This window comes from Mus caroli, unplaced genomic scaffold (assembly GCF_978045245.1).
Source record: "Mus caroli unplaced genomic scaffold, Mus_caroli_1 scaffold_4, whole genome shotgun sequence".
Classification (NCBI taxonomy): domain Eukaryota; kingdom Metazoa; phylum Chordata; class Mammalia; order Rodentia; family Muridae; genus Mus; species Mus caroli.
In genome coordinates, this window is record NW_028227259.1 from 147,786,321 (window position 1) to 147,899,610 (window position 113,290).

Sequence of the window (113,290 nt, forward strand, 5' to 3'; positions counted from 1 at the left end):
GGGACAGAGAGGGGAGGCAGGGGCAGAGAGAAGAGGCAGAGGCAGAGAGAGAGAGAGGCAGAGGCAGAGAGAGGCAGAGGCAGAGGCAGAGGCAGAGGCAGGAGATGGCTCAGCAGTTAAAAGCACTGACTGCTCTTCTGAAGCTCCTGAGTTCAAATCCCAGCAACCACATAGTGGCTCACAACCATCTGTAACGGGATCTGATGCCCTCTTCTGGTGTGTCTGAAAACATATAATAAATAAATAAAAGGAAAAAAAAAAAAGAGGCAGAAGCAGGAGGGTCTGGTCTACATAGTGAGTTCCAAGCCAGACAAAGATACATACTGAGGCCCTGTGAAAAGACACAAAACCAAAATACAAAATATTTACGAGTTTCTTGGCAGAACATAATACAAATGGCCTCTTGTGCAATTTCCAATAAGCGTCTCATTCCCACTTGAAACTTCTGAGTGCAGTCTACACTGAGTATCTCCTGGAAGCCTGATGTGTTGAACTCACTCAGGATCTCTCTCCTAGCTGGGCTTACAACATCCTTAAACTTCTTTACTGGAAAGCTCAGGACTCTCGAATTTCTCTTTCAAGCCAGCTCCACAGGTTCGGAAACCACAAGGTCAGTTCTATCACAGCAATGGCCCCACCTTCCTGGCATCAGTTTGCTCTGTGAGTTGCTTTTCTATACCTGTGACACTGTACCTGAAACAGGAACATTGTGTTTGATCTCAGCATTTCAAGGGTTCTGTGCATGCTTTGTGAGGCAGATCATCACAGTGGCATCTGTGTGGTCGTGGGCAGCTGCTCACTGCACAGCAGACAGAGGGACCACAGCCCCAGGAAATCCTCCCTGCTCCCACTGAACCTACTTCTTCCACCCAGGGCCCATGCTGTATGCTCCCAGGACCTCCTCAAAGTGCGCCATCAGAGGACACTGTTGGGACAAAATATTTGACCAATGCAACTTCAGAAAACAAGGGTTTATTTGAGCTCACAGATGGCAAGCTATAGTCTGCCATGGCAAAGGGGCAGTGGAAATAGTGTGAGGGGTCACATCGCCAAGACCCTAAGTCCATGAGAAGGCACTACCCATTTCAAGGTGGATATTCCTGCCTCAGGAAAACCTTTCAGGAAACTCCCTTGAAGACATACCTACTGGTGTGTGGCTGTGGTGGTCAGTGCTAACTGCCAATTTGACAGACTCTAGAATCACCTAGAAGACATGCCTACAAGGCAGACCTGTGAGGGATTATCCAGGTTGGGATGATCTTCTGGCAAGCCTGTGCAGAGTTACCTTAAAAAAATAAAATTATCTATTTTATGTATGTGACTACACTGTCGCCATCTTCAGATACCAGAAGAGGGCGTCAGATCTCATTACAAATGGTTGTGAGCCACCATGTGGGTGCTGGGAATTGAACTCAGGACCCGTGGAAGAGCAGACAGTGCTCTTAATCACTGAGCCATCTCTCCAGCCACAGAGCTATCTTGATTAGGTTTGTTGAGTTAGGAAGATCCAGTCAACTGCAGGTCACTGTTTCCCTGGGTTGGGATCCTGGACTATACAGACAGAGAGAGCAAAGTTAAGCATCGTCACCCCTCATCACTGTCTGCCTCCTGGTTTGTAAATGCAATGTGACCAGCTGCTTCAAGCTCCTTCCGGTTTGGCTTCCCCAGTGTCATGAACCACTTTGAATAATGAGCTGAAGAAGCCTTCTTTCCCGTAAGTGGCTTTGTTATCTAAGCCACATGAAAAGAAACTAAGGCAGTCTTTTAGGTGGCTTTAAATCCAGTCAAGTTGATAATTTAGATTCAACATTTTACCACCCAAGTAGGTAGTAGCTACCGACAGATGCTGAACTACAGAGGTTGACAGCAAATGTTACCTACCTATGGCCTAGAGCCGTGAGCCTTAAGAGGGATAGGAAGGGTAATTACAGAAAGATTTCTTTTTTTATTTTTTTGTTTTTTTTTTGTTTTTTGAGACAGGGTTTCTCTGTGTAGCCCTGGCTGTCCTGGAACTCACTCTGTAGACCAGGCTGGCTTTGAACTCAGAAATCTGCCTGCCTCTGCCTCCCAAGTGCTGGGATAAAAGGCATGAGCCACCACTGCCCAGCGAAAGATTTCTTTAAAAAAAAAAAAAGACTTATTTATTTATTTTATTGTACAGTGTAGCTATACAGATGGTTGTGAGCCATCATGTGGTTGCTGGGAATTGAACTCGGGACCTCTGCTTGATTGGGCCCTGTTCACTCCAGCCCAAAGATTTATTTATTATTATATGTAAGTACACTGTAGCTGTCTTCAGACATCAGAAGAGGTCCTCAGATCTCATTAAGGATGGTTATGAGCCACCATGTGGGTGCTGGAATTTGAACTCAGGACCTTCGGAAGAGCAGTCAGTGCTCTTAACCGCTGAGCCATCTCTCCAGCCTCCCAGAAAGATTTCTTAAGTGCTTGTTTCTCACACACAAACACTCATTGAGGAAAATCTGCTGGAGTATGGGAGATTTTTGTTTTCCCTGACTTTAAGACCATATGGCTTTGAAATGTGTTTATATTGGTTTCCATGGTAGTTTTATATTTTGAATTGATTTGTTATTGTTGTTTGTTTTATGAGTGTGTACACAGAACACATGGGAGGTCATAGGACAGCTCTGGGGAGTTAGTTCTTTCCTTCCACTGTGGCTTCTGGGAACTGAAGTCCAGTTGTCAGGCTTACATGGCATCTAGCTGACCCTCTGTGGCAATTTATAAAGATTGAAAAATACATATGGCCAGTGTGTGTGTATGTGTGTGTGTGCACGCGCGCGCACGTGCACATGCATGTGAGTGTGTATGTGAACACATGTGTGTACATGTGTGAGTATATGTGTATGTGCATGTGTGTGCACAAGTGCCTGTGTGTGTATATGTTTGGAGACCCCAGGCACCAAATACTCTGAACTGGAGTTACAGGTGTTATAATCTGACAGACATTGGTGCTGGGAGCTGAACTCAGGTTCTCTGAGCACCAGGAAGAGCAGTCCGTGCTCTTTAACTGCTTAGCCATCTCTCCAGCCCTAATCCTTATTGTTTGTTAAAATGCCTTAGAAAGTTGGGAATGATAGCGCAGGACTGTCATCACAGCTGCTCAGGATTGCAGAGTCAAGGCCAGCATGGGCTCCAGGGTAGCTTCAAGCCAGCTTGGTGAGCCAACTTAAAAGAGAAATGAAACAGAAAAGGGCTAGATGTAGCTTACTGGTCAAGTGCTTGTATAGCATGTTCAAGGCCAGCCGGGCAGTGGTGGTGCACGCCTTTAATCCCAGCATTTGGGAGGCAGAGGCAGGCAAATCTCTGAGTTCGAGGCCAGCCTGGTCTACAGAGTGAGTTCCAAGACAGCCAGGGCTAAATAGAGAAACCCTGTCTTGAAAAACCAAAACAAACAAACAAACAAAAAACCAAACATGTGTAAGACTGTAGGTAAACACATACACACAGTGACATACACATACATACAGACATGTACATACATGCAGACATACCATACACACAGACACACACATACATGCAGACACACAGACACACACACACATATTCTTCTGGAGCAGATGAAATGACCAGCTCTCTTTCAAGGGTATTTAGTTGAGTATAGAACACTATTATATAGTATTGAATGACTATTAATGTTAATAATAAGCCTTTATTTTGAGCACCCATCTTATTTCCTTTAAGGAAGCTAATTATTCGCTTCCATAATCTGTAGCTGCTAATCTCTTCCTGGGTGTGTTAGGCAGAAGGCCATTAGCCAATCAGTTTGTTGAGCTGCCCTCAGGGCAACCAGAGTGTCTTCTTAGAAGCTCAGCCTCTTCCAACACTCCAGTCCCCCTGAGGAAGCTGCCCAACATTCACAGATGCTTGCTGTTGAAGTGTGTTCCAAGGGAAGCAGCCATTTCCCCCCATGCTGCAACCTTAGGCTCCATGAAAGGTTTCTCTCAGGCAGTCGTTGCCTACCTTCCATCCTTATCATCATTCAGCAGGCGAGCTGTGCTATGAGGAGAAGATGAGCCGGGAAAACAAAGACTGACTGCAGGACCTACACGGACTCCAGATGGCCCAACTGGTTGAGTGCCTCCTTGGCTACTCAATTTGCATCTGAGCAGAGCAGAAGCATCTCAGCCTGCTGACTGCTTGTTCCATGTTTGTACAAACCGAAATATTTTCTTTTCCTTTTTTTTTTAATTTATTTTTTTATTTATATGAGTACATTGTCACTGTCTTCAGACACACCAAAAGAGGGCATCAGATCCCTTTACAGATGGTTGTGAGCCACCATGTGGTTGTTGAGAATTGAACTCAGGACCTTTGGAAGAGCAGTCAGTGCTCTTAACCCCTGAGCCATCTCTCCAGCCCCTTTTCTTAATACAAAAATTATATGAGCTTGAATGTCCTCACTGCAAGCAAGGAATTCCTTTTCTGAAAGGCCTGAGTCCCATCTGTGCAATGTAAACCTTGAGAAAAGAGTTCCTATCTGCCTGTCAGCTGGGGAGTTTAGCCCAGGCCCCTCATTCAGAGACGTAACTCCCTGCTTGCCACGGGGAAGGGGAGCTTTTGGTTCATGAGATAGGAGCCAGCTCAGGTGGGCACCTCAGTTACCAGGTGAGGTGAGAACCTGGGAGAAGGTGCCCCATGGCAGTGCAGACCTTCTGAGGAGGAGGGCTCACCCTTTCTCCTGAGACCATGTGTACCCTGCAGCATCTGAGAGGGATTCCTGATGCTTCTGTCTCCTGCTGGTTGCTCAGCAGTTTATCTAGGGTTGGCTCCAAGGTGCTTGGTGCTTCTGGGATGAAAATGTTACTCTCTGCATCGGCGCGGAGAACTTTCTGTGTTGGTAGACTTTGTTATTAGTTTTGACGCCAACGTCTTTATGAAGAATTAGACCAAGACCACTGCTGCATTAGTTCTGTAAGAAGTCGATGGAATGTTCATTGTATTGTACCATCGTTGAAAACTGTCATTGTCGCCTGGCCCCAAATGTCACCTTTCAGAGGTCACTTTACAGAGAGCTATTTTCTTCTTTCTGCGAGTTCTTTCTGGTTCTCTTTTTAGTTTCTGTGCATTAGATGTGTGATCTAGAAACCCATCATTTGTGTTTTCTCTTCCTTCCTTTTTTGCATCTGCAGCTTTTGTTGTGTCTCCATCAACTTTGGAAGCAGATAGGACAAGAGCACTTTTGCATTATTCAGGAGGGCAGGTGAAATCTGAGAGGAATTGACTAACCATAGGGTTCCACGTTTGAGCATTGTCGCCCGACTGCAAACATCGAGTTGGAGAAGTCGTTTGACAAACACGTTTTTTCTCCCTTTCTAATGTGTACCTTCTGGTGCTTTTAGTACTTTTATGCATTTGTTGTATGATCCGGCAAAACCACTGTTTTTGTCTTCTTTCTTTTAAAAGAGGTGGTAGACACTTCTTATACTTAAATGTTTGATGGAAACTTCTAGCACTTCAGTTAAACAGAGAGTGACACATTTTTTTTCTCTCTCTCTCTTTCATCTGTTAGAATCTGCCTTTTATCCAAAAGCACCAAGCTGGGAGAGGTTTGGGTAAATGGATATAACCCCTCAGGCCATTCCTGGAGGTTCAAAGTGAGGAAAATCGGAAAATCACGAAGGTTACTGTTGCTCTCAGCTCCGTACCCACAAGCTGCTGAAACGAGGAGGAGACTTGTGCGACGATCCCTGGAAGCCTAAGAGTTCTGGCCGGCCCCTCCCGAAGGATGAGAGGAAGACCACAGGGACCAGCCCAGTGGCAAGGCGCTGCTGCGCGTGCGCACTTCTGTTTGTGTGCATGCTCGCGCAAGCGCACGTCCGCTGCGCTGGCCTGGCTTCCTGCGGTCTGTGTCTCTACGCTCGCAGCTTTGACTTGCGCGAGCTGGTGTCGCGAGCCTGCGGGCCGAGGCCGGTGCGTCCGGATCGGCAGCAGGCGAACGCAGCTTTGCAGGCCGGGGAGGCCGAGGACCGGGCTGACGGGGGCAGCGAGACCCGGGCCCGGTGCGGCCTCCTAGGTGAGGCCTGAGGGTGCAGATCGCGGCCGTGAGAGGGAGGCTGGGTCCGTCTGATGGCTTGCAGGGGGGCCTGAGACCGCTTGCCAGGCCTGAGCGATCAACGCCTGCGCGATGCCTCGGCCCCCCCCCCCCCCCCCCCGTCCTCAGCGTGCAGGATCCGGGACGGTGGCAGTGGTCGTGTTGATGGCTTTGGGCTGCCTAGATGGCCCCCTCGGGCATGCAGGCATAGGAGCGGTCAGCTCAGTGACCTGAGCTGCAGAGGCGCTGTCCAAACTCCTACCTCACTTGACATCTCTGTCTCCCATTGCTTCCAAGTCTCATGATGTTACTGGGCACCATCGGCACCCTTGCTGTGCCTGTTAGTTTTCCTGAGCCTCTCCCTGCAGCATCCTGTGGTCTAGTTCAGGAAAAGTTTGTGTTTGCGTCTGTTCATAGGGGAAGACTGTGGGTCTGCGATGGTGGTGACATAACCGAGGTCACGCAGAGGGTTTGTTAGTGGGAGTGCTAAGTCCCGGGCTGGCAGCGTTCCTTTTGTCGTATTAAAGTTGTGATCAAAGTATCACGTAATTTTATATAAATACAGTTCCCACCAGGTTAACTTGTTTTCAGAGCAGCTTGCGAGTATTCCTTTGTATCCCTTAGTAAATGGCAATTATTTAACTAGCATTTCTTGTTCATTTCTTGTTAATTCACCTCGACAGCTGCACTCTTTCATTCCCCCAAGTCCCAACCCACGGTTGCAATTATCCAGTCCTTTCTGACAGCCAGTGAGACCACCATCCCTCCGGTTTTCTTCTGGGAATGTTCTAGGAGGTTTTTGTGCAGGATTCCCCTTTTTCCATGCCCACTCATAATGACGTTGTTTTTCCTTCCCCAGACCCGACTGCATTAGTCCTTCTACAGACTTCCTACTGCATCGGAAGATGAATACATCCTTAGTAAGTCTGGCTTTGTTTCCGTTGTCCAGCTTGGTTTACTACACTTGAAGAGGCAAAGGACAGATCAGACTTTAAAGGGGAAAATAGATACAACAGAAAGAGATAAAAGAACCACACAAAACAGTAGTGGACAGTAGTAAGCACTGGTTGAGTGCATATCTGTAGGTGGTATAGCCCATACCAAGTCCTCAGGATGCTGTAGTTGACACCTTGACCATATTAAGAGATGAGCCTATGGACCTGCCTGTCGGGATTGTCTTGATCATATTCGTTGATGTAAGAAAACCCCTCTGGGCATCCTGGACAGCATAAACTGGAGAAAGAGACTTGAGTACCAGCAAACATGTCTTCCTCCCTCTCTTGTTTCCTGATTGTGGATTTGATGTGGCTCCTGCTGCCTTGGCTTATGATGGGCTGTACTCTTGGATCTCCAGTGGTATTCTAACACACACACACACACACACACACACACACACACACACACACGTTCTATTGACCTGTCTGTCTCTAGCAGTCTCTGTGGATTCCTCTGTCTGTTTCTGTGCTGTCTGTCTTGCTGCCCTGTTCCTGGATTTAGAATGTCTCCTGCTCCCACGTGGATCTTTTGCCCTACTTACCTCTGGCCCTCCTGGCTTTCCCCAGCAGCTCTGTGTTGGTTTACCTGTGGGTCAGCCAGCGCCTGCTGAGCATCTCTGGAGTATGTCCAGACAACACCTAACCGACCCATGCATCCGAGTGTTTTGTTCGCCTGTCGTAGTACCGTCCCCACCTAACGGACCTATGTATTTGAGTGGTCTGTACTCCTGTTGTTGTACCGTCCCCACCTAACGGACCCATGCATCCGAGTGGTCTCTCCGCCTGTCGTTGTACCATCTCCTGTTCTTCCCTTTTGTTGTTCCACTGCCCTGCCTGGAACTTTCCGAGGATGCAATGCGTTCAGATCCATTTTTCACTACCGTATTCACTTTTCTCTTATGGTCTGTGTAGTTTCTCTTTGTTTGGTTTGTTTCAATTTCTTTGTTTTTGCGTCATTGCTCGGTTCGAAAAGGGTATGTAGCTCAGGCGGCCCTGGAAATCTTCAGCCAGGGTTAAAGGCATATGCCACCATCCCTGGCCCTGGTGATGACTTTCAATGACCACGATGTTCAGTGGCAGACCCACTTGATTTTTTTCTACCCTCAAATACCCTTTCTTCCCCTTGGCTAGAGTTACTTGTTAATTAGGAGTCATTTATTTGCTGGCAGATGCCATTGTACTCTCCTAGGCTTTGGCATTCACCAAAGAGTCGAGTCTTCCTTCCCAGCGGCTCAGTCAGGTCACCTTAGTGGGAGAGTCCCAAATAGAGACACACAGATTGGGGAAGAAGACAGTGCTAAGTTTATCCTCAGTGTGCTCTCAGTAAAGAGCTGGCCTCTGGGTGCTTTTAAAATGAGAGAAGTTCATCTACCTGAAGACAGATTCTGTCAGCTCATATTCACGTAGCCATAGATCTGTGGTCTTGTTTGATCTTACTGTTTGGGTTTGGTTTTTTGTTTGTTTGTTTGTTTGTTTTTGCTTTTGTTTGTTTGTTTGTTTGAATTATTTGTGGGTGTCACATGCCATGTTGGGTGTGTGGAGGTCAAAAGACAAGGTTTAGGGAGTCAGGTTGTAAGGATTGAACTAGTTACCAGGTTTGGTGGCAAGCACCTTCACCTGCTAAGCCATCTCGCTGGCCCTCGTGTTTTCCTTTATAAGGCGCTGGCATCTACATTTCTTTTCCAGAGCAATGATTTCATGTTTTTCTCTCCCGAAAACAGCTCACAGGTCACAGGCTTGAAGCATCTTTGTCGTGTGGTTAATGTATATTTATCATAGTATACACTCGATAACTGATAATGTAGGTACCACTGGAATCTACTTCACTGTGCTAAGTGCCTCCCACAGAGTCCGTGGTGCCTGCCAGTGTTGGCAGGAAGCAGTTGTCAGGCTGATGTGTTTGTGAGTGAAACAGTTTATGCAAAAGTTAAGCACTGAAAGGTAGTTTGGGGAGCTGGGGCGTGGCTCAGTGGTTAAAGTGTCTGCCCCACGAGTGTGTAGACTGACGTTTAGATTTTCAGAAACCCATAAGAAATGCCAGGTGGGTGTGTCAGCCTGCCTGTAGTGACAGCCATGGAAGGAGGCAGCAAGGGGATTGTGAGAGCAAGTTGGCTAGGAAGGTGACCCTAGCCGTGTCACCACGTTCTGAGATAGATTGAGAGGCTGTGCAGTGCAGAATATTGAAGCACGGGGCGTGTATGTCTAGAGTGCAGGGACTCGGACGAGCCGTAATAACTCGGGAAGCGTTGGTACATAGAGGGAAATTAAACTGTCCATGAATCCAGGGAGGCTCTCCATCATAGCAGTCAGTGCTCTGGGCACTTGGGTACACGAGGAAGAGCCAGGGAAGTAAGTAAGTAAGGGGTGGGGGCACCCACTTTGTTCCTATACAGGAGACAAGATGGAGGGCGTTTGGAAGAGCAGGGTGCACCCAGGACTGCATGGGTGTCCCTTGGGCCTGGGCACCTAAGTGGTGGGAACTTCTGTGGATTTTGCATTTGAAGCCTGCTGCTGCCTCTGCTCCTCCTCCTCCTTTTCTTTTCTTCTTCTTCTTCTTCTTCTTCTTCTTCTTCTTCTTCTTCTTCTTCTGCTTCTGCTTCTGCTTCTGCTTCTGCTTCTGCTTCTGCTTCTGCTTCTGCTTCTGCTTCTTCTTTCTTCTTCTTTCTTCTTCTTTCTTCTTCTTTCTTCTTCTTTCTTCTTCTTCTTTCTTCTTCTTTCTTCTTCTTCTTTCTTCTTCTTCTTTCTTCTTTCTTCTTCTTTCTTCTTCTTCTTCTTTCTTCTTCTTTCTTCTTTTTCTTCTTCTTTCTTCTTCTTCTTCTTCTTCTTCTTTCTTCTTTCTTCTTTCTTCTTTCTTCTTTCTTCTTCTTCTTCTTCTTCTTCTTCTGCTTCTGCTTCTGCTTCTTCTTTCTTCTTCTTTCTTCTTCTTCTTTCTTCTTCTTTCTTCTTCTTCTTTCTTCTTCTTCTTTCTTCTTCTTTCTTCTTCTTCTTTCTTCTTCTTCTTTCTTCTTTCTTCTTCTTTCTTCTTCTTTCTTCTTTTTCTTCTTCTTTCTTCTTCTTCTTCTTCTTCTTCTTCTTCTTCTTCTTCTTCTTTCTTCTTTCTTCTTTCTTCTTTCTTCTTCTTCTTCTTCTTCTTCTTCTTCTTCTTCTTCTTCTTCTTCTTCTTCTTCCTCTTCTTCTTCTTCTTCTTCTTCCTCTTCTTCCTCTTCTTCCTCTTCTTCCTCCTCCTCCTCTTCCTCCTCCTCCTCCTCCTCCTTCTTCTTCTTCTTCTTCTGCCCAGTGCTTTCTTAATGTGTAAAAATGAGCCCCAAGGCAGTGGGGTTTCTTTCCTTTGTTTTTCACGTGTGCATTTGTGCATATGCACGGGTTGCATGTCTCTGTGGATGTGGGGGCCCAGGTTGGTGTTGGGAATCATCAGTCACCCTTGTACTCCATTCGCTGAAGAAAGGTCTCTTATCCCAACCCAAAGCTCTCCAGGATGGCTAGTCTTGCTAGCCATCTTCCTTGACTTCCAAGATTGAAACTACAGATGAGCAGCCACGCCCGCCTGGCATTTACATGGCTTTCTGGAAGTCCAAACCCTGGTACAAACACTCATATTGCAAACACTTTTCCCTAGCCCCGAGGCAGTTTGCCTTTGATAAGCGTGCTTTCCTCTCACGGTCAGTAACATAAAGTAAGGCATGCAGTGTTCACGGTTAACTGGACCAGCGAGCTCGGGTGCCCGCTCTGTGTGATCTATCTGATTCTGATCGTGTCGTTGCAGGGCCCACTGTCATTCAAGGATGTGGCCGTGGCCTTCTCCCAGGAGGAGTGGCAGCAGCTGGACCCTGAGGAGAGGACGACATACAGGGATGTGATGCTGGAGACCTACAGCAACCTCGTCTCCTTGGGTGAGGACCACTTGCTTCCCAGGTGCTCGGATGTGGGACGCCCATCAGAGCTGATGCCTTTAGCTTTGAGGTGACTGTGAGCGGCTTGTTCTGGCTCCCAGAAGGTCTTGACCTTTCTGTGAAACTAAAACCCCGGGGCTCTTGGGCCATGCTGCAGACCCAGGATCGCTTTCCAACACGGTAGAAACCCCAAAGCCGCGCAGGCTGGCTCAAGTTCTTTTTCATTTCTCATCAACAGGGTATGACATTATCAAACCGGATGTTATCATCAAGTTGGAACAAGGAGAAGAGCCATGGATAGTAGAAGGAGCGTTCTCGCCTCAGAGCTATCCAGGTGTGTTAGCGGAGGCAGAGAGCAGATGGTAGCTGGGGAGTTCCTCTGAGGAACAGTCTCCTCATCTTTATAAGTTACTGAAGGTAGTCAGTCACCCCTGCAGGCTTCTTCCTTCCCCCTGGCTCCCACTACCCACAATCAAAGGTTCCTAGCTGGCTCTGGGAGGTGCGTGTCTCAAAACTGAGCACTTGAGGCAGAGCAGGGGGATCTCTGTGAGTTCTAGGTCAGTATGGTTCCATACACAGCAAGTTCCAGAACAGTCAGGACAGAGAGACCTTGGAGTTTTGGGGGGGAGGGGGAGAAAGAACAGCAGTCAGTTCCTTTTTTCTCTACACCTTGAACCTTAGCAGTTTGAGTTACCCAAAGAGAGAACGAACCTGAGTTGCTAGGGTTGAGCCGCAAGCTCCTTTCCCCAGTGAGCTATTTCACCTCCCATCTCTTTCTTTCCTTTGAGGTCAGGTTAAAGCATTTCTATCCTATCCTAAACCATGCGGCTCTGGCCTCTCCCTCTGGTTGGCACTTTCCTTGTTCCTTGGCAGTGCCAGTCATTGTTGAAACCCAGTCCCTCAGCTTGTACAGTTTTGCATGGCTTGTTTCGTGTTTTGGTTTGGTTTCTAGAGACAGTTTCTCTGTGTAGCCCGGGCTGTCTCAGAACTTGCTCTGTAGACCAGGCTGGCCTTGAACTCAGAGATCCGCCTGCCTCTGTGCTGGAAGTAAAGGCGTGCGCCACTTACAGTTTTATTCCCAAGCCTTTGAATGATGCTCCCTTGTACTGTGTCCGTAGATGGCATTTGATTCATCAGTCTTCCCACCTTAAGCCTCTGGGAAGGATGGTGTTCCAGCTGTGTCCCCTGTCCCCAGGCTGCGTCATTTTCCGGAGGCTGCCCTGTCAGCTCGCTCAGGTTTTGTTGGCCCGTCCGTTGCTCTGCTGGCTCACCATGCTGGGGTCACAGCCACTCTGCACAGTTCCTGCCGGCTGTGTGTGTTCTTGCTGTGTGTGAGAGTTGATCGCGAACTCTCGCAGCTGATGGTGGCTGAGCGCTTTTCCCGTTTCCCTGTGCGGCTCGGTCATACTCTTCTCATTTCCCACGTGGCCCTCAAAGTTTTCTAAGAACATCTGCTTATTGGTGGAACTGGTCTCTAGAATCCTGGGCTGTTTTCCCTTAGGGATGAGCTTACTTTACCCCCTCTATACAGTTGTAAGAATGAAGGGTGTCTGGGTGTCTGTAAGTCCTAACTGGCTTGGACCGACTCTTCATCTGAGATAGCCAGGGAGGGGGAGAGATCCTTTACAAAATCAACCCATGTAAGTTCCTTCTCTCCCAGGGCTTAACCCAGCACTGCTTCTGTATTGCCTATAAGAAGTAGTTTCCTGGAACACTCACTCACCGCCTTTGGTCCGTGGTCTTCTCTTCATGGATTTTTCATGTTTGCAGCTGTATGTTTCATTAGAATCGGCTGTGCCTCTCCATGTAGTAAGGTTTGTTGAGTCTGAGCTCGAGTTCCCAGCCCTGGGAGTGTGGTCCTGCTGACTCTACCATTGCTCAGTCTTCCCCTTGCAGCAGTAGGGATGGAGACTTGTGGGCACGGGGGATGCCAAGAATTTCTTGGCTATCCCAGAAATCCTAGCTAGGGCAGTGGCACTGTGATCTGTGTCGCCGACGGCTTGGTAGGATATAATGATGTATATATACAGTATTGATCTCCAAAGCAAATCCCAGTTCCCGTGGAATGCATGACCCTCTTTGTTCAATTAGCAGCTTGTTTTTCCTGGAACAGAATGTCGTCTTACTTTATTTATTTTAGATTTTTTCTTATGTATATAAGTATACTGTCACTGTCTTCAGACACACCAGAAGAGGGCATCAGACCCCATTACAGATGGTTGTGAGCCACCATGTGGTTGCTGGGAATTGAACTCGGAACCTGTGAAAGAGCAGTCAGTGCTCTTAACTGCTGAGCCATCTCTCCAGCCCCACGGGATGTTCGAAGCGGACGCATCCTAGCTTCAAGTCATCATTGAGTCCAGGTGGTGCCGTGTTGATTTTTTGACACTGGTGGATTCTGGGAGGCTGTAAATTCCAGAGATTAAGTTGATGTGTGACTTATTCCACATGACATGGAATAAGATTGGCCTATCCCATAATATCTAAGATAAATGAGAACAGCATCACCATTGGAGAAGTACACTGAGGGACCCTGTTCTTAAGTCCATGCTCTGTGAAACTCATGTTCAGAATTAGGAAACCATGGCGGGCTGTGTCGGAATGGGCCTAATAGTTCTTTTCTGTTGCCATGACCGACTAAGACAACGTATGAAAGAAAGTCCATCACTGTCACAGCCCGGAGCACAGTACCAGGTAGGCAGGGACAGCAGCTGAGAGCTCACTCAGAATGGCACCGAAAGCTGCCTCCTTCAGGAAGGCCACACCTCCTAATCCTCCCCAAAAGACACCAGCTGGGCACCAAGCATTTAAATGCTCAAGACTTACAGGGGACAGTTCACTCAGACTCGCACAGGGGACAGTTCACTCAGACCGGCACAGGGGACAGTTCACTCAGATTCACACAGGGGACAGTTCACTCAGACTCACACAGGGGACAGTTCATTCAGACCCGCACAGGGGACAGTTCACTCAGACTCACACAGGGGACAGTTCATTCAGACCCGCACAGGGGACAGTTCACTCAGACTCACACAGGGGACAGTTCACTCAGACTCACACAGGGGACAGTTCACTCAGACCCGCAAAGGGAACAGTTCACTCAGACCCGCACAGGGGACAGTTCACTCAGACCCGCACAGGGGACAGTTCACTCAGACCCGCACAGGGGACAGTTCACTCAGACCCACACAGGGGACAGTTCACTCAGACCCACACAGGGGACAGTTCACTCAGACTCACACAGGGGACAGTTCATTCAGACCCGCACTGGGGACAGTTCACTCAGACCCGCACAGGGGACAGTTCACTCAGACCCACACAGGGGACAGTTCACTCAGACCCACACAGGGGACAGTTCACTCAGACTCACACAGGGGACAGTTCATTCAGACCCGCACTGGGGACAGTTCACTCAGACCCGCACAGGGGACAGTTCACTCAGACTCACACAGGGGACAGTTCACTCAGACCCACACAGGGGACAGTTCACTCAGACTCACACAGGGGACAGTTCATTCAGACCCGCACTGGGGACAGTTCACTCAGACCCGCACAGGGGACAGTTCACTCAGACCCGCACTGGGGACAGTTCACTCAGACCCACACAGGGGACAGTTCACTCAGACTCACACAGGGGACAGTTCACTCAGACTCACACAGGGGACAGTTCACTCAGACTCACACAGGGGACAGTTCATTCAGACCCGCACAGGGGACAGTTCACTCAGACCCGCACAGGGGACAGTTCACTCAGACCCACACAGGGGACAGTTCACTCAGACCCACACAGGGGACAGTCCATTCAGACCTGCACAGTGGGCTGCAGCAGCTACTGGTAGATTAAAAGTGGGAAAAATTGCTCGAGTGATCTTGAGTATGTGTTTTGTGTGTGTGCTGTTCTGAGCGCTTCGACTCCTGCAATCCCACAGCAACCCTGTAACGCGAAACCCATCATCTGCTGACGTGGGGACACTGACTGTAGACGATGTTAAATGCCTTCCCTTGGGAGACCACATCAGTTCACACGATACAGGGCCAGTCGGGAACAGTAGTGAATTTCGTGGTCAAATTCGCTCAGTCTTCAGCCACGGCACTGGCAGAATTGTTTTCTTAAATCAGTGCTTTTAGTGGATGACATCTTCTGTGCCATCCGCTGCTTCCTGTTCCACAGAGGTGGTCCAGAGTTCCCTTCCCGGTGAATGCCTAGGTCCCAGGTTCTAAACATGAAAAAAGTTTATACCAGCCGGGCGTGGTGGCGCACGTCTTTAATCCCAGCACTCGGGAGGCAGAGGCAGGCGGATTTCTGAGTTCGAGGCCAGCCTGGTCTACAGAGTGAGCTCCAGGACAGCCAGAGCTATAAAGAGAAACCCTGTCTCGAAAAACCAAAAAAAAAAAAAAAAAAAAAAAAAAAGAAAAAAGTTTATGTGTAAAACTTACGTGACATTATTGTGGGATGGAAACTCAAAATAGCATGGAAGGATGCAGAATAGAGACAATGCTCAGCTTGTCAGTGTGTCAGCCATGTCCAGAGATGTGGCTCAGCATGCGTGTGGTTAGCCATGTCCAGAGATATGGCTCAGCGTGCGTGTGGTCAGCCACACCAAGATGCTAATGTCTCTCCCAGTGTGAAGTGATACAGGGAGCAGTGCTTGTCGGCGTCAACCGAGGCCCTGTTTCCATGTATCTTGTTCTCTTTCTTGTGCAATGGTGCTCCTGGCTGGCTGTCCCTGGAAGGCTCTCCCTGTTTGCTGAGATTTCTTCCGTAGGCCTTTTTTCCAGCATTGCATTTACCAGTTATCGCTCTGGGTCTGTGAACAAAATACTCCAAAGCAGCCTGTATCCAAGGTGCTGGGCTTCATCCGGTTACTCTCCTTCCCCGCCAACGGGATCTGTCCATGTTATTCCAAAAGAATAAGCAGAGTGAGCTAGCCTTAGCAGTGCTGTGAGGCTAGACACCAGATGCGAGGCCCTGTGTCAGTCTCAGGCCGTGCCTTACATAGGCAAATATGCAGACATTCATTCACTTCTGCCTCTTTTCAGATGAGATCCGGCACATGAGCAGGCTGATGGAGGAAGACCAGGGAGGTGAAGAGAACCAGACAAGTTCAGCTGTGTTCAGCTACAGAAGCCGGGCTGATGCCTCTAGTAAGGCCACTGATGGAGAAACAAAGCCCTTTCCCTCACAGAAGGCCCTCCCTCAGTGCAACTCCTGTGAGAAGAGCCTGATGTGTGTCTCAGCGTTCATCCGAAGCGACGGAAGCTATGCAAAACTGAGGCCCAATGTGTGTGCCGGGTGTGGGAAGCCCCTCCCCTGCAGCAAGCCGGAGGAAACACAACCTGGAGGTGAGTCTTACGAATTTAGTGAGGATGGAGATGAGGACCCTCTCGGTGAAGAAGGCGTTTATCGGAAGGGTCACTTTTTGGAGAAGCCCTTTGAATACGTTGAGTGCCAGAAATCCTTCCCCAAGGGCACCGTGTTTCTTAATCACCTGGAAGAGGAGCCCTGCGACTGGAATGACTCTGAGGTCGCTTTCCTGCAGCCGTCAGACCTCAGTGCCCACCAGGATTCTCTCATGGAAATGAAGCCCTACGAGTGCCAGCAGTGTGGGAAGTCCTTCTGCAAAAAGTCCAAGTTCATCATCCATCAGAGGACTCACACAGGAGAGAAGCCCTTCAAGTGCAGTCAGTGTGGGAAGTCCTTCTGCCAGAAGGGCACCCTCACCGTCCACCAGAGGACGCACACCGGGGAGAAGCCCTACGAGTGCACTGAGTGCGGAAAGACCTTCTACCAGAAGCTGCACCTCATTCAGCACCAGAGGACCCATTCGGGCGAGAAGCCCTACAAGTGTGGCTACTGCGGGAAGTCCTTCTGCCAGAAGACGCACCTCACTCAGCACCAGAGGACGCACTCGGGAGAGAGGCCCTATGTTTGTCACGACTGTGGCAAGACGTTCTCTCAGAAGTCAGCCCTCAATGACCACCAGAAGATCCACACGGGCGTCAAACTCTACAAGTGCAGCGAGTGTGGCAAGTGCTTCTGCCGCAAGTCCACGCTCACAACCCACATGCGGACGCACACGGGCGAGAAGCCATACGAATGCAACGAGTGCGGCAAGTTCTTCTCCAGGCTGTCGTACCTCACCGTGCATTACAGAACCCACTCGGGGGAGAAGCCCTACGAGTGTACGGAGTGCGGGAAGACCTTCTACCTGAACTCGGCCCTTATGAGACACCAGAGGGTGCACACGGGGGAGAAGCCTTACGAGTGTAACGAGTGTGGGAAATTATTCTCGCAGCTGTCCTACCTCACCGTGCATCACAGAACTCACTCAGGAGTGAAGCCCTATGAGTGTAGCGAGTGTGGAAAGACCTTCTACCAGAATTCAGCCCTCTGTAGACACCGGAGAATTCACAGAGGGGAGAAGCCCTACGAATGCTACATCTGTGGCAAGTTCTTTTCTCAGATGTCTTACCTCACGATCCATCACAGAATTCACTCAGGGGAGAAGCCCTACGAGTGCCACGAGTGCGGGAAGTCCTTCTGCCAGAACTCAGCCCTCAACAGACACCAGCGCACACACACGGGAGAAAAAGCCTACGAGTGTTACGAGTGTGGGAAATGCTTCTCCCAGATGTCGTATCTCACTATCCACCACAGGATCCACTCGGGAGAGAAGCCCTTCGAGTGTAACGAGTGTGGGAAAGCCTTCTCTCGGATGTCGTACCTCACTGTGCATCACAGGACCCACTCAGGAGAGAAGCCCTATGAATGTATGGAGTGCGGGAAGAAATTCTACCACAAGTCCGCGTTCAATAGCCATCAGAGAACTCACAGGAGAGGGAGCGGGAATGGGGTTGGTTGATGTGGGACGGCTCCTTTAAAGCCACACTCAACCCTCTCAGTGAGCTAGAAACTCCGGTCTGCAGCTGAGCCCTGCTGTATGTGGCCCCAGGTACCCATAGGCTCCGTCTCTGAGGAAAAAGGGTTTCTCTGTGCTGAATGTGTACAGAATATTTTTTGCCTTTCTTCCCTAAGTAGTACAATATAACAGCTCTTCATACAATATAACAGCTCTTTATACTGCGTTTATATGGTATTAAGTGTCATAGATATTCTAGAGGCGAGTTAAAGTACATAGGGTGTGCACAGTCACAATGTCATCTTACATAGGGGCTTAATCTGCAGAGGTTGGTGTCCCGCTGGTCTCAGAACCACACTCGGGCATACCAAAGGATACCTCTGTCAGAGAGCTCACACAAATAAGCACGAGCAAGTCTGTGAGAGATAGATTCATCAGAAACCCACAGGGCAGGAAGCACAGTTGTGAGAAGAGCACACAGCAGGCTACACAGGAGTCAGAATGTATAAATCCGTCTCAGCATAACTTAAACTGCTCATCAGGGAACTGACTCGACTGAAGGAGCTGGGGAAGCACACTCCTTTGGCAACTGCTAACACTAAAGGACATTTCTGTAAAAATTAAAAGAAGAGGGGCTGGAGAGATGGCTCAGCGGTTAAGAGCACTGACTGCTTTTCTTTCCAGAGGTCCTGAGTTCAAATCCCAGCACCCACATGGTGGCTCACAACCATCTGTAATGGGATCTGATGCCCTCTTCTGGTGTGTCTGAAGAAAGCTACAGTGTACTCATATACATAACATAAATACATTTTTTAAAAAATTAAAAGTAATACTTTGCTAGAAATAAGTACCCTCTATAACTGCAGGATGTAAAGTTGCCAGTCTGGTTAGCTGAGTTTGCCACACTAAACTGGTAAGTGATTCCCTAGGGGCACAGGGCTTGGGGTCTCTTGGTTTTGTTTCAGTAGCCATCACAGAAGTCTCGCGTTCTGTTTTAATCACATTTGGAAAAGTGCTGTGTTGTTACTTTGTAACGTCTGGGGAGCTTACCCACTCTAAGGAAGGTCCTCACCCTGTTACTATGTTCATATGCACTGTCACTGAAGTTACGAACTATGCTTTTTCTCATATTCTTCCTTGGGTTTTCAAATGCATTGGGTCATTGGCACAGGATTCTGTCCTCTGTAAAGAAGCCAGGTTTTCCCCCTCCCCCAACTATAGCAAAGATGGAATGTATCTATAAAATAGAAGACTCTGAATAGATCATTTTAAACTAAGCCAGAAGTCTGTAAAGGTAAGAAATAGCCTTAGCACTCCCTGTACTCTGTGACAACAAAGAACTAGACTTAGGATGTTGTCATTTCTACACACCATTGGCTCGCTTGTCTCCCGAGGATGCTTACGCGTGTGTAGAACTCAATGGCTGGGTAGCGCGGTACGTGCTGTGGTTACGACCGTGCTCTGTTCTCCTGTCCCTCGGAAGTGAGCACACACACAGCGGACTGGGGCACACTTCACCCAGTGCCTTCTGCCGCTCCCTCTTTGTCTTCCGTACGTCGTCTGAGTGCGTTCTTCCTTAGATGATGGGACGCAACTCCAGGGAAGTTTTCATTGTGGGGTGAGCCTTTCTCAGAATCTTGGACCCAAATCCAGAGAGTTCAAAAAGGTCATTTCTTGAAAGGGTCTCTCTCCTCAAAGCAGCAGAACCTTAGTGAACATAACCTTGTCTGGATGCGGTGCCTGGTGATGACTGCCAACCGTGTATATCGTGTAGTCATGACAACAGAAAGTCGGAATGACGTCACAGAGCCACTCCGTGTCTGGACTGTGGGTTTTGTTTTTTGTTTTTCTAAGAGACTGTTTCTAAACCAGGTGACTTCGGGACATTCTGTTAATAACAACAGGACAGCCTGGTGCCGCATTACACTCTGTAGGAGTTATGCAATTCAGAAGTGGAATTTAGGTAAATCATTTATTTTGATGTGTCAATAGAGAGATTTATTGTCTGTAAATTTGGATGTAAATAATCTGAGCATTGAAAATGAACTTGAAACAATTGTGTACGCTTCCTTAAGCTGTCATCAGCCTGTAAGATGGTTTTCGAATGTGCTCATATGTGCACATGTATGCATGTGTGTGGATGCCCCAGGACAACTTCAAGTGTACTTTGGGTGCTGTCTCCGTTGTTTGCTGTAAAATGGTCGCACTGGCATTGTGTCAGGAGCCACCTGTATGCAGCTTCCCATCATCGTGGGCCCCTCAAGTGTCCAGCCTTCATACATGGGACCTGGGGGTGGAACCCAAGTACTGGTCCTCGCTCAGCAGACAGCGGCCCATCCGCCACCCACGATGGTATCGGCACTTTCCACATGGGTTCTGGGAATCAAGCGCAGGTCCTCAGGATGGCGAGGCAAGCACTCTGCCCACTGAGCCCTTGTTTTGCCTTGTTTGAGATACAGGTGTCGCTTTGCAGCCCTGATAGGCCTTGAACTCATGGTTGTAATCCTGCCTTAACCACAAGTGTGAGAGTGCAAATGTGAGCCACCAGTCTGACCCATGTCACTTTGGAAACTGACAACTCGAGGTTTCCTCCATTTCCTAACATGGGACGTTTATTTGGGGTAGTTTAGCTCGCACATGCCTTTATTGCTTACATTATTTGCTGATGTGTGATGTGAGGTAAGGATCTGATTTTGTTCACTTTCAGATAATCCTCCTGATGGCCCATATCTTTTGAACCATTTGTCCACTATACAAAATGTCACATCTTTCATGTATGAGACTCAGCACCCTGCACCTCCCATGGCCTTGTAAAATTGTGAGTTTCTGCAAGTCTGATAGGTGGTTTAGTTTGGGGTTGAAACAAAAAAATTGATAGCGTATTTGTTGAAATGATATCTACAGCAAGGCGTGGTGGTGTATGCCTGTAATCCCAACACTTGGAAGACAGAGGCAAGATGAGTGGGCCAGTCAGCCTGAAGTAGATAGCCACATACATAGAGGTCTTGCTTCGTAAGGCCTTTCCTCTCTATACAGCCTTTTAGAGAAACATATTCAAGGTGTTGGACAGATGGCTCAGTAGATGTTCTTGCTATGCAAACGTGAAATCCAAGTTTAACCCCCAGTAACTCCTGGGGCAGGGAGGCAGGAGGATCACTAGCCTGCCAGCAATTTGGTGAGAAACCCTGTCTCAAAAAAAAAAAAAAAAAAAAAGGTGAAGCTGGACATGGTGGCTGTGTGCCTTTAATCCCAGCACTTGGGAGGCAGAGGAAGGTAGATCTCTGTGAGTTCAAAGCCAGCCTGGACTACAAAGCGAGTTCCAGGCTACACAGAGAAACTGCCTCAAAAAACCAAAAAAGGAAAGGGAGGGAGGGAGGGAAGTGTGGAGAGTGACTGCAGAAGACATCTACACTTGATCTTAGCCAAAAGGCCGAGAAGCGATTGCAGAAGACATCCAACGCCAGCCTCAATCCTGTAAACACGTGCACACATGCAAACATGTTCATATACATCCACGGTTTTTAAATTTCTTCTGTGTGAGTGTATGTCTGTGTAGCATGTATGTCAGAAGAGGGGTCAGATCCCTATAACTGGAGGTACTGTGCCACAGAGCTGCTGGGAACTGCAGCTGGTTCTTCTAAGAGTGATCAGTGCTTGCTTCCCAAGCCATCGAACCAGCCCCACATATTTAAAACAAACAGACAAATTAACAAACAAAAAAGCAAACAAACCAAGAGACACATGTTATAATTGTAACAGGTGAAATGAGAAATACGTCTGAAATGGGGAAAGTAGATAGGAACACGGATGATTTAATTTAGCATAACTTGTTCTGTTGCTTCCATTTCCTGTATGGGTGCTCTGTCTGTATGTCTGTGTGCCACATACGTTCCCCATGTCTTCATAGGCCAAAAAAGGATGTCAGGTCCCCTGGGACCAAAGTCTTGTGAGCTGCCATCAGTTCATCTGGAAGAGCAGCCAGTGTTGTTGACTGCTGAGCCCTCTCTGCTGTCCCCTGTTGTTGAGACTTCGTTTAGAACTTGAGATCCTCCAACTGTTGCTTTCCAAAGTATTAGGATGTAGACATGGTGGGGAAAAGCCAGTTGTAGCACAGTATCTAAAGCACGTTGTTAACCTGAACCGATTCCATATAGATGTGCGTGTGCCCAGGATCCTGGGTACTGGGTACTGGGTACTGGGTACTGGGTACTGGGTAGAATGAGTTTTGTCAGGGAGATGAAGGTGAACTTGGTGTCTCACACTGCTAGAGCTCCTTGGGTTTTGTTTCTTTGTTTTAAGATTTATTTATTTATGTGAGTACACTGTAGCTGTTTTCTGACACCCGAGAAGAGGGCATCCGATCCCATTACACCCATTACAGAGGTTGTGAGCCACCATGTGGTTGCTGGGAACTGTACTCAGGACCTTTGAACGAGCAGCCAGTGCTCTTAACCACTGAGCCATCTCTCCAGCCCCCACTGCTGGAGTTCTTACAATTCATATCTAACTTATAACCTGAGGGGAAATGATGAACAAGAAAGAGAAACTTATTTGAATCTAAAACTATTAAATAATTAGAGGAGAGGAGAGAGAGAGAGAAGGAAGGCAGTGTCTAAAGAGACAAGTGAAAAAAAAAGTACAAAGGCTGAGAAAACAGGGTCATTGGGATGAAAATGGAGGCTGAGGGAGGGAATGGCCAGGCTCAGTCCTCCAAATGTCACCCTTAGTTGGTCACATTTCACAGGTCACTGGGGCTCCTTCCTCCTTGAGAATAAAGAGAATTTTTCCCCTAATCATAGGATTGACACAACACAAAAAAACTCCAGCTGCAGTCAATGGTGACCTTTATCACCGGATTGCTTGGCCTTTCAGTAGACTAAGATCTGTGGTCACCAATTTTTTTTTCTCTTTTCTTTCTTTCTTTCTTTTTTTTTTTCTCTTTGAGACAGGGTTTCTCTGTATAGCTCTGGCTGTCCTGGGACTCACTCTGTAGACCAGGCTGGCCTTGAACTCAGAAATTCACCTGCCTCTGCCTCCTGAGTGCTAGGATTAAAGGCATGTGCCACCACTGCCCGGCTGTGGTCACCCATCTTTATGTCTTAATAAGCACCTGCCTCCTGGAAGTCTGGGTTATTTTTGAGGTAGGGGCTCTATGTAGCCAAGGCTGGCCTCAAACCCATGGAGTTGAAAAGAATGGTAAATTCCCCAATCCTGACTCCATCTCCCAGATGCTGGGGTAACATGTGTATGTCACCATGGAGTTCTGGGGATGGAAAGTGGGAATACCACGCAAACTGTACCAACTGAGCTGCATCCCCTGCCCGGCCTGTTCGTTGTTTTAATGGAGATGCCAGTTTCCTTTATCCCCATGTCTCAAATCATATTTGCATATTTCTTTCAAACCCATTGGGAAAAGATCAGCTGGAAGACTAAGAAAAGCCAGTTTAAAGGGAGTTGTTTGGGAACTCTGGTGGTGGTCACGCCTCCGTGGAGCTGGAGTAGGCAAGCCACTGAGCATTGGAGTCCCTGAGAAAAGGGCAGGGCAGGCCAGGGGTCGGCATTCCCAGAAAGGAGACGAGGCCCTCTCTCTGAACCTGGAAGGTTAGCCAGTCACAGTCACGCCCCATGTGTGTTGTTCCAAATTCATGGCAGTGTGAGGTATCCCAGTAAGATGTGGTGGACACAGGCCCAATCCATGATGCCAGAATCGATTCTGGTTTCTCAAAGGGGGAAATGTCAGAAAGGAGATGGGCCTTCCAGAGTGAGTGTCGCTAATAGGCACCAAGGTGGGGCAAAAGTAGAGTCCAGTCCCCAAGCTTGTTTCTCCGTCTTTATTAAAGCTAGGTCCTCCTGACCACAGCAGAGTGGGCAGGGTGGAAACGACTGGAGACTATGAGGGATGGGTGGCACCCTCCCGGACCACCCTGCCCTGGCTTGATCTGAAGCTCATGTCCCAGAAGATGTGGAAAGAGATTACGAGGGACAGATATCCACTGCTGAACAACGAGGACCCATGTCTTCCTCCCCACTCGACAGCACAGGTCAGGCTAAGTTCTGTCCGTCACCACCCAGGCTCTCTTCCCACCCATGGACTACCCACCCAGCACCTAGCAGCCTGCCTGTTAGCTCTTGGGCCCCAAGGTCATGTCTATGCTACAAGAAAGGATCTAGGTCTAAAAGGGAATGCAGTTGGGTGGAAATCTCACTTCTCTAGTCCCCAGTCACACTGGCCCAGAATTCATGGAGGGTGGGAGGGGCTCCTGTGAGCCACACCACAGGTGCCAACAGTCAGGGCTGGAAAGTTAGCTGTCCACTGTAAGGGGCCTTGCATAGTAAGGCGCTGTGAGCTCAGCTCCACGGGGGTCCTTTATGTGGAGCCCCACCCAGGGCAGAAACCTGCTCCTAATGTAGGGTGATTACAGAGGCTGTGTGAAGAGGTTTGCAGAGGATGTTGGGCCCTTTTTACAGGACGAGCGGGAAGATTCCCCGGACCCACCCCAATGCTGTGGAAAGGCTGACTGCGCACAGGGCTCCACAGCCACCTGCTCCAGGGGAGGGATCTGCTAGGAAATGAAAGTGAGAACAGTGTCTATAGGAGCCCACACCAGGCACCCCAAAGATGTCCATGTGTGCTACTTACAGCCACTAGAGAACAAACTGAGAGAGGATAGTAATACCAAAGTCCATGTGGTGGCCAGCGCTTGCCAGACCTGTTTAGAGGTTGGAGTGAGGATTTCCAAAGAATAAGGCTTCCAACTCCCCAGGGTCCTGGACAATATCTGCGACCTGGCTACGCATTTGGTATCTTGCTTTTTCAACTCCTCCCACACTCTTCGGGTCATATAAGAGATGGGAATAAATACCTACAGGCGACAGAACAAAAACTTACCCCGTTCGTACCTCTATCTCCCCCAAAACCTACTGAGGTTCCTGCCTGCCTTGAACTAGGTTCTGAACACTTACTGGACTCACTCAAATGACAGGAAGACGGTCCCCAAATCTCCCAAGGAGAATGAGTAGAGGCCAAACCCACCAAGAAACCCAAATGCACCAGAGAGCCCGGTGACAGACTCCTAAGCAGCGGGGCTCTACGGCACCTGAACCGGATCCGTGATGAACTAATAGGCCTTGCCCGCCATCCCACCACCCCTGCACCACAGATCGAGGGATGGGTCGGTCTTGGTCAGGGTGGCGGCCCGTGCGCACCCAAGCGAAATCTGAAGCTTGAGGCGGGAGAGACCCGAGCACCCAAGAGTGGGAATCCTCAGCCCGCCAAAGAGCTGGAGGACACGCCGCGCTTCTTCGACGGGCTCACAGGATGCTCTCCTCGTAGCTGCCGGAGGGCCCGGCGAACGCCGCAGGATCGGAGCCGAAGCTGGTTCCTCCCGCGAACTCGAGCAGCGTTCCGGAGCCCGAGCCCGAGCCCGGTGGGGGCAGAGGCGGCGTGGCCTTGGCAGGCGCCTGGGCCTTGGTGGAGGAGGTGTGCGCCGGCGCGCCGCCCGGCCCGCGGTGCGTCTTCATGTGCGTGAGGAGGTGCGAGCTCTGCGAGAAGCGCCGGCCGCAGTTGGAGCACAGGTACGGCCGCTCCCCCGTGTGCGTGCGCTGGTGCGTCACGAGCACCGATCGCTGAGAGAAACGCTTGCCGCACTCTGGGCAGGGGAAGGGCCGCTCGCCCGTGTGGCCCCGCCGGTGCTTGGCGAGGTTGGAGCGCTGCGCGAAGCCGCGGCCGCAGTCAGCGCAGCGGAACGGCTTCTCGCCCGTGTGCGTGCGTCGGTGCCGCTTGAAGTCCGAGCTGTGGCCGAAGCCCTTGCCGCAGTCCGGGCAGCGGTGCGGCTTCTCCTCGGCGTGCGCCCACTGGTGCCGCGTGAGCGCGGCGCTCTGGCCGAAGCGCCGGCCGCACTCGGCGCACGCGTAGGGCCGCTCGCCCGTGTGCGCGCGCCCGTGCGCCGTGAGGTGTGCGCGCCGGCTGAAGCCCGCCCCGCACACGCCGCACACGAACGGTTTCTCGCCGGTGTGGCCGCGCACGTGCGCCGCTAGGTGCGAGCCGCGGGCGAAGCGAGCGCCGCACTCCGGGCACGGGAAGGGCCGTTCGCCCGTGTGCGTGCGCCGGTGGCGCGCCAGGTGCGAGCCGTACACGAAGCTCTTGCCGCAGTCGGCGCAGCGGTGCGGCCGCTCGCCCGCGTGGTAGCGCTGGTGCTTGGCCAGCGCCGCGCGCCGCCCGAACGTCTTGCCGCAGTCGGAGCAGATCCACGGGCTCTCCTCCTCCGCCAGCGCCGCAGGCGCGGGCTCCGACAGCAACGAGCGGACGGCGGGCGCGAATGCTCGCAGGCCACCATCCACCCCGGCGCCGGGGCCCACGCTGCGGAACGGGTCGCAGGCCAACCCCATGCCTTGCAGGGAAAGCGGGGAGCCCAGGGGGCCGGGCAGATGGCGTCCATCGGCTTGCAGCCGTTCGGAGAACTCGGGAAACCCCAGCATGGGGAAACCGTCCGGATGCAGCCAGGACTTGGGATGCATGGGGAAGTGGAAGCCGAACGGATGCGAGGAAGGCCCTTCGCCCTCAGCCAGGCCGTTGCCCATCTCACGGAACCGCCTGTCTGGTTCAGGGTCCTTCTTGCTGTCCGGGACAGTCGCCTCTGCCGCCGGAGCGACCACCACCTGCTCGTCCTGTCTGGCTTCAGCCTCGGTGTCTCCATCTGCCACACCAGCCTCGGGCTCTTCAGTCTCTGCGGGCGCGGCCTCCAGTTCCTCGGGTTCCGCCGTGGCTACAGTCGCGACTGCCATCTCCACCTCATTGGGAGCCATCCCCACCTCGTGGGGAGCCATCCGCGCGCCATCGCCGCTGCTGGGTTCCGTGCAGCCGCCACTGCGCCGGTGACGCTGGAAGTCGGCGCGCAGGCGGAAGGCCTGGCCGCAGTCCGGACAGCAGTGAGGACGATCAGCGGTGTGCACAGCCTGGTGGCGGGCGAGCGCTGAGCTCTGGCTGAAGCTACGGCCGCAGTGTAGGCACGGGTAGGGCCTCTCGCCGGTGTGCGTGCGCTGATGGGTCACCAAGTAGGAGCGCCGCCCGAAGCCCGCGCCGCAGAAGACGCAGCGGTAGGGCCGCTCGCCGGTGTGGATGCGCCGGTGCGTGACCAGGTGCGACTTGTAGACGAAGCGCTTGCCGCAGTCTGGGCACGGGAAGGGCTTCTCGCCGGTATGAGTGCGCTGGTGGATGGCCAGGTGCGAGCGGTACACAAAGCCCTTGCCGCACTCGTCGCAGCCGAAGGGCTTGACCGCTGCGTGATAGCGCTGGTGCTTGGCCAGGCGGGAACGGTGCGGAAACACTTTGCCGCACACATCGCAAGTGGTCTCCGGACATCCGATGGGGACAGCCACTGCGGGAAATGCCCAGGGCACCAGAAAGTTCTCCCCGGGCTCCCGGCCAGACAGGAAATGTTTTGCTTCAGCCTCCTCCGCCAGGATACCGAGACTGCCTGGGTTGGGTCCCCAACCTTCTGGAGTCTGCACTGAATCCGAGTCGTCGGGACCCCAAGTCCCAGGCACATCCCCCACTCCATAGGCAGCAGACCATAGCCCCGGGGGCTCATTCTCCTCCTCAGCCATCTCAGCAAGGAAGTCCTCGTCATCTTCCTCCTCGTGGTCCTCTATGTCATCGTTCCAGAACCAGGCTCCTGAGGGTGAAAAGAGAAAAGGGTGATGGCAGGGAAACAGGCCTACATGGCAGCCAGATCCTGAAATCGTTAGAACAGACTCAGGTGTGGTGCATGCCACAGCCAACACTGGGCAGCTCCACAGCAGGAAAGCTGCTGGCCTCCCACCAGTTAGGAACTTCATGGAGGCCAGGAAAGATGGGGTTCCCCTAGGGCTTTCCAGTCTGTGGAGGATAGGAGACTGCACAGTAGGTAGTTTATCAGCAGGTTCCTGTGTGCAGGAAAAGCACTGGAGGGGAAACCTGCAGCCCTGCAGTCCCCAAACATGGCACACAGCCTGGAGGACGCCCTCTGTAAAGCCCACCTTCAGCATTTCTCCTCTACTTGTCTTTACCAGTGGCTAGCGAGTTAGTGTCCTACTTTACCAGTGGCTAGCGAGTTAGCTCCTTTCTATAGCAGAAACACAAATGGCTAGCCAGGGAGAACCATGTGGGCGCTCACCTTAGAGAGTCCCCAGGAGGTGTGCATGTGGGTTCATGAGTTCCTCCCTGTTACAGGTCACCCCTAGGCTTCATTTTCCTGAACTCTCCATTTGTGAAACTCAGGGGCAGCTTCGAGGGTGCGTGTATTGTGATTCCCACCGAGATGCACAGCCTAACGCACCCTACTGCCCTTCCTGAGAACTGTGGGCTCTAGAATCAAGTCTGTAGGATCACCTTGATCATGAAATGAACCTGTTGACAACGCACCCAGGAGACACAGCACTTTGAGGTGTTCAGAGCATCTCTCTGTGTGTGTGTGTGTGAGAGAGAGAGAGAGAGAGAGAGAGAGAGCGCGCACACACACCGTTCATCATATCCACCTCAGATGTCAGCAACTGGAAGGGTGGAGCTCTTGCAGGTAGGGCACTAAAAGCCAACTACCCACTTAATTCTGAGGGCAAAGGTCTGGCCCATTTAGACTGCCACTGGCCTGGGTGAGCTGGGACCACAGAAGCCAGAGACTGGGCCAAGAAGTCTCAAAACCAGGGCTGGCTTCTAATGTCAAGTACCCCATCATCAGCCCTGGTTGTGCATTCTAGCTGTCATTCACAGTACCACACACATGAAGCCACTGAGAGCTGCGAGGACTTAAGCATGCTGTCTGTATGGCAAGGAAATGGGTTCATTTTTCCTTCGTCTGCAACACCGTTATGGTAATACACAATTTAGACGCTTTAAATGGAAATATCTGTAAAACCGAGTTTACCTCCAGCTGCCAATATGGCCACCAGAGTAATGAAAAGCGGCCGGCCCTGTGTCCATGACTGGCAGGGAGAGCCCCTGTTGCTGGCTGGATGTCCTTCTCTGTTCAGCCACAACTTCCCAAACCTGGGAAGGCAGGAACAGTCGTGGGGCAGGGAGAAGCTGGCCACAGTCGGATCAGAAGGCCTTCCCTAGGCTGTGGTGAGAGGCTTTAGTGTTTAACAGAGCCCAGTAGGGCAGGGAAGCCAATGCAGAGTAACAGATACAATCCCTGGATTTCTGAGCCAGTCTGCAACGCTCCAGGAACCTCGTCCTGGCAAGAGCTGGGAGGGTGGGCAGGGACTTCTCTAGAGTCTGGGAATGGTGAGCCCCTGCACCCTGCTCCGCTACACACAGCTCTGTAGGGTGGACAGCCTGAGAGAGGCCTGGGGGGGGTCTCACTGCTCCCTCAGGTTGGCAGTGACCACCGCAGAGCAAGCATGAGGCCTGCACTGCGCTCAGTGATGTGCAGAGGCCACCCCTTAGCCCTGGGGAAGTCAGAGTTGGCTCTACCGCAAGCTGATACCTCAGGAAGCTACTGGGACAGGAGAACCCCAAGAGAGACCAGCTTTGATCCCCCATTTCCTGCTTCAGAGTGTGCTCAGAGCCATCTCCAGTAACAGCCACTCCAGGAGCAGACATCACACAAAGCCGGTCTCTGTAAGTCTCAGGTGAGGATACACATGCCTGCTGTGAGACTTTAAGCCTGGGGTTATGGTGTGTCCCTTAACAGTTGGAAGGCAGTGGGGAGGGCAGCAGGGTGACCTTGAGGGCCAAACCCAGACCCACAGAGTAGTAAAGTGGGGGTGGGGCTGCCTCCACCTAACATTTGCTCCTCTAAGGATCTGACCGTAGGTGAAGGGTGATGAGGCAGGCCTTCAGGAAGACACAGGGGCGCACAGCCCACTGTCTAGCCAAATTATATAGTATGGCCACAAGGTAAGGGAAGAGAGGAGCCAGTGGAGGGGAACACAAGCCCAGGGCCAAGGTAGTAAGTTGAGACCCTCAGGACTGAGGGCTCTTACCAGTATCCCCCATCTCTGCAAATGTCACTGGGTCACGGCCTCTTTGTCATAGCGGCTGGTGGTATGAGCCTTACAGGTTTGGGGATTTACAAGCCCCAAACTACTTATTCCACTGAACTGCACCCCAGGGGCTGTCCCATGGCACATGCCTCCAGTCTTCTGCATTTTCAGAGGACTGCATGGGCCAGGCTGGGCCCTTCACCTAGATCTTTTACCCTAGGGACCCTGAGCGACCAGTCCCTTCCAAAGCTACAGGGTGTGGCACTGGTGGTCTTGGAGGCAGCCTGACATCAGTTGTAGAGAACCATTGATGCTGACAAGGTATTGCAGGCACAGAGGTCCCCAGTCAAGTTGCCATTTTCCTCCCATTAACAATCTGTTATCCTGATGTCCCCAAATAAGATCTGTACCTGCCTCATGCCACCTGCCCCCATCTCCAATTGGAGATGAGCTCAGAGAAAGTTCCTTCCCTTATTGGGGACAGTCCCCAAGGGAGGAGGCATACCCAAATGGTGTGGAAGTCTATAGATACTGGCAGCCTCACTGCGGGCTGCCTGGGAGGCATCTGAACTACAGCCTGGGAAGGCAGCCAGCTCCGCTAACTGACATCTGCCCTGCAAGCCAAGCTGTGGACAAGCTAATGGGTCTGGAGCAGGCAGCCCTTCTCTGGGGATGGGCACTGGGTTGCCCTCCCACTGCTGGTGAGCAGCCATTCTTTGGACCTAGGCCCTAGTGTTAACTGGAGCTGGGTCTGCTCCTGTATACCTTTGTCCCAGGGATTTGGGCAGAATAAGCATTCCCTCATCCCATCAGAGCATCCGTCCAGCACCTGGACACCTGTCCACCCCTTTGCTCTAGGTGCTAAGCCAGCCTCTCTGCCGAAGTCCCCTCAGCTCTTCCCTCCCTCTGCACCCAGACCAGGTACCTGGGTAACGACAGGATCCCAGAGCCTTGGGCGCCCGGCCAGGACTAGAGGACTCTCCTCTCCAGGTTCCCTCCAGGGCACGGCTAAGTGAAACCCCACCAAGAGACCCTCTGCAGCAGCAGTTCTCAGCGTCCCTAATGTCAGGACCCTTTACTACAGCTGCTCGTGTTGTGGAGACCCCCATTGATAGAATTATTTCATTGTGACTTCATGAGGAGTTTTGCTGTGGTCATGAATCATAGTGTGAATACCTGATGCACAAGGATATCTGATATTCGACCCTGAAGAGGTCTCCACCACAGGATGAGAACCTTTGCTTTCAAGTCACCCTATCTGTGGCCAGACTCCGCCTGCCATGGTGTTCATGCACTGCCCCTGGCCAAGAGACCTCTCCCCTGTGGCTCTCCCAAACCTGTGCTCATTTCCACTTAGCTGAACTGAGCACTAGGTAACAGAGTTGCTGGGTCTGCCCAGATGGATACCAGCTGTCCCCAGGGTGTCAGTGTGGGTCACATGAGGGGCTCCAGACACGCCCCACTCCCCACCACAGCTGTGCTTGCTTGCTAGTTCTGGATTCTCAATGCTTGTTTGTTTGTTTGTTTGTTTGTTTTTCAAAACAGGGTTTCTCTGTGTAGTCCTGGATGTCCTGGAACTCACTCTGTAGACCAGTCTGATCTCAAACTGAGAGGCACCTGCCTCTGCCTCTGCCTCTGCCTCTGCCTCTGCCTCTGCCTCTGCCTCTGCCTCTGCCTCTGCCTCTGCCTCTGCCTCTGCCTCTGCCTCTGCCTCTGCCTCTGCCTCTGCCTCCTGAGTGCTGGAATTAAAGGCGTGGCCACCACCGCCCAGCTTCTCGATGCTTCTGTAGTTCCTGCATCTTACTGTTTAAACTGGTCCCGTCTTGGGTGTTGTATTTCCTGTCTATACTTCACTTCCTGAAATGGGCTGGGAAGATGGGAAGTCCCGGCACTCCACACAAGTACAAACCCCCGAGTTCAGATCCCAGCACGTGTTCTTGAATAGGGAAGGCCATGGAACATGGATAGAATCCTCCTGCTCAATGGCCAGCCAGCCTAGTCATGAAGCCCCAGATCCCATCAAGAACCGGTCTCAACAAGGCAGACAGCTCCGGTTGTTGACTTCTGGCCTCCACGCACACCTGCACACATGCACATTCAAGAAAGGAAAGTGGGCAGAAGCCTCAACAGAGGGAGTGGAACTTGCCCTTACAGGGCCAGTTCTGCTCCAGCCAACACAGCCTCTGGAGTGCCAGGGAAGGAAGCAGCGAGGATCTGTCTCAGGGCATAAGGCCAGGCAGACACAGAGAACCGGGGCAGCAGCCACTCAGGGCCTGCCTTCTCCAGTCAGACTGGAAGCAGGAAATGGTTGAGCCTGGAGCAGGGGTCTCTCCAGGACCATGTGGGGTGCGCATACGGACCAAGGGCCCTGGGATGGACCATGTCGGGTGTGCATATGGACCAAGGGCCCTGGGATGGACCATGTCGGGTGTGCATACGGACCAAGGGCCCTGGGATGGACCATGTAGGGTGTGCATACCGACCAAGGGCCCTGGGAGGGAAGCTGGGTGAGGATGAGCTTGTGTGGATGATGTAGGAGTGAAGGGTTGAAGGTGGTGACCAGGGTTGCTGGGATGCCTAGAGACCAGGCTGAAGGGCAGGGGGACTCTTGAGTATCACATACAAAGTGGCAACACCTGAGAGAAGGAACGTGGCCAGGTGCCCACACGTCATGTACAGCTGAACTCACAAGGGATAGAGGAGAGAACATTAGAGTCTTGTCTTGCAAGACTAATTTAGAAGTCCCAGATGGCCAGCCTAGGGACAGACTCAGCCAGTCTCAGTTCCCAGCTGGCACTGCTGGGCAGAGGCAATAAAAAGAGAAAAAGGGAGGCAGACAATGAGCCACTCACTGTCCTCAGAGGGAAGAAGACCTGAGGGCTTCACTAAGCCAGAGCTCCTCCCTGATCCTGCCATCACGCCTGGATCCCTTCTGGGCAGTCATGTGACACATCAGACACGCCCTGGGGGCTGAGGGATAGCTCTATGAGTAAAGTGTTCACCATGCAAGCATGAGGACCAGAGTTCAAATCCCTAGTGCCAATGACAAGCCAGGCACAGTGCATGAGCCTAGCCACTAACCCTGTGGAGAGACAGGAGAGTCCCAGAGAGCCCACCAGCCAGCCAGCAGGTCCTGTGAGTGTGAGTCGGACACACACCCGGTTGCCAATGAGGTGGAAGCTGAGGACTGGTGCCCGAGGTTGTCCTCTGACCCCACATAGGATTTCTTTTTTTCTAGAGACATGGTGTCACTTGGTAGCCCTGGCTGGCATCAAACCCAAGCATATTCATCTGCCTTTGCCTTTGAGTGCTGGGCTTAAAGGCACCCACACACCAAGTGCTGGGCTTAAAGGCACCCACACACCAAGCTTGAGATAAAAAGGCTTTAAAACGGTGGTTTTCTACCTGTGAGTTGTGACCCTTGAGGGTCAAACAACTGTCTCACAGGGGTTGCTTATGACCACTGGAAAACACAGATTCATAACAGTAGCAGAATTATAGTTACGAAGTAGCAACGGAAATAATTTTATGGTTGTGGTCACCACAACATGAGGGTTGCAGCATTGGGAAAGTTGGGAACCACTATTTAAAAAATGGTCATTGCTGGGTGATGGTGGCACACGCCTTTAATCCCAGCACTTGGGAGGCAGAGGCAGGTGGATTTCTGAGTTGGAGGCCAGCCTGGTCTACAAAGTGAGTTCCAGGACAGCCAGGGCTACACAAAAGAGAAACCAAAAAAAAAAAAAAAAAAAAAAATTCATGGATCCTTTGCCAACTGATAACTCTGCAGAAAGGGCTGTGCTGAAAGACATCTCAGGCCACCAGCCCCAACACCATGGCTTGCCACGGATAGCACAGAGGCGCTGACCCAGTTAACCGGATCCTCCAATTAAAGAGTTAAAGAGCCTCCAATTCCCATCCAGGTGCATAGCTATGTGGCACCTGTGACCTGGTGTCACCTGCATTGAAAAGGGCCAGACTCTTCCCCTGGACCCCTCAAGGGAATGGCACACAAGGGCACCCCTCCAACCGACACTCAAGAGGCTGATCAGTGTTGTCCCGCTCTCTCTAAGTGGTTTTTCTAGACGTACCCATGAATAGAACGCACCTCCCACTTGGGCCCTCAAGAACACTACCTATTTCGGGGCTTCATCTGGAAGAAGGCTGGATTCCTTGCTGCCTCTCAGCTGGTGTGAGGACTCACAGGCATGTTACCAGAGTGAGGTTTCCTGTTTTCTCGTTTTAAAATACATCTATGATAACTCCACCCTCAGCTGATGACACCCTAGCCCCCAGAGAGAGACACCTTTCAGACAAGGGTCTCCATCACTCCAATGTCCTCATGAGGCTCACAGAACCCATGGCATATTCCATGTGACTAGGAGCCAGCATGCTCAGGTTGGAATCTACAGGTTTAGTTCAGACTATTCTCCGTATGAATAATGTGCGGCTTAGGGAGTTGAACAGGCAGAGCCTGAGCCAGTGCAGGGCAGGGGGGCGGGGGGAGGAAGGGCACTAGCATGGCGGCACACACTGGAGGGACAGAGATAGGCAGATCCCTGGAGTTCACGGGCCAGCCAGCCTCGTCAGTTGGTGAGCCTCCAATAGGAGTGGGGCTCTCTCTCAGAAAACCCAAGCTGGATGGTTTCAGAGGAAGGGGAGAGACTGAGGGGTACCCTTATGCAGAAATGGCCAGATGGGTGGGCAAGCCAGAAAACCGGGTAGTCCAAGTGTGGAAACCACTCTGACAATTTGGTAGGTTTCTGTGCCAGTTTGTCAACACCACTCATTTATAAAGGAAGAAGCAAAACACAAACCAACCAACCAACCCTCTCAGACCCCTAAGGTTCTCTAAGGACATACACTAGCCCTTAGACCTCTGTGAAGCTGGGCCATGAGGACTTGGGAGCTGACAGCAGGGGCCAACACACAGCAGCCTCCCTGCCTCCTCACGGCCACTCCACACGCCAACACATCAGCATTAATTGCATCAGGGAGGCAGAGAGACCACGAACAGGTCTGCTGAGCACTCTCCTTGGTAAAGGCTAACTTGGGCGGGCACAGCTCTGAGCAATGATGCTAGCAGAACCCCCCAAGGCGTGTGTCTCACTCACCCGTGTAGACACCAGTGACGACATCTCCCTCCTCCGGATGGGGGCCATCTTCAACCCAAGGTTCTTCTCCTTGTTCGAGGTGGAAGATCAGATCTGGCTTAGGGATTGGGTATCCTGCCCAGGAGGACAGATGGCAGCTGCAGGGGTGGCTGTCCCCAATGGGGTCAAAGCCATCCCTGTCCACACTCAAATCCTCTGCTCTCTGCCCTTCCCGCCCCCTATGCTCGGAGATCCAACCGTCCACCCCTGCAAGCCTTGCTTCCATACCCAGCTCTCCTTCCACACCCACCCCATACACCTTCGCCATCAGGATACCCACACTTTCCGCTCCTACCCAGAGGAGCTGCTTCCGAGGCTGTACGGTTGAGAGGCCGGTGGACCAACAGCTTCACAGCATGTCTCTGCCTACTTCAGACCCCCTGCACCCAGAGGCCAAAATGGGCTGACTTCTCCAAAACCCTGAGCCCTCTGTGCCCTCACAGCAGACTGCCTTGGGGGCCTTCCTTACCCAAGGAGACCAGGATCCCATAGTTCTCCTGCATTACTTCCCGGTACAGATCCCGCTGGTCCACACCCAGCCTCTCCCACTCCTCCAAAGAGAAGTACACGGCCACATCTTCAAAAGTCACCAGGCCCTAAGGAACACAGAGCCACAGGAGAGAGGCTGAAGGGATGCCCTGCCTCCAACACCCATTTGAAATTAGGTCAGAAAACACGGCGGGGATGTAGCCCAGTAAGTACCCCATCACTGATGGAACTACACATGCCCAGATGGTACTGCAGTCTCTCAGACCTCGCCTATCCAGAGAGGAGAACCTCAGATGCAGAGAGGGCAGAGGCCCTCGGTAGCCTCATGCCCCTTCTCTGTCACATCAACCCCTCCCAGCAAACACCTTGGCTAGGGTTAGGATGAATAGGTGGTACCAACCAAACTGAGTGTGGGTGCTGACGTCTGACCTAACAGCAGGAAAACAGACCCCAGGAAGGGGACAGTCATTCTAGAAGACCCCAACCTGACTGGGAGTGAGGGTGGGGCAGCCATGACTTCCACAGTTGAGTGGGCGATAGCTAGAGTGCTCGAGACAACATGATGGCCTGGGAAGGGACAGGGACCAGGGGGGACCACATAAACCCTGGGCCTGGAACCTGAAGCCTTGTCCTCACTGGAGAAGCACCACCCATAGAGGGCTCGAGACCTCAGGTATAAGGTCACTGAAGACAGAAAGGCTGACCAGTGCCCTCAGCTGCATATGCAGAAAGCAGCTCACCTGGGTCAGGAAATGATCCTCATCTTCCTCTTCCTCTTCTTCCTCCACATCTTCATCCTGAGTAGTGGGAGACACCCGGGAGGTCTGTAGGGCTAAAAGGAAGACTGCTTAGAGCCAGTGGTACCTGGCTGGCAAGCAGGATGGGGCTCCTGGTTCCTCCCACACTTCAGATCCGGGCCCAGTCCCACCTTCATGGCCCCAGCCATTCAGCCTCCACAGCAGCAGCAGGGTCCCATTCTTACCTTTTCCTTGAAGAACTGGTGCCTTGGCATGACCACCATTGCTATGCCGCTCCTGGGTCCCTAAGCTCAGAGTCTGCTCCTCTGCCAGGACCTCCTCCACATCACCACCATCACCATCATCACCTCCACCATTGTCTGCTGAGTTGGCCTCCACCTCTACCTCCGCCACCTCCTGCACCGGTGTGGCCACTTCTTCTACTACTACCTCTTCTTCCTCTTCTTCCTCCTCCTCCTCCTCGGGGTCAGCATCACATTCTGACCCATCTCCCGCTGGCTCCAGCTGGGTAGCTGGGGAGTCTGGAGCAGTCTGAAGGGCAGCCATCGTCCCTGGGAGAGAGCCTCCGTATGGCCTGAAACACAGAGGCACTTTGCACGGGAGGCCACAAGAGCTGAGGGGGGACTGAGCTCTGTCTGCCTTCTCAGGCTGTGCAACTGGCATGCCCAGAAACACCACCTAAGGCGCTCCCTCCTCCCCACCAGCCTCTGGGACATGACTTCTGTTCTCTCACCAGCAGCCATGTGTCTAACGGGAGCTCCAACCAGTTCCTGGGTGAGTCACCCAGGACCAGGAGCATGGAATGCAGCCAACAGAGCCCCAGGGATCCATGTTTCCTGAAGGGTGAGTGTAATCTACAAAGGGCAGCCTGTCCCACACAGAAAGCAGAGAGGCTTACCCAGCCCTTGGTGCACATGGACCAGGCCGGGCCCCGAGGACTGTCGACTACAAGGACTTATGCGGCTTGGGGGGTGCAGGAAGGCTCTTGTTTTCGTCTCTTTGAGGGAACAAGCTCTCAGAACCCCTTCTGTAAGTCAAGGGCGAGACAGGGAGGGCCATGAGCATGCATTACTCCTTCCCAGCCACATAGATGGAGTCTGGCTCATCACCGGACCAGCAATGGTGACACGTGATATGACACTCCTTCCCGCTGGAGGATCAGAGAATAAACATGGATGAATGTCAACACCTTAGGGGCCTACAGGGTCCTGCTTCCCCACTGATGCCACAGACTTAGTTTAGCTGCGCCTGGCCTGGAGCCTAAAGCCACCGGTTTAATGAGATAGGAGCGGAGGTCCTACAGCCACTAAAATGTTCCTTGCCTACCAAAAAAAAAAAAAAAAAACAAAACAAAACCAACCAACAGCCCAGTGGCACTCCAGGGTGGGGCAGCTGTGTTTGCTTTTTTTATGTTTTTGTGGTTGGTGTTTAATTTGTGGAGTAGTGATGCATTGTCATGCCAAACGTGGAGATTGAACTACAACTCCCATGAATCAGTTCTCCCCTACCACAGGGGTCTCAGGGGTCAGACTCAGGTCATGAAGCTTGACAGCAGGTGCCATTAGCTGTTGAGCCATTTCACCAGCCCCTGGGGTTTTCATGAATTCATTCCTATGTCTCTTTTCACCACCCTGCCACCCAGTACCTGTCCTGTAAGTATCTCAGATTTCAATGGGACTATTTTGCAAAGCAAGGCAGGCCACCCATGCATGCTGAGTTCCAAAAAGATCCTGAAATGCCAGGCCACAGCAGACACTGGAGCCACCGCCAGCAGACAGCATTGCCTCGGGGTGCTTAAAAGCAGACTGTGGCAGGTAAAGATGCCCAGGGCCATGAGAACAGTCTGACCACTGGGCTTCGTATTCCCATGGGCACACGTGAGCAACCTGCTTAGGCTGGGCTCACCTCTATCCCATCCCTTCTGTTCAGACATCTTTAAAACCTATGCTCTAGGGGCTGGAAAGATGGCTCAGCAGTTTGGAGCACTGGCTGCTCTTCTAGAGGACCTGAGTTCAATTCCCAGCACCCGCATGGTGGCGCACAGCCATCTCTAACTCTAGTGTTGGGGATCCCATCCCCTTTTCTCTTCTCTGTGGGCACCAGACATACAGACATATGTGGAGGCAAGACACTTGCACATACATTGTTTTTAATTAAAATCTAGACTTTGGTACTGGGGAGGTGGCTCAGTCACATGCTTGCTTCACATGTGTGACAACCTGACTTCATTCTTTAGAATGTAAAAGCTAGGCCTGAGGTACATGCCAGTAATCCCAGTACTGTGAAGACAGAGACAGGAGGTTCCATGGGATTTGCCAGCCAGCCGAGGTGGCCAACTCAGTGATAGACGCTGTCTCAAAAACCCTACGGTGGACAGCAATTGAAGACATCTACCATTGACTTCAGGCCTCCACACACATTGTTCAAACACACACACTCTCTCTCTCTCACACACACAGAGAGAGAGAGAGAGAGAGAGAGAGAGAGAGAGAGAGAGAGAGGGAGAGGGAGAGGGAGAGGGAGAGGGAGAGGGAGAGGGAGAGAGAGGGAGGGAGAGAGAGAGAGAGAGAGAGAGACAGAGACAGAGACAGAGACAGAGACAGAGAGAGAGAGAGCAATCAAAACAAAAGGAAATGAACCCCACCCCATATCTCAGTAGCTAGGACTCTCTGATCATCCCTACTGGCACCAACCACCACACCCCTGCCCCCAAACCCACAGGCTAGGACTCTTGACATCTGAAAGTCCCCTTTGTCTTGTTCCCTGAGCACTATAGATTTAAAAGCACCTGTCTCAAAGATTGAGGCTACAAAACTAGGCCTAAGAGAAGCGCCCACGCCTTCCAGGGCTCTTTGGTACTGGAAGACTCCTGAAGGGTAAGAACACAAGCCTGCCTTATGCTGTCCTGGCCAGTACCCAGGGGCACTGAGAACACTATGGGAGCGATTTCCCAACCACCACCTACCTCATACCTAGAGAAGGACTTACTCAGGCCTAAGGCTATAGAGTCATGCTGAGCCCAGACACCCACAGAACTAATGCCTGTCTGGCCACCACCTTGGCCAGCGACTTCAGACATCCTGAAGCTTAGACTGCTGTATGCAAGGGCCCAAGGAAAGATGGAGGCTGGATCTGGGGAGGTAACTCAAGTGTTTGCCACACTAGCATGGAGACCTGAATTCAATCCTCTAGCTGGAGGGAGGGGGACGGAGGCGGGGCGATGCAGAACATGGTGCTATCTACCTATAAACCAAGCCCTGGGCTGTGCTGGCCAGGCAATCTGAATTGGTAAGCTCAGGGTTCAAAGAGACACTGCCTCAAATAATAGGATGAAGAGTGACCAAGGAAGACAGCTATGCTGACCTGTTATCTACATGCACACTGTATGTACCTGCATGCACATATGCACACACAAAACTGTGTACATATGTTGCACACAAAGAGGAGGAAGAGGGGGCAGCCCACCTTGGCTACATCTCTTCCCAGGCCGCATGCACATTTTCTTTACTGAAGAATATTCAACTGAGGGATGATAAAGAGTCCCAATTTCTTCCCCCTCATTCCTAGCCCAGACACACAGTAGCCACTCCAGTACTTATTAAAGACAGGTCCAGAGATCTACAGTTAATGACATGGATAGTGGAATTTTAAAAAAATATTTGTGAGGACACAACTGTCACACTCCACAATAGGCTGGCCACAGATTGAGGGAAGGGTACACCAAACTAAAACCCACCCCAGAAGTCATGAAGAGTCTCTGTCACCAGAGAGGACAGTGGATAAAATGGAGTCTGTGCACCAGTCCTGTGATGGTTACTGTTGCACACTTGACAGGATCTGAAGTTACAGAAGAGAAGATGCCTCTGGGATGTCTGTGAGGGAGTGGCTAGATTAGGTTAACTGAGGTGGGAAGATCTACCCTAAACGTGGGCAGCACCATCCCCTAGGCTGGGGCGCTGCTGTGAATGAGAAGGAGAGAGCAGGCTGAGCCCCAGCATCAGTCTCTCTGCTTCCTGACTGTGGATGCTGCGGGTGTGAGGAGCTGCCCCCTGCTGTGGCCTCCGTGTCTCTCCCACCGTGATGGGCTGTACCTTTCAACTGTGAGCCCAAGCAAATACATCCTCCCTTGAGTTGCTTGTTAGGACAGAGCAAGAAGGGAAAAAGAGAGAGGGGGGAAAAAAAGCCTATTAAAAGCCTCTAGCTGGGCAGTGGTGGCGCACTTGGGAGGCAGAGGCAGGCGGGTTTCTGAGTTCAAGGCCAGCCTGGTCTACAGAGTGAGTTCCAGGACAGCCTGGGCTACACAGAGAAACCCTGTCTTGGGGGTGGGGATGGGGGAATAAAAAGCCATGAGAAGACAGGGAGACAGGGCAGAAGCCAAGAAAAGCCTGATGCTCCAGGTGCTCTGACCCAGGACTCAGAACAGAAGCTCTGAAAACCAGTCTGACCAGGAGAAGGTCAGTTCATACTCTTGCAACTCAGGCCCTGGGGGTTCCCCTCCTCCTGGGATATTCTTAGCCCCACTCCTGCCAATCAGTCCCTAGAACGCCTTTCTGCTCCATTCTCCTTAACCTCTCATCCTGGATTAGAATGCAGTGTCAAGTTCACGGCTTCATCAGGCAAAAATCACTGTGTCACTTCAACACATCTTTCCACTCAAGTCCTGAGCCTAGGGCACAGCGCTGCAGACACTCAGAACGGGGTGCAGCACTGTCCATAGAAGGGAGTGTGCAGAGGCACAATCGTAAAGTTTAAAAGTTAGGAACTCCAGAAAAGTCCCAAATCCAGGGGATCCACGTAAAGGAGCATGTTTGCATGGGGTCACGCTTGCACGTGCGCACTTGTGGCTAGTTGCCTTCATTCCCGTTCAGTAGCCCCACTGACTTAAGACCCTTTTTTGTCCAGAATGTCTTTCCCTGTTCACTACACTCCTCACCATCTGCCCAGTTTCCGGAGCCCCTATTCTCCAGGGTTGCTCCCTGGAGGTCATCCACGACCCCCCAGAGCAGGCTCCTCAACCAGGCCAGCTAGCCCCCTGGCCCAGCCAGTGACAGAACCAAAACAAAATGCCAATGCCACCCACCCAGGCTGAGCAGGTGGGCTGATCCTCGCTGGTACCTGCACCTCCTCCCTCCCTTCTTGTGTCCACATAATGCACCCTAGATTCTGCCAACGCGTTCCACCACCCATCTTGGGGGCAACAGATTTAGCAGAGAGCAGTCCAGCCAGCCTCCATTTACAGATGAAGCAGGCTAGGCCACGGCCCCTCAATGTCACAAAGCTGGCTGTAGGGCTCCAGGACTCTCTCTTCTTCCTCCCTCTGGGGGATGGGGGGAGGGTACCTAGCTTCCACTTCGCCCTAGGGCGGGAGTAGTGACAGCCCTCCTTGGAAGGTGTCTCTCTAGGGGGCGGGGGCGGCTCCGGCTCAGCTCCCGCCCCTAAGCTGGAGAAGGCGGCGCTAGCACCCTGCAAAGGTGCAGTGCACGACGTCCCCGGCCCGCCCCCTCCCACGCTGGAGTCTGTACCCCTCTAGGGTGTTAAGCCATCCCTGACGTGCCGCGCAGGCCCAGGTCGGTATTGGGGGGATCTAGGGGCCTGGAAGATCTAGCTCGTGCAGCTGCAGCTCCGACCCCACCAAGGACGGGCCCTGCAGTCCCGCGATCTCCCCACGGACGCCCGAGGCCTCCAGCTCTCGAGCATCCATGACGGCCAGCCTTGCCGCCGCCACCGCCCCCAGCGCGCGCGTCCCGCCCGCGCGCACCTGCCGCATCCGCGCGCCCCACTCACCGCGCGCGCGCCCGGGCCCGGCCAAGCCGGAGCGAGACACGGACTCGTGGGGGGTGGGGGGCTGTGACCACCGGGGACTCCCCCCCGCACTACACAAAGTGACGGCCGCGAGCTGCGCGACAGCGGAGGAGGCGGCGGCGCGTGGGCACCGGAAGTGCCGCCCGCCGGCCCCGCCTTGTCCGCGCCCACGAGGGGGGCACTTCCGGTCATGGGGCGTCCCGGAGCTCTGGATGTAGACAGGGAGCTGCTGCGTCGCACCCCCATATGCATGGAGGATGGTTATAGCTACCCACAATGAGCACCCCCGCATTATCTGCTCCTCTACGTTTCAAGGGACCCCTGCCCACGACGTCCAGCCCCAGCGAGCATCTCTTCTCGCCAGACGACAGCCTAGGTCTACCTTTGCGCGTGCCAGGACGTGTCGGGAGCCCGTCCTCCTGTCCACCGGACCCTCCCTGGATCTCATGATGGTGGAGAAGGGTAGTGACCCTCTGTGGGTATTCAGGCAGCGCTTGTCTGACCCTGACATGGGCAAGGGTGTGGCTGGGAGATTGATCTGTTCTGGCTTTACTTGTGTGTGCAGGGTGTGGCAGACAGAGGGGCAGCCTATTCAAGGCGTGAGGGGGATACTGTGGACTATAGCAGTCAAATGCACGAAAGACTGGAGATTGAGGCCAGACTGGACTTATGTTCTTCAACTCCCTAATCTGTCATCCCCAGGCCTGGCAAGAATATTGGGAAATAGCCTTGCATGGCTTTAGACAGGTCGAACCTTCACAGTCCATTGATATATTCACGACTACTCTGGGCAGTGCTCTGTAGCTCCAAAGGGCCATCTATATTATGAAGCCCCTGGACCCCAAGCCTGCTGGCCACCTATGCCTGGAGTGAATGCCTAGGTACCTATAGAGACCAACCCTGGACATGACCCTCAGGAGACCAGAGTTCTAGCCTCTGCCCTCTCTCCCCTCTTCCTTGCCCTCCCCTCCCTTATATTGAAAAGTCTTTGTGACACTCTTGTGCTTTTCTTGGTAGACCATGTAGACTGGATGCTTTAGGAGTCATAGCCTTTCTCATCTTAGGCGAGCCCTAACCCCTAACTGTGGGTTCTCTAGGGTCTAGAAACACCCTTCTTTCCTGCCTACACACACTTGGGCACACATAGAAGGAAGCTGCTTGTCTCTCATTTTTACTAGGATGTGTGTTCACATGTGTGCACATGAGCTATCTCCGTGATGACATTCTTCCACACCCTGGGTTTTCATGCAGATGGGTTACCTACCAAATCACCTGCCTCTCTGCAGGATCCCTGGCAGGCTAGAAACCCAGGGAAGGGAAGGGGAGCCAGCCTTTCCCTCTGGGAAACCTGAAGGAGGTGATGAATGTGTGTTCCTGCCATGTTCCGTGCATACATGCGTTCCTGCCATGTTCCATGCATACATGCGTTCCTGCCATGTTCCATGCATACATGCGTTCCTGCCATGTTCCATGCATGCATGTGTTTCTGCCATGTTCCATGCATGCGTGTGTTCCTGCCATGTTCCATTCATGTGTGTGTTCCTGCCATGTTCCATGCATACATGCATTCCTGCCATGTTCCATGCATGTGTGTGTTCCTGCCATGTTCCATGCATACATGCGTTCCTGCCATGTTCCATGCATGCGTGTGTTCCTGCCATGTTCCATGCATGCGTGTGTTCCTGCCATGTTCCATGCATGCGTATGTTCATGCCATGTTCCATGCATGTGTGTGCTCCTGCCATGTTCCATGCATGCGTGTGTTCCTGCCATGTTCCATGCATACATGTGTTCCTGCCATGTTCCATGTATGCATGTGTTCCTGCCATGTTCCATGCATGCACATGTGTTCCTGCCATGTTCCATGCATGCGTGTGTTCCTGCCATGTTCCATGCATACATGTGTTCCTGCCATGTTCCATGCATGCGTGTGTTCCTGCCATGTTCCATGCATGCGTGTGTTCCTGCCATGTTCCATGCATGCGTGTGTTCCTGCCATGTTCCATGCATGTGTGTGCTCCTGCCATGTTCCATGCATGCGTGTGTTCCTGCCATGTTCCATGCATACATGTGTTCCTGCCATGTATGCATGTGTTCCTGCCATGTTCCATGCATGCACATGTTCCTGCCATGTTCCATGCATGCGTGTGTTCCTGCCATGTTCCATGCATGCATGTGTTCCTGCCATGTTCCATGTATGCATGTGTTCCTGCCATGTTCCATGCATGCACATGTTCCTGCCATGTTCCATGCATGCACATGTTCCTGCCATGTTCCATGCATGCACATGTTCCTGCCATGTTCCATGCTGTGCTCCCTTCCCATGTTCTTGGGCCCTGTTGTCAAGTGAGCAGCTGGGAAAATGGAAAAACAGATTTTCAAATGGAGTCCATGTGTCTCAAGAATCATGCAGCCAGACACAGTGGTGCAAGCTTGAAGTCCCAGCTACTCTGGAGGATCATGAGTTCAAAGCCAACCCAAGCAATTTAGTAAGACCCCCCATCTCCAAAAACATTGAAAGATGGGGGGTGGGGGTAAGCTTACCAGTGCTGGACCTGACTTAGAAGCCCCTCAGTGAGGGGCTGAAGTTGTGGTTAGATAGCAGACTGATTACCCAGAATTCACACCAGTGAGAAGCTGGGGTGTGACTCAGTGGTAGAGCATTTGCCTAGAAACTGCTACTGAGGATCTGGGAGCATACAGTACCGAGCTTACAAAAGGCTTTGGATTCCATCCCCAGCTCCTTTGAAAACAAAACAAAACAGAACAGATAGGGCGTTAGTATTGCCTGCAGTGGGCGATTGGAACTCCAGTGGAATTCGAGGCTACTTTTTTGGAGGGGAAGGGAGTAAAGAAAACATGTATTTAATTCACAGTTTTGGAGACTGGAAGTTCAAACAGCATGGCAGATGCTAGTGAGGGATCCTGGCTGCATCACACTGTCAGGGGAGAGAGAGAGAGAGAGAGAGAGAGAGGGAGGGAGGGAGGGAGGGAGGGAGGGAGGGAGGGAGGGAGGGAGGGAGAGAGAGAGAGAGAGAGAGAGAGAGAGAGAGAGAGAGAGAGAGAGAGAGAATGAATGACTGGCTCAAGATAGTGTGATGGCTAATCTTGGGTGTCAAGTTGAGGCACTTAGGAAAAGAGCTCTCAGTTGAGGAATTAGCTCCATCTGATTGGCCTGTGGGTATGTCTGTGCATTTTCTTGATTGCCAATTGATGTGGGAGGGCCCAGCCCACTAAGGGCGGTGCCACCCTTAGGCAGATGGACCTGAACCGTGTAGAACAGGGTAGCTGGACAAGACTGTGAGCAGCCTTCCTCCATGGTTTCTACTTCCTGCCTCTAGCTTCCTCCCCCTTGGCTGCCCTTGATGACAGGCCGTAAGCTGTCGGCCAAAATAAATCCTCTCCTAAGATGCTCTTGGTTGGAGTGTTTTGTTACAGCAGTAGAAAAAGTAGCTAAAGCAGGCAGTCTCACTACAGAGCCCAGGGTGGTCTTCACTTCTGGATGTCAAATAACCTTCCGCCTATCCAGTGCGGCTTTCCGCCTGAGCCTGGATGGAGGTATGCCCAAGGCTTGCCAATCACCAGTCTCCCTGTAACATACCGGACAGGCTCGAACCCCAGGACGAGAAGAGGAACCAACCCACTTGATGGGAAACCAAAAGCGGATGATGGGTTTCTGAGAAAGAAGAAAGGAGGTTGAGCCCGCCCAGATCACGGACTGGTCCAACCGCCACCAGATGCTTACAGAGATAGGAGAGAGTGAGGATTGGCAGTCTGCCTGAGGACGAGGCCTGCCTAGGCCTGTGCACCCCAAGAGAGGAGAAGCAAGAAACACAGATGGTGGGGCATTGGGGGGGGTATGGTTCTTTTGTTAAAGGGCTTGCCGTGCAAGCACGAGGACCTGAGTCGTATCCCGAGCAGCCACGTAAAATGCCGGGCATGGTGGTACACGCTTGTACTCCCTGTGCCAAAGAAGCAGGGCTAGAAAGATCCCTGGGGCTCACTGGGCAGCCAGCCTAGTCTAATCAGTGATGCTCAGGTCTCAGTGAAAACCTTACTTGGGGTTTCAGGGTTCAGGGGGGAAGCTGATAAGATGGCTCAGTGGTTAAGAGCACTGGCTGCTCTTCAAGAGGACCTGGGTTCAATTCCCAGCATCCACATAGCAGCTCACAACTGTCTGTAACTCAGTTCCAGGGGATCCAATACCCTCACACACACACACACACACACACACACACACACACACACACAAGCAAAACAACAATGCATACAATAAATAAATAAATAAATCCTTTAAAAAAAAAGTAAGGTGGGGGCTGGAGAGAGAGGTGTGTGGTTAAGGACATGAACTGTTCTTCCAGAAGACCTGGGTTCACTCCCAGTACTCATAGCAGGTGCTGGCTCACAACTCCCTATAACTCCAGTTCCTGGGGAAGCTACACTGCTTGTCTCTATAGGCACTGCACTCCTGTGCACATAAATGCACACACATACACCCACTTGCAATTAAAGATCCTAAAATATTTTAAATTTTAAAATACAGCTAAGGCTCCTGAGGTAAGATACCCCAGCTTGCCCTCCGACCTCCACGGGAACACACACACGAACACATATGCACACATTCACAAAACAAATCGACTTTACAGTGCAAAAATACATATCTCCCTCCGCTGAGAAAGAGCTGTCTCTCCTTCCTGGGCTTAAGCTTTTGCACAATGTCACCAGCAGACACAAGGTGCTAGGGGTAGTCACAAAACAGGGAAGGCAGAGCCTGCCCCCTCAGGGAATCAAGAAAATCCAAAAGCTGTAACTGTGAGATCTGTCTCCCACAAAAACTCCATATAAAGAGCTGAGAGAGAGCAGAGTCAAGCTGGTCCCCGGGCCTCCCTGGCACAGGCAGTAAAGACATCACACCAGCCTGACAGGTGGCCAGAGACTGGGACACAGTAGGCGCTGGGTGAGAGCCGGAGGTAAGAGCTTGGGGTGGTTCAGGTAGCCCCAACATAGTGGGCGACAGGTCATGGTTTGCCAAGATAGTGTGGGTGTTATATGGGCGTCCTGGAGCAGCGAGAAGACATGTAAAAGCTGTTGAGGTGGCACAGGGGCCAAGTGGACAAAAGGGCCGCCATACAGGCATGAGGATCTGAATTCAGATCCCCAGCACCCGCAGAAAAGTCAGGCATTGTGGCATGTGTGTGTAATTCCAGCCCTGGGAAAGGGAAGACAGGAGGGACACAGGGCTTGCTTGCAGTCAGTCTAGACAGGCCATCAAACTCAAGATTCAATAAGAGACCCTGTCTGATAATAGACAAACAGATAATGAGAGGGGAGGAGGAAGACCACAGGAGCGCGGGTCCAGCTGAGTGAGTGAGCTCCGGGTTCAGGGAGCGACCCTGCCTCAAAAACTAAGGTAGAGTGTGACCAAGGAAGACACTTAACAGTAGCCTCTGGCCTCCATGTGGGCATTTGCACCTGTGCATGGGTGAACCTGTATGTACACGCATGCACACACATGCACACAGCTGTTGAGGCGACCTTGATGGACAAAGTGACATGCTATGAAAGTGTGAACCAGATTCCCCTGGAGAATACCGAGTGTTCCAGGTCTGTGGTGTGGCCCGTTGACATCTGCATCAGGAACATCTTCCCTTTGGACCAAGTCCCACTTCCTGCCCCACCACTCCCTAGCACATCCACATCTGCCCCCCCCTATTGCCCTGCCCAGGCAACCAAGTCCACTGTAACACCCCAGCTGAGAACAAGTGCATGGCACGGGGAGAGAACTGTCACTGGGCCCAAACCAAAGTGGCCAGGGGGTCTGCCAGACAGCACTGGACCAACTCCAGGAGCCCAAAAGGAACAGGGGTGGGATGTCTTGCCTAAAGACACAGGAATTTCCAAGGGGCCACCCTGAGAGTCCTCAACTCTGTCTCCACCTCTGTGCTTCTATGCCTTCATTGCCATCCCAGCAGTGACAAAAATCAGTCAGTTTATCCATAAGCCCCACCCTCAATATCTGATGACACCCTCCCAGCCCTCCTTAGTGATTGATAGCTTGTCACCTTTACCTACCTGCCTGCACATGCACCATCCGTAGTTTGTTTAAGCAGAACGCCCCATTCTTGGTGTCTTTCCATCTGTTGGCACCTGCTCCACCCCCAGCTCCTGGGCAGCACAGTCCATGCACTGTTCCTGATTAAGCAAGCCGGTTCTGTCCTCAGATCTCAGGCCCTGAAGTAAATGCAATTTTAGCATTTTTACTTTCTGTGTGTGTGTTTTAGTGTATGAGTGTGTATGCGTCTGTGTGTGAGTGTGTGCCCGTGTGTTTGTACCTGTGTGTGTGTGTGTGTGTGTGCACGCATCTGTGTGGTATGTGCATACTGTGTGCCCACACATTGAGACCACAAAAGGATGTCGGATGTCGCTCTAGCACTCTCTGCCTTATATGCTGGCAGCCATCAATCCCCAGCAATCCTCCTGTCTCCACTCCTGATAGCAATGGGCTTACAGGTACATGCAGAGCCATACTCAGCTTTTCATGTGGGTTCTGATGGTTCAAACCTGGGTCCTAATGCCTGTGTAGCAAGAGTTCTTGCCCACTGAGCCACTTCCCTAGTCCTAATACCCATTTCTCCCTCCCCCTCCCCCTCTATGTGTGTGTGTGAGAGAGAGTCAGAGACAGAGACAGACAGACAGAGAGACTGTACTCCTGTAGCTAAGCCTGGCATAAAACTTGTTCCTGCTCCTCTGGCTGCCACCTCCTGAATGCTGGGATCAAAAACACTGGGCCACTGAGCCACTGTACCGCGTTTATGGAGGGCCAGGGACCAAAGCCAGGGCTTCTGACATGCTAGAGCAGTCCCCTACCAACTGAGCTACAACCTGGCCATGATCACTGCTCTTTCTTTTTCCCAACTGGCACTACAGAGGCTGGTGAAGTGGCTCAGTGGTTCAGAGAGCTTGCTGGTGGGTCCTAGCACCTACATGACAGCTCAGAGTCATCTGCAGCTCCAGTTCCAGGGGATCTGATGCCTTCTGACTTCTGCTGGCACCAGGCAGGCTCACGGAGCACACATACATGCAGATGACACACTCATACATACAAAATTAAATAAATAAATCTAAGTACAGGTTAGAGAGACTGGCACTACAGTTGTCTGTCTGATTTGGGGACATGGGTCAGTTCTCCCCATGCCAGACTTTTTGCTTCCCTGTGCAAGTCCTAAAACCTGAGCTGGCGTGGACACGCCTTAGCAGTCTCCTCAGTCACTGAAACAGCCTATTATGTTATATGAAGATGTTTTGTTTTAATCCCAGGTGTGGGATATGGGGCTGCTTCAGATTGTCCACAGCCACTAACTGTGCTTCTCTCCTGCTCTAGTGGGGTGTAATTCTTGCCAGCTGCAAAATCTGGAGGCCCTGCCTATGTGGAGTCTGAGAACTCTGGAGCCTGTGTAAGTGGGAGAGTCCGAGAGGGTCTGTGCTGCTGTTCTTCCCTGCTGCTGCCTCCGTTGTTCGTGGTCCCCGCTGGTCCCTGCTGGTTCCTGCCGCTGCTGAATTGCTGGCTTGGTGGACTGCTGAATATTCTGACAACAAGAATTAAACTTGCCCTCAAAGAATCCAGTGCCTCCATCAGCAGGAAGTAGCCTATAGGAGTCTACGCCCCCTTTCTCCTCTATCCTTTTTCTGCTACCTGGTGTTGGGGGATTGAAAGGGACTAGGGTAGAATAAGAATCAGAGGAGACAGTAGAGACCTAAGAGCCCATAAAGTAAACAGATCATAGCTTCTCTTAAGCAGGTACGTAAACACCTCAAAATAGATTCCCCAGTTCCCTGAAACTGACCGGATTCACTAGGCCCCTCCCTGCCAGAGTAAACAAAGCTGAGAGGTGCCCTCAGAAGGAAGACTCTCAGACATGATAAGCTGCAAAGAAGAAGTGGAAACCATCGGCAGAGCTTTAGACCAGGAAAGGCTGTGCAGTGGACTCTCGGTTCCCAGCTTCTGTAAACTATCACCCTTACAGCTGTCTTTGAGTCATTTCTGCTCCTGTAAGTAACCCCTCACCGATAAAATTCACTGGTTCACCAGACTGGACTCTAGTGGTATCCTTCTTTTGGGCTGTCATGGGATCCTAAGGTGGAGTGAGAATATGTATGTATTGTGTCTGCCCAGGAAAAGTTTTGTTATACATCACAATTGATGCCCAGACAGGGACACAATAGAACCAAAGATGAGTTGGGGAGGATTGAGTGCATGGTCCTGCCTGTGGGTAGCAAGGGATGTAACTGAGGCTGTTGCTGAGCAACCTGAGAGGGGAGGGCAGCATCTGCAGAGGAAATTCCAACTGAGTTGTTCCTTCTTGTGTGGTGTATGTTAGTGTGCCTTTGGGTGTGACATTGGCTGCATGGTTCTTACTATGGATAGTGAGACATGCAACTAAGGTTGAGCCATCAGGACTGCTATTGTCTGTGGGAAGGAAGCCAGGATGGCACCCTTCATCTCTGTGGTATGGGGTGGCACGCCTGCTTTATGAGTGGAGCCCACCATGTGAATATGGAGATGCCCTGAAGACAGCTGAAGGTTTAGAGGAAATGTTGCAAATTTCCTCTAAAGAATAGTGTGCAAGAGTCGAGATTGTGGCCAGCAGCATCAGAGATTCAAAGCCACTGTTGTGCGTGGTTAGGAACGCATCTGAGGCAGAGACAGCGGCCAAGCAGGAACTTGATGGTGTAAAGGAAGAACTGCATCAAGAGAGATGGCGGCAGCATCCTCCACGTTAGCCTCTGCCCTGGCAAGTAAGCTGGATATGTGAGAAGGTGAGGTTGGTTTGATCCTTCTTAAGGCCTGGGGGCAGAAGGAAAAGTGAGTTCAAGCTAGAGCTGAGCTCAAGAGCCCTTGCCGGGATCCAAGAACTTGGAACCCAGGGAAGAGTCAGTGGAGAGGAAGAAACCAGGGCAAAACCAACAGAATATACCCCTCAGGTCTGAGTTTTAATAGGAAAATCTATACTGCGACACACATGGGGCAAGAAATTGCAGCTCGTTGGTGCCTGAGCTGCTGGAACTGGCAGAGACTTTTAAATAAGCAATGAAAGAGCCCATCAGAGCTGGAGAGATGGCTCAGTGGTTAAGAGCACTGGCTGCTCTTCCAAAGGTCCTGAGTTCAATTCCCAGCAACCACATGGTGGCCCACAACCATCTGTAATGGGATCTGATGCCCTCTTCTGGTGTGTCTGAAGACAGCAACAGTGTATTCACGTATATAAAATAAATAAATCTTTGAGAGAGAGAGAGAGAGGAAGAGGAAGAGGAAGAAGAAGGAGGAGGAGGAGGAGGAAGAGGAGGAAGAAGAGGAGGAAGAAGAGGAAGAAGAGGGAGAAGAAGAGGAGGTAGCGGAAGAGGAGGAAGAGGAAGAGGAGGAAGAAGAGGAGGAGGAGGAGGAAGAAGAGGAGGAAGAGGAAGAGGAGGAAGAGGAGGAAGAGGAAGAGGAGGAAGAGGAAGAGGAGGAGGAGGAGGAAGAAGAAGAAGAAGAAGAAGAAGAAGAAGAAGAAGAAGAAGAAGAAGAAGAAGAAGAAGAAGAAGAAGAAGAAGAAGAAGAAGAAAAGAAAGAGCCTGCTGCAGCCTGGTTCCTCACACTGTGGGACTTGGGAGTGAGTGGGCTCAGTGTGGCTGCTATGCAGTCAGGCAAACTGAGCAATGTGACTTCCCATCCCTTCTAAAGGCTTCATAACTCAAGATAGCATTAAGAAAATTGGTCCCCAATGGACTGGCTTATCAGAACCATTAGGAACACTTGGCTGTCTCTGTCTGAGGTCCCATAAATATCAGAGGTTAGAGGGAGCAGAAAGAAGGGGAAGATGCTGTGGAGGGAACCAGGAAAAGGAGGAGCTGTGCTTGAACCCCAGTTCACTGGGCCAGATAGACCTGTTTTCACAGAGGTGTCAAGGAAAATAACTGATCTGGGCAGGGCCCTTGAGGCTGGGATGGAGCTTAGTGGCTTTGCTGAGTCTTGCGGTGGGGGGGGGGGGGGGGCGGAGCAAGGTGTTTATGGAGCAGGAATGGCTTTAGCAGATCTAAGTGACTTGGACCAGCATGTGGAGAGAGTCCATGAAGCAAGCATACAGCCTAGAGGAGACAGTAAGTCGTTACGCGGAGGAACAGGTCTGTCCCGCTACACATAGACAAACTGGGAGATGTTTGTGTCTGAGCTGGAGTTCCTATGTGGGGGGAATGATAGAAAGCCGAGCTGTGTGCTGAGGAGCCCCAGGGTATAGCGTTTAAAGCCTGTGGAGCAGTTCTTAGAAGCCACGAATGACAGAGCAATGCAAATGAACAGGATTAGCCTGGGGGCGGGGGATCATCTCCCCAGACTAAGGAGGGATGCTTTCCTCTGCAGCAAAAACTTAAGCTAGGGAAGGGGAGAGTTTGCCCAGCCAGGTTCCCCAAACAGTCACATGTGGTGAAGAGCTATAGTGCAAACCAAGGCCACTCTGACCCAGGAAGCCAGCAGGAACAGCAAGGGAGGGCAGGGTCATGCTCCTTTGGCCCTGCGTAGGTCCGAGTAGATGAACTGAAGGCCACCGAGTTTAACAGGGGTGGAGAAATGTAGGGAGACCCCGTGGAAGAGCTCCAGGATATGAAAACATAGCTGCTCAGGATGACTAAAGAGTAGGTGATTAGGTTAGACCACTTACCCATTCGTGGTACCCAACCTTGGCCTGTGGAGGAAGCAAGTGATACAAACGGAAGGAACGTCCATGCTGTTGCGTTAGACCTACCTTGTTAGTTGTGAGCCTCTGGGTTCACCTGGAATTGCTGAGAACAGATGACAATAGACTTTAGACCCTTTCAGAGTGTTTTGTCGGGTTATCTTTGTAAGGGGATGGTGACTCAGGATGTTGCCTTGCCTGGCAGTCCCCTGGGAAGGGTTTTGTTACATAGATGCCATGATGCTAACCTCTGAGTGTTCTGTAGATTTGGAAAGTCATTGGAGAGGCAGCTAGGTGCAATGGTGTTTCCCCCTGCCTTACTCTACACAGGTGAAAAGGGACACTCCCAAAGCCATATCGTTACTGAATAGAAAACCCCAGGGTCAGGGGTAGGCTCCCTCCTTGTGAGTTGTTGTTGGCTAGGAACATCCTTGAGACCCCATAAACCAAAAACGCCTTTGCTACTGCTATTGATTGTATGCCAGATTTATACAATGGAACCCCATTCCTGAAGACACTCCATGTGGATGCTTTGACTGACAGACATAGAGAAATTAATCTGGGACTGCACTGGAAGCTCTCACCCTGCTGCCTGGCTTTCATAGTGACAGAGGGGACCATGCAGGCTGCTAATGGAGAACAGTCACCATCATCCCTATTTGTCTATGGACCCGGCATGCTAAGACACCAGCGTGCCAGGCAGGATGCGCTGGCTTGTGCCATTGTGGCTGGGCTATGGCGGGTAAGGCCAACGGCCCTCCAGTTGGATTGAAGTCCCACTCCGCAGGACAGAGTTCATGTGTAGTACTGAAAGCCAGGACTAAAAACCTGTAGCTGGGGGGAGCACAGGTCCCAGTGGGGAAGCTACTTCGATGGGTTTAGATGAATGTGATGTGCCTGTGAATTTAACCCATGGAACACTGTTGCTGCCACCCTCAATTCAGCTACGGGCAAAGCTCCTGAGAACAAGGGACTGTCACCTCGCCATGGTGGCCATTTCTCAGTCACAGGTGGACATGTATAGCTACCCCCTCCAAGGCTCAGGGATCGTTTCAGAATTGAGAAGGTGTTGGGTAACAGTTTCCTCCAGGATTAAAACAATCCATCCTCCAGGAAGGTAAAGTATGGTAAGAGGGGCCATTGGACAGGTTAAGGAGGGACAGAGAAGGTAAGCTCTTGCTGTCAGGAAGTGGCTTTGGGGCCCTAGCTTGAGGCTCCTCAGCAAAAAAGTCTGAGGCATTTCAGACAAGAGCAGATGAGAATAACCAGGTTATAAAAATAACAAAACAAAATAATGACGACAATAAAAAAAAAAACCCACTGATCTGAAGAGCTTTTGGGTCACTGATTATGTCTCTGCATAGCCACACAGGGATAAAAGGAAAGGGGCAGGTATAGGGATGATAGGATGATAGGATTGTATCTCCTTTTACACTAAGGAAGCAACAAGAAGTATCACATATTTTACATTGTTATGGATTTTTAATAGAAATTTAAGGTTATAGTTCCTATAACCACACACACACACACACACACACACACACACGTTTCATCTCTTCCTTAATGTATTGTACATATGTAACTCATTTGAAAACGTAAAGCTTTAGTTATGAAAGCCACCGTTGCAAACCGTTCAGGATAATTAAGACGTGCAGGTTAGTAGTTAGTCACCTGTAGATAATCTCACTTTTAGTCGTGCTAGGAACTAGTTTAGTTCATTACAGAAATGAGCTGTATTTAGCCTCGTGTATATATGTTTCCCAAGTTAAGCAGAAAGGAAACAGCAGGAGCCGAGCAACGTTTGTGCATTCAGATGATTTCAGAGAGATCTTCAAGCACTGCAGAGAGCCACAGAAGGAGGCATTTAGGATGTTTTAATAATCCAAGGTTTTCCTGACAGAGAGACAAGTCAGCTTCTCGCAGCACCCAATCCACTTCAAAGGAGATGATGGAGACCGTAGAACCTCCAAATGGAGTTTGCTTCAAACGTGGCACAGCCCGGCACTGGGCAAAAACCATCCCTGACCGCGACTGCTGACAGAACACTGTCCGCCCAAACTGTGAACAAGCAGGACACTGGAACGTCGGTTGAACAACTGTGCTGAGACGAGGTAGGCCAGTCCTTCAAAAGTTTTGCTTCACAGGAAAGTCTGTCAGATATTCTGGGCCTGTTGACCGAAGACTGGACACCCCAACCATACAGAGAACCTCTGGTGCTGTCCGGGCAGCCGGCAGCCGGCGGCCTCCGTCATGTCTTTCGTTTTGGAAGCTGCTGGCTGTGAAGTTCCTGTCTCCTCAGGAAAGATTGACCCTTCTGCGTCTCTGCTGAGGCTAAAGCTTGGGGAGTTATAGTCTCATTGTTTTCCTTATTAAAGATTTAAAGACATAAAAGCTGAAGTTGTTTAGGATCTAAGGAAATGGTTTAAGGTCTAAAACGATTTTTCTAAGTTGTAAGTCCAAGTTATGATAGGGAAGTGCTCTGGGTACAGAACTTTGGACCTGCCAAGAAGGACACATAATGGAATACTTTCTCCAAGACGCTAAATGCAAATGGACTGGATATTGTAAATAAAACTCTTACCTAATAGTTCTCAGAATTATTCTTATTGTATATAGTTTATTGATGTTAGAGAAAAGCCTTTTTTTGGATGAAAACGGGGAAATATACTAAGAATTTTGGTTTCTTTAAAAAAAATCCTCAGTTTATGTTATATAAATATATATGTTTTAATCCCAGGTGTGGCATATGGGACTGCTTCAGATTGTCCACAGCCACCAACTGTGATTGTCTTGTGCTCGGGGTTGGAGGGGTGGGGGAATTGCCAGCTGCAGATAGTTTATGTTCAGAAATCTAGGGCCTCTTGAGAGAGTATAAATAAGAGAGCCCCAACAAGGGCTGGTGGTGGCTGCTGCTGCCCTGCTGCTGCTGATTGCGGCTGTCAATGGCAGTGTTTATTGCTGGAGGGCCATTTGCTGTTTTGCTGGATTGATAGCTGGAGATACCCTGAAGGAGAACGCACTTCTTCGAGGGACGCGACCGCCCTGAATCAGCAGGAAGTAGTCTAAAGAGATCTACTTTCCCTTTCTCCTCTAAACATCTTTCTCTCCTACCTAGTGTGTGTGTGTGTGTGTGTGTGTGTGGTGGGGTTGGAAGGGTGGTAGATAGTAAAACCAATAAAGTAGCCCAAAAAAGTACACCAACAACAAACACCTCAAAATAGCTTCAGGAAGTCCCTGAAACAGGCTAAATTCACTAGACACCCCCACCCCGCCACCTTTCCCATCAGAGTAAACAATAAAAGCTGAAAATTCCCTCTGTGACTATTAGAACAGACCATCAGAGAAGGCTCAGGAAAGATGAGCTGCGAGGACAAGAGACCAGACCAGCTGCCCGAAAGAAGCAGAAACTGGCTGAGCTGCCTGGAAGAGGTTTAGACCAGAGTCACTCAGAAAGGTCACTCTCCAGCCTGATGAGCTGCCTGAGGGCTGTGCCGCGTACTCTAGGTTCTGAGCTTTGTGAGCTGTCACCCATGCTGAGGTGGGTTTTAGTGATGTATCTGTCATTGAGTCATTTCTGCTCCTGTGAGTAACCTCTCACCTGTAAGTTACCTCGATAACCCTCACTGGCACACGAGGTTAGACTTTGGTGGTGTCTGTGCGTTTGTCTGTTGTGGGATCCCATACCTGTATGTGTGGTGTCTCCCCAGGAAGAGTTTTGTCACACAACAACACTACTCAGCCATGGTGTATAGGTGGCTTCTGAAGGACAGACAGATAGCTCATGTCTGCATCTGGGGGACTCTAGCAGACTCGGAGTCAGCCCAATGCTACTGTATGTGAACTGAGTTATCTCCCTCGACTCTCAGAACCTCAGAGGTACTGAAATGACTGGCTCCTTCCTGTGCTGGCTGTGTCCCCCTCTCCCTTGGTGAGGGTCGGGAAAGTGGATACAAAGAACAAGCTTCCAGAAAACTGCTGGGTCGGCAGATGGTCCTGTTGCTGACAGGCCAGGGTGGAGGGCAGAGTGGGAATTAAAATGGTGACAGCAGCAATGGTGAGCTGTCTCTCCACAGCCCAGGCTTGCCTTGAACTTGCCGTCCTCCAGCCTCAGGTTTCAAAGAGCTTAGATGAGAGTCTGTGTAGCCAGGCCAGCTACCCGGTACATGAGTGAATCGGGGACTTCTGTGTCCTTTTCTTGTATATACTGTGTGTATATGTGTGTGTGTATACATACATATATATATATATATATATATATATACACACACACACATGTAAGTGTATACACACATAGATATATTAGAGTCATAGGCATTGCATTAGTGCCAAAAATGTCGATTTTCCTTTTTGAAGTCCATTAGATTTCATCCATATTGTTTTGATGTAATTGCTTTAAAACTACTCCTTTCTGTGGGGCCTGGGCACCATGGAACCAGGAGGAGCCAGTCTGGAGCAGGAGTGGGGTCAAGTCATGTCCAATGCTGGACAGTGGGAGTGAGGACCTCTCCTTCCCACCACCCCCACCATGTTCCAGTGCACAAAGTCCTGTGGCCCCTACCTTCTTCCCTGCCACAGGAGGTCACATAGTTGCAGCCAGGTTAAACTTTCTCTTTCCTTATAAAGTCAGGTCCACCTGGAATTCCGCTTCATGCAAATGAGGCATTCCCAGAACCTCAGCCCCAGCCAGTGATGCACACTCACCCACAAAAGGTTGAAATTGCCTCTATCCCCCCCCTCCAACTAAAGGAGCTGCTCAATGAAGTGTGTGTGTGCGCGCGCGTATGCGTGCGCGCGCGCGCACACACACACACACACACACACACACACACACAGAGTTCAGAATCCACCAGCACCGACGTGGTTGCCCTTCCTGTTCTTCCACACTGAAATCAGGTTCCGGCACCCCCATAGGGCTGCTCACAGCCGCCCGCCTGTAATTGCAGTTCCAGGTTGTCTGACGCCCTCTGCTGCTCACTATAGGCACCTGCACACATGTGGTGAACTCCATGGACACATTACACACATGCACATAAATTTAAAAGATAAAATAAAATTATTCCCTTCTAGTGAGTTTGTGACAACCTGCCAAGGTTGAGGTGAGCAGGAACAGAACAGCCCAACTAAGCCACAGTACAGACAGAGCAAGGGTGCCGTCTGTCTGAGACGGACGGCTCCAGAGGGAGGGGTCTAGGGACTAGCCCTCCAGCCCTCCTAACCCGGGGCAATTTAAGTTCTATTCTGTTCATTTTCAGACAGTCACTCAGAACTCTACCAGCTGTTGTTTTTAGAAGCAAGGGGGAAATAATTGTTACTGGGGGCTGGGCGTGAGATACATGCCTGTAATTCTAGCAGTCAGGAGGTTGAGGCAGGAGGATCAGGAATTCTGGGCTTGCCTGGGTTACAGAGAAAGTTTCAGGCCAACTTGGGCAAAATCATGTTTCAAAATAAGAAGAGGATAAGGTACCTGGCTCAGTGGTAGGGTCCTTACTGCCCAGAACTCACATGGCTCAGTGGCAGAGCCCCTGCCCATAATCTACCAGTAAGGAGATGGGATGTGGCTCAGTGGTAGCGCTCCTGCCTAGAATCCCCCAGTAAGGGACTGGGGTGTGGCTCAGTGGTAGAGCCCCTGCCTAGAATCCCCCAGTGTGGGGCTGGGGGTGTAGTTCAGTGGTGGAGCCCCTGCCTAGAATCCCCCAGTGAGGGGCTGGGGGTGTGGCTCAGTGGTAGAGCCCCTGCCTAGAATCCCCCAGTGTGGGGCTGGGGGCGTGGCTCAGTGGTGGAGCCCCTGCCTAGAATCCCCCAGGGAGGGGCTGGGGGCGTGGCTCAGTGGTAGAGCCCCTGCCTGGAGACTCTCGGGGGGGGGGGGGGGGACTGTGGAGCGTGGCTTAGAGGTAGACCTTTGTCCAACATCAGCAAAGCTTTAAGTTTCATCCCAGACCACAGCACCAAGAAGGCTGTGTGTGTGTGTGTGTGTGTGTGTGTGTGTGTGTGTGTGACAGTTTCTCATCTCTGGATGCCTTTTAAATAAAGAGCAAGAGGGTCCTGTGTCCACTGCTTTCCGCAAGCCTCTGAATCTCACTATGATGTAACAGTACTTCGGAAACAGCATTATATTTCTTTTTACTGCTGCCTTCTGCTTCTCTTGGGTGACACCAGTTCTCTACTTACAGGATTTAAACTGTCTTTTTCTTTTTGGTATACAGTATCACTACGTAGCCCAGGCTATCCTCCAACTCTGGATCCTCCTTCGGCATCCCAAGTTCTGGGAGTACAGGTTTGAACTACCATGTCTGGCTGCCTTCCTCCTCTCTTTTATGAGACAAGATCTTGCTATGTAGCCCAGGCTGGCCTTGAACTCACTATTTTTCTGCATCTGCTTTCCAAGTGCTGGGATTACAAGTGTATGCCGCCAAACCTGGAAAATCCTCCCAACCCCCCCCCCACTCCCGACTCCCCTCTCTCTGCCTTTGGCTTTCATTTCCCCCCAAGTGTCGTGGGCAGGTCTCCTCTGCTGCCAGCATCAAGGGCAAAAACAAAAACAAAAACAAAAACAAAAAAAAAAAAACTGCATCAGAATGTGTGTGAGGTGAGGTGCAGCAGGAAGAGGCTGGGGACCTGGAGGACAGGCTCCACGCGCACACCTTCCGACACCATGTACTGCTCAGCAGTCCCTGCCCTATGTGATCTGGTAAGCATGGCTTACAGCCTTTCTGAGACCCCCAGTCTCTGTCCCCACACCTCCAGCCAGGAGGTAGAGGCTCCTCTAGCCACCTCTCCCCATAGCTTGGCCCTGGAGATTGTGGATCCTGGGTCACATGGTGTTGACCACTTGGGTAGCATCTAGATGGCTTAGGCTAGGTGAGGGCTACCTGGAAGTTCTTTGTAAACTCTTCCTGGCAATCTCTGCTTCAGCCATGGGCTCTTACATCAGGGGACAGTAAAGGATGTACAAATGGCTTGGGGACATTCCAACAGAGGCCCCGAATCTGCTTCTAACGCCTGTAGTGTGGACTCCCTGGGAAGGAAGGTTTGACCTTCCACCCAGAGCAGGACTCCCGGCTTTTATTTACACACCGACCAGGCTGCCACTGTGACCTTGTCTATGAACACAGGGCAGGTATCTGCACCAGATATGTCCACGTTTCATCTTGACAAATATTTTCAAGATTTATGTCATGACCATTCACTGCCTCGACCAAGTTCACTGCATTGTGACAACCTGAAGACCAGTTTTTGTTTGTTTATTTGTTTTGTTTTTTGTTGGAGGCAGGGTCTCATGTAACCCAGGCTATCCGCCAACTCACTATGTGCCTGACAATGACCTGGAACCTCTGTCTCCTGTCTGCACCTCCCAAGTGCTGGGACTATATGGGTCCACACACTGGGTTTGTATGGTGCTAGAGATGAAAACCAGGGCTTTCTGCTAGGCAAGCAATTTACAGTAGGCTGGGCTCCATCCTCTGCTCCCCCCTTCCAGTTTCTCCTTAAGTATTCAGAATGATCCATTCCTTTTCCAGTTCACACACACACACACACACACACACACACACACACTCTAAACATTTCATTTGCTGGTTAGTGTTTGGTTGTATCAAACCTCACGGAGTTGTTTGCTACCAAGCCAGTTCTCAGTTCTATTTTCCCAGGCAAGGACAAAGCTGGGCAGTCTCTTTCACCGACCTGGAGATGGTTTGGGAGGAGAGGAGAGAAATCTGTGAACTTGGTGCTTGGGGGGTGGGGGTGGGGCGGCCTGGGTCACAGGCAGGATGGAAGTCTTCCTTTCTTAAGGATAATTCAAGATACCCAGAAAGACCTCAAGATGGGGTTAAGACCAGGACCTAGGGTTGCGGTGTGTGTGGATGGCGCTAACACCTCTCAGTGCTTCCCGGATGCAGAGTTCTGCTGGGCCCTTGTAGAAGGCCCGGGCCTGGAGGATCGCAGGAGTCCCAGGCCTCGGGAGCGTCCTGCCCCATGCAGCTGGCGCTCGTGCCTGCGGATCTGCACCTTGTGCCTGAAGCGCTCTCCACAGTCCTCGCACACGTAGGGCCGCTCTCCCGAGTGGGTGCGGCGGTGGCGCAGCAGGTTGGAGGAGACGCTGAAGCGCTTGCCGCAGTCACCGCAGACGTAGGGCCGCTCTCCGGTGTGGGTGCGCTGATGCTGCACGAGCGCCGAGCTCTCGCTGAAGCACTTGGAGCAGTAGGTGCAGGCATAGGGCTTCTCGCCCGTGTGGATGCGCTGGTGGGTCACCAGGTTGGAATGTTGTGAGAAGCTCTTGCCGCACTCACTGCAGAGATATGGCCTCTCCCCAGTGTGTGTGGCTTGGTGTCGCACCAGGTCCGTGCTGCGGCTGAAACCCTTGCCACACTCGCCGCAGATGGTCGGCCTGTCCCGGGCTCGCCGCTTCCTCCGCTGTTTGGCGGGAGTCAGAGCCGCACTCCCCGCGGGGCCCGGGATGGCCACCACAGTGGATGTGGCCACAGCGGGCAGCACCATGAGCTCTTGCAGCACCACGTAACCTGGAGGGGTCACCACGACGGTGGCTGGAGCCGGCGTTGAACCTCCTGGAGCTGGCACCAGCTCTAGTTGCAGCTCTGGCTGCACAGAGGTCAGCTCCAGTTGCAGCTCCTGCTGCTGGGCGCCTAGCTCCACCGGGGTCAGCTCCAGGTGCACCTCCTGTTGCTCCAGCTGCTGCTGCTGCAGCTGCTCCAGCTGCTGCTGCTGTTCCAGGTGCTTCTCCAGCTGACGTAGCTGCTCCTGCATTTTTAGCTGCAGCTGCCGCTGTTCCTGCAGCCTTTCCAGCTCTTGCTGCCTCTCCAGCTCCTGCTCAGACCCCACGTCCACCGGCATGAGCTCAAGTTCCACTTCCTCATCCTCTGGTGGAAGAGGCTGCAGCTGCTGCTGTAGCTGTTCCTGCTGCTGTTGCAACAACTGCTGCTGCAGCAACTGTTCCTGCTGCTGCAGTAATAGTTGGTGCTGCAATTGTGCCTGTTGCTGCTGCAACAGCTGCTGCTGCAACTGTGCCTGTTGCTGCTGCAGCAATAGTTGCTGCTGTAGCTGTCCCTGTGGCTGCAGCACCAATACCTGCTGCTGTAAGTGTTGCTGTTGCAACTGTCCCTGCTGCTGCTGCAGTTGCTGCTGTTGGAGCAGCTGCTGCTGAAACTGCTCCTGTTGTTGTTGCAACAGCTTTTGCTCTTGCACTTGTTGTAACTGCAATACTTGATCTTGCACATGCTGCAGCAGCAACTGTCTCTGCTGTTGTAACATTTGCTTTTGGAGAAGCTGTGGGTGCTGTGACTGTTGCTGCTCTTGCGTTGGCTGCTGTAATGGCAGTTGTCCCTGCACTTGCTGCTGCAGTAGCAGCACTTGCTGCTGCGGTACAGGTTCATATAGTTGCTGCTGCACAAGATACTGCTGTTGAATTTGCTGCAGTTGCAGCTGTTCCTGCTGCTGTTGAAACATCTGTTGTGCTTGGTGTGGAAGCTGCATCGTTTGGTGCTGCTGCAGCAACAAATGTTGCTCTTGTCCAAGTCTTGGCAGCTGCACCACCTGCAGCTGTGGTTTTGGTTGCTGGTGCTGCATGGGCCGGTTTTCCTGCTGTTCTTGCTGGGGCGGAGACAGCTGCTGTTGTCCATCTTGCTGCTGCTGTGATTCTGGCTGGGATCCTAACAGCTGATGCTGAGGTTGCTGCTCTTGCAACTGCCTGTGCTCAGGCTGACGTTTCTGCTCTGCCTGCTGCTTAACCCGGTGCACTCGCAAGTCCTGCGGTTCCTCCTGCTCTGGCTCAATATAGTAATAGGCCCCGAATGATGCTGCAAGCACTGGCTGCTGTGGATGGCTGCTTCCCTCCTGGACCTCTTCTTCCTCCTGGCTTCCATTCCCACCACTGCCACCTGTAGTGGAAATGGCAGGAAGCCAGGCGAGAAGGAGTGATAGGCAGGATCCGGACCAGACCCCCAGAAGGATTCACTCGGGATACACTAAGGGGCTCTGAGCGGGGACCCAAAAATGTGAGAGCAAGTGACAATGATGACAGAACAAACATTCCCAGAGTCCCCTGATCACCCTGTTCAGACTCCCACTGAGCCCTCTTCAAATGAGTCCCATGCTTAGCTCTTGGGGATCCTGACACAATTCCCTGAAATGTGTCTTTATCCCCATGCAGGGAGGCCACCTAGTCCAGTGGCTGAGCTCTGAACCCATTTATGGTCACACTGTCTATCTATCTATCTATCTATCTATCTATCTATCTATCTATCTATCTATCTATCTATCCATCCATCCATCCATCTATCCATCTATCTATCTATCTATCTATCTATCTATCTATCTATCTATCTATCTTTCTTTCTTTCTATCTATCTATCTATCTATCTATCTGGTTTTTTGATAGAGGATTTCTTTGTGTAGCCCTGGCTGTCCCTCTATAGACCAGGCTGGCCTTAAACTCACAGAGATCTGCCTGCCTCTGCCTCCCAAGTGCTGGGATTAAAGGTGTGCACCACCACCGCCAGATAACAGTCACACTTTAAATAAGTGAAATTTGTCTTGTCTGTGAATAACAAGCCATTTCTATAAGGATACAGCAAGCCATTTCTAGAAAGCACTGAAGCATCAAGGAAGCCAGGGAGATCAGGTATGGAGTCTGTACTTCAGAAGTTAACTGAAAAGTCAGGCACAGCAGCACACCTGTAACTCCAGCCTCAGAGGGTGGAGAGAGGGGGTCCCTGGAGGAAGCTGGCTGGGAAGACTAGCCATATAGGCAAGCTTTGAGCACGATTCAGAGACCCTGACCCATTGAATAAGGTGGAAGAATGATCAAGTATGACTTGACATCAATCTGGGGCCTCCAAATGCATGTGCACACATGTCCATCCATACCCATGCACCTGAGCACCCAAATGCAGACAAGAAACATGAACACACATATGCACACCACACACACCACACACACACACACACAGATAGTTGTGTGTAATTATATTTTACAAAAACAAGCTTTCTAATCACCTTTGTCAAATACATTTTTAAAATCTGTGTGTCTTGTGTATATGGGCATGTGTGTCCATGCGTGTGCTTGTGGGAACATAGGTACCACAGCACACCTATAGAGGTCAGAGGACAACCTTGGGTGTTGGGCCTGACCTTGCACTTGGAGACAGGGTCTCCTGTCGGCCGCTGCACAGGCCTGCCAGGCTAGCTGGCCCCGGAGTGTGCACGGATTCTCCTGCCTCTACCTCCCCTCTCATAACGGAAGTGCTCCGATTCCGACAATGAACTACTCTGCTTCCACTTGAACTCTGGGGGTTCAAACTCCTGTCCTCAAGCTTGAAGGGCGAATGCTCTCCCCACTGAGCCACCACCCCAGCCCCTGGAACACTTTTTTTTTCTTTCTAGAGCCGCTTCCACAGAGCAGCTGGGTGTTGGGCGGTAGGTGCAGACAGCTGCGGGAACACGTCCCGAGGGTAAGATCAGCACCCTCTCACACACTCCTCCGTTCTCGTGCCTCCTCTGCAGGGACAGACCTCACCTCGGTGTGAATCTCCTCATTTCTAGCTTGGTCACGTGGTCACTCTGACTTCCTGGGACAGCAGTTTCCACAGAAGCATTTTATTGACCATGTAGTTAGATGTCACCTGAAGTGTTATGCCTGCTAGAGTTAAATTTACAAGCGGAAAGAGTCTTTGTTCAATTTGTAGGGCCCGATTTGATCGGTCTATTCTAATTTTCCTGATATATATTCTCCTCACTGTGCAATAGTGTCTTATTGTATATAGTCCTAGCCTGGAGCTCACTACACAGGTCAAACTGAGCCTCCCAAGTTCTAGGATTCCAGTCACATGTCCCCACGCCCAGTTCATCCTGGTTCTCTAAGCTCTGTTCAAGCCTGCCCCTCACTGTCACTGTGCTTTAAAGCACAGAGTGTGAAAACAGACTCCTGTCCACCCTTAAAGGCTGCCCCACCCCTGCATGGGTCTCAGGGAGGGGACTGGGAAGTTCTGCACCCTGGGAACCTGTGTGGCAGGTGGGGGGAAGGAGACAGATGTTGAGAAAATGAGACAAGGGTAGAGGGAAGGACAGGAAAGAAGCCATTTAGCCACTGTCTGAGGCACTAGAGACAGAGAAAAACCCTCCAGTTCCAGGTGGGAAATGGGGGGGGGGCAGTGCACCTGGGAAAAGCAGGTTAGAGCCAGCCCAGGTGTGGGGGTCAGGGCTGAGGCTACTGAATCCTGTCAAGGTGTCTCTCTCTCTCCAGCAAGACCTTGGCCTGGCAGCCACCTCAACAGGTCCTACACTAAGTTTCAAGGTAGCTGGGGTTAGCAGTCATGAATATGCTGGACACACATGGGGTCCCTCCGTGGTGGTCTGGGTTGTGCCAGCTTGTGACTCAACTAAAGAATCCTTGCTGGGGGCCCTACTGTCTCCATACCCAAACCCTCACCTGAGAGGGTGTCAGGCCCCGGACCCCCATCCTCAAGACATCGAAGCTCCAACACATAGGTCTGGGTTGCTGGGCCCAGCTCCATCCTGGCGGTCACACCAGGGTCTCCCAGAGTAGGCTGTGCTAAGAGGAATAAAGGAAGCTGTTCAGAAGAGGGGTGGTGGTGGCCGAACCCCAATTCCCACACAGAATAGCCAGAGCTGTTATTTGATGGATGTACTCCGGGATTCACCTCCGCTGACCAGTGGCCCTCTGTCTCCAATACTGACCCATAACTGTGGGAACTAACCTCTTCCCAAGACTGGAAAGCTTGTGGCACGCCTGAGGGTACCTACAGGTACAGCTCCTTGTCCCCTTCCAAAGCATCCCCCAGGCTTCTAAGGCCACATAGGTCTTGTGTCACCCTGGGTCAGGACACCCTGGGAAGGTAGGTGTCTAGAGCACTGTAGCCCACAGCAGGAGCCTTCTGCAGGCCTATGCTCCTGTCCTGAGTCCACTCTGAAGAAGTGGTCTGCAAATGCGGGAGTCCCCACTCCCCCACGCCAGCTGACTACACCTCCCTCTGGCTTTGGAAGCCCTCCTTAGAAAGGCGCGCGCGCGCCTGCAAGGATCTCCCGCCAGGCCTCACCTGGAACAGCATTTCCCGCCGCCGGCAGCAGCCTCTGCACTAGGGGAGGTGTGGTCACCAGTGGCCACAAGGTGAAGGCCACGGCTGTTCAGCCAGCTCCTTCCGGAGGTACCTTCATCTAGAATGAGCCACGGAGGCTCTGACCACCCCCGGGAGAACCCTTTACGGGCACTCTGCGGGATCTTCGCTGTCAGAGCTGCCGAGGTCGCCCTGGGCCAAGACAAGGTGCAGAGTGGAGTTCCCAGGCAGAAGTTGGTGGAGACTCTCGCGGGGACAGGGAAGGGAGGCAGGGTTCCAAATCCAGAGCAGGGATCAGGGTTGGTCCGGGTGGCCCATGGCGCGCAGCAGGGCCCAAACTAGGGCCCTAGGTTGGCTCGGTGGAAACCGGGTGACAAGAGTTCCTGGACGATCACCCGCCACAGGTGCCCGGGGGGCGGGGGGCGGGCGCCGCGGCCGGGCCAGGTCCCCGATCGCTCGCCCGCCCTCCCGTGCTGTGCATCCGTGCGGGAAGCGGCCAGGCCAGGGCGGGGGCGCTGGGGGGCCGGCACAGGAAGTCCCCCCGGCATCCGCATCCTGTCCCCCGCCCTTGCCGCCCGCCGCGCCCCCGCGCCCCGGCCCCCGCCGCCACCACCGTGGCCGCTGCCTTCGCCTAAGCCACAGTCGCCGCCGCCTCTCTAGGCCCCGCAGCTAGCTCTGTGGGCTTAACCCTTCCCGGCCCGGCCACTCACCAGGGCCCCCCCGGGGGAGGTGTGGGTGGGAATGGGGACAGGATGGTCGGCCCTGCGTGCTTCCCAGGGTCCGCCGATGCTGGGCGCAGCGCACGCCGCAACGCATCGCCTGGTTCGGTGCGCGTGTCCGTGCGCCACGGTTGGCGACTGCCACTGAGGCTGCATGGATGGAAGAGGAAGGGGGTTCCCATCCAACACCCCCATATTCTCTGAGTCAAAGGCGTGGCTTCAGGACGCCCTTCCCCTGACTGAGGGGTACAAGTTGGGGCTAATTAGCTCGTAGTTAACCAGTTAATGGGGAAGCCCCCTCCTGACCTCAGCAGCTCAGAACAGCCAACCCAGACTCTTGAGTTGGCACAGATAGACAGGTAGAGACTGTGCCAGCTCCATCAGGGACACCCTCAGGAACTGAGGGACCTGCTGGTATCTCTTTGGGTTCTTGCTCTCTCCAGTGGCCAGAGGCCCTCCCTCATTCAGCTACCAGCCAGGAGGAGGGGAATGGAGAGGCCCCCTTCCAGCGTACAGAGCCAAGGCAGCTCCAGTGGCTTTTCCCTGTTTGTTTGTTCCCTGCCTGGGGGTAGGAGTGAGAATGGAAATTGGGGTGTGTGTGTTTCTTTTCCAAGAGGCTTGAGCTGACCATCTGTATTTCCCCATTTCCCCTCGCGCAGCTTTATGAGCAGACCACAGGCTTCTGGCGAATTCACATAAGAAGCCCTGCTTCATTTCTGTAGAAAAGAGGCAGAGGATGAGGCTCGGTGAGCCCTCTGAGTGCCCTGGCACTCACAAAGCCCTAGGTTCCACCCTCAGTAGTGCATAAAACCCACACCGAGGTATGTGTCTGGCATTCCAGAACTCCGAAGGAGGATCAGGAGTCCAAAGTCATCCTTGGCTACATAGCAAGTCTGAGGCCAGCCTGGGCTACATGGGACACTGTCTCAGAAATAAATCAATTTAAAAAAATTTGTTTTTTCTGAAAAAACTCAGATCTGGCAACAAAAGCGCTGCCTCTATAGAATGGAGATGTCCCCAGAAGGGGGGAGAATCCTTCCTAGGATCACAGCCCTGTTCTTCCTGTGTCCTCGCTTACAGCACAGTCTGCAATTCACACTATTCCTGTTCCCCCAACCCCCAAGCCTGACTTTGAAATCCTGAACGATGGATGTCTGTCTGACTTGCAGAGCAGTAGCCCTCTTACAAGGGAAATGGGTGCAGAGGGCCAGAGCCAATACACTGAGCTGTGGGTATACCAGTAGGGGACCAGCTTTGGAGGCAGGGTAATTTGGAGTGACCAGGGCTTCTTGCAGCCAGGTAACCAGAGGCACCACATAGTCTTCCATCTGTGAGGGTAGAGACAGGATGCCAGGCAGTGTAAGGACAGCTGAGCAGACAGGTAAAGGATGGGGTGTCCTTCCCCTCCCCTAAGTGGATTGGAGCCTCTTCCAGAGACCTCAGTCCCTAGTGTTTCCATCCTCTGTGTATCGTGTGTGTGTACATGTAGAAGCCATATGTCAATACTGGGTATTTTCCACCTTTAAAAAAAAAAAAAAGGAGGATGCACATTTATTTGTGTGCCCGTGTGTGAGCATGTGGATATTTGAGTGCAGGTACTTTGGAGTCCACAAGGGGGCAGCACTGAAGCCATCTCTTCAGTCCATCTCCACCTTATTTTTTGACCTAGATCTCTCACTGATTAGCTAAACTGCTGGCCACTAAACTCCAGAATCAGCCATCTCTGTCTCTGAAGCATGTGAGTACAGGTCCACACCACTGTGCTTGGCTTTGATATGAGTGAAGGCAAGAGAGATGTAGCTTAAGTTGGTGCATGCTTACCAAGCAGCCCCAAAGCCCTGGGGTTTGGTCTCTGGCACTGACTCCAACAGTGCTTTCCTGAATTCCATGTGTTGATCTAGTGCACAGCAAACCTGAGTGGGCCAGGGGAAATCCTGACCTTGTAACCAGTTGGCCAGGAGTCTGGGTAGACTGGGGACCCTGGAACTGGTCTCACCAGGACTATGCCCCAACCTGTGTAGTCTGCACCCATTCTGGTGGTTACGGTTTTGTTGCAGCTTTGGATGAATGCATGTTTACTGTTTCCATGGTTACACTTAAGACATCATCTTTGGGGCTGAGCCCAGAAATCTTCTCCTGAGTTTGTCAGTTCTAACCGCTCTGATGTTGACTTACTCAGTATTTTCTTCATTTTATTTGTATTGATTGAGCCATGATTTCTCTTGGCAGTCCTTCCCATATCTTTCTCTCATCTCAACCTCACACCCAGTCAAAATGATTAGAAATCTAGCTTTTCTTTTTGGTTTTAAAATCACATTTATTCCTTGGAGCAGGGGAGGGGGCCATGTACCACAGTTTGTAAGTCCCCTCCTTCTCTCTTGTGGCTCCAAGGAACCAAACTCACGTTGTCAGGCGTGGTGGCAAGCACCTTTACCCACTGAGCTGACACACCAGCATTACTCTAAGTTTCTCTTTTTATTTTGGTTTTTTGAGACAGGGTTTCTCTGTGTAGCCCTGGTCATCCTGGAACTTGCTCTGTAGCCCAGACCGACCGACCAACCTCAAACTCAGAGATCCACCTGTTGAGGCAATCTTGTATCCCAGGCTAGCCTCAAACTCACCATGTAGACCTTGAACTTCTGATCCTCCTACTTGGCCCTCCTAAGTGCGAGGGATACAGGTATGGACCACCATGACCAGTGTATTCAGTGCTGAGGAGTGAACCTAGAGTCTCGTGAATGCTATCCAAGCACTTTATCAACTGACCTACGCTCTGAGCTCCCTTCTGTATAGTTTCTGGCAGGAATTTTGTCAGGAACAGACAGAGAGCCGTCGGCCCACGTAACCAATTTCTCTATGATTGGGGCAGTTCCAGCCACTACAGGAAATGTGGTGGCAAAGTGGTTACCAAGGAGCCCAGAGTCACCAGACACCATCACTAGCATCCACCATGGGTTCCCTTCTGTCTAGGTCCTGGTCAAGATCACTAGGAGGCGGGCTCTGGAGCTGGAAGCATCCGGTCAGCCTGATGAACTGAGCAGCTATGCAGGTGCTGTGACATGGCAAGACTGCAGAAATCAGGCCACAGGAGTGAGCCCAATCCTCACTCAGTCTTGGTTTCTGAAACCGTGGAGAGAGAAGGACCCTTAGCCTGGCACACAAGGTAGTTTTCTGCCTCTCAGGTAAGCCCGGGCTCAAGGAAAGTGCAGACAACTGGGAAGGGACGCTGCAGAGATGGACACCGGCTTTAAATAGTTAACACCTGGGAGCTTAAAACCCACAGAGGCCAGATGAGGTTCGTGAAGATCAATATAAACAATAAAACAAACAAACAGACCAAAAAAAAAACCCACCCCTGGGTGTGGGGTGCAAGCCTAGAATCTAGCACAGCGGAGGAGGAGATGGGAGGGTCTGGGCTCATCCTCAGCTACATACTATTTCAAATTCAAGGCTAGCCTGGGCTATATGAGGCTTTATCTAAAAATTATAACAACAATAATAAATTTAAATAAGTACTGGGGAGATCTACTGGGGGGGGTAAAGTATCTGCCATGAGGGCCTGAGTTCAGGTCCCCAGCACACATGTAAAACCCCCAGAGAGGAGAGAGCAGGACCCCTGGGGCTTCACGGCCAGGCAGCCTAGCCAAAACGCTTTGAGCGCCAGGTTCAGTGAGAGCCCCCATCTCAGGAGTATAAGACAGAGTGGGACAGAGATGGATTCTAGGTGTCTGACCTCTATATGTGTGTACATGGACAAGTACACACATGCATGCACACAAGCATGCACCATACACACACACTGCATGCACACATGCATGCATCTGTGCAAAGACAGGAAGAACCTTATCTGCCCCTGGTCCTGCTGTGTGGCAGTAGGCATCCCAGCCTTGGTAGTAGGACAAGGTGGGAACATCTGGGAGGATCAGGAAACAGAGATTGAACAGGAATGGGGTGTGGCTATAAGCGCCAAGGACCACCTTCCTGAAACTGACCTTCCTCTGTCTAGACTCCACTTCCCAAAGGCTGTATGGTGTCCTAAAACAGCCGCTAGAGACCGTGTGTGCAGACACACGCACACTTGTGAGGACACCTCGCATTCAAATTGTGACACTCCTCAACGCTCACCTGGCCCAGACACCTAATTTATCAGCAACCAGCTCTATGTTCTCCAGTGTAGGGTAGCTTTCAGTCCCTCTTGGAGTCTATTCCTGGCATTGGCACCATTGGAGCAGCCTCTAAAGGCTTATGTGTTTACACTTGCCTGGCCTGCGTGATGGCCACTTTGAATCCAGTTCCTCACGCTGTGGTGACCCTCAACCATGCAATTATTTCTTTCTTTCTTTTTTTTTTTTTTTTTTTAGATTTATTATTATATGTAAGTACACTGTAGCTGTCTTCAGACACTCCAGAAGAGGGAGTCAGATCTCGTTACGGATGGTTATGAGCCACCATGTGGTTGCTGGGATTTGAACTCTGGACCTTTGGAAGAGCAGTCGAGTGCTCTTACCCACTGAGCCATCTCTCCAGCCCCATGCAATTATTTCTGTTGCTACTTTAGAACTGTAATTTTGCTACTGCTATGAACTGTAATGGAACTATCTGAAATGCAGGATATCTGAGACCTCTGTTGAAAGACTTGCTAAATCTCAAAATAGTCTCAACCTACAGGTTGAGAACCACTACTTCAGAGTCATCTCAGAAGAGAGCATCCCTGAGGAATTGCCTAGGACAGGTCGGCCTACGGGCAGGCACACCTGTGTGCAACTTTAACTGGGCTGTGATGGAGGGACCCACCCACATTCCATGAGCTGAGCTCTGGGTTGGATCTTGAAGAGTGAGCTGGGCACTGTGCATATTCATTCATTCACTCTGCTCTTGACTGTGGGTGTGATGTGGCTGGATGCTTCCAGTTCCTGACGCCTTGGCTTCTCCACAGTGCTGGACTGGAGCCCGGAACCCTGAGCCAAAGGCCCCCTTTCTCCCTTACGTTGCCCTTGTCAGGGTGTTTGATCCCAGTCACAGGAAGAAACCCACCTGTCCTATGTTAGCTACTCAAGCAGGGTTCTTTCCTTATCAAAAACATTCTGCACTCAGCTTGTGTGCATACACAGTGAACCCCGAGAACACTGACAAGTGCACACAAAAACTTATCATCAAATGCCATGATGACAATATTCATAAAAAACGAAAATGGAACGGGGAGAGGTGGCTCAGTGGTTAGAAGTCCGTGCTACTCTTGCAGAAGACCTGAGTTTGGGTCCCAGCACCCAAAGTCAGGTGACTCACAACCACCAGTCACTCTAGCTGCAGGGGATCAGATGCCCCCTGCTGGCCTCTCAGGCCATGGCACTCACATGCATACAGATAGACAACATTTGAAATTTTTTTCTCTTTTTTTTTTTAAAGCTTTATTTATTATGTATACAGTGTTCTACCTGCATGTATGCCTACAGGCCAGAAGAGGGCACCGGATCTCATTAAAGATGGTTGTGAACCACCATGTGGTTGCTGGGATTTGAACTCAGGACCTCTGGAAGAGCAGTCAGTGCTCTTAACCACTGAGCCCTCTCTCCAGCCCCATTTTAAACTTTTTAAGAATGTGTTTCACATTTACATGGGACTCTGCCATCACACTGGGAGCACCTGCAGGACACCTGCTACTATTTCTTCAGGGCGCATCCATGTGACTCAGTCAATCTGGGGCTATTGGAGATATGGACACCTCAGTAAAGTACCTGCCACACAAGCGTGAGAACCTGAGTTCAGACTACAGCATCCCGTAAAAGCCAAGCCCAGGGCTGTGTACCTGTGGCCCCAGCAGTAAGGAGGACAGAAAGGGGAGCCACCTCGAGTTCTCTGGCCAGCCAGTTTAGTGAGATGGTTGAGCACTAGTTTGAGTGAGAGAACCTGTTTCAAAATTAAGGTGGATGGGCCAGAGAGATGGCTCTGTAGGTAAAGGCTATCTACCCGAGTCTGACACCCCAGGTCCCAGATGGGAGCAGAGGACTCTCAATTTGTCCTCTGACCTTCAAGTGTGCTGTGGCAAACATGTGCCTAAAGTCACACATAAATAAACACATATCAGAAACACACAACACACAAGACCAAAATTGTTTTTTGTTTTTCTGTTTGTTTTGTTTTGGTATTTCACATTTTATATACGAAATGGATTCAGCCATAAGAAGAGAGTGAGTGTCCGGAGATGACCCCGTGTTAAGAGCACATGCTGTTCTTGCAGAGACTCCCAAGTCAGGAGGCCCACGAATGCCTCCACTTCCAGCTCCAGGGAATCTGACATCTTCTGGCCTCTGCAAACACTACACGCACAAACCCACACAGACACATACATATATGCATAATTAAAACATTAAAATCATACTCTTTTACCAGGGTGTGGTTGCACACTTAAGTCTCTGAACTTGGGAGGCAGGATGGACAGATATTTGAGTTCTGCTCCACCCAGGGTTATTCAATGAGACGTCCTCTCTAAATAAATAAATAAGTAGATACCAGAAGGATGGTTCCATGGTTAACGCAAGACATTCAAGTTCAGATTCTCAGGTGGCTCACACCAGCCTGTAACTCCAGTTCCAGGGGATCTGGTGCCCTCTTCTGGCCTCTGAGGGTATTGCTGCACACACACGGTGAAGGGATACACAGGCAGGTAAAATGATACACACAAAACCAAACCCTTGAAAACCTCATACTAAGTAAAAAAAGCCAGACACAAGGCCACATTCTGCACTGGTCCACAGATAAGAAATTTCCAGAAAAGGCAAATCCATAGAGAAAAGGAAGATGGGGGGCTGCCCAAGTTTGGGTGTAGGGCGAGCAGGGCTGAGGTAAGGAGCACCTTTGGGGGATACGGAAGGATTCTAAAGCAGGCGATGCTGGGATGGCCACATGGAAACTCAGGGAGATCTCTCTCTCTTCTCTCTCTCTCTCTCTCTCACTCTCCCCACGACCCCTCAGCTTTCCTACGCTGTCTGGTTTGGCGCTGTCTTCCAGTTTAGTCTTCGAGATTCCATTTCTTCACTTTTCATTTAATCCTGTCCTGCTGTCGTTTGTTCTTGACAGCTGTCACTTCTGATAGGCACAGGGACATGAGTGTCCCTTCCTTAAAGTTAGTAAGAATACAAGCCTATCCCTTCCAACAATGTCCTAGGGTCCTCAAGAACATCCCTGGTACCCGAGAGAAGACTGACTGCAGAACAGAAGGACTAACCGCAGGGCAGAAGCAATCTGTGCATCCAGTCTGAGCAGAGGCCAAAACCCAGCTCGAGTGGAGACTGAATCTGAAGTTTTGGTCCAAAGTAGCGGGAATGGCCCCGCTGGAGTTGCTTACTGCAAAAGCATGGGGATCTGAGGGCGATGCCCAGGGCCTGCGAGAAGGGCTCAGCTTGACCCTCGTCACCTGTAACCCCAGTATGGTGTGGGTGGTGACGGGCTTGCTGAAGCCTGAAACAGTCGAGCAGTTTGTAACCAAGCAGCATGTAGCCAAGTGCGATGACCCGAGCGACTCCCCAAGTTGACCTGCACATGTGCAGGGTAGCCTGCATGTCTGCCTTACACGCACACACACACACATAACACAGTATCATAAAGAGCAGGCCACAGGATCAGACTGACGTCATGTCTCAACAGTATAAAGTGGAAAGTTGATGAAGGTCCTGGGTTCAGTTCCCCAGCACCCACATGGACATACACAAGCATCAGGCCTCCAAGGTCACTGTCACTGTACATGCATGGTACACAGGCATACATGCACATGAAATCCACACACACATCAAATCCTTAAAATTTAATTAAAGATGTATGTTCCATAGGGCTGAGGTGTAGCGCACTGAAAACACACCTGCTAAGTAGGTGCAATGTCATGAGCTTGAATCTCAGCACCACAAAATGAAAATCCCACAATGCCTATGAAACTGTTTAGAAAAATTTATTTTGAACACATGAAAGGAAAATTTAGATACCCGCCTCCCCACCCCCTATAAGACAGATCCTCTCCAAGGTGATGGGGAATCCCAACAGGTGTCCCTGAGCTGGGCCCAGTACTGCGTACGAGCTGGGTCTCACCCTCTGCACTCTGAGCTCATGGAGCTGCAGAAAAACGCTGTTGGTGGCAGAGACACTTCACATTCCTGAGGCAGGGCAAATGGACCCGCAGGCACCGCAGGCACTGGCTTACCCACTAGCATACCCTGGTGGTGAGCTGAGAGTGTCTGTGTGTGACAACTGTCACTCACAGACTGGCATATCTAAAAACACCCACAGTGCTCTCTGCAGAGGGTGGAGCCCACTCGCTTTCATCATCCAATCTGGATATTTAATATGACCAGGTAGGAGGCACCCCGGCAACAGCAACTTGGGACATCAGTACCAAGATGGTTCTGCCAGCTGGAAGGACCACCTGCTGCCTCCCAGGGGTCCTTGTCCATGGGGCCAGCATCCCTCTCTCCAAGGGCTTCCTTGGTCCGGGAGCAAGGCACACAGCCGCTTGGCGGCTTGGCTTGGAAGGGCCAGCCTAGCGGATGGGCCTGAACGGGAAGGTCACACCTGAGATGAAGGTGTGCCCTGGGTGCGTAGGCAGGGCTGGGTGGGCAGCTGGGTGCGCTGGCACAGCCCCATAGGCCAGCGGGGGAGTATGGATGTGCGGGTAGAACCCAGGGGGAAGAGCGGTGTGTGGCGACTGCTGCACTGGGCCCGAGATCACCAGCTGGAGCAGGCTGCAAACACAAGGAGAGAGATTAAGACCGAGGCCTTCAACCCAGTGCTGCCACTTGGGCCTCTGGCCTGTTCTCCCAAATGCTGCAGGCCTGACGGTACATGCCTGTTATCCCAGCACTCCAGAAGCTGCTCTGACCCTCTGTCCCTGGTGCCTCACACCTCCTGAGTCAGGGGCTCCTGAGGAGCACAGGAGACTGGGGAACTTAATGATGGTTAGCCCAGGACTGAGCGAGAAGGACCTGCAGGGAGAAAGCTACAATCCCACCACGGATGGGTGGCTATGCTTGGAACCATGACCACGTGAAAGTCTCCATGTGGCATCCAGAACCCTAAGCCCTCAGAACTTGAGGCTCACAGAGGTCAGGCTCTGTGCTGGCTCTAGTTTTATGTCAACTTGACAGAAGCTGGAGTTATCTGAGAGGAAGGAGCCTCAACTGAGAAAACGCTTCCATGAGATCCAGCTGGAGGGCATTTTCCTAACTAGTGATAGATGGGGGAGGGCCTGCCCATTGTGGGTGGTGGCACCCCTAGGCTGGAGGTCCTGGCTTCTATAAGAAAGCAGGCTGAGCAAGCCATGGGAGCAGCGCCCTCCATGGCCTCTGCATCAGCCCCTGCCTCCAGGTTCCTGCCCTGCTGTGTTCCTGTCCTGACTTCTTTCTATAATGAACAGGATGTGGAAGTCAAATAAACCCTCTCCTCCCCAGGTTGCTTTGGTCCTGGGGCTCCATCACAGCAACAGTAACACCAACGAAGACGGCCTCCAGCCCATTCACCACACTGCCTCAAGACAACAATTTGGCCACCAGGAAAATGTCAATTCTAATTGTGTTCTGACTGCATTCCATACATAAGCCCCACAAAGATGGCTTTTCAATAGTGCATTACGATTCAAAGGATCATAGCCCCAAGATCTAAGGAAGCAAGATACCAGAGCTACACCCTCCTTGCCTAGACCCCAAGGCTCTGTTGGGACTCACCAGAACCTCTTCTCCCTTCCTTTCTACAGCCTCCACCATCTGGAACGCCCCATCCTGAGTGCGGTGCTGCTCTGAGGTCCCAGATCCTTCCCAGCTGGCGGCAGGATCAGAACAGCCTGCTCTAAAGCTCAGCGCATCACCTTCCCAAAGTCCGTCTGCCAGGCAGCTGGGCTCTCCACGCTGAGGACTCAGCCTCCCTGCGTAGTCTCTGCTGTAGACACAAGCTCACCCCTCTCCCAGCCTCACCGAAGCTCAGCCTGGCCATGGTGCTACTCTCTCTGTCACCAAACCCAGCCTTCCGGTTCCAGCTCGGGCTGCTCATCCCCTTGGCCCCCAGTTTCACAATGCCGCACCTCCCTGAACGCTGACCCAGTGACACCTGCCCTTCCTCAAATGCTGACCCAGTGACAGCCAGCCTGCCCTCAAGTGGCCCTGCTGCTCTTCGGACCCTGTCTGGAGCTTCCCTGGAGCAGATGGTGGGACTGTCACAGACCTTCCTATAGCAGCACAGGGGACCCAAAGCTCCCAAGACATCTCAGACAGTCACTGTAGCCATGAAGAGAATGGGCAGAGTTAAGGGGTCAAAGCCCCTCTGAGGCCTTTTCAAAAAACAAAGAAACAAGAAAAACCCTCCACACGTCTACTTTATTTCACGTGTGAGGACGTTCTGCCTGCATGTATGTCTGTGGACCACATGCATGCAGCGCACAGGAGGCCAGAAGAAGGTGTGGGGCAGATCCCTTGACTGGCATTAGAGTCAGTTGTGAGCTGCCATCTGAGTGCTAAAAGTGCAAACCAGGCCGTCTGCAAGAGCAACAGTGCTCCAACCACTGGACCATCTCACCAGACCCTCTGAGAGATTTCATTTACATCTCATTTTCTTTTTGTGAAAATAACTCTGAGTGGTGGCGCACACCTCTAATCCTAGCACTCAGGAGGCAGGGGCAGGTGGATCTCTGAGTTTGAGACCAAACTGGTCTACAGTGAGTTCCAGAACAGGCTGGGCTGTCACAGAGAAACCCTGTCTCGAAAAAACCAAACCAAACCAAAACCAAGCGACCAAGCAACCAAGACCTCAGGATAAGAAGCTCAGTCAGAGCCTTTATAAGCCGGGTGAGCTCTGGTCAGCCTGCCCACATGGCCAGACACCCTCCCCCTCTCTCTATATATATATAAAATAAATAAGAAAGAGAGAGAGAAACAGAAAAAGAAACAGAAAAAGAAAAAGTCAGGGCTGGTGAGATTGCTCAGTAGGTAAGAGCACCCGACTGCTCTTCTGAAGGTCCGAAGTTCAAATCCCAGCAACCACATGGTGGCTCACAACCATCTGTAATGAGATCTGACGCCCTCTTCTGGAGTATCTAGTGTACTTACATATAATAAAAATAAATAAATCTTTAAAAAAAAAAAAAAGAAAAGAAAAAGTCAAAGTCCACTGAGCACTGCAGAGCCTATAGCCTGCCCGAGTTAGCATTTCCAGAAGTTTGCAGTCTGGTGGGGAAGTTAGAACTCAGTGTTCACAGTGAGATGCCATGGTCTGGTAGGTAGAGGAAAAGGAGCAGTGAGCCCTGAACAGCGCTCCAGCCACTGAGGGTGGCCCATGTGTCCTGTCAGCACCTCTCCCACTTCACTCAAGGCCAGACACTCAGCCACTCTCTCAGAGAACTCGAGAGTTCCGGACTAGGTGACAGGGCCCCACCATGGCACAGACCAGCCTTCCTCAACTTCAATGAAGCAGCACTCGGCTGATGTGCAGGCTCCTGCCCAGACTGGCCAGTGTGGCAGAGCCAGGAACCAGGTGCTGGTGGCTATGACAACCAGGGCAGCTAAGATGCCTAGCTCCTTATCCAGGCTGCCTGTCAGCACCAATCCTGGGACCCAGTAAAAAGTGACAAGATCAAGTGGCCCGGGACCCAGTAACAAATGAACCAAGACCAGCAGTCCTACCTGCATTTCATCACTGCTGTAAGCCTGTACTGCTCACACACCACCATTGCTGTAAACTTGCCCTGTTCACACCTCAGAACTGCTGTAAACCCATCCTGTTCATACCTCACCAGTGCTGTAAACCTGCCCTGTTCACACCTCACCACAGCTATAAGCCTGTCCCTGTTCACACCTCACCACTGCTATAAGCCTGCCTTGCTTACACCTCACCACTGCTGTAAGCCTGCCCTGCTCACACCTCACCACTGCTGTAAGCCTGCCCTGCTCACACCTCACCACTGCTGTAAGCCTGCTCTGTTCACACCTCACCACTGCTATAAGCCTGCCCTGCTCACACCACACCAATGCTGTAAGCCTGCTCTGTTCACACCTCACCACTGCTGTAAGCCTGCCCTGCTCACACCACACCACTGCTGTAAGCCTGCTCTGTTCACACCTCACCACTGCTATAAGCCTGCCCTGCTCACACCTCACCACTGCTATAAGCCTGCCCTGTTCACACCTCACCACTGCTGTAAGCCTGCCCTGTTCACACCTCACCACTGCTGTAAGTCTGCCCTGTTCACACCTCACCACTGCTGTAAGCCTGCCCTGCTCACACCTCACCACTGCTGTAAGCCTGCTCTGTTCACACCTCACCACTGCTGTAAGCCTGCTCTGTTCACACCTCACCACTGCTGTAAGCCTGCTCTGCTCACACCTCACCACTGCTGTAAGCCTGCCGTGTTCACACCTCACCACTGCTGTAAGCCTGCTCTGTTCACACCTCACCACTGCTGTAAGCCTGCCCTGCTCACACCTCACCACTGCTGTAAGCCTGCTCTGTTCACACCTCACCACTGCTGTAAGCCTGCCCTGCTCACACCTCACCACTGCTGTAAGCCTGCTGTGTTCACACCTCACCACTGCTGTAAGCCTGCCGTGTTCACACGCCTGGCTTCAACTGAACAGCACCTTGCTCAGCGGTCGCAATTTCTATGTGTGTGGATGTATGTGATGCACATGTACATGTGAATAACACACGTACATACAGATACTCATGTATGTGAGTTCAGGCACATGTGTGTCATGGCAAACATGGAGGTCAGAGGACAAGCTCAGATGTCAGCTCACCTTCCACCTAGCTTAAGCTGGAGTCTCAAGTGTCTCCCATCGTCCTCCAGGCTAACTAACTGCCCTGCAAGCTGTCAGGGAATTTCCAGTCTCTGCCTCTACTCTGGCGTGCTACAAGTTGCTTTGTTAATGTGGGTCCTGAGTATCTAACTGAGGACCCCTTGCTATGCATCAAGTGTTTCTGTGGCTGAGCCGACTCCCAGCCACAGTTACTCTTAGCAGCTCTACAGCCCCTCTCCCAAGGTATGATGGTTACTGACTGTCCCCTGTACCTGGGACCGAGGGCCACCATGCTCCCTCTGCACTGCATGAGACTCTGTCGTGCACAGAGCTTTTGGCTTTGCATCTAAGGACAGAGTCACAGAACTGAAATGCTTACATTCTGAAAGGACAGCAGCTCTCATGAGACACACCATGAGGCAGACATCATTGCCACCCCCATAGGGAAACAGACCCAGAGACACATACAGAGATTGCCCAAATGCCATCACAAATACCTCCAAAGCCAAGTGCCTGCTGAGGGAAGCCATGCACAGGTAGGCCCAGCACACTGGGCTCTCAGGGTCACCGCAGTGTTAGGAGGGCACACCGCCTCCAGCACACACACATCTTGGCTTCACTTCTAGGGAGAGTCACAGAAGTGCAATGTCCCGGGTTCTGAAAGGGACAGCGGCTCACACGAGGCACCAAGCTCTGCTCTAACTGCCTTAGCAGCTCTGAGTGACACTGGGAGGTCGCTGTGGTCTCTCTCACTCTGGTGAGGGCTGTCCTGAGCCTCTGCTTTTCCCAGGACCAATCTAACCCTCCAGAAAGCTCATCAGGGGATACTCAGCCGCCTGCAGACCAGATTTCCCAGGACCACAGTGCCTGTGTGCCCTGCTCTGCCTCTTGCCATTCCCACCCTGCCCCAGCAGTGCCAACCCAGGTGGAGGTAGGAACACCTACTTGTTATGGGGCAGCCGGGAGCACAAGGTTCTCAGGTCATCTGTAATTAAGGAGACATGAGATTAGACGGGGGAGACCTGGGTTCAAGGTTCTTAACAAGACCGCTGGCCAGCCAGCAGCAGGACCTGCTGCAGTAAGCTCCCAGCCGCCTTAGAAACTGGATTCTCCTGAATGGCAGTTTTCACATAAAATAAAAACAAACTGGAAACAGAAGAAGCCACTTGGGTGGGAGGGGGACTGTTGACAATCTGTTGAGTGTCTGGCAAAGAGCCACAAGTCAGAGCTCTTACTGAATAACCGAATACCCAGGGTAAAATGTGGGGGGGACTCATCAACGGCACCCCTCCACTGGGGACACAGGCCAACAGTGCATTAGATGGCAAACGCAGGGCTGGTGCTATACTCGGAGACAGAGAGCTCGTCTAGCACGCTCGAGGCCCTAGCTCAGTCTCCAGTACTGTCCACCTGCCGCCAAAAGAGGAAATCAGACAGCGAACATATGCAAGCGTGGAGGTTCACTCCCATAATCCTAGCACTCAGGTACAGAGGCAGAAAAACTGCCACGAGTTTCAGGCTAGCCTGGGCTATACAAAGCAAGGTTCACCGCACACAAGTACGCCAAAATCCTAGTCCTACAGAGGAAAAGCTCTGGATGCTCTAGCCACCTTGTGCCGAAAAGAGCCAGGTGACATCTAGATGTGGCATCTAGAGCACAGCAGCACCCCGTGAGGACGACTCTGGGGGACAGTCCCTTACAGTCACAGGGACGGGGAGCAAGTCCCTGAAGAAGCAAAGGCAATATCTGTCTGAGATGCCATCCTTTCTGCGTACAACACGGATCACCGGGTTAGCACTTACCTCTCGTGCACAGCAGGGCCCCCGACGTCATAGCCACCTGCAAGGCCTGGGCCAAGCGGTCCAGGGCAAGCTCAATCTCCTGGGAGGCATTGAGGGGGTTCAGTTCATCTGCCAGTCTGTTGATCTCCTCCACAAGCGGGACCATGTGGTCGAACAGAATGAGCCCCAGGCGTCCGTACAGGTTCTTCTCTGTGAGGTGCAGCTGGAGCGTCATGAGGACCTGCAGGACGCTCAGGTGGAGCTTTGAGTACAGCAAGTGCGAGTCTCTGTCCGTGCCCGCGCCCGAGTCCTTGGCAACCTTGTGACTGATGTGGCCATTGGATAGGCAAGGCTTCTTCCTTTTGTAAGCCAGAGGGGCCTTCACACACCACCGGATCAGCCCAATGAGGGGCGTGAGCTCTAAAAATCCTATGGGCAGGTTGGCGGCGATGGGAGTATTTAAAAATGTGATGAGAATCAGCCTCGGGTCCTCGAAAATCCAGCTGACAATCATTTCAAGCAAGTCCAAAGGTGGGATGAGGTCATCTGCAAAGAGACATGCAGTCAGGGGCAGGTCTGGCCTTGGGGACAGGAGCAGAGTGGACAGTGGGGGATGGGCCTCTGAGTTTAGAGCCTTCGTGTCTGACACTCAGATGCCTAATGCCCAAGTCACACTCATCCTCTGTCTCCTTCTCTCTCTCTCTCTTTTTTTTTTTTTTTTTTTTGGTTTTTCGAGATGGGGTTTCTCTGTGTAGCTCTGGCTGTCCTGGACTCAGTCTCCTTCTTAACATCTGCACCATGATCAATGTCCTGTCCCCAGTGTCCAGGACCCTACAGCCAAAGTCAAGGCTCAGAAAAACACAAGTAAAAATAAAACCACCTAAGTTAACAATTCCCTTGAACTCCATCACTTCCACCCCTACACACACTTATTTAATTTTTGGTGCATCTACGTGCGTGCGTGTGCTTGTATGTGTGTGTGTGTGCGTGTGTATATACTCGAACATAAAGCATATGTGGAGATCAGAGGACACTGCAGGAGTCCCTTCCCTCTGCACTTTTACATAGGTCCCAGGGATTGAACTTAAGTTGTCACGCTGTATGGCACGTGCTTCTGCACATGGTGCTCGGCCTCCCTGACACTGTGATCCTTTAGTACAGCTCCTCATGACATGGTGATGCCAAGCCATAAAATTATTTTCACTTCATAACTGTAAGTTTGGTATTGTTATGAACTGTAGTGTAAATACTTTTGAACAGAGGTTTATCAAAGGGATTACGGCCCATGGGTTGAGAACTGCTGTTCTACACAAAGAGCTAGCTCACTATCCCCAAGCTCAAAATGACGGGTGCGCTTCAGCCCTTGTCTGGGTGTAGGTGTCCTCCCTATGCCCGGTATCTCCTCTGTAGTAAAGTGACAGCCACAGTGACCTTCAGGGAGCAGTGTGGAGTGCTGTCAGTCAGCCAGCGCAGCCCCAAAGTTGGAGCCCTTATCTAAGTACCAGCGTGACTCTGGGACAGCACTAACAAGGGCAGAAGTTGGCACTAACTCTGGGCCTACTGTGTGTCAGGTGCTGGTCCCAGTCCTTTAAGCAAACCAACCCTCTTAATCCACACACCCCAGAGTTCTTTCTCAGAACTGACTAGAAACACATGGTGGAGCTGGGCGTGGTGGTGCATGCCTCTGATCCCAGCACTCGCAAGCAGAGGCAGAAGGATCTCTGTAAGTTCAAGGCTAGCCTGGTCTACAAAGTGAGTCCAGGACAGCCAGGGCTGTTATACCAAGAAACCTTGTCTGAAAAAAAAAAACCAAACAAACAAACAAAAACTAAAAACCAAACCAAACCAACAGGTGGAGGGCTCATCTCAGACCCCTGGCAGCCTGGCTTTTATGTCACCAAGCTACTCTGCCCAATTTGGCATCAGCACGGTATATGCTCAGGCTGCTGCCCAGCCTCCTCTCTGAGGCTGTGTTCTCAGCTCAGCTCATGGCAGAGCAAAGCCTGACAGAGTCCCTGCATGTCAGAGGAGGACTTGGGAGGCAAGGCATGTGCCCACTCCGTTGGAATAAGGTCCCCAGCTTTTCCGCCTCTGAAGACTGTCCCCGATTGTCCCAACAACACTTCCCCATACACCCCACCACCGGCAAGAGGCAGCAGCTGTGGTCTACAGCCCCGCTGTGGCAGCCCTGCCCCTGTGCCCTCGATTCCCCAGGGAGTTTCTGCCCCTTACATTTCTAACACATGCCCAGGCCTCAGTGGAGGCACCTGTCGTGGCCTAAAGGCAGCGAGCAGTCAGGTGAGAGTGTGCATCTATGCCCTGGGCATGTGCGTGGCACGTGTGCTTAGTGACTGAATTCTCCATTCCCACAGGAGAGGCCAGTGCTCTTGAACCCGTTTGCCTGCACGGATGTTTGTGCACCACAGGCACGAATCTCAGCGCTTCTAAGAGCAGAAGCCTCCAACCTGAAAGCACTAAGATGGGGACAAACACATGGCCATGGGGCTGGGATGGAACAGGAAACAGACAAGGTTCCCAAAGACTCTCAAAGTGTTGGCTGAGCTGTCAGCCCCCAGGGCAGCCAGGGCAAAGGACAGAGGGAGGAGCCTGACCCCTGAGCACAAAAGCAGGCTCACTCCACAGAAAGCAGCACAAACACCTTCCCTTTGTGGGAGAACCACGAGCCTCAGGCAGAAGACACTGCAGGGGCCATTGTTGACGTGAAGCCTGGCTTCCTCACCCATTCTCTCCATCACAGACACATTCCTGGGACAGCATCAATGAGCAGGACTTTCTGCGCAAGTCCTTCCACATCTGTGTCTTCTCTGGCCCCTACTTCCTGGCTGTTCTTCCAGAAGACCCAGGTTTAATTTCCCAGTACCCACTTGTGGCTCACACCTGTCTATAATTACAGACCTAGGGCATCTAACACCCTCTTCTGGTGTCTGTGGATACCAGGCATTCATGTGGTGCACAGATATACAAGCAGGCAAAACATCCACACACGGGAAGAAAACAGGAAGGAGGAAGGAGAAGAGTAAGATGGTGTGATGGTTTGTATACGCACGGACCAGGGAGTGGCACTACTAGAAGGTGTGGTCCTTTTGGACTAGGTGTGTCACCGTGGGCATGGGCTCTAATATCCTTGTCCTAGCTGCCTGGAAGTCAGTATTCTGCTAGCAGCCTTCAGATGAAGATGTAGAACTCTCAGCTCCTCCTGCACCAGGCCTGCCAGGATGCTGCCATGTTCCCACCTTGATGATACTGGACTGAACCAGCCCCAAATGTTGTCCTTTATAAGACTTGCCTTGCTCATAGCAGTAAAACCCTAACTAAGACAGAAGGGAAGGGGCAAAAGAAGAAACCTTAAAGATAGCTGGATGGATGGACAGACAGACAGATGAGCACTTGCTGCTCTTCCAGAAGACTTGTGTTTGGTTCCCAGTTTCCACACTGGGCACAAGTGCCTGTGCCTTCACCTTCAAGGGCCCTGACACTCAATTCTGGCTTTCTTGGGCACCCACAGGTCCCTGTCATACTCCTGCCCTCCATGCACATAATTAAGAATAAATCTTGTGGAGAGGCAGTCACATGTCTACGGAAAAGGGCCTGTACCTGGTTTCCTACGCTCTTATTTCTGCCATTCAGACCCAAACTGCGAAGAATTGAACAAAGCCGCTTTTAGCAAATGACTGAGATGCCGTATGGTTAGGTTTAGCCCCATAATAACGATGTATGCTTTGCAGTTAAAAAAGTCAGTGGCAAGGGTCTGGACAGTGGGTAAGAGCACTCGCTGCTCTTAACCTGAGTTCAGTTCCCACGTTTGGACCATGTGTAACTCTAGCTCCAAGGGCCACTGTGGGCACTGCACACGTGACACCCGCCCCCCAGACACAAACCACAAAATAAAACAAAAGCCAATGTAGTCACTGGGGCATGAGGTATTCCAGGGCAGAATGCTTGTCCAGCTTGCTCGCAGCTCTGGGTTCTACCCCAGCACAGCAAGAAAGAAATACACAAAGCTGGTGTCCACCAGAAGCTGCTTGGACACTCACCTGATGACAGGTCGTAGAGGGCGGTCACGGACGTTATGAACTGGCAGCAGAAACGAGGACTGGCACTAAAGATCTGCTTCAGTGTCTGAACGGAGCCCGGCACCAGACAGCAGTAGTCCTCCACAAGCACTCTGGCAAGCCTCACGCAGTAGACCACGGGTGTCCGCTGGGAAGAAGCCACAGTCCAAGTCACTGAGGAACCCTGAGCTGGCAGGTGACAGCTGCGTGTAAAGAGTGAAGACCACCCACGTGGGTGGAGCCACTTTGGGGCTGGGAGACCTGCTAACAGAGCCCCTTGGGGTAGGGTCTCATCATCTACAGCCCATGGCACCAGTCTACCACCACTTCCCAGCCACAGGGGAGCACAGCTCCACAGGGACGGCCAAGCTAATCAGCCTGCTATCCCACACTCCAGCACTAGAGGGCAGAAGTGCGCTCTTGCAAAAGGACCAGGCCCACTGCAAAGGTGGAATAGTTACATAAATCTGCCTGTCTCGGTTGAAAGGTGACTTTGGTAAGACCACTGGCGAGGAAATGACAATTTCTGAAGGACACCATACATCAAAACTACCCGTTACTACCACTGTGAGGTTTGGAAGAGTTTGTGAATTATCACATGATAAAATGTTTGCCACAAGCCCGGCAGTGGTGGCGCACGCCTTTGATCCCAGCACTTGGGAGGCAGAGGCAGGCAGATCTCTTGAGTTCCAGGACAGCCAGGGCTATACAGAGAAACCCTGTCTCGAAGTTTGCTACAGCTGGCAGCTGGGTGTGGTGGCTCAAGCCTCGGTCTCAGCACTAGGAAGCCTGGGGCAAAAGGTTAAGAGGTTGTAGGCTGGCCTAAGCTACATAGTTAAACTTGTTTTTCTTAAGATTTTACTTGTCATGGTGTGTAGCCCTGTGAGTCTGTGTGAGTAGATCCATACATGTGCGTAAAGACATTCAAGGAGAACAGGGGGAAGGGATTCCCGGGAGCTGGATATGGGTGCTCTAAGGACTGGATTTAGGTCCTTTGTGTGCAGTCTCTTAACTACTAAGCCATCTCTCCTTCCCTCCGCATACTGTTTTAAAAATCCAATCATTTTGCCTAAGAAATAGATTTTTCATTTCATTTATTCTGAAGATGAGGCCTTTTTTTTTGGTTTTGCTTATCAAAAAATTAATTTAAGGCTGGGTGTGGTGTCACACACCTTTAATCTGGGGAGGCCAAGGATGGCAAATCTTTGTGAGTTAAAGGCCAGCCTGGTCTACAGAGTGAATCCCATGCCAATCAAGCCTATACAGTAAGACGCAGACTGGGAGGACGGTGGATGATTCAGCCAGTGAAGCTCTTGCCTTGCAAGCCTGACAACCTGAGAGAAAGCTCTGTAACAGCATATGGACAAAAGAAGTGGGGGGCTCAGTAGTTAGGGGCACTGGCTGCTCTCCCAGAGGACCCAAATTCGATTCCTAGCACCCACATGGTGGCTCACAACCATTTGTAATTCTAGTTGCAGGGATCGAAAGCCCGCTCCGCTTCAAGCCTCCACGGTGTGAGCAGCAGCATACAGGTGGTATACAGACACACACAGACACAACATCCCCACACAAAACAGTTACACGTTAACAAATAATTTTAAACATTTAAGATGAAAAGGAGCCAAGGAAGCCAGGTGGTGGTGGCGTATACCTTTAATCCCAGCACTCGGGAGGCAGAGGCAGGCGGGTCTCTGAGTTTGAGGCCAGCCTGGTCTACAGAGTGAGTTCCAGGACAGCCATGGCTACACAGAGAAACCCTGTCTCAAAAAAAAAAAAAAAAAAAAAGAGGTGACAGTAGTGACCTGACTTCACACAGCTGTCCTCAGGCCTCTCCAGATGTGCTGTGGCACAGGCAACCACACACACATCACACATGCACATTAATACTAAAAGTAAGCTGGGTGTGATGGCATATACCTTTAACCACAAATGCTAGGGAGGGCAGAGACACCTGGTCTGGGTCGAGTTCAAGGCCAGTCTGGTCTACATTTTGAGATCCAGGACAGCCCAGGCTACATAATCAGAACCTGTTTCAAAATGAAACAAATCCTAATTTTACTACTATGTGTACAAGAAGGCTACAATTCCAGAGCCAGACGAGGTGGTCCCTATAATCCTCAAGAGACTCAGGTAGCAGGGTCATGAGGGTTGAATTCAGCTTGGGCTACATACCAAATCCTTGTTTCAAAAAAAAAAAAAAAAAAAAGTCAATCAAAGAAACAAAAAAATTGTTTGCTCCATTAAAAAAACGGGACTGGGTGTAGCACCCAGGCAGCGATGATCGATGACATCACGCACGTGCAAAAGACCTCTACGAACATTCCAACTCTTGTTATCCTATCTATGGAGACTGTGGAAAGTAACGCTATTTCCGAGAGCAGTAGTACCTGGAGCCAGGAGGCCGCACATTCCAACACGGGGATCCGACACACGGCCACGGCCATGGAGACCAGCTTTCCCAACAAGCTCATTCGGCTGTCGTCGGCTTTGTTCCCTTGGGGGCTGAAAAGGGAGGAGAAAATGATCTGCCGTACGGAGTCCTTGCTTTGCTCCTGGAAGTAACTGCACATGATTTCAAGAAGCTGGAGCTCCTGGAGGGAATTCAGTCTCTGTAAAAACAAACCCGGAAGAGAAGCTGTGAGAAGAGGGCCTCCACCTGCCCCTTAGCTCCCACCACCTAAGTAAGAGATTAGGGAAGTGGATGCTTAGAATCCCAGCGCACACGAGGCCGAGTGTAGCAGATAATGAGTTTCAGGCTGGCCCGAGATACATGGTACACAGAAAGTGTTTCAAAAAGGAAAACAGATCTGTTCTTTTTCCCAGGGTGTATTTTTTTTTCACCCTTCTGAAGCCTAAGCCGGGGGATGGGGGGCTTAACTCTACGAATAAGCAAAGGAAAAAGCCCTGCATCTAGTTAAGCGACATCCCAGAGGGATGTTAAGTAGCCAGTTCCCAAAGCCACCACTCGGATCATTCATTGGTGGGCGAACTGTCACACGCCTGCGAAACCGGCACGCGGCTGAGCAACGCCGCTGGACTGCAGGGCCGGGGGAGCGGAAAGAGGAGCGAGACCTCGGGGCGAGCGCCTGTCACCGAGCGAGGGCACGGCCGGGGCGGGCACCTTGGGCTGCGCGCCGCGCTCCTTGGGCACTTGGAACACGAACTCCTCCAGCAGCTCCACGGAGCCCTTGTCCACGATGGGCAGCGGCGCGCTCTGCAGCTGGCTGCTGAAGTAGATGTCCAGGTGGTACAGCACCTCCTTGGCGGCGCTCAGCGCGTCGCGCCGCAGCAGCGAGTGGCGGATGTCGCTCATGGTGCGGCCGCCCTGTCCCCGCCGCGAGTCCTACTTCCGCCCGGAGACAAAGAGGCGCGACCGGCCTGGGCCCCGACGCGGGCAGGGTCGCGGCGCCCGCCCGCCTCTAACAGGCGCCGACCCACTCAGGGGACCATCGTCGCCGCCGCCGCCGCCGCCACGGGCCAGCGGGTATCCTGGGGTCCGACTGCGGCGCCGCCCAGAGCCGCGGGAGCCGACGCCGCTCGGCCGAACCGGCGGCTGAATGGCGACGGCGGCCCGCAGGGGCCAAGCTCCGGCTGCGGCCGCGTGCTCTCGTGGGCGCCCCCTGGCGGTGAAGCCCGCACGGGCAAGCACGAGGCCCCGCCCCGCCGTCTTCGCAAGAGTTTCTCTGACTTCAGAGGTGTTTGGCTATCAGACGCTCAGAGGTGTTCTGAGCCGGCACCACGTACGCAAGCCTTCTCGTGCTCTCCTCCAACCAGGACGTGCACTGATCGCCCCCGGGAGTGGGACGACTACTAGGACAAATGATGCTTGTAAGCACCCCCACGCCCTGATCCTTCTGTTCCAGGGTCAATGTTTCCAAATTCTCTCCTGACTCCTGGACCCTCTTAACTGCTATGCTCTAGCCCAGTCCAGGAGGACTATGGGAATCTTAGTACAAGGTTCAGCCCACGTGCTCCCTGTTCCTGAAAACCCTCCCACCCTACAACACTCCCACTCCCCAGCTCAAGATTTTTATACAATCTATGGGCGATGGTTTATTTACAATTTATACTGAACTAGCTGTCAATGAAGACTGGAGAATTTTTTTTTCTTTTGGTTTTTCGAGACAGGGTTTCTCAGAGTAGCCCTGGCTATCCTGTAACTCACTGTGTAGACCAGGCTGGCCTCAAACTCAGAGATCCACATTCCTCTGCCTCCTGAGTCCTGTGATCAAAGGTGTGCACCACCACCGCCCATTGGGGAGTAGAGATTTTAAACAGAATGGAAAAGTCTTGCGTGTGGCTCACAAGTACAATGACTAAGAGGCCTATGGCTGAGAGGATTTAGTTAAGATGATAAAGGGCCCCTGCCTGGGAAAGAACAGACCAGGGAGAGAGTGCAGCTGGGCACAGCCCAGAGACTCTCTTGTACATCAGGGAATAGGCTTTATGGTCCTAGTTCAGGCGCCCAAGGGTGCAGTGAAAGAGGCAAAGGCCTCGTTGTCACCCAGAGCCTTGGACATCTCTTGACCCTTCTCACACTAGGACCTCAGAAGTTACTGGATCTAGCAGAATATAGGCAGGAGGGAGATCTGCCCTGGGAGACAATAGAACTCAGCAAGCCTAGCTTCCCATCTCTTTTTCCCCACTAAAGCCCACTCACGCCCACACAGCAGAAACCAACACAGACAATGATGAGAAAACAAATATCCATGTGTACAAGTAGGTGTGCACTGTATTTAAAAGGCAGGGCACTTCTGCTCTATTTCTTCTTTTTCTTGTAACTGGGGGTAGCAGGTAGAAAGATCTCTCGAAGGTTGCTCCTAAACCCATTGGAGTGAATGTTCTGGTGGATCTGGGGCTCGGCTGATGGGGACCAAGCTACCAGAGGCCAGCGCTGGCACCAGGCCCAGTCGCCTTTATACCATTCATTTGTGGTCTGGTTGGTGGAAGCCAGGTACAGAGCAAAGCACAAGTAGCCAGTCAGGAGCATGCTCAAAACGATGACAAAGCCCAGTAGGAAGACAATCCTTGGAAATGCCAGGAACAGGTGCTGTGGGCAGAAAACCAGAGTGTTAGCAAATAGCCTTCGATGCCTGAGCACAGCCCTGACCCTGTGGTGCAGACTCACCACTCGGCTGACCTGCTGCATCAGCTCTGACCCACCAGGCAGTATATACAGCTGAAAAACGCGCCAATGCCCCAGCATTCAGGAGGCCCCACATTCAAAATTCCCTATTTCTCTTTCTGTGCCTCTGTCTCTGTCTGTCTGTCTCCCTGTCTGTCTGTCACATGCATGTATTGCATAAGTGCAAGCACACAGATACACACACATATGCACTTCAGTTGCCTCAAATCTGACCCTTTGAACATAGATTTGAGTCATAGTCAACACAGACACAGACAGGCAGCCCAGGCATGATGCTAGTGTGTGTGAGAGCTTGTTGCAGGATAACTTTCACACAGGCAGAAAGGTCACTCAAGACACAGACAGTACTTTGCCAGTCTGCTGTTTACAAGACAAATATGTGGAGACAGCTCGTGCATTTTTTTTTTTTTTTTTTTTTGGTTTTTTGAGACAGGGTTTCTCTGTATAGCCCTGGCTGTCCTGGAACTCACTCTGTAGACCAGGCTTGCCTCGAACTCAGAAATCCACCTGCCTCTGCCTCCCGAGTGCTGGGATTAAAGGCGTGCGCCACCACGCCCGGCCAGCTCGTGCATTAAACTAAAATCCTGCGAGGCAAACCACTGTCTCTTTAAAGCCACCGAGCACAGGAACACCAGGCCAGGGGCACTGACAGCAGTACCCGGCCCTCCAGCATCTCTGCCTATGAGCGATGGTGCAGGCTGGTGAGCATAACACTCACAAGGCTGAAACGGTTGGCAAGTTTCAGGCCAGCCCAAGTCACAGTAAGGCCTTGACTCAAGACATCAAAACAAAACAATAGCAGACGAAATGGCCGTGCGTGAGGAAGAATGAGACTCTGGGTCAGTCACAGCACAGCACACCAAGGAGCGATTAATGTCAACTCAGACTGTGGATTGGTGCGCAGTGAGAACAGAAAGGCTCGTGGCTCTCCCTGGTGTGTTGTGTGACTATGGCACGAGGACAGTGAGGGTCTAAGGCCAGGCCACATCTGGGAACTGGCACAGGACGGGCAGGGCGGAGGTCTCACACTGCGTGTTCCCTTTTAAACCTTTGGGGCAAGAGTTCTCTGTGGGTGTTCACGCCATGATGCGTGTCTGCATCAGAGCATGGGGTCAGGCATCTGTCCGTGCTTTTCTACCTTGCTAGAAGCTAGCTTGCTGCTGCAATGCCAGGCTAGCCTAGCCTGTGAGCTTCTGGGATTTTCTGTCTCCACCTCTCAGCCTCTCCATCCCAGATGTGTGCCGCTACACTGTGCTCTACACGGGTTCTGGGATCCGAAGTGAGGTCCTCGTTTGTATGGCAAGGGCCTTACCCACTCAGCCATATAGAACCCTGAGCCAAGTGCTTACTTATCTGAATAGGAGGGGTAAAAAATTAGAATTCAATGTTTTTGGAAGTCAGAGGAAGAAAAAATACTAATCAAAACTCTTAATTAGAGCAACTGTGTAACTCAAGTCATGGAGAGAAGAGACCGACGGTAGGCAAAGGGCATCTCAGCTTTCTTAGACCAAAATCCAATACCAACTGGGCAGGGCAGTAATCCATGCATTCCCAGCACTTGGGAAGGTGAGGCGGGAGGATTGAGGATCTGAGCAAGCCTGGGTTACGTGGTGATACCCTACCCCAAACAAAACAAAAACCTATAGAGGTAGGTAATTTAATGTGTTGGTGAAGATGCAGATAAACTGGAAGCCTTATACACTGCTTGTAGGAAACATTCGAGCTATTGCTCAAGTGGTTAAAAGGCACCACAGGACCTTATAAATAAATCTACTTCTAAGCACACAGCCATGAGAAATGAAGACGTGGTAACTAGAAATGTGTGTGTGCTGCTCACAGCAACATTACTCAAAAATAACTAAAAACTGGAGTAGCCAAATATCTACCACCTTCTCAATGTGTAAAATATACCGTGCTGGTGAACGGGAGCGGTGTGGTCAGAGAAAGGAATAATAAAGAACATACTGGGGCGACAGCATGGGCTGTACAGCAAGCACTGTGAGGAGCCAGTGTGGAGGGTCACAGACTGCACAACTGAACCCTGCAATGTCAGGTACAGGAAACTGGAGACAGGAAGCCCATGAGTGGTTAGCATGGCTGGGGAGGAGGGGTGGCGAGGCTTCCTCTGGGGGAATAAAGTGGTCTCAAACGCAGAAGCGGTGATGTGCTTGCCCACACCCTGAGCACCCCAACACTACTGACTTGTCCATTCACAAAGCCCTGAAGCTTCATCTCCAGCTCTGCATACACCAGGCAGAGTGGTGCACACCAGTTATCCCAGCACACAGGATGGGAAGCAAAAGGATCAAAAATTCAAAGCCTGCCTTTAATAAATAAGTTCCGCTACATTAACTTTTAAAACCCATATATTAGCTGGGTGTAATGGCACAACACTTTTAACTTCAAACCTCTCTAGGCAGATCTCCTGAGTTCAAGACTTGTTTGTTTGTTTGTTTGTTTGTTTGTTTGTTTGAGACAGGGTTTCTCTGTGTAGCCCTGGCTGTCCTGGAACTCACTCTGTAGACCAGGCTGGCCTCGAACTCAGAAATCCGCCTGCCTCTGCCTCCTGAGTGCTGGGATCAAAGGAGTGCGCCACCACGCCCGGCGAGTTCAAGACTTAATATGATCTACATATTAAGTTCTAGGCCAGCAAGTCAGGGATTTAAACAAAAACAAAAAGAATAAAGGACCAAGAGCCTAAGGACTCAATGGTCCCAGGGATTGCTAAATGGTCACGGTATCAAACTGCCCTCTGAAGCCGTCTCTACACCCTAGGTTAGCGCAGGTCTCAGACCTTTCAGAGAAAATTCTTTGCACAGTGGACAGTGGCTAATGCCGACATTCAGTCAAGAGTGAGAGTGTGCTCAGCCATAAACAGGACAGAACATTCATCTCTCTCTCTCTCTCTCTCTCTCTCTCTCTCTCTCTCTCTCTCACACACACACACACACACACACACACACACACACACACACATATATACACACAGACAAACCTAAGGCCCAGGAACCATCACAGGACAGGGGAGGGGAACAGAAAGCCTCTTTAGCCAGAGGCCAGGGGGATCAGAGTAAAACAGTGTCTCTGGACAAGACAGAATCATGAACTCATAGCAGACGCAGTTGTCTGCACAAGATCAAGCCAGGCAACATTCCACAGGGCAGAGAGGAGCAAAGCCCACAGCCTAGCTGAGGAGCTGGAGGCAGCTAATGGCTTCTGGGGCAGGGACAGTCAGTTTCCTTTCAGGGTGTGGGTCCAGGAAGGTTGAGCATGATCTAGTAAATGGTCCCACACCTATCAGTATATATGGGCAGCCCAGAGAGGACACAAAGTTGGGAGGGGCAAGATACACTGTATGCATGTATGACATTCTCAAAGAATTAATAAAAGGAATTTTTTTTAAATGATAAAAGAGTAGCTTCATGTTTTCCTGAGACCCACCGCAAAATTACCTGAATAAGAAAGACAGTGTCCACAGCCTGGAAATGCCCCAAGTCATCTAGGTAAGTTTCCTGGTAGAGATCAGACACTGTCACTAGGCGGAGCAGAAAAGCAGCAGTCACAGTGGCTATGGTGGCAGCAGAAGCCGTCAGCGTCAGGAGGTAAATGAGGAAGTACCTGGTGTTCCAGGCCCCGATGCAGTTGTTCACCCAAACACAGTGATGGTCGAACCGGTGCACACAGCGGTCACACAGCCCTGCAGAGAAAGGACTGCTTCAGCTGGCCTCCTCCTTGGTGAGACAATACAAAATGACCCTGGAGTTTTCACTGTCAGCACTGACAGTTGGGGACGGGGCAGCTGTTGTCACCTGGCTTTCAGAGCTGCAGGCCATGCTGCTGGGAAATAGTTCTGGGGCAAGAGCCTGCTCTGCAAGCATGCCTGCAGCTCAGGTCCCAGATGGATGGATGACAGGCAGGCTCGGCCAGGTTACCTGAGCAAGCTGGCTACCTCAGGGAGAGCCAGCTCAGTCATCCATGTATAAGGTGAAGAGTGACTAAAGGAGATGCCCGACATCAACCTCCAGCCTCTACATGCACATGCAACACATCTACCCACACATGCACACATGCACACACATGCCACACATCTACCCACACATGCACATGCCACACATCTACCCACACATGTACACACATGCACATGCCACACATCTACCCACACATGCACATGCCACACATCTACCCACACATGCACACATGCACACACATGTCACACATATACACACACATGCACACACATGCACATGACACACATCTACCCACACATGCACACACATGACACACATCTACCCACACATACACACACATGCACATGCCACACATCTACCCACACATACACACATATGCCACACATCTACCCACACATACACACACATGCACATGCCACACATCTACCCACACATACACACACATGCACATGCCACACATCTACCCACACATACACACACATGCCACACATCTACCCACACATACACACACATGCACATGCCACACATCTACCCACACATGCACACACATGCCACACATCTACCCACACATGCACACACATGCACATGCCACACATCTACCCACACATACACACATATGCCACACATCTACCCACACATGCACACACATGCACATGCCACACATCTACCCACACATGCACATGCCACACATCTACCCACACATGCACACACATGCACATGCCACACATCTACCCACACATGCACACACAAGCACACACATGTATATCTTAAACCGAACTGCAGTGTGTAACTATTATAGTCACTGAACACCAACTGGGGACGAGAGAAATCTGAACAAGTAGTTTCTGGACATTAGCAGATTTAGTTGCTTTTGACTTATACAAAACTCTTGCATTCGCTGTGAACATGGAGGTAGCACAAGATGGAGTCCAATACTTGATGTGAACACTCTCAGGAGCCCAGGCCTTCACGTGTTAGACGTGTGCCCCTCACCCTTTGACCCCATTTCAGTTAGTGTTCTGCCAACCACCATCAGTGTGGCTGGGTGAAGGGAAGAATTTCGGTTCTGGGCACAGCTGCTGGAAACCTTGGAGAATGCCAACACGGAGCTTGGTGTCTCTGCCCTGCCAGCCTTCCCCCATGAACAGGCCAGTGCGTGCCAGGGAGGGGAAGTCAGAGAGCCCCGGGAGCCACACTTACTGCAGTGCTTGGAGCGGGCTGGTTTCCTTAAATCGCAAGTGGGGCACCTCGAGTTCTTTGGAAACATCACATCATCGAATTTATAGACTTGCAGAAGTAATGATTCGTTTGCTTTAGTGACGGTGCCTGAGAGAAGGGATGGACGTCATTTTCACACAATGTGGTTGCCAGGCTCATAAAACCCAAACTGGCACAATGCAGCTGAAACCGCTGTGATTACTCTTTTAAGAAATGTACTTTCTCTTCTGTGGTCTTCATGTGTGGGGATGCTGTGCAGGTACGCATGTGTGTGGAAGTTGGAGGTTAACCTCCGATGTTGTTAGACAACTTTTTTTTGAGATGGATTTTCACTCACTTAGGGCTCAGGAACTGGGCCACGCTGGTTGGACAGAAGGCGTGAGGACGCCTTCTGTCTACACCCAGTATGGGAGTACAGTTAGCACCACTGCCCCCCGCCCCCACCTTTCCTAAACTCGAGTCCTTGTGCTTGCACAGAAGCACTTCACCCACCCAGCAGCCACCCAGTCCCTAGCTCACTCTGCGTAACTGACTGACTTACTGGGCGATACCGCAGGAATCCAAGGCACTTCTTTCATTTAGTTAGTACCATGTGTCTGAGTTAGAATGTGTCTACAGCACAGGTGAAGGCCAGAGAACCACCATGTGGAGTCCAGTCTCTCCACCCACCTGTATGCAGTTTTAAGGATCAAATTCAGTTCCAGACTTGGCCTGTGCAACAAGTGCTTTACCACTGAGCCACCTTGCTGGCCCCGTACTTGATTTCTTACGACAGTTTCACACTGTAGCCCAGGCTGCCCCAGCTTCCCAAATGCTACGACTTAAAGCACGCTGAGCTCCGTGGCTGACAGGGGTACCAGAACTGTGCAGCCATCAGCTACTCCCAGCCCCTCTCTAACGCTCACGGACATGGAACCCTATGGCTGGGAGTCGTGCATCGGCCGGGCACTAGCAGCACTCAGCAGGCTCTAAGTTCAATCCTAGCATCATTGCAAGAAAGAAGAGAAGTTTTTAGAAATGGAGAAATATAATCTACAGCTTTTAGTACTGACTTCCAACACCCAGCAGAACATTGCATGGTTCATCCATATTGTAGTGTGAATCCCGGCACTTGGGAGGTAGAGGCAGGTAAGTTTCTGAGTTCGAGGCCAGCCTGATCTACAAAGTGAGTTCCAGGACAGCTAGGGCTACACAGAGAAACCCTGTTTGCTTGTTTGTTTGTTTGTTTGTTTGTTTGAAAAAAAAAACAGGCTGGAAGAAGCTGAAGGAGAGGGGGACTCCATTGGAAGACCAGCAGTCTCAACTAACCTGGACTCTCGAGATCTCTCAGACACTGAGCCATCAACCAGGCAGCATACATACCCCAGCTGGTCTGAGGCCCCCGACACATACACAGAGGACTGCTGGGTCTGGCCTCAGTGAGAGTATATACACAACAGAATATACTAACCCTCAACAGACTTGAGGCCCCAGGAGGTAGGTAGAACTAGTGGGGTCGGGGTGGAGGTGGGGATATCCTCTTGAAGATGGAGAAAGAGGAATGGGATGAGCAACTGTTAGAAGGTGGACTGGGAGGGGGATAGCAACTGAACTATTAAAAAAATTAAAAATAATTTTTTAGAAAAACAAAAAACAAAGTAAGAAAGAAAATAAATCACACAGGCATGCAGACACACCCCCTCTGGCCTCCACATGTACATGAACATACCACACACACACACACAGAAAGGCACATAATTAAAAATAAAATAAAGAGGCTGGAGAGATGACTAGCAGGTAAGAGCACTGACTGCTCTTCCAGAGGTCCCAGGTTCAAGTCCCAGCACCCACATGGTGGCTCACAACCATCTGTAACGGGATCTGTTGCCCTCTTCTGGTGTGTGTCTGAAGAGAGCGACAGTGGACTCACATACATAAGATAAAAAAAAAATGTTTTTAAAATATAAAAAGTAAAAAGGAAGCTGTGTCCCAGTGGCCGCAGCTCTCCATGGACATATGCAATTCTGAATATGTCAAAACTAAGAAGGGCATTGAAGCCAGTGTGGTGGCACGTGCCTGTGCTGTGACCCCAGCATTCTGGACGTAGGAAGGTCCCAGGTTCACGTCAGCCTGAGGAACAAGCCTGGCCTCAAAATAAACATCCTATATTAGAACATCTCACACTGGTGTATATATTTCAAAGTTTTAAATAACTCATGGACCAAAGACCAAAAATATAATTGGAAAATATTCAAAACTCGGGCGTGGTGGCGCACGCCTTTAATCCCAGCACTCGGGAGGCAGAGGCAGGCGGGTTTCTGAGTTCAAGGCCAGCCTGGTCTACAGAGTGAATTCCAGGACAGCCAGGGCTACACAGAGAAACCCTGTCTCAAAAAACCAAACAAAAACAAAAACAACATCCCCACACCAAAAAAAAAAAACCAAATAAATCCAAAAAAAAAAAAGAAAATATTCAAAACTCAAAGACAGTGGAACCGTAACAGTGGGGTCTCCTGCCATGTCCTAGGGAACAGCTCCGTAACCGACAGCATAAGCATTAGGCTTGAGCTGTTATGGCCCTGACAGCTGACTTACCAGGATTGGCGGCACAAGTCAGGGTGAAGAACACCAGGTTCACGCTCAGCAGCACATAGGGCAGGAGAAGGTAAGGCAGAGAGAACTCCAGCTCCCGGCAATAGCCGAAGACCTCGCAGGTGTATTCTGCATACACTAGCCCTTGCAAGAGCAGGTGCAAGACGATGAAGGTGGGGTGGCTGCAAGGAAGCACACGGGGAGTATGCACAGGCCATTCCAGGACAAAGCCACATGAATCCGAGGAACACGACCCGGGCCAACCTCCTCCTGTAAGGGTTAAACAAGGCCCAAAGTGGTAGCACATGCCTGTGATCCCAGTACTTCAAGGCAGAGCCAGGTTTATCTTGAGTCTGAGTTCAGCCTAGACTACCCAGAAAGAACCAGGCTATGCAGGGCTACATAGTAAGTTAAGGCTCTGTCTCAGAAGCAAAATAAAAGCCAGGCATGGCAATCCACATCTTTAATCCCAGCAATCAGGAGGCAAGGGCAGGCAGATCGCTGGGTTCTACATAGAAAGTTCTAGGCTAGCGAGAGCTACATCGTGAGACCCTGTCAACAGTGGTGGTGGCAGTGGAGGTTGAAGGAGTGGTGGTAAGCAGTAACTGGGGCTGGGGAGGCGGAACAGTGGCTAGAGCACTTGCTCTTGCAGTGGACTAAGTTCAGTTCCCAGCACCCACAGGGCAGTTCACAACCATCTGTAACTCTAGTCCTAGGGACCCAATGTCCTCTTCTGACCTCTACCAGCTGCTACACATGTGTGGTGCACCTACATTTAGGCACAAAATCATAATTAAATGAAGAACGTAAGCATACTTTGCATATTCTTACAGACATATTTAGACTCCGCTGCTCCTTTGTAAGCATCTTTACTGGAAAGAAGACATGATGGCAGTGGGCGAGTGTCTCATGACTGTGATGCCAGCACGTGGTTGGCTGGGGCTACAGGACTGTCATCAGTTTGTGGCCAGTCTAGCCTCTGTAGTCAGTTTCAACCCAGCCTGGGCTGCAGAATGAGATTGCATGGCAGTACTTCAAGGCAGAGCCAGGTTTGTCTTGAGTCTGAGTTCAGCCTAGGCTACCCAGAAAGAACCAGGCTAGGTAGGGCTACATAGTAAGTTAAGGCTCTGTCTCAGAAGCATGTCTCAGACAACAAACTGGCCATGTCATGTCGGTGTGGGGACAGACTTCAGTGGCTGAGACAGAGAGCACACCAGATAAGCCCAACAACTCCAGCTCAATCCCCAGCACCAGTCAATCCATAAATGAAAAAACAAACTAGTCACCCTAAATCCCATAGACAAATGGTAACTGATCGATAAGGAGAGAGTCCAAGCCCAGCACTCTCGAAACTTCCAGCATCCTTCCCTGTGCTGGAAACCACAAAGTGCTCCCACAGGCTATAGAATAGCAGCAATTAATCACCCAGGCTGAATGTGGCCGTGCGCGGACCCTGAGCCACAAATACCGTGTGTGGAAGAGCTGATGAAGAAACGTCTGCACGGCCCTCTGGAGGCACTGTGGGATTACCCTGGAGCACACCTGAAATCACAGGAGAAGGGTCAGCCTCACCTCTCACCCTTCATTCCCCATAAGGAGGTCCTCCACATGCAACGGAGGTGAGTCTATCATCTTCTCTTCAGATAGCAGAAAAGCAAGCTACGAACTCGCTCACGTGTTTGTGGTGCCTGTGTGTGTGGTGTGCCTGTGTCCACACATGAGCACATGCGTGTGGTCAGACTCAGATATCTTCCCTGGCAGCTCTCCTGGCCCAGGGTCTCTCACTGTGTGGCTCGTCTAGCCAGACAGTTTGCCCTGCAGATCCCCTGTCATTGCCTCCACCAAATACTGAGATACAGGCTGGCCACCATCCCGGCCAGGCCAGCATTTATGTGTGCTCTGGGGATCTGAGTCTCCTTACTCTTCATTCTCTTGGATTGCTTCTCTGCCATCCCTCCAGTTCTGGTTGCACGGCAGCTCTGTGACTGCCCAGCCATCTCCTCGGCTCCGCTCTGTGTTTGAAACAGCCTCATTACATAATCCGAGCTAGCCTGGAATTCATAATCCTCCTGTCTCAGCTTCCTAAGTGCTAGGATTTAGGAGGTGTAGAGAACATCTCCATTTCTACCTTGACTACACAGAATGTGTCTGTCGGAGTCTGTGGGGAAAGGGAGTGTGCAGAGGCTGCTGTGGACATGGGCTTCCCTAACCCTCGGTTCTGCTCCATGCTCAAGATCAGCCTCCAGATCCCCAGGGCCCTCCCAAGTCAACCCCTTCGTGTCTACTTGCCCCCACTTTGCTTTGACCCCCAAGGGAAGACAGATGGGACAATGTGAAGAGAAGATTAACAACTAGATGCTCAGCTTTCTGGTCACTTGTGTCCTCCCGAGTTCACACCTGCTACAAGCATGTCTAGGCAAACAGGAGTCACAACCAAATATAGACATTACACACTGTTTAAAAAGCCAACCTTGAAAATTCGACCTATTCGACCTATCTCAAAGCAAAAAGACAACGTTTTGTTTGTTTGAACACAGGCTCTTGCGATGTAGCCCCAACTGGCCCTGAAGTCTCAGCCTCCCAAGTGCCAGGATTAAAGACAAGACCCCATCACCTGGTCTGGTAACACAGTATTCAAAATCGGGCAGTACCCAAGGACCAGTGCTACCTGTGCTCCTCCAAGGACCATGGCCTTCAAACGCTGGCTTTTTGTGAAGATGCAGATCACGACAACACAAATCAATAAGAAGGCCAAGTAGAACAAGAAGAGAACCAGGAAGTCCATGCTGGAGGCTGCGAAGGAAGAGACGGCAGGCGTGAGCAGCTGCTGTTGAGGAATTTATTCCCAGCATGTATTCCGGCCCTGGGCTCACTCCTGCAGGTGAGACTCACACGTGGATTGCTTGGTGGGATTAGGTCATCCTCAAGATGAACAAATCCTTTCATGAGTTTGTCTGTAGGCAGTGTGTGCACATGTCTGTGTGTGCACGTGTGTCTGCAAGTGTGCATGGACATGTTCATGTGTGCCTTGAGCCAGAGGTTGAGATAGGGTATCTTCTTCAATCATGCTCCCCTTCATTTTAAATTACATTCTATTTATTTGTCTCTGTGCATATGTGAGTACCACAGTGTGTGTGTGTGTGTGTTTGTGTGTGACAACTTTTAAGAGTTGTTTCTCTCCTTCCACCATGTGAGTCCTGGGGGTTCGAACACAGGTTCTTCAAGCACGGCAGCCGATGCCCTTCCCCAGTGAGACATCTCACTAGCACTGGGGCTCGGCTATTATTTTGTTATATGACATAAGGTCTCACAACATAGACCGAGCTGGCCTCAATAGAGATCCACTTGACTCTGCATCACAAGTACTAGGATTAAAGGTGTGTGTAACCATGCCCAGACTGACTTTTAGTTTCTGAGGATTTGTGTGTGTGTGTGTGTGTGTGTGTGTGTGTGTGTGTGTTGATGTACACCCTAAGGTGTATGTGGCAGTCAGAAGACAACCTCTGGTATTAGTTCTCACCCTCCACCTTGTTTGAGACAGGGTTTCTTGCTTGCTCTCCATGGTGTCTGCCAGGCTAGCTGGCCTGTGTGTTTCTGAGGACTCTCCCAGTTCACAGTGGGAAAACTGGGATTACATAGGCATATACTGCTACATCTACATATGTTCTGGGGATTTGAACTCTGGTCTTCACACTTGCAAGACAAGTACTTCGCTAAGCTAGCTCTCCATCCAAAGTATTGGTCAAGGCAACCTCAAGTCTAGTGGGTTCCTTCCCACCCCACCCCCATCAATATTGAGAATTGAACCTAGGACTTCATGTCCCGTATGCTGGGCAAGCAATCTATAAGAGAGCCACCACCCCAGCCCCTTCCCACATCTTGTATGACGTGCTCCCTCTCTGAACCTATAGCTCACAAGCTCAGCTAGACTGGCTGGCCAGCAAGCTCAACAGAGCCTCCTGTCCCCCTCCCCCGTGCTGGACTGTAGACCTGCACTGCTAAACCAGAAGCATAGACCTTTACATAGGATTTTTAACAGAAGCAAAATCACACGTGTGAAGTAGCAAGGAAAGTAATTTTATGGCTGAGGGTCCCCACAACATGAAGAACTGTATTAAGAGGTCACAGCATTAGGAAGACTGAGAGCCTCTGGGATCTGCAGCTCGGACCTGGAGCTCAATGTTTTGTGGCGAGGCTGACAGGCATTAAAGCACACTCATGTTGGTGCTGGGGATCCAAGCTCAGGACTTCATGCTTGCACAGTAAGCACCCTCACTCACCGAGCAAGCTCCCAGCCCACCAACCCCTTGTTTTTTGAGACAGGGTCTGACTATGCAGGCCAGGCTAGTTTGGAACTCAGAATTCTCCTGCCTCAGCTTTCAAAGGGTTGGGATTCCAGAAGTGCACCACCACACCCAGCAACACACCCTTTTACGTCTTTAAATATTCACAGGGATACTGATAAAAGTCCTGTCAAAGAACCTGCCGACCTCATCAGAATGAGCAACTTCTAGAGGTAGTCAGGATCCCTCACCCAAACTTGGGCGTATTTAACAGGTCAGGGGTCATGATGTCACCCATCACCCTCCAGACCAGAATGATGCAATATAAAAAGCCCGTGTTAAGAAACTGGGAACACTGACATTGGCTTTACCAGGCAGGATTCTGGACCAAAATTCCAACGCAGAGAATCAAAACAGAAACTATTAACAAAAAGGAAAAAAACAAAAAAGGCCATTCTCACAAGGTAACAGGGCTCCCGTCTACATATTTCTCTAGGTCGGACACTTCCAGCGGCACCTTTTGCGTTCATTCCCCTTTGCCACATCCTCGGAGAATTCAGATAGCAGCTCCGCTTGGGCAGCGCCGTGAATTTGTCATGCGCAAAACTGGCGACATGGTTGTTCCAGGAGGCTGGAACTGGCTGCGGAGACAATCAAACGCAACACTTACACACTGCTGAATAAGTCTCCTTGGCAGAGTGCACTGTGAAAGGCGCTCAGAAGTAGAGGATGCTGTACCGCTGCTGACCTGGGAAGAAAACTTCAAAGTCCACTAGTTTGGGGGTCTACCATCCCTATAGCTGTCACTGTCACTACGCCTATCGCTGAGGCGCCCACACCGGGGTCCAGACTCAGGGTGAGGTTGTCCACGTGGGGTAGGGCCCCAGTCGTTTCCCTTTGCTGGACACTTTCCGGATACATTATTCAAGGCCCTTGCGTGCTTGAGGTCACAGAATCTGCAGCTGCGGGAAACCAGGGAAGGGCAGTGGTGAATGGAGACCATCCCACAACCAGATCCCGGAGGCATCAGGCTCAGAGGAGACAAGGGAGGCTCGGAAGCAGGCTGGGAGACAGCAACTGCGTCCGGAGCCCGGACAGCGACTGGAAGAGGAGGGGACACAGCGAGCGGGATGCAGGGGGCTCAGAGAGGACGGGACACAGCGAGCGGGATGCAGGGGGCTCAGAGAGGACGGGACACAGCGAGCGGGATGCAGGGGGCTCGGAGAGGACGGGACACAGCGAGCGGGATGCAGGGGGCTCGGAGACGACTGTGCTCTCACTCAAACACGGGGTCCCGACGGCCGCCGCCCAGCCGGGGTGTCACAGAGCCTTCCGGAGCCGCCTTACCCCAAACCCGGCCAACTGTCAGCCGCTGCCAGCGGACCCCAGCGGAGCGCTCCCCGAGACTTCCGGCGCGTCCATGGCATCATCAGTGCCCGCGACGGAGGCGACTTCCGACGGAAAAAAGTAGCGGGAGGACGGGAATTATTGTCTTTGGCCTCTGGTTCTGCGAGCAGATTGTTTCCGTACCGTCGTAGGTTTTCTTTCTCTTTTCTTTTTCTCTTAACGTCTGTCTTTCTCCCTCCCTCGTCCTCTGCTCTCTCTTCCTTCGCACTTTTATTATTACTTGACAGTTTACTGCGTATGCATTATGTACGAGTCCTTCGTTCTCCCAACCCTGTCCCATTTTGGTGGCCTTGATTTGATTCTTGTGGGTGTGTTTGCTTGTTGTGATCCGCTGAGTGTAATTCTGACTTCTTGTATGTGCGTAGATTTAAAAAGCTATTTTCTTTTTCTTCTTTTTTTTTTTTTTTAAAGATTTGTTTTATTTATTTTATGTGAGTCCAATGTCGCTGTCTCCAGACACACCAGAAGAGGGCATCAGATCCCATTACAGATGGTTGTGAGCCACCATGTGGTTGCAGGGATTTGAACTCAGGACCTCTGGAAGAGCAGTCAGTGCTCTTAACCGCTGAGCCATTTCTCTAGCCCTAGCTATTTTCTTTTTAAGAATTTCTTTCCAAAATATGATCTCAGCTAGGCATAGTGGCCTATGACTTTATTCACGGCCCTAAGGAGACAGAGGCAGGTCTTGCTGAGTCAGAGGCCAGCCTGGTTTACATGAGTTCCGGGCCAGGCAGGGCTATGTAGCTAGACCTTTTCTAAAACAAAACAAATGAGCAAATAAAATTAAAGTCCCATCAAATTATACCAGGCTGGCCTTGGGCTTTTGAACCTCCTGTCTCAGCCTAACTTTGGTTGGGATGGCAGGTACACCTAACACAGGAACTGGAATTTTCGAGCACTTTTGACAGAATATGAAGGCTGTCTTGGGTCGGTTCGGGAGGATAACTCGGCAGTAACCCTTGACCACTCAGCAGGTACCTAGACAGGGGCACCTGTGTCTTCCTGGCAGACACACCACTGGGCCCTGTCCCAACAGTCCCAGCATGTTCCACTGCAGGGGTCACAGTATGTCCCCATGTGAGTCAGATTCTGCTGACTGCATGCCCCTACTCCTGCCATCTCTGTGCACAGCTTTAACGTCCTCCCTGTGGGGAGCAGTGACTAGTGTTTTATCCCTGAGGATAAAAAGGCTGTTTTGATAATGGGCAGGCTTGACTTGAGAGGAGCTGCTGCTAAACATAGCACTGAGAAGGTTCCTGGGGGGTGCTGCTTTGAGTGCCCCCAGGTCCTCGAGAACCATTCTTGACACCTCTGAAAAACAGGTTCCCTTTGAGGAAAAATGTCTGATCTCTAAGCATTAGCCTCAAAGCTCCCTTCTCCTGTTTGCTTTGCTTCCTACCCCAGCTTCTCAATCCTTTTTCCTTTTAGAAAAAAGAAAAAGAAAACACCAGCTACCTTTCTGAATCTATTGTATCCAAGGCCTTTGCAATGTTGGGAACATAATGAGCAGATGTGGGGAGTCCTGAAAGACTGGTTACATACAGAGACCATCTGGCATCCAGAGAAGGCTACTGCTTCATCAAGCAGTCTCCACCCTGCTGTAATTAAATATCTTGAATTTTCTTTCTTTCCCCCATGTAAATGAAGGACTTCGTGGTCTTCTCTAGAAAGTTTCTGTTCTGACTAACTTTGATTCTCAATTCAGTCATCCATTTCATCCTGTGTTCTGTTGCCTTTCTGTTATCATATCACACAAAGAGAAGGGTTGGGATATAAGTGAGTTAAGTTATCCAGGACAAAATCTTCACTGACCACCTCATCTGTGATGGAAGCATCCTCATTTAGTATGTACCCTGCAAACTTTTTTTTTTTTTTTTTTTTTGGTGAGAGATGCAATTTCTCATTGATGTACCCCAGGCTGGTACCTCTTGAGTGGGCTTCATGAGTGCTGGGATTATCGGGCTGGCCAAAAAAGCATTTTGTATTTATGAATACATATTCATTCAATAAACACATATTGACTAATAGGTACCAGCTGAGTTTCTTGGTCAAGGGGACATAACAGTCAATAGAAATTGCAGAACTCTCCACTGGGACTGTAGGTCACTGGGTAGACCGTGGGTTCCATCTCAGGCACCATATGAAACCTAGCATGGTGGCACAAGCCTCTAATGCTATTTCTGGGGAGGTGAAGGCAGAAGGAGTATAAGTTTAAAGTCATCCTCAGTTACACAAGTTCGAAGCCACCTTAGGTTACATGAGACCCTGCATTCAGTGTGTAGGCCACAGATTGGACACACCTATCTCTATAGACAGTTTCAGCCAGGAGTGATGGTGCATACCTTTAATACCAGCATCCAGAAGGAGGCAAGGGCAGATGGATTTCTATAAGTTAGAGGCCAGTCTAGTGTATATAGTGAGTTCCAGGATAGCCAGACCATACAGTGAGGCTCAGTCTGGAAAAACAAAACAAAAACATTCTTACTGTAGGACACTGTGTTCTATTCTCCTTTGTCTATTTCTTTTTACAGGGGAGGGCAGTTCAAGAAAGGGTTTCTCTGGTGGTCCTGTTCTGGAACTCACCCTGTAGACCAGGCTGGCCTGGAATTCACAGAGATCTGCCTGCCTTTGCCTCCTGAGTGCTGGGATCAAAGGCATGTGCCACCATTGCTTGTCTACTTTGTAATGTTACAAATAGTTTTTCAATGATGTATTTGTAGCTTAAAAAATTACACAGAACCAGATCTGGTAGTACAGTCCTGTAATTCTGGGGGCTGGGGGTGTAAAAGAGGAAATTCAAGAGGTTGGAGGGAGAGAGTTGTGAGTTTGAGGCCAGCCTGGACCTGGACACACAGACATACTCAGGAGCGTGCTTGATACAGGAGGATAGAGAGGCCAAGGGGAACTCAGGTTAGACGTGACAGAACCCGGTCTCCACAGTAAAAGTTGTGGGTAAATTTCTCAGTGCTTTGATGACTTTTGAAAACAAATGTTTCTCCAGCTTTTCTTTTTTCCTCTCTGTCACTCAGAACCTCCAGTCACAAATGCTGGAATTTGCTTTATAAGACAATAGGAAAAAAGACTGAAGCCAAAATACAAGGACTCTACTCAAGCCTTCTGGAAAGGACTGTGTGGCCTTTGATGCACGGAGCAAAGAATTCTTAGATTTCCCTGCCAGCCCTGAAACTGGACCTGTGATGTCAAGTTGGGTTTTGTTGTTGTTTGTTTTAACCTGCCATGGGATGGGTTGACAGGATCAACCATTTTACACCATGATCCCTTGTCCCTGGGAGGACTGTCTGAGACATTAGAGAAATGGGATACAGACTCCCTCGCTGGGCTGGGGGAGCTGGCTCAGGTGCAGAGTACTTGCCACGATATGAAGATCCACTTTTAAAATAAATCAAATAGTCAAGCATAATGTCGAAGGCCTTTAATCCCAGCACTCAGGAGGCAGAGGCAGGTGGATCTCTGTGAATGCATGGCCAGCCTGGTCTATGGAGTGAGTTCCAGAACAGCCAGAGCTACACAGAGAAACTCTGTTTTAGAGGGGGGGGGGAAAAAACCACACACAACAAGCCAGGAATGATGGCATGCTCCCGTGACCCAGTGCTGGAAGTCAGAATCCGGAAGATCAAAGGGGCTGGCTGATAGGATAGCAGGTCTAGGCTGGTAGATTTGCTACATATCCCAATGAGAAGCTCTTAAAAAAAAAAAAAAAAAAGTTGGAGACTAGCATCATAGCTCAACTCAGAGGTCCAGAGTCCATCTCCCAGTATCCCTACACCAAAGCAAAAGTGGGACCCTGCAGATTTTCTTTTTAAGTAACCATTTCTTTTTTTATATAATTCTTTTTTAAACATTTACTTAATGTGAGTACACTGTTGCTCTCTTCAGACACACCAGAAAGAGGGCGTTGGATCCCATTACAGATGGTTGTGAGCCACCATGTGGTTGCAGGGAATTGAACTCATGACCTCTGGAAGAGCAGTCAGTGCTCCTAACTGCTGAGCCATCTCTCCGGTACTCCCTACAGACTTTCAACCCCAGCCTTGAGTGGGCAGAGGCAGGAGGATCACTGGGGCTTGCTGGTTGTCAGCCTACCTGGAAGAAACAAGAGCTCTGAGTTTGTTAGGAGACACTGCCTCTGAGGAATAGCTGGAAAGTGGTAGAGAATGACAGTGGCCTCCTCCTCCAGCCTCTATGTGTGCATGGGGCCCATTACACATGTGTGTGTGCAACACACATACACGTAAATAAGCTATAAAGGCAAGTGGGTGTCTCCTAAGGAATGACCTCTGACCTCTGCGCACATGCTCACAAGCACATACACAGAGACATAAAGATTGCATAGCTGTTCATGCAGGAGACATGTATTGGTCATGGGAAATTTTTCCAAGGTAAAACAGACTGGGAGAAGAAGGGATATAATAGAAGTGGTTTTCTTTGTGGGTGAAACCTGCCTTGTTTTAGTTTGTTGTAATATCAGTAGCAACTGTTTTAGAATCTGAACCCCATAGTAGATGCTCAATAAAAACGGGCTGGATAAATGGGGAGGGGGTGAGTTATACCTGATGGAAATTTGTACTGAAGGAAATGTTCAAACAGGGCCTGCTAGGTGGCTCAGAGGGTAAGGGTGCTGACTGCCCTGACGACCTAAATTTCATCTCCAGGACCTGCATAATCATAGGGAAGAATTGATTCCCACAAGTTATTCTGTGTGTGTGTGTGTGTGAGAGAGAGAGAGAGAGAGAGAGAGAGAGAGAGAGAGAGAGAGAGAGGGGGGGGGGGGGGCAGAGGCAGAACAAAAATTACTCTGGCCAGTAGATGGCGCCACAGCATATCCCTGTGAACTGGCTTGTATCAGCCTGTGGGTGCCGAATTCACTTTTTTGGAATTTGCACTTGTTTTTGCTTCTGCGATGACTTCGCTGTGCTTAGGAACCTCAAATCTCCATTTTGGAACTCATTTTGGACTGTTCCTAAACTGTATAGTTCTCTGTTTTGAGTACTTTTGTGTAGCAGTGACTTGCTGGAGACGACGTAAGCAAGGGAGGATTTGTTTGAGGTTTCAGAGGGTTCAGTGCATAGCTGCTTGGCTCCATGCACTTGGGCAGAACACCATGGTGGTGGGATTGTTTCGCAGAAGGTGGGTGATACTTGGCAATGGTTGACCGGGAGCAGAAAATGAGACAAGGAAGGGACTTGGTATGGAAATAGCGTCCCCAGCTGGGTCCAAGTACTCAAAACAGGAACCTGTGGAACACATACTAGTTTTCATTGTCGGCTTGTTTGCATTTGGAATCACCCGGGAGACACACCTCTGGGTATCCATGACAACACTACACAGAGTTTAACAGAGGCGGGAAGACCCGCTCAGTAGGGGCATGCTGATGCTGTGGGGCTGGGTCTTTGGAAAGTGAGCTGAACACCAATGTTTGCCTCTGGCCGTCCTGACCACAGATACAATGTGTTCAACCGTCTCAAACTCGACCACCATAACTTCCGGAATCAAAAGCCTATAAAAATAAACCCTGAGGGCTGGAGAGATGACTCCGCGGGCAAAGAGCTTGCTGCATAAGCGTGAGGACAGGAGTTTGAATCCCCGTATAATGCCAGGTGGGCATGGAAACACATGAATGCACAAACGACAGCTCCTCCCCCACTCCACATCCCCAGCATGCTGATTCAGCAGGTTCTGGCTACAACTGAGAGATTCTATATGTAAGACAGAGAGTAATTAGGGAAAACACTGGACGCTAACATTCGGTTCACAACACACACACACACACACACACACACACACACATACATATCCTCACAGACATAAAACAAAAACTAACAAGCTCTTACTTAAGTCTCATCTGCCAGGTATTTCTCAACAGCAGTGAGAGAAGTAACACTTTTGACCCTGAGTGCGTCCTGACCCCCTCTGAGCTCTGCTTCGGACTGACAAAAAGGTAGTTCCAACAAGAAACACAGGATGGAAATATTGGCTGGGAACTCAAGCAAGGATAAAGAGTGATAAAGAGTGGCACACAGAGCCAGGCAGAGTGGGACACGCCTACCATCCCGGTACTGGGGAGGCCGAGGCAGGAAGATTGTGCGTGTAAGGCCAGCCTGGTCTACACAGTGAGTAAGCTAACCTTTACCAAACGGGGCCTGTGGACATTCTGTAATAAACATGGGTGGGGCTCACAAGTCTGGAGCTTTGCCTGACACTCTAGAGGCAGGAAACAGTTCCTGTTAAGGGAGAAACATTTTCTTTAAGCAGAGTAGCTGTAGAGGCACTGATGCGCATGCTCAGGGATCGCGTTTCCTGGCTTCCGATAGCGCATGCTGTGTGTGACCCCGGGTGGATTACCTGGCCTCTTTTGTCTTCTGGTTTCTTCCAACTCGAAAGTAAGGATAAGAGAATTTACCCACCAAATGTTGGTCACCAATGTCATAAACAGGACCCTCGGCATTAACAAATGCAGTCAGAACAGAAGGACAAAGCAAGAAGGCTCTGGAGTAAGACTGATGGTTAGCTGTTTAATAATAAACTTGACACAATGTAGCGTCATCTAGGAAGAGAGTTATAGTGGGGTTTTGTGTTGGGGATTTATACTAATGCTTTGAACTAATCTGGCTCCCAAAATGGGGAATCTCAGTGTCCAAACACTGAAGGTCCTTGTTCCCAACTGGTTTTTGATCAATCAATAAAGAGCCAATGGCCGGGCAGATAGACTGAAGTGAGACTTTGAGATGTGCATGGGCAAGGAATCGGGAGAAAGGAAGAGAGATCTCCATGACGAGACAGAAGAAAGGCCAGACCTAAAGGCACGCTCATACGTGAGAATCAGGGAAAGTGGCCATGGGTCACTTCCCGGATTGGGTCTGGGGAAGCAGAGATGAAATCTAGAATTTAGAAGATGTTAACTCAGGAGAACCAGAGGCAGGTGTTTGCTAGCAGGAGAAGGTTTAGGAGCACTCAGTCATTAAGCTAGTCACGGCATATCAAAATTAACTGATGTGTGTCTCTGTGTGTTTCGTTCACAAATCCAGAGAGCTCTGGGGTTGGTGCTCGAGTGTAACCCATCACAGAGCGGGTTAGCTAACTACCTACTGCTACAGTGTTGCGCCCACCTTGTCAGGCAAGGAAAACACAACAGGTCAGTCCGATTCTTCTCAACAGCTTTATTGCAGGAACGCCTCGATGCTACGGGAACCCCGGGAACCCAGGGAGGACTCCTGATATACACCCCAGCACAGGGAAAAGCTTTGTGTCCTCCTGGGATTGGTCAGTCTGCTGGCACCTTAATTTGCATGCACCCGCTCGGGAGGGGTTGGCGCCAGATTCGGGCTAGTGCCTGCGCGCAGTGGTGGTGTTTACAGCCACAGTGTACCACAACTGGCGCCATCTTTTAGGCATTGGCTGCCTACACTACAGTTTTTAGATAAAACTGCTCAGGTTGGCCTATGGACATGTCAGTGAGGAATTACCTTGATTGTAACTGTGAGTGGAACCATTACCTGGTTTTGAACCTGTATAAGAGTAGGGAAAGCTAACTGGGTTCTAAGTACCCACTCATGCATTTCCTTCTGCTCTCAGCTGCAATTAACTTACCTGCTATCCTGTAACCTGGAGTTATGAGCTTAAAATACACCCTTGCTCCCCTAAATTGTTTTTTAGTGAGGTTATTCTATCACAGTAATGGAAATAAAACTAGAACAAGGTGTCAGGGTGCTTTATTTGTTTTCAAAAGTTTATTTTTTTGTATGTCTATGCACATATGCGCATGCATGCAGATGCTCACAGAGGCCAGAAGGGGGCGTTCTTATCCTTTAGTTAGAGATGCTTGGGTTTGAACTTCAGGCTTCTCAGTAGAGCAATGTGTCATCAAGCTCCCACTTTCATAGACGGTTAGAGGAAAAGGGGAAAGAGAGGCAGCCTAGTATTCCACTCGAAATGCTGAAGCTCACCTTGCCGGGGCTAGCTCCTGACATAGGTTCACCCTTGAACCAAGGACAAGGGCGAGAAAATCGAGTGTGCCCTTAGCATGAGTTGTATGACCTACGGCCATGCTGAAGCAGTATACATGTGGGATGGGAGGAGGGAATTCTCTCCACTCAGTAGCTGGTCAGACAAGGGGAGAACTCCAGAAAGAAAATTCAGGGGTGGTAGGAAGAAGCACAGATCCCAGGTAGGCAGTCTATGCATGGTGTATAATAAGTTGTAATATTTGGAATGGTGGGAGGAGCATGTCAGAAATGTCCCCTGAATTCAATATGGACCCAAGGATGCAGAAGTGGATGTCATAGGTGCTGAGAGTCCATGGCGCCTGTCCTCTAGTTTCTGGACTCAAAGGCAAATCTATTAATAAGTTCCTTCCTGGCAGCTGCCTCCCAGTGCAGATTCAAGGAAATGTATATTCAAAGTCAGGAGAAGGAAACGTTATCCACGGAGCTGCTGTTTCAGAGCGGTGCAAGGTCATGGAGGAAGGATGTCATTCCCTAGGAGGAGCGAGAGAAGAGGCAAAGATGCTCTCACGTCGTCGCAGGGCCAGCGGGACAAAGAGGGATATAAAGCAACAGAGATGGCTCCGTGAGCAAGAACACCTGCTGGGCAAGCGAGAGGAGCTAGTTCAAATCTCCAGGATCCACATAAGGATGACTGTGCATTCCTGTGATCCCATCGGTAGGGAGGTGTCAGAGACAAGTGGATTACAAGGGCTTGTTGGCCAGCCAGTGCAGCGGGAATGGTGGGCTCAGTTCAACATGAGACCCTGTCTGGATGGAATAAGGCTTTCTCTGGTCTCTGCATGTGTATTCATGGGCACACACAAAGAACACAAGCACACATATATAATAAGGTGGAAAAATTAAGGAAGACACTCAGTGTCAACTCTGGCCTTCACACACATACACGTTCGTGTGCACACACAAAGGAAGCTGGCAGGAGGTGTGTCCTGATCTCCCTCCCCAGTGAAGTGCCAATAGGTAAGGCCAATGGGAAAGGCTAGAAAGAGCCTCCCACAGGCTCCATGGAATCGAGAAGGACATGAGGTACCCACCATCCCTGGCTTACCAGGTGCTCATTATTCAATGTAAAGGGTCCATGCCCACTATAGGGAGAGCCATATATGAAAGCAATAACAGTTTCTAAAGACACAGAAAACAAGATGAAGTAACATTGGAGTGTATGTAAGAGAGGATTAAAGCCACGTATGTGTGAACCACATACACTAGAGAGCTCAGAGCAATCAACCTTGGGGCTCCCAGCACTGAAGTTGGGGCTGTTTGTCACAGCAGCTAGTATTAGTGACACTGACTAATATACCGTCTACTTTGATAGGGAAAGCTTTAACATGTCCCAGTGATGGCATTTGTCTCAGGGTTTCTGTTACTATGATGAAACACCATGACCAAGAGCAAGTTAGGAAGGAAAGGGTTTATTTGGCTTACACTTTCACATTTGCAGTCTGCCACAAAAGGAAGCTGGGACAGGAACTCACACAGGGCAGGAACCTGGAGGCAGGAGCTCACAAAGAGGCCATAAAGAGATACTGCTTAGTGGCTTGCTCATCATGGCTTGCTCAGCCTGCTTTCTTGTATAAT

The 113,290-nt window shown here is 51.1% G+C and overlaps 5 protein-coding genes and 2 long non-coding RNA genes across 18 annotated transcripts; 3 read left to right on the top strand and 4 right to left on the bottom strand.

The window, feature by feature from the left end:
* Positions 1-5,854: 5,854 nt before the first annotated feature.
* Positions 5,855-19,856, top strand: Znf12 (zinc finger protein 12). The gene is given in 6 exon segments (XM_021161721.3): positions 5,855-6,037; positions 6,915-6,975; positions 10,814-10,940; positions 11,179-11,274; positions 15,981-17,794; positions 17,796-19,856. Coding segments are annotated over 5 exon segments (2,079 nt in total). The 5' UTR covers positions 5,855-6,037; positions 6,915-6,960; the 3' UTR covers positions 17,823-19,856.
* A 3,761-nt stretch (positions 19,857-23,617) lies between these two features.
* Znf316 (zinc finger protein 316) lies at positions 23,618-42,096 on the bottom strand. The gene is made up of 7 exons (XM_021161717.3): positions 41,946-42,096; positions 37,060-37,188; positions 36,386-36,735; positions 36,144-36,235; positions 35,384-35,510; positions 34,876-34,989; positions 23,618-27,474 (listed from the first exon to the last, which is right to left on the bottom strand). Exons 3-7 carry the CDS (start codon positions 36,705-36,707, stop codon positions 25,112-25,114), a joined length of 3,018 nt encoding a protein of 1,005 aa, XP_021017376.1. The 5' UTR covers positions 36,708-36,735; positions 37,060-37,188; positions 41,946-42,096; the 3' UTR covers positions 23,618-25,111.
* Positions 42,097-60,252: 18,156 nt separating this feature from the next.
* Znf853 (zinc finger protein 853) lies at positions 60,253-65,808 on the bottom strand. The gene is made up of 3 exons (XM_085836342.1): positions 65,740-65,808; positions 65,112-65,234; positions 60,253-62,562 (listed from the first exon to the last, which is right to left on the bottom strand). Exons 2-3 carry the CDS (start codon positions 65,194-65,196, stop codon positions 60,548-60,550), a joined length of 2,100 nt encoding a protein of 699 aa, XP_085692468.1. The 5' UTR covers positions 65,197-65,234; positions 65,740-65,808; the 3' UTR covers positions 60,253-60,547.
* An 8,585-nt stretch (positions 65,809-74,393) lies between these two features.
* On the bottom strand, positions 74,394-88,671 carry Ints15 (integrator complex subunit 15). The gene is made up of 6 exons (XM_021162608.3): positions 88,220-88,671; positions 87,486-87,707; positions 85,081-85,246; positions 81,047-81,571; positions 80,189-80,228; positions 74,394-75,205 (listed from the first exon to the last, which is right to left on the bottom strand). Exons 1-6 carry the CDS (start codon positions 88,409-88,411, stop codon positions 75,004-75,006), a joined length of 1,347 nt encoding a protein of 448 aa, XP_021018267.1. The 5' UTR covers positions 88,412-88,671; the 3' UTR covers positions 74,394-75,003.
* A 1,133-nt stretch (positions 88,672-89,804) lies between these two features.
* Positions 89,805-103,701, bottom strand: Zdhhc4 (zDHHC palmitoyltransferase 4). 10 transcript variants are annotated; one of them, XM_021162593.3, is made up of 8 exons: positions 103,632-103,700; positions 102,802-102,925; positions 100,670-100,794; positions 99,470-99,543; positions 98,005-98,183; positions 95,413-95,538; positions 93,697-93,941; positions 89,805-90,148 (listed from the first exon to the last, which is right to left on the bottom strand). In XM_021162593.3, the coding sequence occupies exons 2-8, from the start codon at positions 102,827-102,829 to the stop codon at positions 89,858-89,860; spliced, it is 1,068 nt and encodes a 355-aa protein (XP_021018252.1). In that variant the 5' UTR covers positions 102,830-102,925; positions 103,632-103,700; the 3' UTR covers positions 89,805-89,857. The 10 variants fall into 10 exon arrangements, with proteins under 10 accessions (XP_021018252.1, XP_021018254.1, XP_021018253.1 ...); XM_021162595.3 differs by having other exon boundaries at positions 102,746-102,925; XM_021162594.3 differs by having other exon boundaries at positions 103,565-103,691.
* An 11-nt stretch (positions 103,702-103,712) lies between these two features.
* Positions 103,713-107,116, top strand: LOC115031136 (uncharacterized). 2 transcript variants are annotated; one of them, XR_015047021.1, is made up of 4 exons: positions 103,713-103,818; positions 104,556-104,665; positions 105,120-105,535; positions 106,721-107,116. It is a non-coding gene; the product is annotated as an uncharacterized LOC115031136 (long non-coding RNA). The 2 variants fall into 2 exon arrangements; XR_003836765.2 differs by lacking the exon at positions 104,556-104,665 and having other exon boundaries at positions 103,716-103,818.
* Positions 107,117-109,060: 1,944 nt separating this feature from the next.
* LOC110295418 (uncharacterized) lies at positions 109,061-112,433 on the top strand. 2 transcript variants are annotated; one of them, XR_015046869.1, is made up of 4 exons: positions 109,061-109,309; positions 109,562-109,826; positions 110,738-110,844; positions 112,072-112,433. It is a non-coding gene; the product is annotated as an uncharacterized LOC110295418 (long non-coding RNA). The 2 variants fall into 2 exon arrangements; XR_002378061.2 differs by having other exon boundaries at positions 109,562-109,822.
* The last annotated feature ends 857 nt before the right edge of the window (positions 112,434-113,290 follow it).

Coding starts and splice junctions, on each gene's coding strand:
- Znf316 (XM_021161717.3), bottom strand. CDS start 36,707: ATGGCTGCCCTTCAGACTGCTCCAGACTCCCCAGCTACCCAGCTGGAG. Junction 35,511..36,143: donor AGGATCATTTCCTGACCCAG/GTGAGCTGCTTT, acceptor TGTGTTCCTTAG/GGCCTGGTGACTTTTGAAGA. Junction 27,475..34,875: donor CGTCACTGGTGTCTACACGG/GTGAGTGAGACA, acceptor TTTCACCCTCAG/GAGCCTGGTTCTGGAACGAT.
- Znf853 (XM_085836342.1), bottom strand. CDS start 65,196: ATGGAGCTGGGCCCAGCAACCCAGACCTATGTGTTGGAGCTTCGATGT. Junction 62,563..65,111: donor GGGGCCTGACACCCTCTCAG/GTGAGGGTTTGG, acceptor TTTCCACTACAG/GTGGCAGTGGTGGGAATGGA.
- Ints15 (XM_021162608.3), bottom strand. CDS start 88,411: ATGAGCGACATCCGCCACTCGCTGCTGCGGCGCGACGCGCTGAGCGCC. Junction 81,572..85,080: donor CCTCTACGACCTGTCATCAG/GTGAGTGTCCAA, acceptor GTCTCTTTGCAG/ATGACCTCATCCCACCTTTG. Junction 75,206..80,188: donor TCCCGGCTGCCCCATAACAA/GTAGGTGTTCCT, acceptor TTGTGTTTGCAG/CCTGCTCCAGCTGGTGATCT.
- Zdhhc4 (XM_021162593.3), bottom strand. CDS start 102,829: ATGTGGCAAAGGGGAATGAACGCAAAAG. Junction 99,544..100,669: donor TGGTCCTTGGAGGAGCACAG/GTAGCACTGGTC, acceptor CTGTGATTTCAG/GTGTGCTCCAGGGTAATCCC. Junction 90,149..93,696: donor ACACTGTCTTTCTTATTCAG/GTAATTTTGCGG, acceptor TTCTGCCCACAG/CACCTGTTCCTGGCATTTCC.